General features: G+C 37.6%; 1 protein-coding gene across 2 annotated transcripts; it reads right to left on the bottom strand.

Annotated features, from left to right (window-relative positions):
* Positions 1-272: 272 nt before the first annotated feature.
* Positions 273-107,082, bottom strand: kcnd3 (potassium voltage-gated channel, Shal-related subfamily, member 3). 2 transcript variants are annotated; one of them, XM_032575593.1, is made up of 9 exons: positions 106,984-107,082; positions 106,788-106,883; positions 104,823-106,002; positions 22,379-22,547; positions 8,797-8,898; positions 4,818-4,850; positions 4,616-4,708; positions 3,485-3,747; positions 273-3,000 (listed from the first exon to the last, which is right to left on the bottom strand). In XM_032575593.1, exons 3-9 carry the CDS (start codon positions 105,923-105,925, stop codon positions 2,826-2,828), a joined length of 1,938 nt encoding a protein of 645 aa, XP_032431484.1. In that variant the 5' UTR covers positions 105,926-106,002; positions 106,788-106,883; positions 106,984-107,082; the 3' UTR covers positions 273-2,825. The 2 variants fall into 2 exon arrangements, with proteins under 2 accessions (XP_032431484.1, XP_032431493.1); XM_032575602.1 differs by lacking the exon at positions 106,788-106,883.
* Between the last annotated feature and the right edge of the window lie 14,256 nt (positions 107,083-121,338).

Genomic DNA, 121,338 nt, shown 5'->3' with positions numbered 1-121,338 from the left:
ACACAACCACGAACCTATCTTTGTTGCTTGTAAATAAAATTGTGACCCTTGGACATTTCCAGTGTATCATATACTTACATGGAATGTCAACCGGTGTCAATTGAAAGTAGAGCTGGCGTAAAGTAACCTGTTCTGATAACAAGCAGCAGGAAATGAATCAAGTTTTAAAAAACCTCCCCAGCAGCAAAAACAGCGAGTTTTGCTTCTGCCTCGATTCCAGTAGATTCTAAGCTTCTTAATGTAAGGTCAATTTCTTGATTTCATTTTTTAAAAAATATAACAAAAATGTGTTGCGTCTGTGCTTGTAATTTTTAATATGGCCATTTTGACTAAATACAAATAGTGGATCTAGACAGTTATCTTTGTGCCTTAAATTACCAATCTAAGGGTAAGGTTAATATCAATAAGTACCAGAAATAAAACACATTTTGGTGCAGTTTTGTAGAATAATTTAGCTTTTTTGGGTTGTTACTAACCTCTGGAGGAGTTAGAACTGATGTACAGCAGAAGAGACAAGTTGACCTAATGTTTCAAAAAATAATGTTCTAATACGAGTTATTAGAGAGTTCACTTCTGCAGAAATAAAAACAATATACAGGAGGGCAGATATTCCACCAGTTCTAGTATTGCTTTTAAAAAGTCAGACATGAATCTGTTGCTTAGTGTATGTGCTCTTAATCACCATGTTTAAAGGTCGGAAAACCTAAGAATCAAGAAAATCTGAAACATAACAAAATCACAATCAGTTTTTTTTTTCTTTTTTTTTAAAGTAGTTGAAGACATTTCAAAGCAAACCTTTTAGCACAGATTAACCTTTGGAGCCACACCTCTCTAAAAGGTGTGGCTCATTTTGGACAATAATGTTTCACCTGGGACCTCAGAGAACAACTTCTTTCTTGACAAAAAAACACATTTTATATGCATCAAATGTAAGTGGAGTTGTTTAATCGAAACATAACTGAGTGAGCACTGTTTGCTGTTTGTTGCTTTGCAAGAAAAGCGGGTAAAACTTGTTCAAGTAAATATGTAAAGATGGCTATTTTCTAATCACACACCAAAAACAGTTTCTCTGTTTAAAGATGTTTTCCCCAAGGCTAACCAAACAACTAAGATCTTGGCTTCAAGTGAAGATCAACAAAGATCTCTGACAGAGTCAGCGGCAGCTACAAGTACAAACAAAATTGAAAAGGAAAAGTCAAAATATGATATGAGCCTTTAACCTACAGAGGTGGGCGGTTAGTCTGCTGCAACTGTAGCTGGTGTTCCCTGTTGTAATGAACTCCTGACAGTGGTCTCATTGATTTGAAGACACAACTGACTGTAACGTTGCTGAAACCTACAAATTACATTCAGTATGAAAAAAGGCCAAAAGATGGTTCATCTAGTATTTTTTTTTTATGTCCCTGCGGTCATTTTTACAACAGATTTGCCTACTGTAAAGCCTCCAGAAGATAAAGTGAAAAAGAAATCCTTTAAAACATCGAGGAGGACAAAAAGTACAAACACCAAGTTTGCTAACCACACAGAATACGTACATATATTCAACAACTCTGAAAAATGCTCGCTGAGTTTAGGAAAGAAAAAAAATGTTGACGGCTATAAAAACTACTGAAAGCATACTGTTGTTCACACAGATGTCAGGGATACAACAGGACAACAACAAGAGAGAGAAGGATGTAGAGAGGAGAGCAAGAACAAGAGGACAGACTCACTGCTTCTGCCAAACGATGGTCAAATATTACAAAATATTCTATTAACAATATTCACAAAGATCACAGGCTCAGGACAGATTTTTGTCAGCAAATTCTCAGCAAATGTTTTGTGCTTTTCATTGTGTAGATTTGGATTTAAAGTAAGTATTTTTTGGTTTGTTTGCAAAATAAATTGTGTTTCTTGAGGCCATTTGGGCTTCTGGAGCCAAAACAAATAGGTAGTGATTCAAAGTAATAATTAAAAAAAACTATATTTAGTGCTGCAAACTATGCACAAACTGAGTCAAACCCTTGCTGCTGAGAATTTTTGACAGAAATATGTGCAAAGAACCCTTCGAAGTGGCAGCTAGTTATATATATCATATACTGAGCCATAGATACTTCCAGAAGAACTGAAATACAAGTTTTCAATCAACCGAGAAAAACACACACAAACGCACCCCGACACACCTCCTTTCAGAAACAGAACAACTTACAATCTATCTTAAAGTTACAAACACTCATTCACAATCACTGGTAATGCGATCACACGGACACCTACTGCTTTTTGGGTGTTTAAGAAATTACGCTAAAGTGGAATAATGTTTGACCTGAAAAGGAGGTTTGTAGACCAAAATGGCTGAAACGGGCAGTACTCTATTTCAAAGGCATTAATCAGAGGGGGGTGATTTATTTGTTTTTTTAATTTCCCTTTTTCTTTGAGTTGTCCTCATTCCCCCTCCTGTACTTCCTGCCTTAAACTCAAGCATAAATTATAAAAAGGTGCTTTTGTGCACAGTGACACACAACTAACTCTGGGAACTTACCTCTGACACTTAGAGGCACACAGTCCTCTTCCTAAATGATTCCCTATCCATCTGTCTTGTTCTTTTACGCACACATTCACATACGAACACACGTCTGCCGACCACTAACATGAAGATACTGCGTCAGAAGTCCATCCTCCATGTGTACAGGGAGTCCGTGCCAATGCAACACATCACCAGCAGGGGGCAGGCTCCACCAGGGCCAGAATACGTCTCTGAAAGCCCTTTCCACCATAGTTAGTCCTTCTCGGTCTGTTTCTGTGAGTCTTTCTCTGTCTGTTTGTGCGGCTCTGTTGCAGTCTAGTCTTCACAGAGCAGACACCTTCACCACATTTTGCAGGGTGGGGGCGGCGGGCAGGTGAGCATCGCCTTCCGGAGTCGTCACTGGCGGTGTGGGAATGCTGATGATTGCTGTTGTGATCTGGCTACTCTGGCAGTTCAGAGGAGCTGGCTCTTCTACGCGCATGTTTAAACTGGAGCGGCTGTGGGGGGTGGGACAGCAAATTGATTAGAAAGATCCCAGGGAAATACTTTCACCCAAACCTCCTAACAGAACTGTTCCAACTGAGAAAGTTAAGTGTGCCACTTTTCTTGCACACACCTTTTCAGGTCACCATGGATTTTTCTGGAGGGCTAAGATCAGAGCTAGGTGAAGGTCACTTCAAACTATCGACTTTGCTACTTAACTAATTTGGCAGCGTGTTTGTAATCATTGTCCACTTGCAAAACCCATTTATGCCCAAATTTTAACTTCCTGCTTCAAAATTTCAACATAAAATTCTTTGCTCGTGGTGTGCAAATCATTAAAGCTCAAGGACACAAAACTGTCACCTTATTTAAAAGCAGAATCTGGATTCTGTTTAGACTTGCTTATTGCTTGTTTGAACAGATAAACATGGCATCTTCACACATGTGGATCAGGATAAGGCAAGGTGCAGTCAAGTCCTTTAAGAACTCTGACCTTACCTGGTACTTAGGGGCTGGATGTGGATGGTGCTGAGCTCCTGCAAGCCTTGTGGATGTGTGTGCGTATGTTTCAAAGGCTGCATGTGTGCTGGAGCGCTGGCGTTCGGTAAAGGGGTGTGGTGTTGCTTCTTGCTTCTCCGGGTGCAGCACGTCCCCGTCACACCATCTTGGCTGGACAACGAAGGGCTTCGAGACGGATAGTTCTGCAGCCCCGCTTCCAGGTAACTCTGCTGATAATACTGCTCATCCACAAACTCGTGGTTCTACAGAGCAAAAGTAGGAAGAAAACGTCATCTATGTGTAAGGTCAAGGAGTTCTCTCACAATGCATACAGTGGCTGTGATGGCCTGTTTTGTTGTCTGAATTATTTTATTTTTTTTTGTTTTTAAACTGTTGTACTCAATATCTTTGTAACAGTTGAATATAACTTCTTAAAAGACGAGTCCATGACGTAAACTAAGCAATTTACATGAGCTCTGGCATTTGTGATGAGAAAACTGGACAAATATTTAAATGGAATGATGCTAGGATGTTGCTGATAGGTTTTCTCTGAAGTTTACTAAAAAAAACCTCTACAATTTAAAAGTCATTAAACTTTTATGTTGTGTAAATGAGTCCAAACAATTCAAAATATGACATGAGTTTATATAAACTTCTGACTGGCGCTCTAAATGAAAACCAAAAGGATTTTAAACAAATTAATTTTGTTTTTTAGTGAAGCCAATATAATTGTTTTCATGCTAATGTTTGCCCCTACAAGATAAACACACAAAGAAATCATTTATATTGATTACTGCGTGGTGTTTTTGTTTTCACAAATAAGAAGGCTGTTAAATATGAGTCTGGGTCCTCACGGATCAGAGCATGCTAGAACAACTGCTTGTGCTTGGCTAAGTGAGATATAAAATGGAAAATGTGTATCAAAAGCTAAATGAAGCGAGTCAGAATGAAATGTACTGTACTGTGCAAAGCTCAGTTCTTATTAACTCAGCTGTGGCTTTACACTCAGCTTTTAGAAGTATTTTACAGTCAGGACTGGAGGATTTTAGTGTGATGAAGAAAAAAAAAAGGCATTCATGACAGACAGAAGACTGTACTCAGTTCCAGAAGCTCCAGCAGCCATGCACTCACTGTGGTTTTCTCCAGACAGTGCAGCAGATGGTGGTGCTGGCTCTCTATTAGAGAGGTAGATTTGCTCAAACGCTTCTCATCCTCAGTGGAACCCTGGAATATAAGAATTCACGCACAAACACAAAACGAACGTTAGGCTTCACTCTCTCTGGAAGACGCCCATGTGATGTGGGAGGTGTGCTGCCGATTGCCGTCTCAGTACCTGATCTGAAAGGTTCATCTTGTATGGAAGTTGCTTGAGTTGAAGAAGGAGACAAAAGGAGAACAAGACAGGTAGAGTTTTACTCGTGTTCACAGTTCGGCGCTGAGAAAAGACAGCCGTCAGCGTTTGCAGTCATGCCAGTCAGACAGAGAATGTTTACTATTCCAAACCCCAAGAGGAAAGTCTTCTAACATCTAGGGCACCGACCTGTGTGGGGAGGGTGGAACGTCTAGCATTTCTGGCACATAATAGTAACTCAGTATACAGTTCACATAAAATTTCCATTATGACATTTTGCCTACTTGTCTGTGTTCGCTAAAGGGGACTGTCTAATGACTTATTTACCATATTCCTTATGCTTTATACCACTGAACTGACGTTTATGTGTTTACTTGCATAAAAAAAAGTTTGCATGAAAAGTCGGTGGTACTTCCAACTCTGCAGATATTTGAAGGAAGTTCTGGTTATAGCTAAGCTGAACGAGAGACACTGATGAACAAGATTTGAACAAATGTAAAACCGCAATATATCTTTTTGTGAGTTCACATGGTAATTGTTTTTGCAAGAACGTGTTATTAGTCACTAAAACTAGAAAAAATTAAAGGTTATAGAAAATATTTCCACTGTGAAGAAAGATAAAATCACTTTAGAAAGATTTGGAAAATAGATTCTTGCCAGTCAATTCGAGTCACCTCAAAAAGTTGCTTTATCTTAATAAATTAAATTCAAATAGTGAAACTATTCATTACAGAGAGATTTATACATTTCAAATGTTTATTTTTGTTTATTTTTTATTATTCCTGTTAAAAGTTAATGCATAAAGAAAATCCATATTTTAGTTCATCAAGTCAATATTTTTTTATTCAGAAATGTTTTGCCATGGCTATGTTATGGTACATAATCACGGGGAGGACTGGTGGCTTGACATTTAGTCATGGATACCCTACAAAAGAATGGCAAGCCACAAAGAAGAACCCAGTTAGCAGAGTTCTGTGTAAAAGCATATTCATGGAAAATTGAGTGGAAGGAAAATGTTGTCAAAAAAGATATAACACATTGACCTCATGAGAATCTATAGGGTATTGTAAAAGAAAAGATGGAAAACACCAGAGACACCAATGTAGATCAGCTGAAGACTGTTTTCAAAGCATCCTATTCCAGGTAGCACAGCACGGCCACAGGGTGATCACCTTCCTGCTGACTTTCAATTATGCAAAGGGAGCCTTGATCAAATATAGAGTGAATATGCTGTACCGTATAAAAATGGTCTTTTACCAGTATTGTGTTATATTATAACTTTCTGAGAAACAGAAGTTAGATTTTTTTAATTAGTTATAACTTTTAGTCAACTAAATTAGTCAAAATAGACGATTTAATATTTTATGTCGTGTGAAGTAACTCAATGATATATAACTTTTTTATATAATTTAATGAAATACATTAACTTTTTAATGATGTTCTTAATACTGGGATACAGCTGAACATAATTTTTTCCATCCATCCATCCATCCATCCATCCATCCATCCATCCATCCATCCATCCATCCATCCATCCATCCATCCATCCATCCATCCATCCATCCATCCATCCATCCATCCATCCATCCATCCATCCATCCATCCATCCATCCATCCATCCATCCATCCATCCATCCATCTATCTATCTATCTATCTATCTATCTATCTATCTATCTATCTATCTATCTATCTATCTATCTATCTATCTATCTATCTATCTATCTATCTATCTATCTTGTAAATTTGGGATTACAAGGGTTGCTGGTGCTGGTGAGGCGTGGGGTAATAATTCAACTCAATCTTAAATTAACACAAAAATAATCTAAAAAATGACCCAAAAAACTCTGGAAATATTGTCACACTGATCCGGGTCAGATGTCTCATCAGTGTTCTTGTCCTGTTATCTCTTTCCTGTTCTGATTTACTTACAGACTTGTAATAAGTTGCCTCTATGCTGCCCAGAAGTACCTGTAGCTCAGTGAAAAGTACTACTGTCATCCCTCATAACAGCGATAAGCAAGCAAAATGCTGCATTAGGAAGAATTGTAGTAGGAGCTTTCTGCTTGTTGAGCATGTGGCTGGTGTTGGAAACAGAGGCTTTCTGTGCTGAGAGAGTACATTGCTGCGCTGATGACTCAGTGTTCCTCGGCTCACTTGTGTCGCGGTTGCTTATCTGTAGCTAAAGCAGCAGTAGAGCACAGGTGTTTAGGTGTGAGCTATTTCTGTCCCCCCCCCTCCATACATGTGACTACAGGTCCGTATCAGCAGTCTATCTATCTGGAGGCGGCCATGCCTCACTACCCAGGTGGCCACCATACTGTAGAGTGGAAACAGCTTGATCTGCCGGGTGACAAAACACATTGTGTCGCTCTGCGTGGTGCCGGGTGTACTGTGAGTAAAAAGCCTCCTACCGATTAAACATTTGACAGCGATTAACATTTTGTTTAACTTTCATGCAGTCATCAGAAACGGCAATAAAAACCATCTGTCTGACCTTGCTTCTCAAACAACCCTGAACTGCTGGGGTAAGCGCTCCGGGTAAAGTGGTTTGTCACAGAAACCTTAGAGCAGATAATATTAAGATAAACACAAAATGTGATGTAGAGTTAATAAGAACCAACTAGCCTTTTTTGCTCAATCAGGAGCTTCACAAAGGAAAAGTTAACAAGTAACCAGGACCAAGTGCTGTTTGCTACTTATTCTATTAGATTTAACTCTGATGTTAAATCTTCATTCTGGTAATGACATCAAACAAAACTAAACTCTCTTTCATTCAGAATTTTAAAAAGCAGTGAGAAAAATATTTACCAAGGAGTTTTTATTGTATTGTCTGAGGGAAAGATTTGATGAGCCACAGACACACACAGCAGTGATCACAAACTTTTATATATTGGTCTACTATATTGGATTGTGAGGCCTGAGCTTGTGGGAAACCTCTGACTTAACATATTTCTGTGTTAATCTTTATGATATTGGATAAGAACATCTCAGTCTGGCAGCACTTGAAAAATATATAAATGAGATGTTTCAAAAAGTTAGAACACACACCCTAGGCAAACATTTGTTTTAAGAAGACAATAATTATGCCACATTACTTGAACAAAGTCTTTATGTTGGGACTGACTCTATTGATAATAAAAATGTTTATGGAACATTTTTATGTGTGTAGGAAGTGGTGTTTTTAATGTTATATACTTAAAGCGCACAATTAAGCCAAACATAATAAGATATTTTTTGCCACAGTGCATAAAAACTAAACTTTTGGGACATGGAGTTCTGTATACAATGAGAACAGGAGGTATTTTCTGCGACTAAATCTGCAAAAATAGAAATTCTTGCTTGTATATAGCTTGAACCGTTTGACACTTTCTTCTAATTAATAGTTAAAAACTACAACATTTTTCCAAAATACAGTTACAGGGCATCGTTTCCAATGCCTTGCTGTAAATGTGTTGTGTGTTTCTCAGCCAACAAGTCTCACTGGTGCCAATCTGATTGTGTCCTCACCAGTTCTGCTGGAGAGAGATACAGCAAAGAAGACACTGGAAGACTGAGTTAGAAAAGTGGAACAAACACTTGTTTTTGTGCTGTGTCAGCCCCCGGGGCCACTATAGTGCTTGCTTGTAAACCACTAGATTTTGGAGAGGCAGGGAACATCCTTGTGTTGTGTTTACATTTCTTGCTACATCGCCTCAAGCCTGTTCCTCAGCTGGGCAGCTGGGCTCAGAGATGCTCACATTAAATGTGCCGCTCGCCAAATGAGAACACAGTTAGTTCCTCCGAAGGGATGCTGGGATAATTAATGGATATTAGGGAGCAAGGCTTGAATTTAGAATCTCAGATAGAGCACAGGTCAGGTTTTATGTGTCACCGCTTAAAATATGTACACTTTTAACTACATCCTGTGTGGCTGGTTGTTTCTTGGAATAATAAATGATGTGGCGTTGAGGCGAGTCTTACCGTGAGCTCGAGAGCTTCGTTGAACAGGCCGTTGCGCTTGCTGTGGAGGAAGGCACTCGAGCTTCCTGTTTTTGATAGTCGTATCCTGGCAAGGCGAGCTTTCTGCAAAGAGCATAAAAATCACCTGTTAGTGAGGGCATACACCACATCCTATAACAAGATGACTGGGGATCTCTTGACATTGCACTGATTTAAGCTTCAACGCGCTTGATATTTCAGTTGTGAACTCATTGATCGCACCACGCGGTGCTACTGCATTCTCTCTGATCTCCGGTGATAAATTCACTCTGATCCTCAAATATACTTATGAATTATTTATGGGAATCGTACACTCACACAGTCCTTGGGTTGAGAAGCAGTTAGAGCGGCAGCTGTTGGAGCAGATAAATCCGGCATAAATCAGGCACCTAAGTGTCATACAGTAATTTGCACCATTTAAAACTACGAATTCAATTTACCTGAACCATGTTAGCAGCTTTTCTCCAGCTAAATGAAAAAATTGTAAGAGTTCAATGCCACGCTGCTCTACTTTTCAGCTCAAAGTGAGAACTGTCTCAAGTGCAGGGTTAGTCATCAAGCTAACTAGTTACGGTTTGTGAAAAAGCTCCCTCTCTCAGGCTGTCAAATCTCTTGTTAGGCACACTGCAACAGATATGAACCAGACAGAGAAGGGACAAGGAAGAACTTGGACAGGAAGGTTCTTATGCAAGAGCAGCAGACAGTAAAATGATCCTTCAGGAGGAGCTATTTTAAAATCTTTATAGGAAGTATTTCTTTAATAATATAGTGTTTGATTCAGTATCACAGAATGAAGTGAGTATATTGGAAATATTATTCATTAAAGAAATTAGACAGTGTTGTACGAGTTTATGTGTTTTTTGCCTTTATATTAATTAAGAGAGAGAAAAGATGAGACGGATCTTTGAGAATGAAAAGACCAACATCACAACCAAAAATATTGTCACGACTTTCTCAAATTAGAAATCCCACATACTTGTTTTTCACTGTTCTACATTTAAAATATAGCCAAGCTGGAACACTCTGTAATATTTATTGGAAAGCTGTTAAAGAGCATTTTTCTTCCCATAAAACAACAAAAGACATCTCAAGCTGGTTCTAGGATGAGATATCAGGTGTGATGTTCATGACAGCTTCCACAGGGCTCATCTTCTTATTGCTGTCAAAGTCTCAGAGTGACACACAGCTAAAAAAGAAAACAGCCGACAAAAGGTGTGCTGCATAGCACTGAACAATCCAGAACCGTTTGAAGAAGGGCTACATAAGTATGTGCCATTTCAAAATCATATTTTTTGCAAAAAATGTGAAAAAAAAGATTAAAAAGCATACCTATGCACACCGCACACCAAATACTATGTTGAAGCACATGTTGGTTCTTTAGTTCAGCTGTTCTTTTATGATTTTTCTGACATTTGATCCTTTTGCTAATAGGTTAAAAATGCTTGATGGATATAGCACAGCAGAGGTAGTACTTTCTTGAGAAGAAATACTTCCACTGTTCCAATTCAAAAAATTTGAGGGCGAACGTGTTATAGTTTTACATAGTTAAACTTGATCATATGGTATGATTCCAACAATTATTTGGAACAAAAGCTCTACATATCATAAAAAAATAAATTCCCCAAATCACAACGCTCAAAGTGAAAGATAGTGATGACAGCATCATGCTCTAGGAATACATTTCTTTAGATGTAATTGAGGATTTTTAATCTGTTAGTTCAGATTATCAAACAGTTTTGACCCCAAACCAGTAGGTGTCTGTGAGAAAGCTGATGATGAAGAGGGATTTAATTTCTTATCAATCACAGTGAGTCCAACAATACATCAAAATCAAAAAATGACCACTTTGTCAGAGGAAAATTGAAGAGTCCAGAACTAAAGAACTAAACCTGACAGAAAATCTGTTGAACAACAAGAAAAGGGCTGTGGACATGATACATCCTCCCAGGCAGACAAATTTGATGGATCTTTGCACGGTGACGTAGGAAAACAAAGTGGCTGAGTCTAGATTTGTCATTCTGACAGAATTCTACTGAACAAGACTGAATGCTGGAAATGGGTTAAAGACTGCTTTAACCAAGAGTTCTTTAAGGGTTTGCACACTTCTGCAGATGTATTGCAACACCTTATTTATTTTTAAATTCATATTACATTGGATCAGAGCTCCATGTTTAAAAATACTCTGCTTCTAACAGTAACCCAGAGAGTTAATATCATTGCTTGTGTTTTATGGTTTGAATAAACTTCTTGTTGTTTTTTTTTTTACAAAGAGCTTTATTTGCATTTGAATACAAAACATTCACAATCTTCTGAAAAAAAAAACAACTTAAGCATAAACTTTAAAAAATTACATCAGGATTTTGAAATTTGGATCTACCAAACAGATCAGTGAGTGCTTCCTTTCGACCCCTAGCTGCTCATCCAGTACTTTAGTTATGTTGTGCACAATACTTGTAAGTAATTTATTAAAAGTATTAGGCAAGTAAATAAAAATGATATATTGTTGTAAGATTTGCAGTCTTGCAGAAAAAGACTTTTGCAGAGCACTACTTCCAGGTAGCATTGTTGTGCAGGTGCTAAGCACCCAAACTGCTGACTTAGTGATTCTCATGTGCGCTTTATGACTGTGCCAAGGCATCTGGCCTCATTTGAAGCTAACTTCTATGAATCTTGTTACTTTACCATGTCATGTAGGGGGTTATTTATAGGGCAAAGTAGTCAAAATCTTCCATCCACACAGTCATAAAAGTTTAGACTCCATGCTGTTTGCTCCCTGTTGATTCATTCTAATGAGAACCATTTTAGTGTGTTGACCTCCCAATCAAGAAATGTGAAGTTAAAACAACTGACCTTTGAATTGTCCCTGCATGAATGAACTTTGCCAGTCTGTCCACAAAAAATTGTTTGAAAAGTTGTCTGTAAGCTATTTTATGTATGGATTCATAAAGATGGCTATAATGAAAAAAAATTGCTGAATAAAATTCAAGATGTTTAAATGATAGGATGTTGTGAGATTGGATGGGTGCATTAAGACCCTTCTAACTAATGCACTTCTGAGGAGTAACTGGTGGTTTGGATGTGTTCTACAGAGGTTTCTAAAAGCATTCCCACCCTTTTGAACTTTTCAAAGTTTTAGTAATTTGGGTCTGAATTTTGACAAATCCATTCTAGCATAATGATTTGCTTTGATCCAGACTTTTCCTGTCAAGTTCTGGCTATTATGTTAAGAGTAGGATCCAAATTATGTCTCATTTGACCAAAGCAACCTTCTCTATATTTTCTGAGTCTATTATGTAGATTGTAGCAAGTTGCACACAAGATTTCTCCAAACAGGATTATTTCAGCAATAGAAAACCATTGAAAATCATTGTAGTACTCATGCAGATTGTGGACTGTAATATTTATAAATGCACAAAAGATGCAAGATGTCATGGCACTAAATGGCAATCAAAGATATATCCTCTCATGGCTTCTATTAAAAACAAGATAATGGCAGAATTATCAGTGAATTAAGTGAAAAAAAACAAACAGGCCGTCGTGTGTCCATAAATCTAAACACATGCACCTATATGACCTTTCTTGAAATTATTTATCTCTTCTTCTCCTGAATCATTATCTAGTCCTTGACAGGTTTCTTTCCTCTCTTCCTCCCTCACACGCTATGAACATTCACTTTGGCACAGCATTCCCAAAGGACTTTGGCATAACCTTCCTGCCTGCTCAGCCAATAGGATTGTCTCAGCCGGGGTCACCATGCAAACAGCAGCCTATGACTGAGGCAATAGTTGCTAGGCAGCACAGAGGTAATAGAGGGGACGTTTAAAACATGTCCTGCCAGAGTAGATCCACTTTCACAGTTCTGATTGATTCCCGGGACCTCAGGGACCAGGGCACTCCCGTCTCAGACCACAACATGCAAAACTGAGGATGCTCTTAACTCTTGCTGAAGCATTGTTAAGAGTAAGAAGGGTTATATTGAACACCTGCATACAGATGTTATCAGAAGGAGGGTTAATGGGCAAAAATAACTTTATCTTGTGCGAATTGCACGAGAGAAGAAATAAACACACAGATAGTGTATTTACCAATGCTTAGACATGGAAACATACTGAGGCTTGAAATGTAAAACCATTTGCAAACTGTGAAAAGTACAAGAGCTGGTCTTTAATGTTTATGAATTGTTTTCAAACACATCCCCATATTCCTTAACAATGAAACATGGTAACTCTGATATGTTGAATGAAATGAAATATCCCCAAACTAAAACGTCTGAAAACAATTTTTGAAACAAAAAAGGGTTTTGTAGGCATCTTTTTTCAGAAGTATTCCTTCTGAATAGTGATATATCATAAAAAATAATTAAAAAACAAACCATATCAGTTACAACAGCATGACCGATTAATTTTAGAGTTTACTGTATGTTTATTAAAGTATCTCTGCCATGTAGAGGAACAGACAATTTATTGAGGGTATTACACCCCCACTTACTACTCGGTGTTCAGTCAGACGTCATCCTGTTATCAGTGATTAATATTAGTACTAATAATACTAATAAAACCTGTTAATGTTTTAATATGACATATTAGCTGAAAATTCTCACCTATTTTTGTTGCTTTATGTCATTTTATTTTTGGCTTTCTTCCTTTTTTCCAACCTAATTTAAGGTTGTGTTATGAGTTGTATTATAGTTAATATATTAGAAATATTTTTTTCTGACAAATTGAGTTACTGCACAAAATTAAAACGTTCAGAAAAATTTCAGGACAGAAAAAAGTTCTGATTGTATTTCAGCAAAATTTTCAAGTATGTATGCAAAACACCATGATCATTTTTTTTTTTACGTTTCAAGTTTCAAGACAGTCGGATGGATGGATGGACGAATGGATGGATGGATGGATGGATGGATGGATGGATGGATGGATGGATGAATCTATGACTGCAGGAACATTGAGAAACAGTAAATCTCATACTAATAGTTGAATGAATGAAATTGTTTTAATTATAAATTTTTTGATGATCTGCTGTAATGAAGAAAGAAAAAATGTCATTGCTGTTATCAAGATGTAGAAATATAGTTAACATCTTTTTCTTTGTAGTACAAAGGACATAACTAATTTAAGAAAAAAATTTAGAAATTGTATTGTGATCTTCTTTTTCGCCTGGAGGCCAACATCAAGTTTCTGTATTTGATTGGTCCCCAGCTGGCAAACAGCCCACCAGCTGGGGACCAAGCAAACAACCTTGTGCTACAATTTTTAAGCACGGATGGAGGGTACGTTGTTAACCGAAGTGTTGAAGAGTAAGGACAGCACCAGCCTTCAAAAAGAGCCAGGTACGTTTAAATATTGCTTTATGGCCTGAAATTAATTAGTTTGAAAACTTACTCCAGTAACCTCTTAATTGTTAGTGAATGACGACCCACGGTCAATATGAAGAAAGCTTAGTGCAGAAAACATATATTCATCTGCAGAAGAAAAGAAACCTAGTGACCTAAAACTACAAAATACTTTTTCAGTACAATGCTGATGAATAAAATGAGTAAATTCACAAAGCTGTCCTTGTTGACTTTAGTTTCTATTTTTAATCTCTCTATCTTTTGTATTTCTCATTCATGAATCAGATTCCACTAAAATATAAACAGATGCAAATGAGGCCAGCAGATGCAAGAAATGTTCCTGTTTCTGGGACTTTAAGTGATTCACTTTTTATTTTCAGTGTTTTTGAAAATAAAAAACATTGAATGACGTTAGAAAATAATCTACGTAAAGTTGTAATATCTGGGTAATAAGAATATGCACTGTACTAATATGTTTGCTAAATAAAATAGAAACTTGTTCTTTTCACAGGAAAATATCCGGCTTTTTTCATTTAACAACTTAACACAAGGGGAAACATTTTAGGTATGTGTTAGCTTCATTGCACTTTATTTACAGATTTCATATTTGTTTATTAGTTTTTTCACGAGAAACCAAAATGTTCCAAATTGCAAGGTTTATACATGCTGAATAAGGGAAAAGCAAATACCGGATTTAAATCACAATTTAGACAATTTATTTCATGAAATCCTCTGCTGGCATAATTTATTGGAAGACAGGGAGATTTATATGGTCTGCTTTTTTCTAAGGCCAGCAGTGCAGAAAATATTTTTTCCCCTGATAAAAATTGCTCCAACTTTCATATTTATGATCATATTTATGGTGTGATTTTAAAGTCCCCAAAACACTGTTCTTTGAGATTGGTATTATATTGACCTTGGCTATAATTTAAATGCTAATAAATAAACATATTCATTCAGAATGAGTTCTGAATGAATACCATTAACATCTCATTTAAATATATCCAACGCCGAGGCTTGCTTGGTAAAACAACTCTATTTACGCACTTTTAAAAACCTGATTATCTCAGTTACAATGAAAAATACAGAACTAAAAATAAACTTGATCCCTGCAGTGAAAAATAAAAAGTAGCAAACACAGCAGATGTGTGGCTCAATGTAAACATATTATGGCTCTTGTTAAACTTTAAATTGATCAGCGATGGAAAAGCAAGATTTTTAAGAAAGTAAACTTCCACAACATATTGTCAACAAATCATGATAGTGTGAGCAAGTGAATCTGCCCAAATATTTCCATGCAAAAACTGCAAATAAATAAATCGGTTAGCGCCAAGTTTGTTTTTATTTTTCTGTTATATATGATCAATAACTCTTTGAAGCTCATATCTAAAAGAGTCACGCCTGAGCAAATGCTTTATTTTATTTGCTGCCAGCCCAGAGGACTCTAATCTAAAATATTCTAAAACAAATAAATAAAAAGCTGTATACACCGATATCATACATCTCTGAGAGCAGTTTTAAGTTTCATGAGATGCAATTTTTTTTTGGTCCAAAGGGAAAGCTAAGAAAATCATAGCACATAGTGGAGGGCAGTGGTTTGGTTTGTGTGTAAGATCTGGCTGCATAAAAAGCAGAGCAATCAAGCTTTGAGACGGGTTTAGGTTCTGCCTCGGGCCTTCCTTGGAACCCTGCAAATGACAGAAGAGACCATCTGATGAGGAAGAGCACCTCCACACCCACACATAAATAACTGTGAGAAGACTTATTTTGTTTGGCAGCTGCCACTCATCTTAAGAGTTGCTTTTATACAGAATGACAGTTCTGCCACAAGGAAATAAAACTGAACCGCTTTAGGTGAGTTGCAGTGTGAAAATACAAATATAAGGAAGAAAAGGAGGAATACAGTATCAGACCTTTAGGGAGCAGGAAAGAAAAGTTGGGACTTTTCGAAAATCCATCGGGGAGGCAGATGGGAAGCCCTGAACAAGGGTAAAATTGATTTTAAGGAAATTGTGTCCAGCGACACTATTGGCCTGTTGACAAGCTGCTTTAGACTAACATTGGTCGAGAGTTTGTCTCTTCTTTGTAGATGAAAGTGCACTTCTGTCTGCAAAATGGTCCTATTTTCTCTTTTTGTCATTTCTCTTGACCCCATGCTCAACAAAGTAGCCCATCAACGCTTCTCTGCCTCCTTTTTTTGGTCTATCTTATTGCAACACGCAGACAACTGTATTGATTGTCTAGAAGGCCAAAACACTCTCAGACAAAGGTCATTTCAACTTTTGACTTCAGCCTTCTGAGCGAAGGCAGAAAAGAAAAAAATGGTCAGGTGATTTAGAGAATAGAACAAGAAATGGAGAAAGGCACTTTCTCTTTATTTCTTTGTCTCTCTTTCTCTTTCTTTAGGTTTAGTGAAATAATGATCCAAACATGGAAAGTATATTTCAACAAAATGGACTAAGAAAAAAGTGACTTATTAACCAGAGTGGAAAATACAGTAAATATATTTCAATTAACATGGAGGGGGAAACATTTTGTTGCGCTACAGAATCCAGCGTTGAACCTCTGGTGGGTTTTCCCTCTTGCTACATTCAGCAACTGGTGGCATCCTCATGTAGCTGCTCTCTGTGCAGTGAGATAGATCAGGGGCTGTCTCTTCACCACCACCCAGATGGATGGTTAATTGTAAGGGGAGCTCAGCTCACAGCTAACAATTAGACCTGAATGAAGATTGATGTGAGAGGGGGGCGGGTAGGAAGGTAGTAGGACTCGTATGATGAGGAGGCCAAAAAAAAAAAAAAGAAAAAAAAGAGGGATGTGAGAGAGATGAAGAGAAGGCTGGAAAATGCTTGGGGACTAATGCTGCACATCCTCCCCTCAATAACTCCTCCCTTTCGTCCCATCTGTTCTCCTTTCGTCATTTCAATAAAGTGAAAGGCAATCTAAAAATTGCTTTCTGATTTAGCTCTCAGTTGAACCTAGCCTTATTCTAAGAAATGACCTCGGGAGGAATGAATTTTCCGCGAAACATAACCACTTGTTGGCAAGAAGTGTGGAGAAAATGATGTTTTTGAAACGGCAAATGACTAGTGGCACTTGCAAATGGTTAGTTTAATGACAGGGAAGGTCGTATGTCATTTAGGTTATTGAGCATTAAAAACACTACGTGTTCTGCTGAAGGCAGTGATGGGGTGTTGAAGACTGTGGCACGCCTGAGTGATTCATGAGTCTGGAGGGGCATTAAGAATAACAGCTGTCATTAGCAGTGAAAAAGTAGACAATGCAACGATGAGGGCTCCGTCTTATTCAGAGGTTAGCAGCTAAAACAGTACATAAGATTAAAAAATATATATTTAAGTTATGTAGAATCTAATAAGCAGGACTCATGTCAAAAAAGGTTTGCATAATCTTATTCAGTCGCTTCTCATTTATAATGAACAGGGTGAGATATTAAGAAGCAGGTTCATTGTCCTGTTGAGTTTTCCTAAAGGATGAACTGATTTCTCTGTGGGCACCTGGAATAGTTAGATCTGTTTCTTCTCTGTAAATTATTAAAATATACTGTATATAACAGTTTTGAACCTGATTATGGCTTAAGATGGCAAGCCAATAACATCTTTCAAATATCCCCAACAAGATGCGGAACAAAGCTAAGAGAAGTAGGAAATTTTAGTAGAGATGCAATAAAAGTTAAGTTACTTATCATAATATTTTAAAACAAGGTGGAAAACCACTGATTTAAACAGTAATGCTTTAGATATTTCTATTAAACCAATTCTCAAAGCCTGTTTTTACTAGAGGGCAACAATATGTTTGGAGCACACCAAACAGGTCTCAGGACTGTGAGGATAGTGGCAACACCTAATCATGCTGGATAATTAAAGTCGGAAATGGCACCGATTAAGTCTAAACGATCTAAAATATCACATTTGCAAATCTTCCATCATCCATGGCACTTAGACCTTCAATTGCCATAGCAATAAGTCATTTTGAAGACCAAAGCATCCAGGTGCAACATTATCATGAAAGCGGCGATAAGGTGTTTCAGTCATGGTGTTATGAAAGAGAGGAAAGCAATACACTGGATATCCTGGTGCTTGAAGCAAATCACTGACCTCACCGCGGGGCAAACCAACGAGACATCAGAGTGCCTGAAGAGAGTAGTTTAGTGCTGGCTAATGAGATCTGCAGCACCATGCTACAGTGCCTCATTGGCGGTGGGTGAAGGTGTGGGTGTTTGGTGGCGTGGCAGTGTTTTAGGACACTGCGCAACACTGCGGCTCAGTGAACACACACGGCAAGGTGATACGGAGAAGGTCAAGACTGAACCTGACGGAAAGTGAGGTGGATCCAAATACAGAACTGCTGCTGCTGCACAGATGCACCCCTCCATCAGATGCAGATGGGGGTTTTCACTCAACAGATGCATATGCACACATAAACAGGCCTACAGACATAAACTTTCCTTCCAGCCAGCACCTCATCTGGGTGATAGTTATTTCAGGAAAGAACACAACATCAGGACACGCATCGCCTCCAGCTCTATCCCATGTCTCTGCTCCCTCTGCTCACTCCTTCCCTCTGGCCTTTCTTGTCCCACTCCTTTTCCCCTCTTTTATCTCCATCTAGTTCTTCATATCTCATTTCAACCCATTTTCTATCTAGATAATTCCCTCAACTTCCCAACCCTCCTTTTCCTCCCTGAGCAGTTGGCTGTGTAACAAAGAAGCCTTGTTCGGCAGACAAGGTTACACTTAGTTAAGACTTGGGCAGCAGTCAGGTCACAGTTGCAGGACTTTAAGCAGATTTAAACGGCAACCAGAGAACATGTCCAGAGATGGATGGCATTAATCACAGGAAAGGTGAGACAGAAATGCAAGTGTGGATCGGAGGGAATTGCAGCGGCGGATGGAGGAGCATGGATGAAGGAAGGAGATGAGCGAGTGAAAAAAAAAAAGAGCCTTGCTTTGAAGAGCCGTGAATGGCAGTGATGAGAGAGAGGGATGGACTCTGAAAATATGTGTCTGCGTGTGCACGTCTGCCAGTTCTGAGCAAACACACGATCCATCTACGGCGAACAAAATCTGTCAGGCTTGCCCTCAAACTATGATTACCAGCTCAGTTTTGTATGAGAGCCAGCTGATGCTACTACACTCGGTTTGGCTTTTGGGTGCAGCAAAAAAGTGACTTTTTCAAAGATTTAAAGGCAGCGATATATACTAAAAGGAGGACTGAATCATTAAATCCCAAACTCTTTCAAAAGAAAGTTTATCATTCTTGTGAAAATGTGTCTGTAATTACAGTTATATTCAAGTGTTTACATAAGTTTCGTAGCATTGGGTAGATCTGCATTTAAACTGATGTTATCTTCCACAACCTTGATGCAGCTTTGGCTAATTCCTCTTGACAAAAGCGGTATAACTGAGTCAGGTTTGCTTTTTCAGCAATGCCCACAGATTTTCTACGGGACTAATCAGGGCTTTCTGATCAACTTTATTGTCCTCACGCCACTTTTTAGCTAATTTGGTGATAAAATTAGAGTCATTCTCCATTTACAATGTTTTCAGGGTTGAACGCTTTTGCCTTTTTCTTTTAAATGCAAAAATTCCATGTGGTTGTCTCATTAATCTCATTACTCTATTTAATTTTTTTAGCAATAAAATATTTAGCAATCATAACAAAGCTAAAATCAGAAAGGTCTGGTTAGATTTAATGTCAAACAGAGAGAGAAAAAGGTTATTTTTGTACAGTGTATAAAATCAACTGTATTATATTGCTGAAGATGCAGTAATAAAACACCTAAAGAACAAAATTTGGAAATAATGCAAAGAGGGGGAATTACTGAATTGAAAGAATTAAGGTTTGGTAAAGAGTTTAGAGTTTAAGTAGCTTAATTTTATAGAATTAAATCAGCTGAAAGTTAATAAATCACATTGTTTATATCTGAATTATTAATACTGATGACCCAAATACACACAAAATGAAATTCTGCCTGTGTGCTTGATTCATATGTTTACTGAGTGTTTATGCAACCCAATGATTTTCAGATTCTTATTCATATATGATGTGATTTGGAGATCATTTGTCTGGCTTTGGAACGTGTAGCAAAAGACTTCAATAATGTTAATAAATCCCTTTGTAACAAATGGATTATGGATTACCGCTTGGTGGAAAATCCCTTTGGCACATGTTTATCTTTCCTACTTGATGAAAATGGAATTTTAAATGTAGATAATCCTTTAATAAATAAGTGCAACATCATTTTCCTTCTCCCACAGATTTTGTGAGAAGCTGTGTGGTCCAACGTAAGGCTTTTGAATTTCATGACAATCTAATGTTCACAACACAGCCATAAGAAATGTATGGACAGAAGAAGTGGGAGAATGTACAAGACGCTGAACTGAGGTTCCCTTGTATGGAGCGATGAAAGAAAGTGAAAGATGGTAAGCAAAGCTGCAGTTTCTTCATGCTGAAATATAGCAGCTGAGGTATTTTGAGGATCTAATGAGTGCCTTGGGGCAGACTAAGAGATAACTTGAGGGATTACGTCTCTTAGTTGGCCTGGAAACGAATAAACTGTCCTGAAGAAGCTGAAAAACATTCATGTGTCTGGAGATGCAAAAGAAAACTTGCTGTTTATCTTTTTATATTGAAAGAGTTTTGTCTGGAGCAACTTGATAATCATTATTTGACATAAAACCAAATGATGACTCATTTTGAATATCATATAAAATTTTGTGTCAATTTTATTTAGCACTTTTGCCTCTCTTGATTTGCATGAAGGGGAAAAAAATGTTTATAGCTCAGGCTCTTTGCAGCTTTAATAATAAATAGCAAATTATAGTTTGCCTCTGGTTGTTCAAGACACCTGGCTAAGTGATACTTCAAGCAGAACAGAAGAATGACATACTAGTGCCCCAAAGCTGGGGTTCAGCTGGTGAAAAACCATGATTCTAGCACCTTACTTAGCTACACTGAACACACAACACAAAAAATAAAACAAAGCTAATTTAACTAATCCACAGGCACCACTGTGAATGGGTCTAAAGGGCCATATCGTAAGTATAATAATCAGCTTTATTGATTTTCTGTGTTTTTTAGTTGGCATCAAAAAAATTCAAGAAAAATCGTTACCTAAGATACATAACGAGGCAGAAAAAAGAGTGAAAAATTCATGATTATGGCCCTTGTTACAACTGTCCTGGGAAAAAAAAGGGCACTCACTGATCTCAAGATGCAACAAGGTTTTAAAAACCTTAAATACCACAATAAATAAATACAATAATACTAACACACATGCACATATTTATATTAAAGTCTATTTATTAAGATCAAAATGATGAATAAATATCCAGATAAGATAAAAAAACCTATAGTTTTCAATGTTATTTTTGAAAGACTTGTGATATTGCTTACTTTTCTGTTTTAGATCATCTTATAAATTTTTTGTTTAACATTTCAGTGGTAACACTATGAAACCACATAATGTTACTAATCAAGTCAACATAATGAGATGGATAAATGCATTAAATTTTTTAACAGCAGCCTAGCTCCATTAGCACATTTTGCATAGCTAAATGTGGAAGCAGTGTATCTTTTAAGTTGTACTTAAAATAATGAAACAAATCAACACTCTGTAAACTTCCTGTTGCTGCAAAAGGTGCCTGTTGATCCCCATTTTTTACTGTAATGTTGCTAAAAGTTTGCACAACATATCCAAGCTCAATCTTGTATTTTCTCCGTTTTCAAGACAAAAATATTTCTAAAAGCCGTTAACTGACAGCAGGCTTTCACAACATACTACACTTGTGTGTTTAACCTTTAGTTATTGAGCCAAATCTAGAAAATACACTTGCAGATATGTGAAACATTTGTTTTATAAACAGTTTCTGAAAGTACTGTGAATATTTTACTATATAGGTGTGAAATATTGGATCATAAACTTAAACTTTGACAGTAAAATCAGAATATAATAATCTCGAGCAACAATGGACCATGTCATTTTAATAAGTGGCTTCAACCCTTTATCTCTGAATGATGTCAGCTAAAGGGGTGACACTGGACACAAAACTGACTTGTATCACAATGGAAAAGATCAGGATCTTCTTCAAGTTGTGGAGCTTCTACTGTATGTTTAATGTATAAAACTGTCAGAGCCCCCTACTGGCCTGGAAGACTGTAGGTCCAAACCTCTAAGGCCCATCTGAAGAGAAATAAAACTGTGTTCACCTGAACCTTCTGCGCCCGCCGCTTGTCTGCTCTCTGATTCTGGTGATAGATGCGGCTAAAGTTGGACACGATGACAGGAACAGGAAGGGCAATTACCAGCACCCCACTCAGAGAGCAGATTGAGCCGAAGATCTTTCCTGCAATCGTCTTTGGGACCATGTCGCCATATCTGTGAGACACAGGAGAAAGGAGAAAAAATAATAAATTTAGCAAAAATCCTGCAATGGAGATATGCATAGCTAACCCTGCTAAATAAATCATTGAAATATTTCTGCAAAGTCACTCTCCTTATATCTGACTTTCATCTTTTTAGCGGCTTGTGCCGCATGCATCAATCCTCACAAGAATAAAAGCCAACCTGTTGACTGCATCTCCCCTCTTTCCAGAAAAAAAAGGCGACTGCAACCAAACCTTTTCCATCACCGAATGACACAGTTATGTCAACTGACTCACTCAGTGAGATCTGATACTATTAACCTTTACAGAGGAGAAGGACGAGGACACTGTGAATGCCAGGCACATTTCCCAAAAGACATTTATTCCAATTATTTCTAAAATATTTGCAAGTCAAAAGCAATTTTTTTTTGCCCGTGCTCAAAAAGAGACAACTCAATTACAGTACATATCTTACAATTTTTCATTTCCCCAACAGTGGAAAAGACAAAAGAGGAGAAATCCAAAAGCTAAGGTAGCACCAGTTAAGTTGAAAAAAACAAAACAAAACAAACAAACAAAAAAAAAAACGTATTTCTAACAGTGCTCATTTTTTATTCATGAGTAAAAAACTTTTTTTTTTTTCTCAGAGGCAGAAGGTCAACTGAATGAACTGGATTAAACTTAAGATAGTTACAAATAAGCAAACAAATGGAGCACTGACAAACAGGGCAGTAAATATGTAAAGACTTGATGTCAAAAAGACAAATATTTCTTTTTACAGGGAATTGTAAGATGCAGTTATTCAGTTGGAAAAAAAAACTAGAGCTGAAAATGACTTCATTTTATATTGCTTTTTGAATGGTATCAGTATTAAAAAGCCTGCGGTAAACACATGTTAAGCACATGTTGACACATTCAAAAACCAGTTTTTTCTTAAACACACTGAACCACTGAGACAATGAGTCACTGAAACACTTTGGCTTTAGAGACGAGCAGAAAGTAAAAGTTGCAGAGGCGAAGCGAGGAAGACAGAAGCAGCTTGTTGCACATTAATCTGGCTCCATGGTGTCTTTTCACATTAGCTGTGGTAGAATTGAACGCAGAGTGTTAGAAACAGGGAAAACCGAGTGATACCGTTTTCCACTGAGCCACAGAGTACATGACAGACAAGTCCTGTAACACAGAGGTTACAGTAAGTTGATGTAGACGTCATGTTGTCAAAACTGAACTCAGTGTGCCACACAAAGATTATGGGTTTGTCAAGGAAATTATACACAGTACAGACTTTTGCGCATGTGTATAAGAAGGAAAACAGTACTTGTATTTTATTAAAGGGATGTTTATTAATAATTCATATAGATCGAATTGTTTGCATTACATTATCTAAGTATGGACACACATATATGCAATGATTGGGCAAAAAAGGGTAACAATCTAATATTTTGTTGGACCACCTTTAGTTTTAATAGGACAGAATAGAAAAACATTTATTTCTCTCCCAACAGGTGACCTTCATCAACAAGCATTCTCACATAATTACACAGATCCTTTAATACATGGACATAAAACAGCATGACAAAACCCATATAAAAAGAGAATATTAACACTACTTCAGTAAACCTTTAAAAGGGAAGCAGCTATCATATTAAGTAGTTGAAAGCAGATATTGCGTAATTTCTTGTAGTTGTTTTTCCTGGATAGGAGAACTGTACACCTTCTGTCAGATGGGAGGAGCTAGCATGAATGAAGCATGAGGTAAGATGGATCCTTTGTGATCATCAGGGTTTCCTTCCTGATCACAGAGCTCTTAAGCAGTTCAGAGAGAGATTCTGAGGAGATCTGGTAATTTTGCTGGCCTGCTGAAATTAGACTTTTTGTCATCACTTACATCATTACTGCAATAAATACCACAGAATATCAGAATTCAGTACCAGCATTGGATCTGATGTGGCCCATGTCTAATTACTCCTGTTGGATGGATTGTCCCTACAGTACATACCCACACAGATCATAAAACCTAACATGCTAAAGGTCAGAGACAGAATGAAAAAAAGAGTGAGAAAAATGTGGATTTATCACAATGCAGCTCTATGTAAAAGTGCAATTTCTTTTTTAGCCAAACGCCTTTCGTTTGATATAATTAGCTGAGTGTAAAAGCCAAACTTGATTAAGCAGTAGTAGTAATTGATCTAATATATCTTAATTTTTTAAAATATTGTTTTCACCCTGTAACTTAAAAAAATAAACACTTTTATATTGCATGTAAAATAGGTTAAAATGAACTTGCCTTACCATCTTCTTGTGAATTTATGTAATTCTTTTGTGCACAAACATTTTCTTAGAAGTCTTATCAACATGATTACCATTTACAGACCTATTCACAGAAACACAAGAAGCAAAGTACAGAGAGGTATTTGGCTGCGGCCGAATGCATTAGGTCCATTATGGGTGTCTAAAGACTTGGAAGAGTCCAGATCTACTAAATCAGCTGGTTACTGCTGCATGCTAATACACCAACTTGTGCACAAGGAGCTGTTAGTCTTTGAAAGGCATCACACCTTCTGCAACAAAACCTAAAAATAACCCGGTTTAAAAAAAATATACATGTCAATACTTCAAAAGTACTGTCAGTTCTTTTAGTTCTCAAACTTACAACTAAATTACAAAAGATTAAGCTGGTACACAAAGCACCCAGTGTAAAAGCTGATTGTTCAAGTACTTGGCAAAAAGCACTAAAGATGCTCTCCAAAACATAACAATAATCTGCTTTAGAAGTTGTGCTGATTTATAATTTAATGAGGCACTTCTCTTGCTGTTTGTTAGAGAAAGTAAAAACCCAGGATAGCCACACATGAATTAAAAAAAACAAAAACAAAAACACACACACACACACACACACACCCACGCCGCACGCACGCGCACACACACCTACACAAAAACCCATTTGGTTTATTTTGGTAGGGGAGATGAAACCTCATGCTCATTAGTCACAGTTTCCAGCATAAAAACAAGCCCAATATATGGCTGTTTGAGTGGAGGGTGTTTTCGTTTTTGCAACAACAAAGCAAAAGCCCTACCCACACACAGAGAGACACTTCGGTCCACAACCATAACTGAGAGCATATTTACAGAGAACATTTATTCCCCCTTCCAACGTCTTTAATGGCCTTTCCACCCAAATTAGGATATACCAATCCCATCACTGGGAAAAAGGTCCTATCACTACACAACATTTTATCTTTTCCCCTTTTCAGAAGATGTTTCCATTAGGGGGAATGAAAAGCTAATCATATTCATCTGCAAGCTTGCTTTAATGGGATCCTATCAAAGGATCTGATGGAGGCCCCTCTCTGCTAATACTACAGTCAATTTGCCGCTCCCATTTAGTCAAGCTGGTCTGTCTCTGATGATACCATCTTTGAGTCATTGTAAGCTGCACAGAAGTAAAGCTGGGCTTGAGTACAGTGGAAGAAAGAAAACGTACGCTACGTAGTGTAGGGGTGTACATATATGTGTGCACGCGTCTGATAAGTTAAATGTAATTTCCTCGGCTCTGAATGCAGATGCAGCCACTGATGTTAGAAGTTAATGTTCGGCAGAGATGAAAAAGATGGATAAACAGAGGGAGGGCAAGGAGATTTTCTCAGCAAATGTAGAGCAGCCAGAAGTTTTTTTTAATCATTTCTCCATCTGTCTGCTTTCAAACACGCACAACTATCTTTTTTACCCTCTGTACAGTTACAGCGTGCTTCTGCAAATCCTGCACACAAACACTAAGGTCAGGCGGGGAGGTCAGTGCTCGGTCAGCGTTGTCACATCCCATCACTGAAGTGCCATGTCTCGGCAAGGTGTATTTATAATGTCTCATATAGATAGATGGTGAGATAACTGCCGGGAACAAAGTGCTTCTGTGAAGGTGTGTGTGATGAATGGTCTAAACATAAACACATACAGTGTGATTATGGCTGCTCAAGATAACAGACAAACACTGTCCTATGGCAGAACGTAACATGATTTGTTGTTTACTGCTTTAAATCTACGAGACGAACTCATTAAACCAAACAGCGGTGAAATGCAGCTTCACAACTGGAGCCGGCTTCTCTTTGTGAGTCAGAACCTTTTCTGCACAGGTACTGAAGAAACATATTGCCACATTTTAAGAAGAGACTTTAAATGAGAAAGCGAGAATGAGAGATGGTTGATTGACATGGTAAGTGTTAACGGGTGGATTACTTTTTACAAAATGTCTCCCACCTGATTCCTTTCTAATTCTCCTTAGATGTCTCCAGATAGGAGTTTCTACCACAGCCCCCTTACAGTGGCTTAGCCGCCACACGACTGAAATCATGTAAATAAAGACACAACTTTAAGTGTTACATGTTTAATTAATATGGGTAAAGTTTCTAAGTTGGTAGTTGCTTGCTGCAATATTTAAAAGATAAAATCAGACAAAATTCATGGGGCAAGGAGCTAATTAAAATGTGAGGCTTAAAGTCCTTTCAGTGGTTTACTGTGCTTTTACAACTGCTTTATAGAATAATATAAGAATGGCAGCATTTGACATGGATCAAAACACCCACAGTCTTTGTTTCCACTGCCTGCCCACACACAAGCAACATCTTGATGTATGTCAACACATTCTCAAGTTGCATTCAGCTGTAAATTTACTCAGCAATTGGAGCTTTGCTCATTTGAAAGAATGACAACACTGCTGCACACAGAAGCTTAGATTTTCATTTGCTTGTATATTCATGCATGTTTTTACCTTGTGAGGATAACTTCAGGTATAGAGCACTCACTACGAACCATAGGTTCATAAAAAACCCAAGTGTAATAAAAATCCACAGGAGAAAAGATAGTCCTGCATTTGATCTTTTGCATCAGATGCAAGGCAGTTTCGGCAACACGGACAGTAACTATTGTATTAAACAAAATATTTAGCTGATTTCTAAACATTTTGGGTTATTTTTTAAACTTCATTTAAAATAAAACTCACATATATATTTCAATCTGGAGAGACTCAGACGGAAAAAACAGCGATTAAAAAGGTTTATTGACATGCATGAATTTAAAGTTCTTTGGCGCTCGGGCCCCGGCTGAGGACATTGAGCTGTGAATTGCGATCAGCTCGGATGAGCATTCCCGATGTAGGTTAGGAATGTCATCCCCCGGGACCCGACACTGGTGGTGGAGGTCGGTGAAGGATGGGAGCCTGAAGAGTGGAGGTGGAGAAGGGTTGGAGGAGGGTTGAGCGCAGCTGGAAAGCGGAAGATGCCATGGATGGAGGTCCTTATCAACTGGGCCTTGGTCGGTGATTGGACGTGACGTGGCTTGGTCCAGCGTTGATAGGTCGGCGGTGATGAGCGGGACGCGCCGACTGGATGATGCAGGTGGGGCTAAAGAGTCTTCCAGTTTGAATTTGCGCCTAGGCTTCATTAGACTTATTGAAAAAGACTATATATATATGATCCATGTCCAGAATTTGCAGTTCGAAAATTATTATGTTATATGGGACCAAATACAATATGTATTTTTATTATAGAAATTTTGACATTCTGAAAAATATGTTGATGTACTACACAGGATATGCACTTAGTACTTTCTTGGTGCTTATACGTTTATTGTGTGCTTTATCCAATCACTTTTTTTATTTTTCCAATAATTATTTTTATTAATACATTGGGATACAGCACTCTGAGAAAACAGAAATTTTAGCAATGGGCTTTTGTGACTTGCCTCCATTGTGGAGGATGTCAATTAGCTGAAATGTTCAATCAGGAATCCTACATGTGGTCTTCCACATGTAGGACATTTTTTAAATAAATGGAATTTTGTATTTTTATCAGCTGCAAGTCATAATCATAAAAAAAATCACTTGAAATACTGTGTATCAAAGCATCAAAGCACATCCAGTGGACCCCACCTAGTTACAATTAAGCATTCACAGATTCACTGGATTTTTCTGTGGAATGTGACTCCAAATCATTTTCTGAATATCAAACACATTCAAAAGAAAATGCAGCTTGGAAAGCCGAAATACCTGAACACAATGTTACTTGACTCATTGGTTGGTGTTTGAAAAGCAGCTAATCCAGGCGCACTAATCATTTTCCTTGATGCTAATAGGTTGTACCCACAAAAGAGCAGATTAAGTAGACTATTATCTTCTGCGGTAGTACTAAGACAGTTTCCACTGTGCGTATTAATTGATATTAAAGTATATTTGGTGGGTGGTTTTAGTTATTAAAGGAGGCATTTTAGAGGGGTCTCAAACATTTGTGGATTTGGCTCTTTTCAGGCTGCTGTGGTCCCTAACCCCAGGGAATACCAGGGATTTACTGTGCGTCCATTTCAGGTTGTGCTACTTCAAAGCCAAGTAACATGTAGTTGTATATGCAGTCTGACTTCTATTAAATTATTCATTAACACTATATTGCTTAAGAATATTTTGAAAGTACGTTGTTTGTGGAAAACCCTGACCATAAATAGCTCCATGTATGCCTTACAGATTCACAGTGGTGGTAGAGCTCTTTTTTTTTTTTATTTGGTAGGAAACATGTCATGGGCTTGTGTGGCTTGGCTGTATTGAGTTAACCAGACAGAAAGAATCTCCTCTGTAGGCCTCTAACCCTTAACCATCCATCCATCTGTAGTCCTGTCTGACATTTCATGGACAGCCAGTCAAATGGAAGTAACTCAGATAACATACGGCTCTTCACGGATGGGCCAAACATCTATAATCACCTCCACAAATGTCACCACAGGAAAGCAAGAAATAAGCAGGGGGAGGAACAACAGGTACTGAGACAGACGGGCACAGAGAAAGAAAATTCACTGTGAGAGAATATACTGAGAGAAAAATGACTTGAAATACTGAAATCCAGCCTGCATCAATGTTTGTTATAAACCAGCCTTCAAGGACATTTTAAAGAGGAAATACAAGAATTTGACAATATTATTCACCTCTGCTTTGAGAGAGTTTAAAGTAAAATATAAATAATCTTTTAAGAATTTTACTTGCTAGAAAATTCAGCGAGTTTCAAAAATACTGAATCTAGTTTGAGAATGTTCTAAACAAAGAGACACATCACAACTTCCAGCTGGACAAATAGTGACTTGTTGAATAGATCACATAAAAACGCTAACCTTGGATCCAATGGAAGCTGCAGCTCTTATGTGAATGGCAGCTCTCTGAATAGCATGTTAATTGCAGCGGTGACCTTGTTTTGAAAAACTGCACAATAGAAACCTGGGTATTGTGAAACCATGCCAACAAGCTGAAATCTAGAACTTGCCCTGCGAAAATGATAGATAACTGTCCCTGCCAGCTGTCCTGGGTTCTCTGATAACTTCTCTGTTGCATTTATTGTCTGTCAGTCACTCAGTCAGTTCCTGTTGCCACCTGTTTTATCTACAAGAAGAAAAAACTGCAGAAATCTATCGGGTTCAATGTACGAATGTACTATGGGTGGGTCACTGGCACAAGTGAGATTATCACAAAGCAGAAATGAACCATTGTGTTGCGAAATACAATGAGGCTTGTGGCTGAATCCTGACATCTAGGGTCATCCAGAGGCCACATTTCCTCTTCACTGGCTCATACAAGGTTTATCACTTTGTCAAACCAGACACTTGGTGTAAAATCCAATTTCCAGTTTCGGCTTTTCAGAACTCCTTAAAAGAAAGGCATATAGGTTATTTCCTCATTTACATTTATCAAGTGATGAGAAGGGAATGGGGAAAGAAACACAGATAAATTGATAAAGTAAAGGGAATTACTCTCACCCTGCACTGCAGGCGGACGAAAGGTCATTATCATCACTCACTTCACAACCAATCTCACACTGAATCACACTGAGGAATCGCCACCATCTTTTTTTAATGCACATACACGCATGCACACGCACACACATACACACTTTGGGCCACATTCTAACTTGACTGCTGTTGAAAACCTACCGATCACCATGTTATGATCAGATTTCAACAACTGTGTTTCTTTCAGTTTTGAGTGGGTGAATTGAGTATCAATATTGCAAAATTTGGGGCTGGAGAGATATGACTGTGCTATATGCTAGATAAGCTCTGAAAATAATGTTTTCTAGACTTCCTGTCATTCATTTCTAATTTTAGGAGTAGAGGCCATGTCCCACCATGACATACAGTATATGAGATATCAGATTATGTAAAACAGTTTTATTCATTTTTTAATAATTTTTGCAGCTCTTGCACATTTGTTTGTCTGTACTGCACTGATATACTATATAGAAACTGTAGTCTGTTGATATCTTAATGTTAAATACACATGCACATTCCATTTTTTTAGAGGCCATTATACTCAATTGGAGATCCTTTAGATTGTGAGTATGATGTTTCTATTTTTAATAACAGCACACTTCTTATTTATATTCAACAATTTCAGATTTTTGGGGTGACGTTGGTGGGAGATCCTCCCGTAATTGGTGGGTTTCCTGGTAGCCTCACTTTTGTCTGACTCTCCCAGCGAAGCTGTGGCTAAAATCCAGCAGCTTGCCGCCATCAACAACAGTCCACTTCAGGTTCTCCTCGGCCCACGTGTGTAAGCTTCATCAGTGCGTAGTGGATCCAGATGTTCTGACTCAAACCTCAGCACATTCCTTGTGAGGCTCCTCCAAATTTATGCCTGGATTTTGCTTCCTTGTCCTCTCAAGCCTGCAGCTTTCTTTGCTCCTCTTGTACCATTTCTTACTACACTTTTTTCTTCCACTCAACTTTCAATGACTATACTTGGTTGTAGCACTCTGTAAACCACTAGCTTCTCTGTCAAAGTCCTTCTGTAGTTTCCTCTCTCTGTGAATGGTGTTGATGACTGGATGCAGGACATCTGTCAAGTCAGCAGTCTTCCCGATGACTTGTCCTACTGACCCAGACTCAGAGACCATTTAGAAACTCAGAATGGTCTCGGAGTCTGGAGAGACCATTCAGTTGTTTTATTTAATTAGCTTAATATTTATAAAATTATAATTTTCCGAGACACTGAATTGTAGGTTTTCATTATCTGTATGATCATCACAATTACAAGAAATAATAGCTTATGTCCCCCTATATATGTATAATTGTTCTATATTATGTATGAGGTTTCCTTTCTGAAATAAGGGATAAAAATAATGAACTTTTTTATGATATCCACATTTTTTGAGATCTACTTTGATTGTGGATTTTAAACTAAATGTCAATTAATGTATTATGGTGATATAATTGTTAAATTTGTAGGGAACAGAGTTAACAAGCATTTTTTCTTCACCTCTGAAGTCACTCAGCATACTTCTTTGCTTTGAATGCCTAAAACCTTTGACTCCTTGCAACTCCAAGTCTCTACATATCCCTAAAAAAATGATGTTTGATGCTTGGAGGAGACTATCTTTAAATCCTGTGATAGACTTATTTGTCAGGATGTGCTAAATAACAAGGCCCTGTCACAGGCTTTGCTCGTTTGTGTGTATGAGTAATCGTGTGCGACTGTGTTTGTGCCTGTCTTTGTAATAAGCGATTACCAGACTGTTTTCAACAAAACGCTTCAGTGAATCCACTTCCAAGCAAAACAAGAAAGTTCAAACACAATTACTAGAAGAGTTGAGCAGAACAACATTTAAATATGAATCACACATGAGATAGAAAGAGTCCCTAAAGCTTGCACCACTGACTGCCTGCGCACTGATGATGAAAATCCATTCAGCTATTAACACATTTTCATACTGCATGCATATCAACAAGATATGGTAATTCCCAGTCCGTGTGGTTAGGTGCACACTTTCAACATGGGTATATCAACATAGCAGGAAAAATGCTTTAAAGGTTTGAAGAGCTGATAGAAGCTCGTTCATAGATAAAACCAGTAATGTCTGCTGATAATTGAAAGAGGAAGCCCTTTATCTCTGCAGCAGTGAGTGCGCTGAGCAGTGAACCACTGTGGCTGAGGTAAGGAGGAGGGCGGTTGAGGAGCTGAGGAACAATTACCTTGATATGTGGTTCAATTAAGCTTCAAACAAGAACTAACGACCCTCGGTTGAAAGCTGCATCTCTGGAGAAATGTTTGGTTTCTGTGATGGATCCCGCCACCGGAGGCAATTCAACAACAAAATGGAATTTAGGCATGCACAGGGGACGTCTTTTACTTGGTTATCAAACACACGGGGTTGGTAAGGCACCGTGGTTCATGTCGAGAATGAACTTGGCAATTTAAAGAAATGAAGTCTATAACAGAGCCCCAACAATATGCCTCAATGATAGATCATGACAGGCAGCGCAACATGTTTAAAATAAATCAGAATCCCATTCGCCTTCTGCTTGTTGATATAGTTAATTAGATGTGAAAAATGGTTAATTAATTTTAAGAGAGCAAATTACCCATTTCAGTATTTATCAAAAAGTTTGTTTACAACAGGCCAGCATAACATAAGTGAGCATCTACAGTGGTGGACAGATGTTTACACCTACAATAAGACAGCGATTCTTATGTCAGGATTCAGGTTGGAGTGAGGGTTCTTTTCAGAGACGAGCTACGCGGAGGAGTTTGACAGCCTGACGCACCTGCAACGGATTCCGGTAACCAGCGGCAGGCTTCTTAAGAAGCGGTGGAACCACCAGTCATCGCTCGATGGTTACCACTTGTTGGTCAGACTCAGCCCTAAGATCTCTCATAGTCCATGTTAAGTATTGTCCAGTCATTTTGTCCTTTTCTCTCTGTTACCTCTCAGACCTTGATCCCGCTTCCCGGAGCCAAGCCTGGAACTTCGCTGGTCGGGCGCGTCTCGCTGGTTGGCACCTCCAAGCCGTTCCGATCCGCTGCTGTCCTGGACCCCCGAACCTACCGGGACTCTCGTTCCCCTTCTGACGTCCTCTAGTCTCGATTCTTGCACAATCGTTTAACTGATTAAAAACAAACCCTCTTAACAGTAAAGTCTGTTCTTCTGTGCGCACCTGCATGTGGGCAAGGAAACTAAAATCCAACATGACATCTTATGCTTGAATGATTATTTTCTGTATGGATTAATACATTTAAGCTTCAATGATTTGGGTGCAAAAGTTTGAAAATATTATGTATTTTCTCTAATCCACAAAAGGAAAAAATTATGCATACATAGTCAATTATTGTCTGTCATCCACCATCACTACAGCTTTGTTAAATATCAAAGGGATACAAAAATCCCCAAAGATTTTGCAGCCATCTGCCAATGACTACAAAGTTTTTCAAAAATAACAACTTTTAAGCAGATATTAAACATACTTTTCATTATTTCTGTAGTAATTATGTTTCTTGGAATGGTCTGATATAGTTTTCTAATTTTAAATGTCATGTTTTCATTGCATTCACCAAAATTAACAGAACAATCTGTAATAAATTATGCACCCGGATTGTATTTCTGTTGTACAATTAACATACATAAACATCATTCCACTATGGAAAACAGTTCAAATAGATAATTAAAACCATAAAAAAAGTACAAATACATTCATGCTTATAATGTATGTAAACTTCTGACCCAAACTGTTAGGAGCTTTCAGAGTTAAAATGCAAAAGCAGGTAATCACTCATCTCTCAAACAATAAGTTGCCAAATACATCAACAACCAAATAATAATTCTTCACAATGTAAGACTAAAAATACTTAATGAATAAAATGATATTTTACATGATCTGACTGAAATCCACAAAAGTATTGCAGAGAAACGAATGAAGACTGAAAACCAATCCTAAAAGACTGTTATATCCTGCCCTGAGGTAACATCATGTTAGAAGCAAAAGGATTTGAGAAACTGAAACCATTTAATGAGTTCACAAACCCTGATGGACACATAATTCAGAAGCACACGTTCCTCCCTATCTTGCATCATCTGGAAAACAGTTCGGAGCCCGTCCAGCTTCTCAGACCTCAGTTCAAAAGTTAATTACATTACGCTATGGTATAGCAGGTAGGGTTATGAACCAGACTTTCATGGAAGGTATAGCTTATTTCATAAGCTAATGCACATCTTGCATTCAGTAGAACAAATAGCGAAACCTGCCTGCCCAGAGACTTGTGAAATGCTGAAAACATCTGACGCATTTGAAAAATGAAATGTATGACAAAAGGGGGCCCTTAACTATTGTGCAGGAGATTTTTCTTCTTAGCAGTAAAGCAAAAAGGTAAAACTAAATTATTTTCATCAAGGAACTTGGAAGCAGAGTGGCTATAGGGCATGAGTCCTGCCTGTCTTGAATTTTGTGTAAGAAAAAAGAAAGATATTAAAGTAAAAATACCACATATGGCCACATTCTTTCGTGAAATTCCATGATGTTTTTTTCTTGAGCTGAACTGGTTGCTGTGTCAATCTTATGCTATTTATGCTTACCCCTAGTTTCCCCCACTACAAGCACCGTCTCTGAGAATGAAAAAATAAGTTTGCAAAGTCTCTTCATTTAATTTTTTTTTATTTATATAGAATAGAATTAAACAGACTAGTTCTTATTGTTTTTATATGTGGAGGCACAATAAAATTAATCAAAATTCACGGAGCTATGCACTGCAGATGTTGGAACACGGAGTCAGTAAATCTTGCTCTAAAGGCTGTGAGTGACTCCAGTTTGCAATGCTGCTGCTAAACACTGATCAGAGACCAGACAGTTGTAATTGTAAACTGTTGTTCTAGTAGCAAATAAAGATGGAGATATTGGTGCATTTGAGTGCAGTGATGATGAAACTTATTGTGTAATTTGTATTAATAATCATTCTTTTTGCTTTGTAATCCACCAGCAAGATACAACGGAAGGAGGAGCTTTCTAGTTTATTTAGCTGTTTTAAAATAAATAAATAAATGATGAAGCTTTAATTACTGCTATTATTAATTAGGAGTCATTTGACCTGTTTGAAGTCATGACACAACAAACATTAGATCCTCCATCCTCAAGTGCTGTGAAATCAACAGTTTAGTACTTTGCTTGGCTGCTTGCTTTTACAAGATAATAAAACGTGAAAAAAAAAGTATTAATATTTTTGATGCAGTGTCACAACAGGGACTTTAGTGAGCCAACTAAGAAATATTCCATGAATCTTTAATACAAATCCTACATCTGATGCTACTCCATCTAGCCAGTCTGTATGCTTCTGATGAGCAATTCTGTTTGTGTTGTGCCTTTGATTCTGCTAATGAGATATGTTCTACTGTCGGTGCTGTGATTAAGGCTTCTATTACATGAAGAAAAACAGCAGACACTCATACTGCAGAATGCAATTCAGAGCATCCACAACAAATGCAACACCTCTGTCAAGAGAATGATCTCTTTCTTGTATTTTCTTTAGGTCAGCACGACCCATAAAATCCAGTTTGACTTGTGCACATCCAAAAGATAAGTTTAGCTTAAGGGTTTGCATGAAAATAGCTATTTTGCAGGATAGAAAGGGCAAGTTTAGGGTTTCTTTCACCCCTAGAGTATCTATATTTCTTGAATACATGTGAGTTGTAATATTACATCTTGTTGATGGGTCCAATTAACTGTAAACGATTCTCATGGTCAATGCTTGCAAAAATAACACCATCCAGACTAATCAGTTACAGTAAACTTAGTGTTGCTAAGCAATGATCTAATGCAGAGCTGTCTTAGACAATATTTGTTTTTTAAAAAAAGATACTTGGCATCAGACTAAACTTCAACAGATATGTTGAAATAAAAGTGATTTTATTAGGTTTGTAAAAACGATCTGAAGACTCCGTTATTGGTTTGTAAAGTCATTCAGTTCAACGAAAGCTCAGAAGAAAAATAATTATTTTGTTCTCACTCCTTCTTTGGCCATCCTTTATTCCTGACAGAGCTGATATCCAGAGATTAAAAGATGAAACAGTGTGGTGAGATACAAAAAAAAAAGCAGCTGAGAAAGGAAAGGTTAGAGGCCGAGAGGTCAGGGGTCAACTTTGTTAAGTAAGAACTCCTACAATAATAGAAGGAAGGTGACCATGGCTGGTCCAGTGCCGATCTCACAGAAGGAAGAAACAAAAGCAGAAGATAAAAAATACATTAAAGCAGGAGAGGGCTGGAGGGACGTAAATGCAGAAGATGGGGTCCGCTGAAAGGTAAACAAAAAAAAAAAGTCGGTTTGGAGGGTGATCCAGAGAGTGACAAACACCAAATGAGATAGAGGGTGAGAGGAGAGATAGTGATAGATAAACACAGAGAGAATTGTAAAGCACATTTCAGCTGACAGATTGCCTCTGCCTCCCATTCAGAAATCAGACTGCATTTGTTTAACTTTGTGAGACCATTTCCTTCTGTTGTGATAGCTGAACTCGTTCCTCTGTGTGATTTTTGTGTTTGTGAGGACCAGCTAACCTGCTCAGTGCCTCTGAATGGATCTGTTTGCAAATGTAGGTGGGTCTGACGTAGCCACACGAGTAGCAGTTACCGTCAACAGGTGTTGCTATGTTTCATTTCTTGCACTGCGAGTGGCTGCAACACAATAGCATGAAACTCATGTTATTATCAGAGGTGATACAATTTTCTTTTATTGTTTTCCTGCCTTGGCTTTGAACTGTAACTGCAGCCACAATTCTACAACCCAATTCAATGTCAGTATATCAATTTGGAGTCTAATGTGCGAACAAAGTCAGTATAAGAAACAGTTTCAGAAGCTTTCAGGCAAGCCTGGAAATATTGACTTAAATCTTAAACCTGTGAACTTTTTTAAATATGTGCAGAGAATTAATTAAAGTTCAGGTCAGCTGTTTTTACCCTCAATATTAGAGCAGTAGTGATTTTTTTTGTGCAGCATATGTAAGAACTTGTAGACTTTAATCTAACCCGACAGCCAATCAGATCGGTAAAACCAAGTTCAGAGGAAGTGTTTGAACTGAATGACTAGCATAGAGTTCATGGATAGGTTTTCCACCCCGACTTTACGTCAAAGGCAAATCTTCTTGTAAATCCTCTCAGGTATTTGTCAATAATTTGGAGAATTTCACACTGAAAACATGCAGCTTTATCATCTGTCCTCATTTCAACACCAAAGCCAGCTCTTCCTCTCAGTTCTTTGATGTTGCCTGTTGTCATGGGGACACCGCAAGTGCTGCAATGCTGAGCAGCATACAGAGTGCCGTGTTACTGCGGTTAAAAGGGTTACATTAACAACAGCAGCAGGTTACATTAGAGAGCGGCTACATTACCCATTAGAGGTAGCAAAACACATTTGTGGCAGCAAGGCCAGCGCCATTAGCATTTAGCGCCAACTTAACATGGCTAAGCATTCAACCTATTTGATTTAAGTGTAATTTATACTTGACAAGTTTCTGAGAGTCAGAACTTCAGCTCTCAACCTCCAAATTATTATTTGCAGGACTGAAGATATCAAAAAAGCAATATGAACAGAATAAAACAGAAAAACATCCAATAAGCCTGCATCTCTCTCTGGCACTGATAGCGGATGCAGGAGGCGATACGCACAGTTTGCTGCTCACCACTTCTTGAATCAAAGTTTTCTTGTCAGATTGTTTATCTGCGGCCAGCAATATTGGCTCACAACAGGCTGAGCTTATCACACACTGTTTTGCAAAGCCTGACTTATTGACTATGAACACAGAAAACATGGCTCCTCTCATCAGTGTCCGACTCAACAGCAGCATCGACTGTACTGATCTAAGACCAAGTCTGACGGAAGGCCGGTCAATGCAGCTAACGAGAGCTGGCTGGCGCTTCTAAATCTGTTTCAGGCTCTTCAATCCTCCAAGTCTGAAAAAATATTTATGTCATCATAAATTGACTTCTTCAAACGCGATAAGAAGAATACTTAAAGAGGGCTTGGAGAAATCCTTTTCAAATACCGTTTCAATTTTAAATGCAGAGAATGAATTGCGGACCCTGAAAGGTTATTACAAACTCATGACCAAATAGCCATCAGTGTAATTAATTGCATCGCTTCATAACCTCAGTGAATTACAGCAATGATTCTCAACCTTTTTTTTTCCTGGAAATTCACTTTATTAAATGATTAAGACTACGCCACCATCATAGTCTCCATGTAATGCATGGGAGCATGGTTGTAATGTAACAACTGAAGCTGCATGCTGACTCTATATTGTTTCTCAATAGGTCCAAAGATAATGATTTCAGTTTTATTTTAGTTCAAGTTGATTTGTTTTGTGAATCTATTCAACACTTGAATGAATTCATAGTCACTTGGTGACACAGTAATGTAGAGCTCTGTATCAGCTCCACCAATACACAGTGGAGCTGAGTATCAGAACATATGCAGTGTTAGTTGGGTGACTCTGCTCTTGCCTGTTGGTCTCATAATGTGTTAATATTAGGATTAGATCAAGACATTCAAATTTGTTAAACTATTTGCTTTAAAATGTGCTCTATGTTCTAAAAACATACCATCTAGACCATTTTAACTCTTAAATGAGTTAACATGACAACAGGAGTTTCTGGCTTTGGATAAAATGCACCCCAGTCCTAATCAAAGCAGGTAAACCAGCCTATTCTCAGGAGAACAAATAGACTGAACTGCTATGCTGCTTGTCTTTCGCACTGACCACTTAAAGTGCACTTACACAAGAGCCGCATTCATTCAAATGAGTTCACATTATACACTGATAAGCAGATCAGTGAGCAACTTGGGCATAAGTGATTTGCCCATAGGCAGAACAGTATGTGTCAGGTGAAGATGCTGGAATCAACCAGTGATTGTAAAATTACTGCTTTTCCCACTGTGCCAGAGTTAGTTATTGTTTTGGCATAAAATACGATGTTTCAAGCTGTGCATATGAACATATGTTGGAAAACAGGAGGTGTAAAACATGGTTGCGCTACTCCCATAGGAAGCGGTTCACATAAGAGCATTGTCAACATAAGACAACTGGAGCTGATTTCGTTTACAAGAAGCTTAGTTTTTATGTTTTAAATATATCTATTGATTAGGAACATTAAAAACTAACTCACAAATGTGTTGAAAGGTTTGTATTCTTAAGCATCTCTTTCTGGCTTCACAACTCACACAGCTCAGACTGATGTGTATAAATGTGACTTACACCTAAACCAGGTGTATCTGACTGAATGCTGGTCACTGATCACGGCTTATCAAACTGATACCTGTCCGATCACAGTCATCGGCTGATAATTGCTGCTTCTTTAACAAGAAAGATGAGCCTGAACCAACACTGGGAGTAGCTCAGAACGGTCAACCTGTCAGCATGGATCAGTGAGAAAGAAGGTAGCTGTCTGGCTGCCAGTGTGAGTGGAGAAAAGTAGGTTGCAGGAAAAACTGGGGCATCACCGAGACTCAGGAGAGGTGTCTCCAGCCCAGCATCCTGTCCTATTTCACTGCATGGCGAGACTGGCATGTGTGTGTGTGTGTATGCGTGTGTGTGACTCAACAGAGGGAGGACCCTGGGCAGTCAAGAGAAAGCTTTAGGCAGAGGAGGAAGTCAGATAACAGGCGGGCACCAGGTAGGCTCCTGGTGGGAGAGAAGGGGCTCAGTGATATGCCTCTTTGCTGGGGTGGAAGAGATGTGCTGAAGCCCCCTACACCCTCCAAGGGCATGGAGCAAATGTCAGACAGTCTATGCACATGCACTGGAAAACTGCTCAGAGTTTTATTGGAATTTGTCACCTGTATATACATGGGCTTGACTATGAGTGTGTGCACTCCAGCTGTTTAGATGATTCAACAACAGGATGAAGGATCAACTAACAGATGGAGGGAGGCTGCACACAAGTTAAAATGTGGTTAAATTTTCTTATCTAACATTGTGAATGCCCCTTAATCAGCCACATTATTTTTTTAAAATGAGCAAATATTTTAAAAAATATAATTCTTCTCCCACACATGTATGAGTTACAGTGTAACAAAGTACCCATCAGCACATGAATTCACTGAATGTTTACTCCATCTCTGATAGGCATTATTTATACACCAGTCCCCATTTTCCACTCGTCTGGAGCTTTCAGAGGCATCACTAATTCATCCCCTCTGCTAAATTTGAACGGAAACACTGGGCCTTTACGGCTGCGCCAAATTATATCCTAGTTCTTTCTGTAAGCCTATATCCAGGATGGACTCATCCCCACGCTGCAACTCTACCCTCCAATCACTGACTCTTGTAATCAGATCAGAATAAAAATGTGGGTTAATGTGTGAATGGTGCACAGCTATTTGATCTTTGACTGTGCAGGTCACAGGCAGCATGACAAGTGGACAAGTGTGCAGTGTTGGGTTGCCAGGTTCAGTTTTCAGTGGTTTAATTAGTTGGTTTTGTCATCCTGAGAAGCAATGAGAGCTGGTTTTATGTTGGGGCAACTGTGAATAAAAACCGTGGTGTTACTTGGGCCTGACAAAATGACGGTGCAGTTTGTGCTCTGATATTCTCTCACTTTCATAGAGTAACTGGATTTAGACAGAGAAAATTACACACAGATGGAATATATTCACTAAGTAGGTGATTTTACTAGGATTCATCAAATTTAGTGGCGAAAACAAATACACATGATGCTTTCTAGATTTTTATTGGTAAATAAATACACAAATTTACATTATTTTCCTTCCACTTTGCAATTATGTTGTACTTGGTATTGGTTCATAACATCCCAAGAAAATGCATTAATGTTTATTGTTGTAACAGGACAAAATGTGGAAACACTTAAAGGGTATTAGTACTTTTTCAAGGCACTATATTTCTTGATCCCCTTTCTCTGCTGTTCTGACAATGTGATCATCTTCACTGTTTCCACCTGCGTCCCATCAGCCTAGCTTTGTATATATGGCCCTGTCATTTCCTCTCCCTTTGTCATTTCGTCTGAATTTAAGATTGGCTTCTTTCTAGACTTCTGCTTAAAGTCAGAATATTTTGCATTCATGACAGATCATCTTGAATTTGGACTTCGGTACTGCCTGCTCTTGTTTGGCTCCACTTTTTCGGTTGATGTTGAAGTTCATCTTTATGACATGAAAAGGGTGCAATAGCCTGGAGACAATTATTCTTCAATATTCTCTTTCTCGAAACACTTGACCCACACAATACTCCCTTATGTAGCAAATAAACCCTGGAAATAAGTTGTGTTTTTTTTTTTTTTTAGTAAAACAGTGAGTGAGCAGTAACACCTGTCAAAACAGGGACCAGACCGTCAGGTGAGGTCCTGTGATGTAGTGTGGAGAGCAGTGGGTGTCTCGGCTTACTTACATTTCATCTATCGATTCTGTCTGAATGCATCTTGACTGATCTGGGAGCACGAGTGTGTGTATGAGCGAGACGGAGTGAGCGGTCAGTGGGTGGAAGAGCAGAAAAGAGGCCAGGCTACATGCAGGCTCTATTAAATTTTAATTTCAGAAAGGTCAGTTTTCCCTCAAGGTCAAACGCAAAAATAATCTTCAAAGGAAAAGAGCCTGAAAAAGCCACTCTCTGTAGGACTGCTGGGGATTAACCCGTCGGACAGAAAAGCTACGTATTCACTGAGAGGAAGGAGCAGTATGAAAAGGACGCATGTTAACATGCACCATAAGCCAATTAGTAACCATGGCAATGAATGGAAGACAAAGGAAATATGCCCCCTTTGGCAGACACAGCCTTTCAGATTGAAGTCCGTGGTGCATTACACCTATTCACACAGAACCTAAATATGTTTGACACAAACATAATGGTACAGGTTGGCATGAATCCTCTGTGCTGTAGTGGGATCACCTAGGAAATCCACTGCATCTACACTAATCCACTGGACACAGTCTTTTATGTCGCACATAACCAGTGATTTGAAACCTTGTGTCCGTCAGATGCCCTTGTGAACCACAACCATTCACCACATCCACAAACGCACTTCAAATAAAAAAAGTCACAAGACAGAATGTACTTTTTCATGGTTTCTCTTTCCCCTGCTATGTAAAAAACTGGATGTGTTTCAAGTTAAAATCATGCAAATGTCATATTTTAAGAGTTTCACTAGAACAATTTTATGTGGGTGAAAAGGCGATGAGCTTGTAGATGATACAAGCTGCATGTCTCAACATAAAAACTTCTCAAGGAAGGAGGCATTTTCAACACATGTCTGTCATGACAAAAGAGGGATATAGTGAAAATGTGCTGCAACAGATAATTTATTTGCTCTCTGCTTGTCCTGGTTGCCTCTGAAGCTCCCCGTTGGAAGATCAGCTACCATTTAACCCCCTTTCAGATGTGCACTGTATTAAACTCTTCAATCTTTGGTTGGGCTAACTGTGCTTACGTCCTGTCTGCTCAAACCCCCAGTTGATCATAGGAGATGACCGTACACTCTGAATGTGGCTCTATTGGAGGTTTCTTCCTTTTAAAAGGGAGTTGTTCCTTTTGACTGTCACCACAGGTGGAGAGATTGTTGGAAAGTCAATGACTTGATGCAATTTGATGGGTTTTTTTCCCACAATGTAACTTATTACAAATTTATTCTGAATCTATTTAGGATCATACATATTCACTATATTAACAGACAATCGTTAAGATTCTATGTTTTTCCACATCAATGTGATTACATGAAGTTAGGGTAGTTGCTATATCAATCCACCTCCTCGGCTGTTCGGATGGATCAGGAGCGCACTAGTCTGACACTTTCCAAACAACTATGAGACCTAGAATATCAAAGGATCAACCATCTTCCATGTCTTCTAACATTCTGAACCAAAATTAAAGTGCTAACTCTATATTTGCCAGCGTTATAACTGACAGACATCATCATGAGGATGATTTATTTAGCCAGGAGCCACCAATGTAACTACTTTGAGGTTTATTGGCTGTAAAAAAAAATTTAAAATTGAGAAATGTTTGAAATGTTCATTATTTGCCAAGGTAGCATTAACGCCTTTATTTTGAGTTGTTTCAGGTTAGAAAGAGAAGGTGGAGGTTTGACTGACTGTGTATTAGCTTTCCACAACTCTGATGCTTTTTACTATTTTTTTGTTTTTGCAATGTTACATCTTTGTAAAATTACTAACTTTACAGAAATGCTCTTCAAAGAACTGCTCCTTTAAGGTCTTTTTGAAAATGCTTCGCCACATGTACAACTGATAGGCTCAAGAAGAACGAGGAGATTTTACAATGACTTACATATGCTCTCCAGACATGACAGATGCTAACTGAGACACGTGTGCAATCACCAAGCCTCATTTCATTTCCTCATCTGTGACGGTCTTGTATTCTCTCAGGCAAATGCAAGTCCTCACAAAGGTAGTTAAATGTCACAACACACCTGTATTCGAAGCTTCCACAGACTGCCTGACAGCTGGTCTGCCTGGTCCTGTCTACCCATCACTCTGACCTGTTCTTTGCACCCTCCATCTGGCTGTTCTTGCCTTTTACTCAAATCAGTGCCATCTATGCATCCAAGCAGCTGGTGTGCCAGCCAATCTCTTGCCCCTCACCAGTGCGTTCTCTCCTTGACCACCTAAGAACAACAATTTTTTTTCCTTTACCAGGTGATTTTCTGTAATTATCTTTCTTTTAGTTCATTCCCTCTCCTGTCAAATATGTTGCATCCAAATCACCTGATATAAGCAGCAAAGGAGAGCTTCCTAGTAAATTTACTCCTTAAGTATTTCACCCAAAATTGAGACAAAACAAGACAATAAAAAGCACTGCACCTCTTAAATTTAACATATACAATCTTCATTCTAACTTTTATGCCCTTATTCAAGCCTTCATCAACACCAATACTGCAAGCAAACAGTAAGAAGCAGAATGTTATTTTTAGTGCTGTTTTGCTTACTGCAGGCCTGGCTCTGTGTTAGTGCATACACAGCAGCAGAGAAAGATGCACAAAAAACAAACCCACACACAGAGAAACACAAGAGATTTGCATACACATATCTGCAGATTTAAGCACACTGGCTAATGTGACATTTCACAGCCTGACATTCCTTCCACTGAGCTGTGTATGTTGAGTCCAGTCGATCTGTCAAAACATTTCAGAACTCCTGTGCAAAGGAATATGCAATGCTAAGACTTGATTGCACACATGCACACAGAAAGACACAAATGCAACAGATAAAGAAACTCAGATACACATCACCATCTGTTTTTGGAAATGTGTTTAAGGACAGAAACCACACACACGGGAAAAACATAGTAAAACTGAAAAGTGGAGTACTTACTATTTTTGGGGCTAAAATAATAACAAAAGCTTAGAAACACTGAGTACATTTTCATATACACAATGCTTTTGCGAAGACAATCTTTACAAGATCTTGCAAAAGTATGAAAGTGTGAACTTTCTTGCAGTTGTGTTGTGTTAAACACACCTTCAATGTAAGTGGAATTTTAACAGTAGTACACAGCTGTGAGGTGAATAGAAGAGTGGATATGCTTTTGTGAATTTGCTAGAAATAAAAGCTATCTCTATTTATGCTATATAAATTACATCAAAGTTCGCAGCCATGAAGTGGCAAAATGTGAAAAAGTTCAACAAGTATCAGTATTTCCCCTTTCAATGGTGTTCACTCTCCTAAGTAAGCAATGCAATTAAAGACAAATTTGATTAAGAAACACAAAAACTATAATATTACCCACACAGTTTTATTTTTCAACAGTCCATTGAATATGTTACTCATTTTCATGCAAGAAATATTTTTAAAGATTCTACAGCAAGAAGGACAGATGGACAATCTTCTCCTCTTGGTAAACATTTGGAGCTCAGCTGAAAGCATTTCCATTTCAAACACTTCAAGCCTGTAGGAGAGAATAGTGTAGCTGTAAGCATGTAACTGAGCATGACTATCCATATTAGCATTTATTATGATTGGAGGCAGCTGAGGCACAAGGCATTTGCACTCCTTACTTGTATATGTGTAGAGAGCATGCAGTATTTATAGAATGTGTTCGTGCTGTCTTCCAGGCGAGACCCTGTGCTCAGTTGACTGCATGCAAGCCTTCAGCACAGAAACACCCTTCGGCCAAGTACTTAGGCTAAGTTTGCATCTTTTCAACATCGCCTGTGGCAAGAAAGTTGTTTTGGATCTGCAATTATCATTTTTTCATACAGTGCAGTATTAAACATGACAAACTAATGCATTTTCTCACTTTTTGCCACTGAAGGGTAACTCCTGCTGAAGATTTCATGATTCATATTTTACCACAAATCAAGTCAATAGAACTTGGAGCTTACAGTGATGATGGCATGAAATTCCCTTAAGTCAAAGTGTTTTAACCTTTTTAAATGGCGTTATGAATCCTTCTATTCAAACCATTACATCAGCCAAAACAAGCCAGTCACTACTTCTGTCACTCAGCCAACAGTCTGTCTGCCAGAAAGAGTCTAACCATATCAGCTTGACAATGATTTATTTTTCCATAGGGCGGCATTATATCGGTACATGCACACAATAAAGTTACATTCAGACAGTATATGGCTGTGCTGGCCTACCCACTGGCTGTCTGTGTAGATGATGCTCCGTTGTTTAGTTCTGCACAATTAAGTTCACAACAACCCCATAGCCCCTCTGGTCCTTCATAGCCAGAGGCTTTGCTTCATTACACAGCATTCAAGCACTGTTCCAGGAACACTCGTAATTGGCTTCAATGTAATCAACGTACTGAATCCAGTTTGTTTTAAATTAACCTCAAAGTCAGCAGGAGGTGCAAGTTTAAAGCAAGAGCAGCCTCCCCAGTGGCCTGAGAGTGCATGAAGCTTCAGGCCAGAAGGGAAATGCTGCAGTAAGGAGAAGAAGTTAAACAAGTCTGGGGAAAGAGTCCAGTAGTCATGTACATTTCTGTTTCCGTCGCACTGCCATGCTGAAAAGCTGACACAAAATTACTGTAGGGCTCCAGTGGCTGTTAGATAATTTAATCTGATTTGCTTTCAACTAATATCCCCCTCCAGCATGGTTCAAGACCATAGCTGGCCTGGGGCTATGATGGCCGTATTCATATTAACTTTAACGTTTCCTGGGTTGGGAGACAAAAAAACGAAATTATCGTTTATTACGCTGATGGGGTCTGTTGGAGAAAATTTTAAAGGGAGCTATGAACGTCAATTTTTGGATTTTAGTCATGCATTTGAACTGTGACTCTCTCTAATTTAATGCAAAACTTTCTCTAATCCACACAGGTTCAAAATTGTACATACATGCTCAGATTTACACAGAAAGCAAAGGCTTAGAATCAGTAACTGGTAACCTGTAACCATGATTTACAACAGCATGCAATACTTTAACAGATTTTACTGGGTTGACAATGGGAAATCTCAAGTAACTCAGTTTAGATAGAAAAATTAGAATTATAGAGTAATAAAAGATGGTACAATCTTTTGGAGCCATTTGCACAGTCCAAGGTCATCTCTTCAAAGAATCTTACAGATAATTAAGACTAGTGAGAACTACATGTTCACCCTAGGATAAAAGTTAATTGCTTAAATCACCAAGCCTAGCAGAAATGAAAGGAAAGAAATTTATGTCTAAAACTTAACACCTTCAAGCTCCTCATGGATGAATCAAATACCCTCTGGAGAAAAGGTTTATGGTCAAAATAAAGATTATGTTATTTGGCCACTATGACAAGAAGGCACATGAACAATTTGAGATGAACTTAACTGGTTTAGCCGTAAAGTAAACTCAAATCTCCAGTCAGAATTATGCCAGGAGCTGGTTAATGTCTACAAACCTGCTTAGTTAAACTTAATATTACTGGGGCATGTATACATTTAAACTTGCATCTATACTTTAATAGTAACCCTGTGCATTTTGAAGAAAATGCCAAATAAATTAACACTTTTGGATTGGGAAAGGAACTTGAGAATATGAATATCTGAATGTTTCATGAACCCTTGGGATTCCCTGGTAATGAAAAAAAGAGAAAGAAATCTGAAAAGTGTAGAAACTATATTGTAAAACCTTTAACGTGATTCATATGTGATATCTTGCGCTATAAACAAATAAACAAAGCTAAGTGACAACGCAAATCCAAAATATAACGCAGCCAGAATAGCAGCATCTATTATGTGAAAGCAAGCAGCTAAATTCAGCAAACATGTTGAGTTCCTGTGAACCAGAACAAGTGAGTGTTTAAACAAGTATTGTGACGCCTACACAGCCCACACTGCATATTGAACTACATCAGTAAACCACAGCAAAGGTCCAGTGGGTCATCAGCAGTAACAACAACAGCTGCTGAGAATAGCCTTGTAAGGCTTTACTGACTGTCAGTGTGTTGCTTGGACTCTGAAGCAGCAGGCACCAGCTGGCTGCAAAGCAGCACTGTGGTGTTTCACGTGGAGCTCAAGGGGCTGCTGGGAGGTGTGTGTGCGCGTGGGGGGGTGTGTGTGTGTTAGAGCTACATAGACCTGTGGTGAAGAGAGGACAAACAGACAAACGCAGACTAAGGAGGAGGAACAAGAGGAACATCAAAAGGACACAGGGGTGTTGAACTGCAGCAGAAAAATGCAAACATGAGGTGTTATGTTGATGAAATTAGTCTACTGGCATAAAACTTCCTACAAAGGTTTCCTTATTATTTCTCACTATTGGGTCAGGATTAAGTTAAATTGAAATAGCATTTTCAATTTGGACAAAAGAGTATTTTATCCAACCAGGTTGAACAAAATCTCCAACCCCTCCCACATAATTCACGATAAAATATTCTCTCTGTTGCTGTTTGAGCACAGAGTAGTGAAAATGATGTGTGTGGGTGCAAGAATGACGATTAATGAGGATTACATCACTTGTAATTACCACAATAAAATGAGGAACCCCCTGAGCAAAACACTTAAACATCTCATCATACATGGTAATTATTTGGCTTAAAACACTGATTGCCTTTAAGTGACAAACTTCCTCAACTTACTAAGAAAACACAGTTTTACTTCTTTAAACAATTAACTCATTGCAGACAATCCCTGCACAATATAGATATCTAAATATTGTAACTTTTATTCTAAGATGTAAATAGTAACCAATCTAGACAATAAAACTACAATTCATTGATAATCGTCTTGCATTTTTTGTTATTAGTACTCAGAGGTTGTTTTGTGCTGTAGTTTCCTATTCTCATTACATTATAAACTCTCTTTAGTTAGCATCATGCTGTGCAGATGCTTCTTTTGGGAAGATGACTAGTGCTTTTAAATACAGCACAATTAGTATTGCCTCAGAGGTGCTGAATACATAGAGCACTACTTTATATTAATTTGCTACAAAAGAAATGCATGTACAATAATACATGTATGCACATCTTTGATCTTTTGGTTGCAACATGACAAAATGTGGAAGGTTTTGAGTAGTATCAATAGTCTCTTAAGGCATAAAAAATGTCCATTTCAAAACTAAGAATATCATTTGGTAACCCAAAAGGGGGAAATAATAGTGAATAAGAGTAAAAAATGTACTTAAAAAGTAAGAATTTTGAGATTCATGCTAAGCCATTTAGCTCATGTGCTAAAGATAGCTTACCGGCAAGGAGCATTGAGATCCTTCAGCTTCCATGGCCTTTCGCTATAACAGGTGCCCTGAATTGTAAGCACTGTATTTCATGCACCTCCAGTCATAAATCTGTCGTTAAATGTTTGAAAATGTTTCATCTTAGCTAGAGGACAGATCATCCTTTCAGACCAGTGAGCCATAGGAACTGTGGCAGTGACTTTCTTATGATCATAGCTGAAACATTTCTAACTCTATAAAATAATCAGAAGACCAACATGAATCTGCAAAGCAACAATTCTTGGGTTCACATTGTGGAGGATTGGTGTAATAATTTTTTTGTTTTCCAGTCAAGGGAGGAGAATGTGTCTCTTTCTATGAAGTGTTTCTTCAGTAACAGTTCAGTTTAAACAGCCATAATGGGACATTTTGCAACATGAAAAAAATAAATAAATAAATGTAATCCTGCAAATGAATCAATGCGCCAAATCCTGTTTCTATATTGAGCTGCAGAGGGAAAAAAAAAAACCTCAACAGACTCGGTGCCCTAAGAAGTCAATAGAAAACTCTTCAGTCCTGCAGGGAGTAAGATAACAGCTACACGTCAGGGATTCCACCTGTGGGGACATTTTCTTGTGTTGGGAATGGCAGGCCTGAAATCCCCATGGAGATGGCTCTGTTCCCAGGAGGTCTGCTCCTTGGAACTATTTCTCGACTACCTCTGACAGCACACACACACACACACACACACACACACCCACACCCACGCACACACACACAAACCCACACCCCCCCGCACCCCCACAGGCAAACATCTATACTGAAATTGACATTTAACTGCATCTGGAATCCGACAGAATGCTTAAAAATGAGACGAATGCAACACTGCCGCTGTGCTGTCATCAGCCACATCTCCGGTTCTCACTTGGTTATAATTCATTATCACCTGAGCAACTGTGTTACTTCCCCTTGCATCCTCTATCACAACTTAACATGCACACTGCAGCTGTTGTTCACAGAATAAAGACATGCTTTTATGTCCATGCATGATACAGTATCTGAAATGAAGTATGACTGAAAGGCTTTGGGTGACTTCAGTGGGCTTTGAAGTTGGAACAAAGAGAATTCCTGCTCGTCCCATGATACAGCCCTTTCTGTCTTTCCCACTCTTCTTTTCTCAGTCCTCTTTTTTATGTCCCTAAATAGTGCACCTATAATCACCTATTCCTTTTTAACTCACCTCAGTAAACAAAAAAGAAAAAGTTCTGATGATGATGTTTCATCCTACCATCTTGGGTTGGGAGGGTTATAAACTGTTTAACAATCCCCCCTACTTTAGGGTTTCTTGTGCTTTCTCCAACTGTCTCATTACAAAGGCCAGGAAGGAGAGATTATTCAGGTTGACGGCAAGGTCAAACACTCTGTCCATATTACAAATTGGATTGTACAGATGTAAACCTGAAAAGAAAAACACATGACAGAATGCTGAACATGCACAGAAATAGATCCAGGTGCATGATGTTCACAACAGGGTAGGTGCAGACAAGGCCAATGTCTTTTCAGGTCTGAGGAGTTGCACCTCTGCGCTTTGAGCTATTTTTAGCTGCTTAAGTCCTCAGACAGTTAACCCACAGCACCCTTACATCTAGTGAAGCAGATGCTCCCCCAGAGGTCCCATGCAAAGACAGTTTTGTGGTTACTATTGCTGACAATTATCATTATGTGTTCAACTAACAGGGATTCTGTATACTCATACAGCTGACCTGTGATTTAGAAAGTGTTCTGTTAAAATAAGCAACGCAAGCTAATATTAGTATGTAAATACCAATGAAAATACAGTCATTACCAACTAATACATCTTTGAGCTGCATCACACACTTGTCATAAAAGTTTGATCTTAAAAAAATATGCCACTTGATTTAACTGTACATCTTAATGGAAATATAACATGTAAAATGTATTTACCATTCTGTTTCTTATTATTCTTTGTCGTCAAGGCCTGGATTGCTGTCTAGGTTTTGTTTGGTAATGCATTCACCGCTCCCCCCATGAGACCGCTGCAGCCATGCTTTTATCCTCCACTCATCCCGCTCTTTGCGGGGCAAGAGCCTGGGGGCACAATGCTTTCTCTGTTCAGCATCCCGCAATGCTGCCCAACTCTCTCCCTCTCTGTATGCGTGTGTATTTGTGTGTGAGAGTCATACACAGTTTTTCTCTCTCATCTTGCATCATTTTGTTTGCCCATGTGTACAAGCAGCATAATGTAAATAAAGTCCAGTGCTGTTACTGCAAAGAGTAATTGGAGGCATATGTTTATGTATTGCGCTTCTTGTGGGAATCTGTATATGCAGTCATATCTACATGTTTCCTACCAAGGCGTCCCTCTTCCTAATGATGTGTTGTAGGAGAAAAGTTTCAATCCTTGTTTAAAAACACCCTCAAGTTACAAGAGGTGAGACTGATATGAATTTTGCATGAGGAATATTTCCAAAACTGATTTCATTTTCAATGCAGAACATATAATGATCAGGGAGACAACACCACTGACATATTTTACATGTAGGCTTTTACTTTGCTGAAAAGTAAAAGCATATGCAGCCACCAGCACTTGTTCTGAATTTGCTTTTCTTTTTGTTGGTTTATATGTGAAATTCTGGACTTATTTTTTGAGATGTGTATGATGAAGAAAAACTTAATGTGCTTTAATAGTTCACATATCCAGCTTTTGTCCCAAAAGTAATCCAAAAGTCCTTACTCTGTGTGCTATCTATTGTGGCCCAACTTTCAACAGTAGAACTTGTACCGCAGTTTGATAACTATGGCAATAAACCATCATGTAATTAGAAGTAATATTAAATAATTAAGAACATTTCTTGGGTATTTTTCCTAAACAATTAATTATTGCAAGTGGATTTGCTTGCACAAATTTAGACAAACTATTTTGACTCAGGGACTAGTGTTTACATTAAATTGTGAGCACAAACAATTTCAAGTGTGAAAATTGTTACACTTTAAAAACATATCACTAGCAGCTGTCTTCTTTCCAAGAATTCAGATCATTATATCTCTGACTGTACTGCTTGTGACCGGATCGAGTGTTGCAAAGTAATGATGCTCATTTTGCTCTGGGTCAGGATGTCGCCAGATAATACCATTCACCTTACGATATTTACCTCAATAATAATGGGAAATATTGCAAGAAAACATAATCCGTGATCTAACCTGCAGAGACAGACAGGATGTACTTTCTTTATGCCTTTAACACTGTTATAGTTTACAATCCAAACACTGAAAAAAGAATAGAATCCTAAACGATGTTGGACGTTCAGCCATGAAGGACTTAAATACAACCTGAACTGGCAGGGATCCCACTGGTGCTCGAAAGACCGTGCAAAGTGCATAAAAGTTCTCTGTGGCTCTCGTCGGAGTACGTGTTTCCTATCTAAATCACCATCTTGTCAGTTAAACTTTAAGTCCTAAACAGAGTGCTGGCGATCCAGCGAAAATTTGCAGTACCATAATTCCGCCGCACGTTGCGCTATCTGAAATATATCAACGGTTTCTGAAAGGAGAGACGTTGCACTTTCCAGCCAATATCGGGTTATTACGGTAATTTCACCCCCACCGTAGCAGGGAATGAAATTAATTTGAGGGGCACTCTTTTAATAGATGGTAAATAGTACTAGATTTTGAAATTTCCAGTTATTATGGATAAATGGGCAAATATATTTACTCACAGGACATTTAAAGAACTGCGTACAACTAAAAGAAGCAAAAATATCCAGGCGGACATTTTAAATTTAAGACATAAGGGGTTGAAGTAAATTTTTGATAAAATTCAATGTTGCGGGGTTACCAGGTGGCTCAGTGGTAGAGCAAATGCCTCGCATACAGTAACTACAATCCTTGACAAAGGTATCCCAGATTCAATTCCCAATCCCACGCCATTTACCGCATGTTCTCTATATATCCTTCTTCCTATCAAGCTACTAATGAATTAAGACCACTAGCACCAAAACGCTTTAAAAACACTCAATGTTGCTTGCCTGTTTATGTTGCAAGATATACTATGTTCACATTTGAGCTGATGGTTAACTTTGCAGTTTACATGTATTATTTCTAGCTCAACTAAATGACTCCAAGATAAGACACTTCATCCACCGTGCCAGCTGGTGGTGGTCAGAGGACCTAGTGATGCCGGAGCATGGCAGCTTTACTTTTCTGTCAGACTGCCCCAGGGCAGTCGTGGCTACAATGTAGCTTACCACCATTAGCGTACTGTGTGCATGAATGGATGAATGACTCAGTGTAGAGCAAAGAGCTTTGGGGTCTTCTGGACTAGATAAAATGCTCTACAAATATAAGCCATTTACCATTTCAGAACAATTTCCCTGCTCTTCATGATTTGATCTGCGCATGTGTCAGGCCTCATTTTGTCTCAAACAGCCACATACACCATCCAGCCAATCGGTGAACAGTGGATGGTTAAAAGATGGCAGCTCCTGAAAATCTCACTGAGGATGAGAATATATCCTTAAATTTTTGTCCAAGCTTGTCATAAATTACTTTTAACTTTTGTGAAAAGCCTGTAAATGATTTTTTTGTTCTTTTTTTGTAATTGGGTTGTGGCTTATCAAACTTTTTTGTGGCCAATTAAACTTGTTGACTAATAACAACAGGTGATAATACTTTTTGAGCTCGGGACAGAACTGTCTGTCCTACAGTCTAATCCTGGTGGGACATGCCTGAAAAACCTCCAAAGGGATTCACCAGGGAGGAATCCCAATCATATGAAAAACAAACTGTCAGCTGACTGCAACAAAAGCTTGCATGAATGACAGAACATGATTCCAGCTACTCGACTGAGAAAGCTCATGTCACCTGTTTTTTTCTGGAATATCACTCTGTCTTTTGCACTGATCCAAAAGCGCTGACAACGTATATGTTTCTGAACACAAAACAGTAAATCATGAAATTTGTTTCTTGGATCACCTCTTTGTACATCTTGACAGTCCAGAACAATGCCTACCTTAAACCAAGCAAGGCCCCAGTCCAACTATTAATCTTCCATGTCACCTTAGTATAACATTATGAAGAATGTGCAATGAAAAAGTTTTTCAGAAATGTATTACAACTCTGATCTAAGACAAAAAATGACAACTAAAGACCAGAGCTTCATAAATTAGATCAGATCATTTCTAAATGAGTAAAACTGACATTATATGGCCTGTAAACTGAAGACTATGAAACAGATCTGCAAAAGTTAGACATGTTTTGCATGAGAAGCTGTGCATTAAATTATGTAACAAAGTAAGAGTGTGGAATTCAGTGTGTAGGACCCAAGAAATACTGTATATGCTTCTATTTATTTGTACAATTTAAGAAAAAAAGTAATGAGCTGCTATATATGTTTGAGCTAATATCAGGATACATGTATGAGCCCAAGCATGCATGAAAACCTACAGACATACCATTTCTTTCTAAACCCAATTAGGCCTCTCTGTCTTTTTGATCCATGGCCCTCCATGCATGCAAAACAAACAAACATACAGAAACGCTATTCTGGAGATTACATAACCTAATATAATGTGAATACTATGCTTTCTTGAAATTCTTTCATCACTTATTTTTCACCCAACACTCCCTTATTTCTCTGGGTTCATCAGCCCATATCTTGGTAAAAGCATTGCTTCACATGTTCAGCTAAATGAAACACAAAGAAAGCTGATTAGGATTAAGGGGTACAATATAAACTATCAGAAAGCAAGCAAATTAAACAAAAATCTACTGAGCGTTCATAGGAAATTATTATTACCATAATAAGACCTACAAACTTCTCAGTAATTTTATTTATGGCTATAAAAATAAAAATAATTTCCCAAAGGTTTACAAATATGAAATGCAGTTCATCCCCAGAAAATATATGAAATATGAAAAAATAAAAATAAAATAAAAACAGGACACACTTAATGTACTAGTGCTAAATACCCACACAAACTATATTCTATATTGCACAGGAGTGTTATTGCTCAGTTTGTATATTCTGGGTATCCTTTCTTATCCCAAAACTCCCACATACACCCCACTCAAAAAAATGCACCACTGACAGCTGTTCTTTGGCACTTTAGGGATCAGTGTAAAATCTATGGTCAGTGCCCTGGGCAGTTGAAGACGGATGATGATTTACGGTGTAGAAATAAATCACAGGAGCAATAAATGACTTCATCACGCTCCAGAATAGTGATAAAAGGCAAAAAGAAATCATTGCTCATTTGAAGCTGAGGTTAAGCAGTTATTACTTAAAATTCATCCAGTAAAACACACAAAAAAAATATCTTGCAGAAAGGCCTCAGCTGGTCCCTGTTAAAAATCCACTGAAATAGCTTAGATTTGGCATTTCAATAAGGATGTTTTAGTCTACTTTTAAATTGCATGACATTTTTAAAGGTAGAGTGGCTGTACCTCTCCATGAACATGATGTTCTTGTCATCAACATGCTACATCCTGCTATGTACATAAAACCACAGACCTTGAAATGTTGAAAAAATGCATTTAGTCATTTTTGCACATATGTGTCCTGGCATTTTAAGCAAAAAGCCAATAAACACTATGGAGACTTTAGAGTTTCCACTGGTGTGAGATTTGACTTTAAACTGAGCGTGACAGATAAGATAAAGCACAAAGCAAGCAGGGATAAAGGATAAAATAATTTGATGGCTTGTCAGAGGTTCTACATAGTCACCAGTGGAAAAGAGTAAATTTGTGACAATAAATGTCAAACACAAAAATTTAATAGAGTGGTTACTTGTAGCTTTCCTTGCAGGTACACTAATGAGTCAGGGGGTTAAAAAGATAAAGGAGTAATAAGACGACCATGCACTAACACATATAAACATAATCCCACATCCCAAAAGAAGACCATTTAGGATTACTTCAAAGCATGTTGCCTCTTGACAAAAAAGTAATCCCTTGTCACTTTCTCACTTCTATCTCTTACCCCCTTGCCGCCCAACTTCTCCTAAAAAGCCACAGCTGGTGCAACTTCACAAAGCCTGCCATCACCACATAATGTCCATTAATGCAGTGGGCGTGCTCCTGCCACCGGTGGCAAATACCAGCAAGTGGGTGTCAGAACTTCCAGTCTCATTTATAACTGCTGACATATTGATCCTTTGATTGCCTCTGACTCTGCATATGAAATTGCCTCCTGCCCATATAACTACGAACGGAGCCTCCGATGGCTGCACTGATGACTGTGATGGCATTTCTTTGTGACAAAGTGCAACTCTAACTGCCTCTGAAACGCAGTAATGAGGCCTGTGTACAATGAGAACTCATAGAGGACTTCCGAAAGCATTAGCAGAGTGTGTAGTATATGAAACAAAATGATAATAGAAATAGAGTCGAGCCATTTCCTGCCTGAAGTCGCCTGTTATTGCGGATGCAAAGAGAGCTCCTACTCTCTTCAAATGGAGCTAATTGCTGTATTTGTTAGCACTTTTAGATGAAAAATATTTTGCACACAAATCAGTTAAATGTACAAACAAAACATAAATGGAAAACTATTAGAGATTTCAATATAAACAAAACAGCTGAGCCACTCAAAGATGAGAGGATGGGAGGAACACAGGCTTCTGATTTCCAGTAGCCCGCAGTGGATGCAAGTGTCACTGCAACAAGTCTTAATTGGTCTGAGGAGGCAAGATCTGTCATGCTAGACAAAGGAGAAATATAGACAGAAATACGGAGGCTCACACACACAGGCAAACACAACGAGCAAATATTTCTATTCAAACAAGAAGAAACATCATCGTCGGACGCCCTATTTTTACACCCTGCTTCAAAATAACAGCCTTCTATGTCCATCCATGTGGAAAAGATGAATCATATATGGTTGAGGAAGTATATAAATAACAACAGCAACCTACATAAAGAGACATCCAGCACAACAGTCTGTATAAATATGTAATTATATCACCCTCCACATAGCAAACTCCACAGATAAAGATGTGTGAAAAGTCTTAGAAGGAATACATATTTTATTGAAAAAGCATAATAATAAACGTGATGTGTTTTTTTTTTTAATAAAACCTTTGATCTAAGTACTTCTTTAAGCAATTATTCAGCAGGGAAAGACCATTTTAAGAAATAAATGGCTTGGTAAAAATCCAGGAACACTTAGTGGCACCGCTAATCATATGAAATAAATCTAGCTTAAGTAACTGTTTATTTTCTGCTTTATTTTGCTCAGGTTGATAAGACTGTCTGTGTAGTTTTGATCAGTAATTGCTGCCCTCTTGTTGTCTTCGTCTTTAGGATGGGAAAGACTGGAGAATATATTCAAGCAAAGCAGAGGTGAGTTGATGATTAAAAGTAGAATCTTGGCTTCAAAAAATATGTACTTTTCTTATCTTGCTCTTGACTACAATCAAAGCAACAATTTAAAAGTTTAAGACATCTAGTCAAATAAGCTGCAAAATGGTTCACTGGGCAAATCAGCCCTCTGCCATGATCAGTTCCAAAAACTAAATGCTAAATTAGGAGTTTTAAATTAGGAGTCTTATATTTTAGGTCAAAGGTCAGACGTCCTTTGACCTTTTGATGTGTCCCTTTTCTAACATATCTGTGTCAAATGAAGGAATTGCCTCATGACTATGCCATCAAACTGTAGAGAATCCAATTACTGACTTATTTCATTTACTTGTTTTGGAGCAGGGAAGAATCTAAAAGCAGCAGGACATTAGTCTTGGTCAAAAATAAATTACTCTGCATGATCAACTTAGTGACATTTTACGGAAAGAAAACAACCACTGTACTGTTAGAAAAAGAGCTGCCAATATTTGTAGACAGTATTAATACATTTAAGTGGAGTTTTTCTAATTCCTTAAAACAAAACAGAGAAGTCTAACAGTGAAAAACATATAGCATACTTGTATTTAGAAATTAATGGTAGTAACTGAAGAGGATGCTTTCACTGAAAACCTGCTTGCAGCGTCAAAAGTACATACATAAAAATATCATTAATTCGGATGAGGAGACAATTATGGCAAAAACACAGCATTGCATAAATCACTAACATTCACATTTGAATATAAAGCTGTCTCAAATTAGGTCTTTTAGCTGTAACTTTAGCATCAATTTTCACATCTCAGACTCATTTTCTGCTTCACAAAACATGTCATGATGCTCATGCACTGCCTTAGTAAATACTTAGAATACTATAATTACCATAAGAAAAATGCAGGGAAACATATTAACCGTAAAAAGTCAGACTGTGATTAATAGAAGTAAAATATTTGATATATTCCTCAGGAGGCTATTCCCGCATGACTGTGGCTGTCCTCAGGTTGAAGCCTGACAAAAGAATTGTAGTGAATATACCTGGAACAAAAAGGAGATCTAGCTAAACTAATCAATTATTTCTGAGGCTTTGTGATAAAATACAGCTTTAATCTAGTTTCCTCTGTGACTGATTTACAAAATTCAATAATTCCACCCTTTTAAAAATTTTAATAATCCATATGATAATATTGTGCGCAGATGATTTGGTTAGTGTGGAAATAAATAATACAGCAGTTTTTTTTTTCATTTGTGAGCTTTTGGGTACAATTTTTAAATTAATTCTCAAAAAAGCTGCATAAATGTTTTCCAGCTTACGTCTGAACCTGGCTGAAGAAGAAACTTCTTTAGAGACACTAAATATGGAAATACGTGTTGAAATCCACCATATGTCAATGGACAAAACAATACTATTACTGATAAAGTATATCACACCCACAACAGGGCCAAAATTTGTTTTTGCACACCTGCACTTCACAAATTGATTCTTTGGAACAGGCCTTTCACTAATGCTTTCAGTTTTATACTTGTTGAGTATTGCCAGCTCTGCTGCTGACTTGACCCAAATGACCACAATAAGGCTTCATACAGAAAGCACAGAGGACACCTGTAGAATCTAAGCTGTTTATTGTTGTTGCACAGCAATGCATTCTGGGTACAGAATAAACATTATTTACTGCATCGCATCATGGATGGAGATTTTGAAGAGAGGAACAGGGAACTGTTGTGTAAACAGTATTCATTCACTTGAAAATATTACGCGCATGAACAGAAACATCTCACTACTTGAAGAATTCGATAAACAAAACTTCAACACAGATGTTGAACTTTGTTCAAACAAATGTTTACAGAACAGCCAAGTAATGTATTCACCGGAAGCTAAATGTGCTAAATGTTTTCAAAGCCTAAACGCTAAACGCTAGCCAGAAGGCTAAACAAAAAATTAGCTCCACTCTTAGTGCATTAGTGGAAGTGTGCCTAGTGCTGTTAGTAGGTGATTCTAATCTGCTTTGTAAATAGCTTAATCAAAAGGAAAAACTGTTATAGTGCCAGAGTTGAACACTGACCCACTCATATCCCTGATTTTAATGTCCTACTCCTTGTGTCATGGTGTTCACTATGTAGAGTTTAGTGGTTATAGTTAAGGTAGTACGGTGCTACATTCTGAATAAGGTTTTATTGGCAATCCTTTCCTAGGTGTCATTAAATCATTGCTGCAACTGCTTGATGTAGAAGGACTCTAGCCCTAACCCTTACAAACTTCTAACTTTTCCGGACAAGTGGACATTGGAGTACAAATTTGACTGTTACCTCTTTCATTCACTTTAGAAAACAACCCCGAGGAAGCCCAGCATCATTTTATAAAATCACAGTCAACCACTAAGGCTCTCTCATGATGGATTTACAATTGAGAGAATATGCTTAATCTGGGTTAAGGCCCCTCTGTAAAGCCGTGCTTTGACTGATGGAGGGAGTTGATTTCCACCAGGGAAGGTGGCACAGACCTGAAAATACATCTCAGTGAGACCCTCGGATGCTACATCTGGGGTTGCCAAGGCAACCGCTTCCCAGGAGTAGGCCAGCTGACAATCAAGTGTGGAAATGATGTGAGTGAGAGTTTGTATTTGTGCATGTTTTCTGTCACCGGGCTGACAAGGCGAGACACAGTTTAATCTCAGCAGATTAAGAGTGTCTGTGTTTATTGTGAGACTGCCATAAAAGACAGCAGAGGATCAAAATGAAACAGGATTTAAGGGATTTCTTTTTTCTTTTTACCTCAAAACATACAAATGACTAGCCAGATGAGGACAGCATGATAGTAACTCAAGATGAGGGGAGAAAAGGGGCAAGAGAAGAATAATGTGTTAAAAGAGAGAAAAGGGATGAACCAAGGGTAAAAATTAAGCTCATGGGAGATTTCTAAAAAAAGGTAACAGAAAGAGAGACAGCATGAAAGGCACGGTGCATGGTTTAATTAGAGTGGCTATAAATAACCTGGGGCCTGACATTTGAACATGGAGTACCACTGAATGTCTCTGTGTGTTTTCTGCTAGATGTGCCTGATGCTTGAACACATGCTACCAATTTCTATGCCCTCCTCCTTATTCTCCTGCTCCCTCTAGTCTTCCAGTCGACTCTCTTCTCTGCATCTAACCCACTTGTCAATTCCCTTGTCTCTCTCAAACATATGTAGACGCACAGACCCACGTATAAGTATGCTTGTCAGTCACTTCCCCATATAATCCTTCCCAGGCTTGTACCAGAAAAGAGTAAAAGTGACATATCAAAAACAGTTTTTTCATTAGCTGCCAGGAAGAGGAATGAGCACACACAGACATGCTTGGCACCAGGTATGATGTCGATCCTCAACCACTTATAGTTCATCCTGACACCTAGTCAGTCACACTAAAATGCATATCTGTCACTTTATGTTGACACTGAAAGTTTCCGCAATTCTATTACATACTTCAGAGGCGGTTCATTAGTAGGGGCTAAATGGACATCTCAGTGAATTAGAATATCACTGAAAAGTTAATTTGTTTCAGCAATTCATTGCAAAAAGTGAAACTTGTGCATAAGCTTATGAAGCTTATGAAACACCAAGTCATGTATTTGGATTCATTTTTATGATCATGGTTTACAGCTAGCAGAAACCCAAATTCAGAAAGAAAAATAAAAGAACAGAAGCTTTATAGCAACAATGTTATGATTGTACTAAAGCCTACACAGACTGCTGACTTGGCAGTTGTCCAGCAGACAGTCACGACACAAGCATGAGAAGCTACAACAGGTTATGGCTAAAGAAGCTGGCGGTTCACAGAACGTTGTATCCAAGCATATTCCCCTCAGTCAAATATTTATTGAATAGACAGAGAAAAACCTTTTGCATGAACAAGTAGAAATTGTGGTTGAAAAGTAAAAGGTGAAAAGATGTTCATATAAAGACTTATAGTAATGCGGTTGAGTGTTGGATGGTGGGATTACACTTCCAATGTCTGCTTAGATAATAGATAATATCTAAGGACTTTTGACCTAAAAAAGGAAAAAAAAAAATCATATTTCTTTGGACTTGCCAACCATAACAGGGTGACCAAGTAATCCTTTTCCATTGTAATTCTGAAAATATAGATGCTGCAACAACTATTGGATATTTTTTTGTTTTGTAATAGGCAGATCTAAAACATTCCCAACAATGTAAAGTAGCTGAAAGCCAAGGCAAGTTGGGCCTTTTTAAAATGTCAGCAGAACTACAGGAAGATGTCCTCAATGTCATACAGAATTGATGTAGTAATTCATGCAATAGGAGCTCGACCAAGTACTAAATGCATGTATTATGCAGCACATTCCTGGAAACTTAAATATTGGTTTTCATTATCTGTCAGCTATTACAATTCGGGGAAAGAAATTATTGAAATAAATCACTTGAAGCCCACTAGATGTGCCTTAAGTGATATATCATGTTTAAAATCCAAATTAAAGAAAGAAATGAACTTTTTAAACATTACTTTACTGAATTGCACCCATAGAAATGCCCATACAATTCACTGGACGTTTCGTTTTTGGTTATAGCTTATGAAGTTTAGTCTTTCTGCTCCACTCTAAAGGCTCTCTTATTTCTTTTGGAAAGCTGCTATGGGAACTCTTATCGCCACAATAAAAGAGGTGTGCATGATATTGAAAAGTCTGAAAAACAGCCTAGAAAAGAATGGAGAGCAAAAAAAAGTACAGGAGCGGACTGAGTGTTCTGAATCCAAGTGTCAAAAACAAAGAGCAGTGAAGGAGGAGGGCAAGAGCTGAAGAGACAGAAGAATGGTGCAGAAGTTAAAGAGGACATATAGCTTGTTCATCTCTGTCACAGTGGAGCCAACCAGATTTGCCCGTGATAAGGCCAGTCATTACTCATTGAAGCCCAGCAGTAGCACCTTCACACACACACACACACACACACCCACCCCCACACGCACACCCCCACTTGTCTGTCTCCCGAAACATGTACCCAACCATTTACCTTGTATGTGTCTGCAGGGGCCTGAAAACATGCGGAGGTGAAGGAGTGAAGCAGGGTCTAGACATCTGGACAGATATACAATAGAGCAGACGCCAAAGATTGATAAGAGAGAAGCAGCAGTGACCCCATGAGATCAGTCAGACGGTGCAAAGTGACTCCTACCAAAAAGGGTACATCCATCTTACAAAATGTTACGACACATTTCAAGTGTTGAAGAAGAAAAAAAACAACTAAAGTAGCCTCAATCTATTCTAAGTAACACTTTTAGCAGTCTGACCTAGCATAAAAAGAAGGAAAATATCTAACTATTGCGTATAGCTGTAACATGTGGAGACGACTCTAATATGGCTGCACTATGTGTTATCACAATATCAGTGTGCACAATATTAATGTTGTTATATAGAGTTGGAAGTGCAAGTTAGAAAGAGAAGAAAACAAAACGCAGTCATGTATCGCACCTGATATTGTAATCACAATATTTAAATGTTTTCTAATACCGTGCAGCACTAACCTCTACTACCACCAACCAGAGAAGACATGGCATAGAATCACAGCTTGCACTGGTAAAGAATGGAAAGAGGTTAAATTTTTTGGTCAAAATACCAACTATTGTTATACATTAATAAAATAGCTTAAGATAAATTAAACATTTGTAAGGAAAACTGTAGCATATTTTGCATAAAAATCCCACCACCATTCATGTGACAAGTAGGAGTTGCATGAGAATGTGTGCAAGTTGAAACTTTTATTTTTCCCCTCATTCAAAACGCCAGTAATAAGGTTTAAGTCTGGTAATATGGTGCAGCCGATAAGCACACAGGGCAATAATCCGTACAAATATTAGTCCAGGTTTCACAAATGGCTCTGTCGAATGAAAGAATTTGTGTACAGTATGTCTGTTTCATGTTGAGAGCGCATTATGTCCACAAGCTTACTGGACCATTTGGAAAAGAAGATTTATAATAAGACTGGACAAACAGAGAAAGCTTTATTGAGTGACTGGAAATTTTCATAATTTGGGTCACATGCACCTTCACAACTTAGGTCAAATAGAGTCATGATTCAGATTTACATGTACTGCTGTTTGTCCATGTGAGACTGTGACAACTACAGCAAGTGGAATAAATCAATCTTCACTGTTTAGAGCCCTGTTTACACAACAACAATTTCTGGTGAAAATTGAAGAGTTTTGTATGTTTGTACTGTACATTTACATGAAATCACTAAATGTTTTCTCTGACAACGGCACAGATTGAAAACGGGTTCCAGAGTACAATGTTTCTGAAACGTACCAGTGTCCGTTGTCTTGTAAACAGAATAAATGGATCTTTTCTGTCAGGGAATCCCTAGCTCATGCATAGTATGATGCAAAACATAGCTGCTTCCTACAATCCACAGAAGAAGAAGGAACTTCTGACAATGTTGGTGTTACTACAATTCTTGTTTCCCCATCAGATACGGGTCCTCCAGCGTCTCTTCACCACTCAGCACCGCCCAGGTGGCAAAATTCATGTGTGCTTGTTAAGCGCTCTTATCTGGAGGATTATGGACACCGTGAAAGCTCAAATAATGTGTTTCAGCGAAGTTATGCCACTTTTTTCCAACTGCGCCCTAATCAGACGCACATAGTGTGTGTTTTCCCCCAGGATCTGGAGGAACGGTACCTGATGGGGAAACGCGAATCGACGTGCTTTCAAGTAGAACTTTTTTTTTTTAAAACACATGCGCACTTAGTTTCAAAGAACCTAGCACCGACCAGTGGCTTGGCGAGAGCATTACACCTTTTCGATCTGTGTAAACAAAGATTGTAATTAGAATGTCTTCATGTAAATGTGTTAACAGAAACGAAACAAAAATTCAGTTTTCGTTGGATCATTGTCCTGTAAACAGGGCGTAAGATGTGATTTGTGTTTTTTTTATATTATTTTGTGTTATTTCATCTTAAGCTGCAAATAGGATCTTTCATTGTCCTGCAGATACTATACATCGGGACTATGAATGGAAGCTGCACTTGAGAAACTGATCCATGTGTTTATCTTTAGTCACCTTGGTCACTGCAGCAGTGTCACAGGTCTGCCTAAAATGTCAAACGCTGCTGCTCATGTTCTCACTAAAACTAGGAAAATAAGGCACATCACCTCACTTGTAAAGTCTCTACAACGGCCTCCCATAGCTCAGATAATAAACTTTTAAGCACTTTTATAGTTTATAAAAATCACTGAATGACTTAGCACCAAAATACATCAAAGTCCTGTTGTTGTCTTTGTTGTTATGTCAACCTTTCAGACCACTCAGGTGTTCTGGTTCATGTCTTCTCTGTATTCCCAGAACCAGAATCAAATACAGAGAACCACCATTCAGTTTTTCCACACCACAAATCTGGACAAACAACCACAAAACTACAAAACACTGAGTTCCTTTAAGTCAAGGCTAAAACCTCACCTCACTTAGAGTTACCTTTGATTAAAACAAGTGGAACATTGATTAATGTTTACAATGCATATAATGATAATTCTTGATTATTTTGATGATAACACTTGACAACATGTAATGTTAGTAACTTATTTCATAATTGGTTACTGTATTTTGTTTTTATCATATAAAACACTTTGAAGAAATTGTAAGAGAACCCGCAGCCAAGTAACACCATGGACCAACCAACAGCAGTCTGTACCATCCTCTGAAGCCCATCCGTTTAATTATATGCACTGCAGTTTGGCACTAAGCAAAGCTCAATAACAGCTTGGGGCAAAGCTTGGTGAAACTGCAGTCATTTTCATATTCTATTTGGTTTAAATTTGATCGCAGTTACCAGCAACACATGGCCGCACATTTAATAGGGTTAAGAAATCCAACAAATGGCCACTAGACAAGTCAAAAGTAGATGGTTAATGTGAATATCATCTCATCACAACCTGTCAGTTTTTGGGATTAGAGAGATGCATCATCATAGCTAATAGGACTGCAGGTTTTAACTTCTTAAACGTAGCCATCATCTGCTCATTATTTCTAAAACGCATCCTCATTTGCACTTTATTCAGCAAAGTGCTAATGTAGTGTGCAAAGAACACCAAAATTTGTAACACCTGCCGCTTTCATAAATGTGTTAGAAGTGAAGCACTAAGTCATTGTTTTCTATTATGATACAAGCCAAAATGATTATGAAAGTTAGTAAACAAATTACAGCATATCTGCCAGCTTGTCTAATCTGTTATATTTAACAGGATATTGTTCACAAAAAACCTACAAAGCAGCTGCATGACTATTTACTTTTTCACATCTACTATTTAGATACATAAAGTTTAATGATTAGAATAATTTGAAAATCAAGCCTACCATCAGCACCACTATACATACTCACACAAATAATTATGCCTAATTGAACACCACAGGCAGCTTTATCAGACTAAAATAATTGTAATTCTATATTAATCCCCAAAAAGGGAATGTTTTTTTTGTTTTGTTTTGTTTTTTGTACAAGCTTTTATACAAGTGGCTTAGAGTTCCCATAGTCAGTAATGTCAAAGACAAAATGGTGAGTGGTATTTGCAAATATTATTCTTTAAAAGCTGTTTTAAGAACCACAGTGTCTTTGTGGTCAAAAGCTTCAGGGGAAATTTGGTGATGGATCATTTCAGAGTTGTGCACCAAACATTTCAGGGTCTAATTTATTTCATTGTGCATCCCCTGAAGGAAATCAATCCGTTACAAAGTTGGGGTTGATACCTTTGTACTTTAAGAATTAGTAGGTCATTAACCAAGTAACCAGTAACATCTACAACGAAGTACAGAATGAACTCTAGAAAAGTTTAACAGACTTAATTTGCACTTACTATGTTTAATCCTGTTGCATCATACCAAAAATATTTTAGGTCAAAAGTCTAAGAACCTGTAGCAAACCACTGAAGATAATTTCCAAAAACTTGAACCAGGATCCTTTTCGTAAGTTAATTAAAGATAATTGCAGAAGCTCTTCTTTGTAGAATTTATAATGCAACCTCAGACTATGCTTAATCAAAGCTCCTCTAATTTGCCAGCTAAATCAATGGGATCATTACCAAAAATTAATAACTAAGCTGAAGAATATGTTTGCCTATGCTAAAAGAAACAAAATGACATGTTATGAGGAAAATTAAGAGGGAGCATCACATGCAGACACAGCAAAGATTAACCATAAAACATAAATAGCATACTAATCAGTATCATTATTTTTAAGGGGGAAAAAAAATGTTTGTTTAGTTATGTTTGTGTGAATTCACTGAGGAAAAAGCAAGACATACAGTATAATACTGACGTTACCTGTATTTCTATAGACGTAATAAGAGGAAGGAAGTTAAAAGGGAAAAAAGGTGTTTACTTTTTTCCACTTGTTTTTAGACAAGGGACTGATGAATAACGAACAGAGGGGGTGTCTTCAAAATGTATCAATTTGTTATTTATTTTTGCTTATTTTGCTTTGTTGTCTTTCCATCTGGTTGCTTTATTCTTGTGAAGGGTCTGAAATAAACCTAATCTAATCTAAAGGCTTCCTAATTAAAGTTGATCAGCCTAATGCTAAGTAAATGTTATAATTTGTACCCAATCAAAAGAGTTCAATAAGACTCTCTGCTTACTTCAGTGTACCGCCCCGATTTGTGTGACTGGGTTAAACTATCTCTACTGACTGGGACATTAACACTCCCCTTCAATAAATGGTGCCAAACAAACAACAAGTAAAGATCATAAAGAGTCCGATCATGGGCTACAAAAGAAAAACAAGGTTTGTAATTCAGGGAGGAAAGATCAGTTGTTTTCCCAGAGCGGATTATTCATCTCTCGGGGAGAGCAAGGAGACAAAACTGCATTGATAGTCTGGTGAAAACCCATTTAGTTCTTTCTTTGCTGTTTCAATATCTGAGTACAAAATGAATAGAGAAGTGCATTATTGCCCCCTATGAAGCTTTAGCAAAAACTTTATGTCTGAGTGGAACGCTGCTGTTCAGCGGAGCTAAAAATACTTTGAATAGGGATGCACGCTTGTCCACGACGTCCAAGCGTACCTTAATGCAACACTTAGTCATCAGTGATCAACCACAAGAATCATATTTGGAAAGACTTACTTCTTTCTTTCTTTGATTCTTATTTTTCTAGATCATAAAAAACCTTTGTATAAATATAGCAAAAGCCAGAAGACGTGTAATGTAGAAAACTCCTGAATAAAACACAAAAAAACATCTGGATGCTTGGACAAACTCTGACTTCTGTCATGTATCTTTGGTATAAAGAAATACATAACTGGACTCATTATGGATCACTGAATCTGGCATCTGTTTGTTGCAGCAATGAAACACATTCCAGGCAGACAACAAAAGCTAAGTCACGTAATAAAGAACATTGTTGCAGTGCTATTTTTTGGCCTCCAAATAGCCTCTGTGTTAGTGTGTTAGGAAAGCTAGATTGGTCCCTGTGTCTGCTAATGTAGGCACAGAAAAGGACTGGACTCTAATGTAAGTCAGTGGAGCATGGATAAAACACACACACACACACGCACACCCCCAGACACACACGCCCACGCCCGCCTACACGCAAACACACACATTGGGGGACTTTCCGGGGCAGAGTAAATTCACCCAGACAGAAGAAGGGCAGGAAACAACGACACTGTTACAAGTCATAACAGAATGAGCGTCACTTATTGCATATGTTGTTAATGCATTCTTAGCTTATGCAACAATGTACAAGAAAATTACGCATTGATAGAAAACATAATTAATAATACTAAATACATGACATTCTTATCCTGAAGCATAAAATTGTACACATCAAAACTGGTGTTGAATGTTGCAGACATGCGTGGTGCCAACACTGCTAAAGATTTATTTTTGTATAGAACTATTTTAAGAGCTGTTATTGATCTGTCTGTCTGCAACCACAGAGTGAGATTGGGCTGTGTGACAATCTACAGACACAAGGATAAGTGCCGCATGTGTCACGACATGCATGACAGACATCATAAAACAGTGTATTTTGAGATCAGTAGTGCATGTTTAAGCCCCAAATCCTTTTTGGAAAGTGATTCCCAAGAGAGAGGGCTGAAGGTAAAGCAGCTAAAGCGGTGAACAACTTAACTTTGCTTTTTTTTTTTAGTGAAGATCACTGTTAATAGCAGAGATGAAATCCTAAAACCAAAGACTTTCTTTTCCCAGCCGAATCAGTTGTGAGACAAAACTGCAAATCCATAAAAAGACCAATTATTATGTAACATCTATATAGGAATGTTCTGAGAGTATACGTGTATGTATTATCTGATCTAAGTGCGTCAGCATGTTTGGCTTTCCTCAGTGGTCTCAGCTGCCTGTAATTAGAGTGTACGCAATGAGTGTAAGAATAGTGGTCCCAAAGGGACTTAAGTGACAGTGTTGAATTGGCACAAAGAACCTTTATATTCCCACACATACAAAATTACAAAAAGGCGCATTATTTTACAAGGGTTTTTTAATACGGAATTATGAGTAAAAGAAAGAATGAATGAATTTGTACTGCACTTATCCCAATAAAATTACAAAGTGTCTTACAATTCACACAGGGCATTAAAGAAAGTTGTTTTTATAGCATAGTTAAAAGGAGGAGTACAGTCACAACTTTAAGCATCGGGTAAGTCTGCCTTTCAAGACCAAAAGTGAAGAAAGTGGAACTTGCAAACAAAAAGCTAAATATAATTGTATCTGTTCTGTCTCATTAGGGTTGTGCAATTGTAAGACCATATACAGGTATATACAAAAAAGTACATTACAGTTTGTAAATATTATAAAATTTTTATAAAGTACGAATCAAATGCAGAGGAAGCTATATTTTAATCGTTTGTTAATTGGTAGTTTTATCTTTACGTTTTACCACAATCAGCCCTTAGAGAAAATGCATGATCTTGAATAGAAAATAGAAAATGAGTTTGAGACATCTGGTCTAGATGAAACAACATAAAAAATTAATAACAATCTCAAGTTCCTGTTTTGACAGCAACCTTTTTAGTTTAGAAACAATAATGATGAAAAACACTTTTGCAGAAGTTGTTTGGGTGTCCTTCAAGAAACTCAAAATGGTTGAAAACGAAGCCTAAGTTTGACTCGATGGACAAGTTCAGATGTTTAGTTTGTACTTTGATCAGAGGAACCATACAATGGTCAGATGTTCAGTCTTCTCAGAGATCAGTTAGAAGAAGTTACTTTTTCATCAGTCAGTAATTTCTTCCAAGCACATAAGTCATTCTAACACTTTGAAAACCTGCAAGGGTTTCTATGCACTGCAAAATATATATATATAGTTTAGAACTTCTATAATTCCTTAAGCTCCTTGGTCTCCTGATCATCTGTTTTCATGCAGACCAAACGAAAATGTCGAGGTGAGTGAATGAATACTCACTATTTTGTGTTACAACACATCCATGAACAGATGTGCAACTATGATACTACTAGGTTCTAGACTATGGTCTCATGCTAATGAAGCCCACTGAAACCAGACACTTATGGTTAAGCCTCATTTCCTCACACTGACAGTGTTGTGAGTGCTGAAGGGTTTCTTGTGTTGCCCCTCTTTCTTTCTCCTCTTTCTTACCTCATTCTGTTCATCTCCAGCTCTCAGAGTTGCAGTCAGCACACAGAGGGAGCCACAGCACATCATTAACCGTCTCTCGCAGTAGTCTGCACCCCAAATGCAGAGAGCGGGTCTTTTATGTGCCGTGCTTGATGGACGGCCTAATTCTCTATTAATGGAGGGAACGCAGCCTCATTGCTCATTAAAAATGAATGGAGACAAGCTCTCTGTACTGATAATTACATATATACACACACACACACACACACATACCCACACACCTGGGTACAGCGGACCCTGCGTCATCCAGACAACAGCGGGCATTTAGAGAGACAAACACGGTTAGACAGAGGCAGACGAGCACAGACATACACAATAACATGGAGTCATCAACACTCAGCATGAGAGCAAAAATTAGCCAGAAGAGTAAAAATAAGGCTTGGCCTGATGGAGAGCCAATCACAAAGAAGCACAGATTGAGTTGTATAAAGCAATCAAGGTAACAAGATTGGCTTAATTAAAATGGAAGATTAAAATGTGAAAGAGTAAACAACACCAAAAGATGTCTAAAAAAAACATATAAAGAGTTGCTACAAAGGATTAATCCATTGTATTACTAAAATACAAGAGATTATTCTTTTGTCCAAGACAAGCAGAACAGAAATATGTTTTAAAAAGTCAAATAAAGCTGACATGACTGCGCAGAGCAACAATAAATAAAAGCCAGTAAATGAAGCAGGGAGAATTGTAGTGACTATAATATAGACTGAAGGTTAATGATGGCTGTCTAAGTTTCTCCCCCGCAACCTAAAAAAAGCTAAATAAATAAATAATTAAACACACAAATCTATGTGGGTGATGCCATTATGCTAAAGCAGGCAGGTAATTAACTACAATGGCTAATTAATTCCAATGAAAGAGAGATGCAAATGACTGAGGTCAGAGGTTTGAAATAATGACAGCAAGACACTAAAAGACTGTTACATCAACAGCGAAATAGAAAAAAAACCGTCTAAAAATATCTATCTGCCAGAGTTGACTGGTGTACGGCACACAGCAGCAGGCATTCAGCCGTGCAAATGCGACTGTTTGTTCAATTACTGCTAATTTATGTTTACACAGGAAAACGGAAAGGAACCTAAACAGGGCCAAATAGCCCCCAGTGCAAAAGCTATTAAGTAAAGCAGCTTTTTTTATTGATTGACTCAGATATTAAAACTGCAGCCACCATCAAGACCCCCTTTTTAACTATGCTCACGTTAGAGGAAGAGACACTGTGATAAATTGCTCTGGGATGACGGGAGATGCCTGTTTCAGATTCTAGCAACAGTCTCTCCACATGATATAGTTCCACACAAGAAGAACTGTTCCCTGGTTAAAAGTGCTGAGTTGAGACTTCTGCTGAATCACAATTAACACAAGCCAATCTGCTCAGATTCAGAAAATAAATCAGCTCATCAAAAAGGCTTCAAACAAACTGATTTTCCCCTGGAGTAATTTATCAGCCTTCATGCATGAGTAATAAATAACTGAACTAAACAGGAGAGGCTTTTTTTTTCTTCTCAATTATAATTTGGTTAAACTGCTGTGTTATTATATGAAGAAATCTTTCCTGAAAGAGAAAAATTTAGATGGCAAAACAGCAAAAAAAAATAAGTTAGTTGGAAAATTTTCTGGAATTTTCTTTTAATAAATACATTGAGGGTTTAACAAATCACATTCATTGTATTTCAAAGAATCTTTATAAGTTCAGATTTTACTAGTTCAATTAATGTATATTAGTAATTTATTCTTGACAAATTACGTGGAGGTCCTAGGGTCATTACTGTCTGAAGTTTGATAAATAGAAAAAAGATTAGGAAAAAAACTTCATCCTTAAGAATCTGTTCACAGATTTTTAAGGAATTCTGTCTGGGTCCGATCAGTCAAACAGATTATGCACTAAAGGTGGTTAAAAGTAGCTTTTACATTTTAAAAATCTGCCAATTACATTTTGTGTAATTGGCAGTTCATGGTTATCCAGTATTTACACAGTGCTTATAAATAATGTATATCTTGTCTGTCATGATTTCTACAGAGTATCCTAAATGCTCAGAGGCGTGTGTCACATGTATTAAGCAGACTCTTGTTAATCATCCTCCATGGAGATCTTTTCTATTTGACAATATCAAGTGGCAACAAGAGCTACCTCCTCTCTTATTTCAAAATCCCAGTCTCTAACAAAACATGGAACAAGGCATCAGACTTAACTCTTTTTTCATCCATTCATACTGCATTTTGCTATAATTATGATATTTGAATTCATTGCTGCTATCATGAAACCAACATTAAATATGCTGCAGGTTTTAATCCTTTTTCAAAGCAATCCTTTTACTAGTCCTGTATGTCCTAGCAGAAGTCAAAACATATTACCATCCAGCCCTACCAGACAGTGCACCAAACACAACTAAATGTAGTTTAACATCACTGCATATCCAGGTAAGGCTTTTGAACAGCAAAGTTACGTCAATAATGTAATTTAATGTAGGTGGGTACATATCTTAAGAGGGACATTAACTTTAGTTAAAGTTAGGGAGGTAAATAATTTCTCTGTCCTTTTTCCTGGTATCAGGAAAAATGTACTTTTAATATATACCACAGTCAAATCACATTTCTATGTACCTTGGAATATCTCTCTTACTTGTGCGCTTCTCAAACCTTTTTTTCATTTATCAATTATGGGTTCCTTGTTTCCATTTTCCTGGTTGACTGTGAATGCCATTTGGGTGGTGTAAACCCAAATTCCTTTGACAGTCCAAATTTCTTTCGGGTAGTCAAAGGAAATTCCAAAATTGCTTGCAGAAATATTGAAAGGATGATGATTCATGCAAACATAGTAGTAGTGTTACGATAATCTCAGTACACTCCATTTCTGCTTAGGAAAAAAAACCTTCTTTACTGAAAAAAATCACTGTAATGTATTACATAGAAATACAGTTAGAAACTGCATTGTATGTGATTTTGATGGATTACAACATGAGTTAATAACCACAGAGAGAACAGCTGTGGTTGTCCGTTGTCTGGTTTGAGTGTACATTATTAATTAAATACAGTACAGGTCCATGCGGGCATCATTACTGACCGCAATACTATGGCTATCCAGGGTGCTGACAGCACATTACAGGGATATTAACAAGAAGGAGTGCATAAGTGACTACTACAGGATACAGGAGGGCAGCATCCCTCGATACACAAGTACAGGGGTAATATAATCTGTGGATTTTTTTTTAAGCAAGAAGTTGCAGGATCAGGGGTCCTTAAGAAGGACAGACTGCTAACAATTACTGTCACCAGTGTGGCAGCAGCACAAAAACAAACCTTTTGAAAACATGCACACTCACCCCAACATGTCATTTTGGAATCACCTATTAACTGAACATGCTTGTTTTTGAGCTATTGGAGGAAGGTAGAGAAAACTTAGGCAGTTCCCAGCTGAGGCGGTATGAGTCACTATTCCTTTGGGTAAAGACACACTTTATGTGTATTGATGTCATCCCAGCATTAACCTAGCATTTCTGCAAGCACCTTTGCAAAAAGAAATCAGCAGCAGGAGCAAGGCCGGAGTTTACTGAAGGCTGTTGTAGAAAGAACTAACCAAATTCTAACTAACCAAATTTGTTGCTGTACAGAAAAAGAAAAACTGCAGCATCCACACTTTATTATGGAGTGACTTAAGTGGGATTTAACTGAAGGATTTAAAGGAAGTGTGTTCAGTTATTTTGCTGCACTTTAAAGACACTAACTTGCAGCACATTTAACTGTTTTACACATTTTGTCTTTTTCTCACTCTGTCTGTCCAATCAAATGTCACTCCAAGTAAGAAAAGTGTCTGCATAATACAAACACTGATTTACACAACATTGTCAATGATTGGTCAAGCTGAACACACTGGTAGTTATAACTGTCTCTCTCTTACCAAGGCTGGTTTTACCAAAAGACTATTTTATTCTGACAGCGGACCACAAACTAAAAAAAAAACAAAAACATGCTGGTATCGTAAAAAAACATAGTCCATGTGACTATTGTACACATGTGGTTGAGGATTTTTTCCACAGACTCTCAATTCAGTAGTAAACTATGAAGATCGACACACATCTGCGTGTTCTGGCTTATGGCAACCTAATCATATCCAAAATTGGCTGACTGCACTGCAAGTAATTATTGTTAGACTTTCGACACATGGCCTGCTATTTGCATGCCATCCTGTCACTTCTCTGGTTGCTAAAAGTGGCTCTCACCTAGCAGGTGAAATGAAGCATCCCAGTTCATCACCTACACACACACACACACACGCACACCCACCCCCACCCACCCACACACACACACACACATGCTATGTACTGACTCCTTGAATGGCTATGCACTGCAACCCCTAAAATGGGGTTTATAGTTTGGGAGAAGCACACAAAGATCCAATATGTGCATATGGATGGGTTACTTCGATTTACTTTTTTCATTGTTTGTTTATTCATTTCATTATGGTGTTTTTTTGTGGCCCTTTTATTTTGTAAAGGAAAGATTACGTCTTTCATGGACTTTTATCTTTTAGCTGTGTTTTTATTTCATGTTCTTATATTCAAATTAAGACTGTGATTGTCTTAATTGTGCTAAAGAGAAGGTCAAAACTAAGAAAAATAATGAACTAAACAAGTTTATACAAAAAAATTAAAATTCACACTGACACATAAAGATGGAACCCTAAATATCCTATTTAGAAAGTTTATCAGCAAAAAGTTTATTTGAGGGTTAGTTACACTTCAACTTAACCCGACTTCTTCCATGCAAAAATATGTTAGTGTATCAGAGTGATTGTGTAGGATGATAGGTTCGGAACAGCAGCCAGGCTTCCACCACCGAATGTGATGGAGAAGTGAGTGAATAATGCATGACATTGTAAAGTGTCTTTGAGCGTCTAGAAAAGCGCTATAAGACTACTGCTTTATTATTATTATTTATTATATATTAAGGGCAACTGATGGATTAGGGTTATTTTAACAGGAAAATAAGAATCAAACAAGTGGCCCTAAAATTATGTCTTATCAGAGCATGTCATTTTTACCATTAGCCAGCATCATAACAATTCAGATATTTTAAAATGTTGTTTTCTTTAAACTAAGTAATTCTATCTTAAACACAAAAATCTGCAAAAGCTTGTGTTATTATAACTTTAGCAAACCAGAAAATGCAGAAGAATCTGTATCCACCAATGAAGTGCTAAAGAAAATACTGCTTACAGATTGATTTATGTCTTTATTACAACTGCAGATGCTTAAAATAAAAAAAGGGGAAATTATGGACTGTGACTTCATGCAATCACAGCATTTTTATCTTACATGCAGGTTCTACGATTTCTGTCTTCGAAGAAAAGTGATGATTTCCCTCTGTAGGAATGAAATACGTGGTGAACATAATAAAAGAAAGGACATTCTTTTGTGACAAAATGGCCAAACACAAATGGCAGCAGTACAAAAGAGCTTGAAAGCAGAAATATGACATCCTGTTTCAAATGGAAAGTATTCTGTTCAAAATGACACACTCTCAGCATACATTGTGTTCCTCCCTGCCAGCAGAGGACAAAGCATGCGGAGCCATACAAATGGGCTTGATGTTCAATCTTGTTCCTCACTTAAACAAAACATGTTCAACTGATGAAAAACAGAAGACGCAGAGGGGTTTATGGTCTGAATATCAAAGCAGAGGACTGGTGAAGAAGTGGGAGAGTGCATGAGTAAGCATTTAAACAGGTATAGACACACAAACATATAAACCCAAAGCCCTGAATACCAATTGGGCAAATGGAAAAAAATTAAAATCCCAAATCTGTCAGAAGTATCCTGCGAAAGCCCTCTGGCTACAGGGTTAATTTGTTCGGTTTGCATGCGTGGGTGTGTGTGAACATTTCACCACGCGCAAGAGAAAACTCTTCAGAGAGATGGCTCTGTCCATCCGCACTGCTGCGACCCACAACCACGGGCAACAGATTCTGGATAATTCATCATCTTCATTATTCCACAGGCCATGAATAAACAGATTGAAGAAGCAAAGAAGGATGCAGCCGGCCAGCCAGCCACCACCAGAACTGCTATTTGTCCTAACACACAATCTGTTAGCGCTGACAGATTACCGCACATCACTGGGCCCAACATTAGTCTGTGACAGTGTTTACTTCACAAGGCTCCCCTCTAACTCTTTCACTCATGCCTTTCCACCCCTCTGCTTTCTCCTTTTCTCTGTCCATCTTTTGTGGCTTCCTCTGGAATCTGAGCTGTTGATTTTGACCAGGCAGGAATCTGGTTGATTTAACGGCAGATTTGACGGAAACCAGGAACACTCCAAAACATATGGCAATACACAGAAAATAAAACTCTTCACTAACTTAACATTTCCATTGTGTGATAGGCTTTAAATAAGTAAACACAAAACAGCAAGGGTCTGTAGTAAAGTCAGGCTAACTGTAGTCTCTGTCTTTTTGCAAAGGCAAATTTTCAACAAACAATGCTCATAAAAGACCTGAGCAACACTGGTAAAAAATATGGATTATTAAGATGGAAAAAACATTGTAATACTTACAAAATTAAATTAAATTAATGAATTCTAAAATAGTTTATTGTCCACTGATTGAAGTGGGGTTAGAAGAAGACAGGAGTTTGAAAATATAGATGAACACAAGAAGTTGTTGTGAAAGCATTGTGCATCAACTGAATCCCCAAAGTTGAATCTATAGCTGTAGACCTAAATTTGTATTTGCTTTGACTGTGTTCATCATACAGAAGTCTGTATGGCCGATTTAAACAATCAGTTTTTGTTATGTTTCACTGTGTTGTAGCACCAAGGTCATGAAACTACTGGAAAAAACCTGCTTCCTTTTGCCTCATAATTTCTGAACAACTGAAGTTGTTTTGTGCATTTTACTTCTTCTATTCATACAGACAACAAGTAATGCCCCCAAGCAGCAAATTCACAGACCTAAACAAACACAAAAGACTCCAGGCCCTTTTCTCCCCTTTCGCCAGTTTGCACCCACACATTGCCGTTTTGCTCCTTTCTTCCTCCATTTTGACACCATTAGCAAAATGTTTCAACCCAATGCGATTACAACTGCATCACTGCATGTTTTTTTGTCATGTTAAATAAATATATTTCACAAATTATGTCGATTTTTAAATCTTAAAATTTCTCAAACCTTACATGAAGTTTTAAAACTTAATTCATAGAGTCAAGACCAAAAAAACTGAGTATATACACATTTTCAAATGCTGACTTCATTTAATAAGGAAAAAAGCTCTCCAAGCTAAACCTTTGGAAGAGTAATTTCACCCTTATAATAATAATAATGGTGGAAGTGGGTTGCGGTTTAAGAGAGAAATTCAAATTATTGACTTTTTTAATAATAAATGGTTTTGCCACTTATGGCAGAAAAGAACTCCCATGATGCATTTGTGATGATTGGCAATCAGTCTTTGACATCACCTTTTGGTGAGAAGTGGTTCTGACCTTAGATTTCTTCCATTTTTCCCATTTTTGCCTGGTCTTTTTTATGGTTAAATCAAGAGAACTGACCTTAACAGCTTTTGTGACCTTCAAGATGAGTCATGGATGAGGTCTAGGAATATTCTGGTGTACTGTGGAGAAGTTTCACAACATGTCCACATTTGTAGATAAAAACTAAATCCCAACCCCTTGAGCACATACGTATTTGTGACCCTTTCAAAATTTACACAACGTTACTGACTGTTTCTCCCTGCTCTTTAATTTTCTATGGATCACGACATGGTGTGTTGCTTTTCAGATCTTTAACCCTACTTCATGTTGTCAGACAGGTTCTATTTAAATGATTTATTGAGTGTACAGATTAGACAGTAATTGCGTTGATCACTAGTGACACTTAACTAAAAGCGTTGTTGATCACAACTCCTAATTTATTAAGGTGATTAATTACTTTTCATATTTGGTCAGGTTGGCTTGGTTTGCTTTTTTGTGTCCCTAAAAAATTAAATCAGTATTTGAAAAATGCCATGGCTATTTACTCAGATTTACTATAAAAATTAGAATTATTTGGTGAGATGAAATATCTTAGAGTGACAAACCAAAATCCAGAAAAAAATCAGAAAGGGCACAATCACTTTCTTTTATATGATGTCTGAGCTTTATTGTACATGTTCACCTAAATTATTTAAACTAGGACGTTCCCATTGGCATTGAATGCTTATAGCATTTTAACTTTGATTCTGCTGTTTTACCATTTTATTCCACCATTTTCTTTCTTGCTGAACATGTACCTTACGACCTCAGAAAACGGCACCCGAACGTGGTTCATTATGTGTCTTAGCATGAAGCTAGCCATTCTTGTTTTCCGATGACTTTCTCCTGGTGTGATCCAATCCTCAAATTTCATGAACCCCACTGGTAAAAGTCAGTGGTTCAGACCTCCCGGGACAGTATCAGGTCTGCTGTCCATCTGTTATACAAATACTTGCCAGATCCTCACACACTGATTAAAGCGCTATGACAACTGAAACTGTCACATTTGTTTAATACACCAACAACTGAATTGCATGTGAAACTGGAAATAAAAATAATGTGTAGACTTAAAGATACCAACACTGAAGCCAATTATATTTCCTTCTGAAGTAATGAAACTATTAAATCCTCCAAAGTATCACTGTTCCAAATAAATTAAATAAAGGTGCCAATATGAGGCTTAAAGATTTTACTCTAAAGCCAAGCTCATTTATATTTAGGCCATGTGCATGTGTGTATGTTTTATAATAAGTGTGCAGAGCCATGCTATGCCAAGAAGCAAAGTGTGAAGCCACATTCATCAAATTTAAGATCAAGCAGACTTGGACACCTCCTCGCTGGTTTCCACTGGGAGACAAATGAAAAGCAAAGTTCTTATTCTATCAATGCAACGTTTACTCCTTCTCTTCATCGTTCTTACCATCTCTCCACAAGTCCACATTTGCTGTACTTTTACCTTTTGGCTCATATGCTGACCTCAACAGATTTTTTTTGAAAGGAAAGGAGCAATCTTTAAAGTTTTCTTATAAAGTATGAAAACTGCAAATGTGGCAACTTTGGTACAAAACCAATAAAAGAACAGGTGTGCTTTCTATTCTGAAGACAGGTTTGACTGCATTTCAAAAACCGGGTTTGGAGAAAGTTCTGAGTTCAACCGAGTGCTTGTCAATCATGTAAGTTTCGACAAATCATTCTAAAACATCTGCATTTTCTAAGAGCTCCATGCTGATGAATAAGGAGATTTTCCAGACACCTCAAGATTTGGAAGATGTCAGACTGAGAGCTCTTGGAGTTACTTGCTTCTGTCATTACATGTCCCATCTGCTAGCTAAGGAAATGTTCCCAACTCTGGGTGTGCTGTTCATTCACTCATCCATGCAAGGAAAAGTAAACAGGAAAAGTGAAACACATCTAACAGAGTATATCTGAAAGAAAAGAAAAACTTAATTTTTTGAAAGTGTAGGAATTTTGATTTTCTATTTGAATTGGATAATCATGATTTTAATTTCAAAGTAGTCTTAAAATATTTAATGAATGAGGATCTTAATATTTATTAGATAATTAGGCAATTACATGGTACTAAATCAAAGCATTCAGTGACCTAGAAATAGTGAAGAACAGCTATTATTTCAGTGCCCTGTGTTGCTGGCCATGTCTATTCTTCTCTGACTACAGTGTCTTCTATATGCTCAAATTTCAGACTGGTTTCTTGAATATGACAATGAGTTCACTATACACCAATGGCTCCACAGTCAAATATGTCAACCTAGCAACCTAGCTTCAGGATGTGGTGGAATGGGAGATTCCCATTGTAGATGTGTAGATGACAAAAAATGCAGCAGGTGAGTAATGTTGTCTTGTCAATATGGACTAAAATCTCTTACAGTGGTTCCAACATCTTGTTGAATTTAGGATATGAAGGTACAGTACAGACCAAAAGTTTGGACACAACTGTGTGTCCAAACTTTTGGTCTGTACTCAATACAGACCAAAGGTTTGGACACACCTTCTCATTGAATTCAATGAGAAAGTGTGTCCAAACTTTTGGTCTGTACTGTACATCTTGCCAAACCCAGTATTGGCAAGATGTACCTAATGAGGTTAAGTTTATGCATAAGAAATGTATGTATTACACAACAATAAGCACAAAAGGCAAGCAATTATTATCTGTCTCTTGTCCAACTATAAAATGACAATGATGCAGATGCTGAGTGTTACACAAGAAAGTCAAAAATTCTATAGTGTGTAATAAGGGCAGTAGTGAACCAAGTGCAATGTCCTGCAATAAACCACTGTAAGAGCTGTGCAGTGCAGACACAGATATCTTCCATAGATGGGGAGATATCATTATTCTGTTTAAAAATGGCGCTACTGATGGGATCAGAAAGTACCAAGTTGTATGTTTAATTAGGGCTACTTCAAATATAGAAATACTGTTGTAATACCAGCTACTGCATTTTGGTCATTTGTTGTTGTATATCACTAACATATCACTAATCTAACATAGAGGAATGACTGAAAAAAAAAACTTGACATTTGAAAATATGTTTGTAAACTTATGATACACATTTTTGATACAGTTTTATATTTCAGAGAAAAAAAAAGAAGTTACTGGGACTTCATATTTGGTCTCTGTGCATGGATATGGATATTCATCAAAACCTGAAAGAAATTAGTAAAGAATAATTGTATTGAAAGGCTTCTTATTTTAATCTTTCAATAATAGCTTTTTTTCCATCGTTCGTTCTTCATGCTCTGTATAGAGCTAAGCCTTTTTCTGGCAGGTGAACCTAAGCTTATCAGGGGTGTCATAACTAATCCTTTGCAAGAAGAACAACGTAAATTTGCCACTTTAATAATTCTGGTAGGATTGGAGAATTTTGGGGAATTTTAGACTAAATATTTTTTGGGTTAAAATGAAAGTCTAACTGTTCATACCAGGTCACCAAAAAAAACAAAGTCGATGCTGTATCCCTTGGGAAGACATATACAACATTTTTTCTCCAAAGAAAATTTAATTAAGTCCTTTCCTTTCCCCTTTACTGTCTGCTACATCCATAATCTGCTCCTTAGCCGGTTACTCCTTCTGGCCTCCTGGGAAATCACAGCTGATCCCTGCCTCTATTGAATACCCATGCCTTTAACTCGCCTTCCGCATTTGTCTATTCTCTTTATCCCTTTGAGCCACAATGGACAACTCGCAATCAATCGTGTGGTTATCAATTAGCAATCTTGTCTTTACTGATCAATAAATCTAAATGCAACCCTGTTTTCTCTCCGCAACACAACCCCCTCCCCTTTTTTCCAAGCCATGCCTTTTAACAAGCCCCCTCAAAAAAAAATCTATACATTTGTTTATTCCTACACTCAGCTCTGTTGGAGTGTTCTTTTAAGTACTGGATCAAAGTCAGGAATACGGTGGGTAAACAGGAATGTAAGCTTGCAGCTTAAACTCGTCTCTGCCACCCCCTAACAATTTACACACACTAAATACACCTGCAACTTCCCACTCATATTCTGACTAAGAGGTATGCACACAAGTAAAGGGATCCATACTGTAAATATGGATTTAACCCTAGTAATGTTCCCTCTTACATTCGATGCTTTTAGCTTACGTATATAAATGAAAAATCAAACCATAACAATTTAAAAGGAGAAATTGATTGTCCTTTAATTTCAATTTGAGGTAAGGGTGCCACATGGGAGTCATGAACAAAGGGATGAGAAAGAAATTGTCAAAAGGGACCGTTACGTATGTCCTAGACTTTTACTACCAAGACTATATATAGAACAGCCATATATCAAGGGACACTTAATATCAGTTTCTTTAGAGCAGGATTTTTACAGAAAGGAACACAGATCGATAAAACCAATGAAAAAGCAACAAAATAATTCTATAATTGATTTTCTAAATTAAAAACAAACTCATTCAGTGCTGCCAACATATTTCCTCTCTGATAATATATGTAAAAAAAAAAGTAATAATAAAAAATAGCACGACACTAAGAATGGGCCAGTTTGAAAATGTTCATGATAACCTTCAGTAAAACAGTATTATTGTATTAATAAAAAATGTAACTTAATAAGCCTTCTGGGTAGCATGTCTCTTCTCTGCAGCAATCATTTCCAGCAAGTTGAAAGTGTGCAGCAACAGGTGGGGGAGGGACAGTTTTGCATTACTTTACATTCCATACAGTCTGAGAAAAATCTATTTTCTGTACAACACTTTTCAATAAAATAACTTTAAAATGTAGGAATGTAAACCTGTACCTAGAAAAACAGTGTGGAAAAACTGTGTGGACTCTGTAACAACTCTTAGCTCCAGAAGTTAAAAAAACAAACAAACAAAAAAACACCTGTGTGTGTAGCAGGTTATAGCCCTCAGGGGAGAATTGCTGTTTATGCTGATGTTCAGCACTGTTTCCAGCTTAAGGTTCAACCAACTCATCTTATTCAATGAAAACCCAAATTAGATGAGGAGCTTAATACAAGGAGAACTATGCATGTACCCCTATTCGCAGATTCTGAGAATATTTAAAGAAAGACTACAAGACAGAAGGAGGTCATGAAGCTACGTTTCTCATTTAAGCATGCAGAGTCAGCAATATCCCACTCTTTGTGATCCTACCATAATCAAATAATTCAAAAGGCATCATGAGTTTTCAACCATTTCTGACTGTTTTTACATAATCGAGGACGCTTGACCTACAGTCCCTCTCTCAGCGCCTCCTCACTTACACAACTCTCCCACTTACAACACTCAGCATCTTTTATGAAGCCAAAAGAGGGACGAGTGAGATGCAGATCTGCTATACTAAAAAAATTACCCCCCCCCACACGAATATATATATATATATATATATATATATATATATATATATATATAGCCATCTGGTTCTTATGAGTAAGAAGCATTACCACAGTTATGAGTAATCCACCTTATGAGTCAGAAGCAAATTCTTGTTCTGCAAACTGTAACATTTCACACACGTTTATTTTGTTATTGTATATAGAAAAGTATTCAAAGTATATGAGAGCTTAAATTGTTTCATTGGTCCAAACTGACTCTTTTTAAAAACATTTTGCTTTGCATCCTGCAGCTTTACTATGTTGTTTACATCGCTTCATCGGCACAAAACTTCATGGAAGGGCACAAAAGGATCAAATTTGTCAGCAGGTTGCTAGCAGAACCTCTTTGACAATACTCTCAAAGTGATTGCGCTTTGACAACCTTTCACCAATCAAAGACTGTTCTTTTGACCTTACCATCTACCTGGAGCACCAGAGGAGATAAGAGACAGACAGACTGATTACACAGCCTGTCACTGGGTCATTATATAGCCTTGTCTAATCCTGTCTGCCCCTTCATCTTTTCCTCCTAGCCTTTTCTTACACCCTTTATCTAACAGTGAGGCCTTTGACCCTATGTTGTTTCAGTAAATAACATAGATGCCCTTCAAAAATAGAGAAGAGATTGCAAGACAGTGGAAGTCAATGAAGGTAGTCTCAGTCTGCTGTGAACCCAACATAAATGAACTGGGAGAAAAAGGATGAGAAAAGATGTGAGTGAGAGGGATAGAAAGAAAAATACAGCACCCTCTAAGGTTATTGGCAGCTGTGGTAAAGAGGTATTAAACATACCTTTTATTGCAGCTCACAGTCAACATTTTAGAAAAATTTACAAACATTGAAAAAAAACCTCAGGTATGTCACACTTAATGGCCACTAAAATGCATAATTTTCTTTGTAAATTGGTCACAGTCTTATAGGAAAATGTCTAAAAACTTTACTTAATCCATGGTGTTTTACAATTATAATCTTACTAAGAGCCCCTTTTTTCCTACTCACTCCTCAAAATGGGAATGTCAAGAGAACATGGAATCATTTAAGTTGGGACAAACAAGGCTGGAAAAGGACTGAAATGTATTGTTTCGAAGCTTGATGTTAAGTTAAGCAAGGAATGACATCTGTATATCACAAATCCATTTTAATAACAATCTTGTATACATCTTTACCAGCTGTCAGAAACTGTGGGCGTCAGTTTAGCAGGAAAAGAGGAACACATTCTTCCCAGCAAATAAGCTCGCTAAACAGTTTCTTGATGTAGCACAATTTTAAAAAAGCAACCATTTCAAACCTATGAAAACCATCATCATCTTCTGCAGTGTTGCACAAAGTTGTTTCACAGAAATAACAGTTGCTTTTCCTTCCTCCTTTATTTTGTAAGCTTTGATAATTTTTTTACAAACAGGTGGTTCAGAGAAATATAGATGTATCAAAAAACAAGTGTTGACAATAATGTATTAATTTTGAGATTTCCAGATACTGGATTTGGAAATGCTGTCAACCTCTTGGAAATACCCAAGTTAAGATAAGGGTCTATTTTCTTTGACCCTATGATTTTCTATTTTCTATATGCATAGAGACTATGGATTTATAAATAGCCTAAAATATGAGTAATGCACCATTATTTATGATAATTCATTTCATTCCAACCATTACGTCGTACACAAATTACTCTGCACAGCTGCAGACTGCTGTGATCAGTGTTGCTTTAAGTGTTCAGAACCAGCGGAAAATTAGTAAATATTAGTGATAATTAGTCTTTGGTTTCACATTAACTCATTGCTCACACTGAGCCAGCCAGCTTTGGCACAACATATTATTAATTTTCCTTTAATAATGTTTTGATATTAATTATTCCTGATATTAGCAGGGGTTTGGTTTTAATGAATGGAAAATGACTACACACCACACTCAACCAGACAGCCAAACAAAAAAACCTATATGCACAAACACACCAAAACTTAAAAGAGAGAGATGAATTCAGTGGACAATTTGAGTATAGTTGTTTTTTTCGCTCCTACACTATATTTCTCCTAAGACCTGCTGTTTGCCTCAAGTCTTTTGCTTTTTTTAGCGACTGACACGTCTCGACACGTCCCTCTATAAAATATAGTTTCAATTCTGGTCCCTTCTAAAACTTTTTGCTTCGTCTGAGTTTTCTGTACACTTTACAGGTACAGAAAATAGTTACATTCCATCCTTCTTTACTTAGTAGCAGTATCCACTCTGAAGATCATTGTCAGTGCAACCAGGCAACACTTACAAACCACTTATTCAATAAATGGGAAGAAAGTCAGGATTTTTACTCACCATTCAGAGCAGATCGAGCTGAAAAAAAAAAAGACGGGACTAGCTGAAGAAAAATTTTATACCTGACACTTTTAAAGGCCCTGCTTGGTATGTCTGCATTAATGTACAAAATTGCCTTTTTGCTTTTACAAACATTTCACTTTGAGTGTTGCTCAAATACACTGAACTGATGAATAACAGATGGTGGCAGTATAGTAAGAATCAGAGACACAGCAATGATAGATGAGTGTGTCACGCTGTCATTAGTCCTTTATGTGAATGTCAACAGTGTATCCAACCCTGTCTCCTGCTTTCACCAACTTGTAAGTGCCCTGTGTAACTTGAGCATTTGAGGCTCATTCTCTACACTCACGTTCCTCCTATTGCTCCACATAATCAATATATTCACAAAAATATACATCAGTTTAGTATGGTAATAATTTAATTGGCGAATGCAACATTTAGAAAATTTGTCACACTGACTAAGAAAACTAAGTTGCTCTAAAATAATCGTTTTATCTCCTACTATAACAAACTAGTACATCCCATGCAGTGAATGTGTTATCATTGCCCTGGATGTTTACATCTTTATAGCAGCGTACGCAGCAAGTGGTGGGCATCAACAACATTGAGTGCATGTACAAAAAAGACACCGCAGTTACATTCTCTTATGTATGCAGGGAAAACTTAGAAGAGACTATTGATTTTGTGAAAAAGAGGAGGCCGATAACGGATGTGCGAATTTGTCATCCGGGGAGAAATTCAAAGGGAAACGGCCAGTGCAATCATTACCAGCAAGGAGCCGGCAGGGAGGCACTCGCACACAAACATATGCACATCTTTATAAAAATGGACAGGAGGCTAGGGAGAATATATATCTAAAAAATGTAAATCACAATGAATGGGGTCAAGAAGTTAACATAAACAAACCAAAACATAAAAAAAACGCAGGGAAACAGATATTTCCTAGGATTGCTCAGGGTTACGGCTGATTTTTTTTCTAAACTTTTAGGCTTTTGAATGATGATCTAATTGTACTACACAGTCCGACTGACCAAATAAAACCCCAACAGGTGTCTGATGGGAGACAGGGCACACTCAGAGTGAGTCACTGCATCTTAACCACTCGTACTGCGCAAGTCGAGGAAGAGTTTGAGCTGATGGAAGAGAAAGACATTGTAAAAATCAATAAGAGAGCATTCACCATGACTGCTATAATGTTTTTGCCTTTCATGCTGCATTACTCTTGGAACAGATTGTTACTCTGCTTGGATATGCTTAAGAATCCTATTCAGTTCAAAACAGGAAAGGTCACTGTCACAGAGCATATAACCTGACATGGTCTTTTAGCTAAATTATATATTTTAAGGTAAACACATATCTAAAGCAAATGTGGCTTTAACGTTGCAAAATTGGGTAAATGCCTTTTTGTCCACATAAGTATTTTGTCTATGCAAATAATTATTACTAAAATATAATCTAATGTCAGTCCCACCAGTGGTAATTGTACCACAACTCGAGAACCACAGATCTAACTGTCCCTTTAAAATTATGCAGAAATGAAAGAAAGGAATCTCAAGACCATAACGTCACTTATATTGCCTAAAGTTGCTACAAAGAACCAAACATAATTGCAGTGAAAGGCATATTCAAAAATATAACCTTTAATATTAAAGTTCACATCTCACGTTTAAGCTATTTTTTAAACTACCCCAAACATCTAATTATAGCTGCTGGCACAGTTATGCATCGAGTTTATATTCTGCACATTGTGCGAGACGTGTGTGAGTAGAAAGGTTGTGCGATGAGACAGAAGAAGAGGGATGTGTTAAGAAAGGGAAGATAATAAGAGGGGAGGGGAGGCGATGGTGAAGGTGGAGCTGATGATGGGAGTGTGGATGGTTTCTATTTTTAGACCACATGTGTGATATATGCCAATAGGTGTTCAAACCGGTGAGTAAGACAGACTTTACCAGGCTATTACGAAAGGATTCTGTCTGCTGTCACATTTGAACCCAATCCATAATATTATAAACTAGTGTGGCACCGACAAATTGCATTTCTTTGTAGATAAAATCAGCATCACTAATACATCAAATTCCAGTCCATTTTTCAAAAGGATGACTGAAGATAACCACTGGCCCCAATACTACTTTCCCTGCCAGAAGGCAAAGGTGCTGAAAGCCTCTATAAAAACGAGTGAATTGAACAAGCTGAAATTAAATTGAGTGCAGGAAGAAAACATATCAGGATAATATTCATAAAGTCACTGAGAGAGTGGTTATTCTTAAAATGATTGGGCAAAAACAGGAAGGACATAGACGATAAAGCACCAGCACACACGTGAACAAAGTGACATCAATCAACAGATACCAACTGTGAAACAATATAAATAAAATCCCCACAGTAAAAGATTCATACAATTTCTCAAAAAAAGACCCTGAAGACATTAAATGAGCTCTAGAGTAGAACAATAACATGAGTGATGGCACAGGAAAAGCCAAATCTGCTGTGACCATATTACAATGTTTTTCTGAGTGTGGTTTCAGTGTGGCTGATACATCTTTGTTTATAAGTCTGCCGTGCCGTGCAAGGGCCAAAGCCACTTATTGAATTATGTGGGTATCCTATCAATCACTCCTTGCTGTGACTGGCCCCCACTTACTAAAGCATTTATCTGATGAGCTTTCATAAATGGGCTAATGAATTGCAATGTCCTCTGACTTTGATCAAATCATAATTGCATTCTTTTCAGGAGGAGATAGGTGAGGTTCTGTCTAAGTTTTACAAACGGCAGGTTTGGAGGAGGCAGTGCAGACTAGTCAGGGTTAAAAGACTAAAATGGAGTAACATTACCATTCAAAAAATATATAGAGTGAACTACCAGTGCTCACTTTATATCACCTGTGGATAGCTAAAATCCACTATTACTTGAAACACCCACTAAAATGCTTATCACTGCCTATTTTAACAGACACCAATGTACCTTAATATGCATTAAAATGCACAGTGGAAATGGTTTTTGTACTACCACAGAAGCTCAAGTTTTCAGCAAACGTATATCTTGCCCTACTGACAAAATGTTTTCACACAAGTTAGCTGAAGTGCACGGCTAACACTAGCATCTTTACTTTTTTGATATGTCTTGATGAATATTTCTGTCGCAGAATTGTCAATTGGTTCTAGTCAATTATGCATAGATAAAGCTCATAGAAAATGTCATTTGCTTTGAAAGTTGTAAAATTCATGTGGTGGAACTGTGAGTCTGTTGAACTTATCATACAAACTACAACTCAGTCCCACGTTCCTATGAACAGTTATAAACAACATAATAGAGGAGCATTGTTGTGATGACTTGATGAAGGTGGAGTGTTGGAAAGAGTAGAAGCTTCTTAAAGAGACAGAGGCCAATTTCAAAGCATCAAATTGTGAAGTCAAAATTATTTCATTATGTTTGATATATTCATCATTTTTATAACAACTGAGGATATGGCAATTACATGAATGTGGCACTATGAGCCTGGACAATACATAATACCATCCCTTCAACTTGTCCAGCAAGGCCATTGCATCTTCTCTCACTGTGGATTCTGAAAACTAATACATGTCGAGGTTCTTATTTACAAAGCAAAACAACTTTCACTTCTTTGGAATATGCAGGGTTTTTTCTACTGCATTTTGGTCTGCTTTTCTCACTTTATAGCCACATGCACACATGCAAATCTGAGTAAACAGCGCAGACAAACACAGACAAGAGTATATATACACACAAAAATGCACACATTTGGAACAGCAAACTCTCAATATTAGCCATCTGTGAATGTCTAAAAACATTTGGCCAGGTTTTTGGCATTAGTTTGCTTGTCCGTGGGGTCTGGCTCAAATCTGTTACCATTTCTCAGCAAGCTTTTTGTACAGAGCACACATCATCAGTGACCTCACTGCTGGAGGACGGGGCACAGGCCAAGTTTACGACTAAGAGCTGCTCTACAGGGGAATGAGGAACACACAGAGATACTTCTCTATCTTTCTGCTGTCCTCCTTAAAAACTTCAATTTACTCTCTGACCATCTCTTGGCCCTTTGCTACAGTGTATCACTTTCAGCTTGAGAAAGAGAGCCAAGGAACTGTCCTCTCTGAGCACATTGGAAGACCTATTTGTTTCTCAACACTCTAAATGAAAATACAATTAGGCCACACATATAAGACTATCCACTGATTACAAACCTCAGATGAAAAAGGAACCTCTTTACCAGCAGAACTACAGTTAAAACGTAACACTTAACCTGGAATTGATTTTATGTTAGTTATAGAAGATCAGGCCACATCTGCATTTATCTAAACGTCACAGGTCTCCTATGATACAGATGCAGTACAACCCTAAGTCGTACGTTATTCTCCAGCAGTGTGGTGTGCGTAGTTTGTGTTTTATACCCAATCCTTTGATTGTTTTTTTTTTCCTCTTGGCAGTTTGACATTTACTTTGCTAAATTGTGAATGAATTGAGTGAAGTTAATGAAAACTCAGAGGTTAATGTGTCCAGAGCTTTATCTGACCGTGCCATGCCTAGTTGGAAGGAACAAATGGAAAGATGTTATCCCCCTTTTAACCACCTGCTGCCGACCTGGCCCACCTGCCCATGAAATATTTACTATGCTCCAGAGCACATGGGCCTGACCTAAATCCACCTATTAGGCTGGCTAGCATCACAACAATGACTAAGTGAACCGCGCATTTAAGGGCTGGTAGTAGAAATAGTCAGTTGGCTCTTAATAACGTGAATCTTAGCTGGGTGAATTTGGTTTACATACTTTACATCACTTTTACAAAAGATCCAAAAAGAAAAAGGCTTGTGACTAGATTTCCTAGAGTTTTATCTGAATTTGATCTTATCCTAAAACTTTTGTCTGAGGAAGCATAGGGATGTACAGAAGCAGTTTAGATGATGTATTCTCTGCAACATGCAGTTAATTTAAGGTGTAGAATAGAGTGCAATGTTTATAGCAAATAAAAAAGAAAACAGGAAGGCTAAACATAGTAAAGTAGAATTGCTGTATTTGATCCTTTTGCAGTTTCAATTTCTGTTATGGATCATGCTGAAAAAGATTTCAAACAACAAACGTTGTGATCCCTACCTTATCCACTTTAAGAATTTGCAAACATCTTCAGTTAGAATTTACCAAAATAATTTCTGCAATATTTTACATGCCAAATGATAGATCCTAATGGTTAGTCACTTCACATGCTTTATCCAGCCCCATTGAACAATAATTTGTTTCATATTCGGGTGTTAAAATTTGTTCTGTATTTACATCCAGAATAAAAAATAATCAAGTACAAACTATTTAAGGGTTAAACCTATGGCACTAACTGTATATCTATATTCTTCTTTAAATGCATATTCATTTCTTTTGATAAACATAAACTCATTAATTCTGCCAATGCAACAGATACATATTTTTTAACCAGTGGCTTTGGTGAATTTTTGCACTCATTAAGAAGACATTCTTTCTGAAAAGTGACAATTCTGAAATACAGTTAGACTGTGCTACACTTATTGCAACATATTGTATTCTGTTTTTGATCAGGCAAAAATCAAAACAATAGCTTTATTTATAGTCATGCGTCATCACCTCTCCCACCTCCTTTGTAATATAAATAGCAAAGAATTATGTTTTTTTTCCCTCCCTCACGTTACCGACATGCTGGGGAGATGAGATTTCCACACAGTGTGTATGTGTACATGCCCAATTTGAGTACGTATAGAGCACAAACTGTGATAAATTAATTGTAATTTAGACTGGTTTTTAAAAGATGACTGTGCACTGCAGCACTGCAGGTTCAAAGTAGTGTCTGTAGGAGAGCAATGAAGAGAGGGGGAGGAAGAACGAGAAATGAGCAGGATTTAGGCAGACATTTCATGGACTGTAGAGCACTGCATTACAAAACAATACTCTGAAGTCTTTTGGGATTTTTTTTTTTTTGCTTATTTTAACAGAACATTATGTTGGAAATAGAAAGAATAGAGACAAACTAGGAAGATATTTTAGAAAGAAGAAGAATGTCTGCACACTGACAAATAAAGCTATGCTGCATGTTACAGAGAGAAACACTGTAACATGCAGTTTTCTCTACATGTTACAGATAGAAAGTAGCATTTCTCTCTGTAATTACACACTGTACATTTCAATTGGGGCTGCAACTATTAGTCAATTTAATTCATGACATTGTTAATAAAAATGGCCATGGCAGAATGTTGTTGACATATGATACCACTACAATACAAAGTAAATGGAGTTTAAATAGCTGTAAAATGCAGCAAGTTATATACATAGTATCATCACTATTGACCCTTGCAATACATCAACATCTCAAAAGTACGACTGTGTGATTTCTTCATTGTCCAGTTACAGTACAGCATATTTGTCTTTTGTTTCAATGGTGTAAGAAGACTTGACGCCAAAAAAAAAAAATAACGCTACCATATATCTCACTATGTATCTGACACTGTATAAATCACCATATATTTGACCACCATATAAATCAGTTTGCCACATTATGTTCTGGACATGTAAAAAAAATCAAACTCCATTTTTATGACAATTTGTATATAATTTTTCTGTCCATTTCTTATTGTGATCAACAATGGCTGTTATATACCATATATTGTAGTCGTGTTATTATATTTTGTACAAACTTGAAATTTATATTGTTTGAACTATAAAGTTTTCAAGTTAAAACATATTACCCTTTTATCAAAACTTAATATATGTTTATCTTATTAAGTTTTAGGTCATACTTGCATTAAGCCATGTTTACTGGCAGCTTGGGTAGAGTTGTAAGAACCATGAATAAATTGAGAATGAACTTAAAAAGCAATAAGCTGGAAGAATAAATTTTATCTAATTGAGGTGGCAGTATTCCTTGTTGATCAACTGGTGGGCACGTGAAGCTCCACAGATAAAACCCCCCCAAAAACCTACACCACCTGAACTGTATTCACGTTGTGTTGTCACGCAGAGTACTGTGAAAGATTTAAAGATACCTTGTATCACACAACACTGAGAAAAGGCAAAATTGGCCACAAATTACCCCAAATTAATGTGGCATCTTGACTAAAATGACCAACTGAAGACTTTCAAGTATGTAGAGCTTTAGAAACTGATGGTGTTTCTGAACATAAGTTTTAAGTTCTAACACAAACACATTTTTCTAACAATAGGAACAGCAGCTCTGATAATATATGATAATGACTGAATATATAACTCAACAAAGAGAAGAGGCTAAAAACTAGTTCTGAGTTTAGGACTCAGAAACGTCAGTACTTGCATTTCATGTGATTGCATCATGTAGCCATTTACAAATGTAAATCCTTTTCATGCCACTTGAGACTGAATGTCATGAACCCATTTCCTGAAAAGCGTATGACCAGTATCTGTTTTTCATAGCATACTCTTTGTATAGCACACTGCTTTTCAGCAGAACAGAAGTCGTTTGTTCACTCTACATGTGTTCAGTTGTCCCCCACAGACAGGATTTTAGGGAATTATTTTTGAATTCCACATTAGAGTTGCAGACGACCTCCTCCCACCACCAAAGAACCTAATTGATTTCTGCATTAAGTATAATACTCTTTCATTCCCCACAGAAAGCTAGGGACACATCTCAGAAATTATTTTGCATGAATGAGACAGCTAGGTGAACTTCTGAGCTCTACGGTTTGAAGTTATTTATGCAGCGTTAATTCAATCCTAATAAGATTAAAACATTATGCTGACTGTCTCATGTGAAGTGAAGCTGGTGAAAATCCTTTTATTGAGCTGCAGTGGACCATGGCCTTGCTACTCCCTGAGCATGGAGGTAGAAGTTGGGTCATGAGTACGAGTTGGGGGTTTGAAAATTGAATTAATATAACCACCAGTCAACCTTTGAAGGGCTTACTGAAATCTGCTAATGGTTTTAGTCCATTACTTGACTTTTATGCTCTTCCCAGTGCTTGGTGTTTTCAGATGGCATATAGCAGGTTTAATCCCTCTGCATGGGTAATCCCCCAAAGACATCTGGATAAAAGAGAAAAGTTGATTCCTAGCTTTGCGAAGGACATATCCTGCATCATGCTCTCATATAAGTATGATAAAGCACACCAGAGGTCAAGCAAAAACTTTGGCCATTAAATGAAAACACTTTTTTTTATTAAACTGACCTAAATCAAATGTCACGACATAAAATCCTGTCAGATTATCCTCCATGAAGACACCCACCCCCAACGCACACTTTCACAAAGGCACACGTTCACTAAAAAGGGGGGGGGGGGGGACTAGCAGGACAAGCACTAATCCGCACAGATTTAGTGTAGCAGAACAATTGCTTTTGTCACCCTGGATAATCAGCCCAGAGTACAGTTTATAAATTACAGTACACGAAATAAAAAACAAACAGGGCGACGGTGAGCGTGTAAATGAGAACAAATGCGTACACTGCAAGTGCATGAGTGAGAGCGTATAAAAATGGAACAATGATGTCAACCTGTTCAAAAGCCCGTCTGCAAACCTCAGAAAATTACTCTGTCTCATTCAGAAATGGTTTGTCACATACTCTACAGGGAAATAAGAGGTAATTTCTTTCTCTAACTTGGCCTACATATATAGATAAGTATCATTCACATTCCCTTCAGCCTCTATTATCCAGACAGTAATGAGCATGTCTGCCCAGTGGACACAATAAGGCCTAATCCATGACTGTTTACATTTGGGTGTTTGCTCAAAGCAAGCTAAATCAAGGGCCACTCCAGTAAAATGACAACAACAATGCTCTACTAAGTGATGATGTAACTGTCCTTGTGTATCAACCCTTATTTATGCAATTCAGTGTTTTGCTAACTAAAGCAGCAGTTAGCATTTATTCTACTTTTTCACAACATTGGGAAAATATGCTTCTGGGAATAGCTCACTTTGCTTTAGCATCTCACCCATGTCATTAAAATCAGCGATCTAGGACAGCGAGGATCAATTTAATTGCTGCAATACATTATTGACATGCAGAGCATGAATATATGTCTAGGGCTAGCATATATCAGCCTCAACTGTCAGCTGAATGTGAATATTTCTTCAAGTGATTAAAGGAAGAAAAGCCATTCCAGTTTATATTCTTGGCTGCATAAACAATTTGTATTTTATTTAGAAGATATTCTGTATTAAACCAATTTAATGACCATGAATGTGCTATGTTCTCTGGGGAACACACACTGTTGTTACAGTAATGCTAACCAAGCTACGAGTTTATTTCAGAGCAAAAAACAATATAAAATATCAACTCCATCATCATTTTGTCTTTATTTTAAAGTAATGGTACAACTTTTACAATGACTGCTCTTTTACTTCCATAAATTGGTGTTGACCTTGCTCCTTGTACTCATAAATAATGAGCCTTTGTAGCAGAATGACTAGGAAAAAAATCATTTTCAATGCTACTAATGGATCTTATTTTTTTGGCACAGCTCTTAAAGAGAAATCACAACTTGCTGGAATCAGTACGAGCAGTACAAACCAGATATCAGAAATTGGTCTACAGTCTATTATTTCAGCTCTGATCTCGATCACAAACTAAAGTATAAATATCACAGAAAATAATTATAAATCTTTTCATGGGATTTGCTGTGGGGAGGAGTCATCAGCTGAAGAATACCACTGCACACTGGAAACTGATAATCACCAGCTCATTATGGGACTCCTCGCTGAGAGCCTGCTGGTAATTGAGATGGACACGACACAAGTGTAGTCGGCTTGGGGGGATCATAGATGAAGGAAATCAACTGCCAGAAACTAAAAGGCAGGTTTGGGATAATGAGGGTGGGTTAGTTTCAAAGACATAGTGCATTCTTTCTTCTTTTTATGCATTAATCCAATCACTCCATTAACTCTAGCCCAGTTAACCAGGATTAAGCAGAGAAAAATTAACTGTAATGTTTGCATGCATGGCACAGTAGTGTTAAAAGATATAAAAAACAATTGTACATGTATGAAACTGCTTGAAGAGAGACCCTCATGGTAGATTACCTTTCACAGTCTCATCTGCCACAAACCCAAACATCATTCCACTCCTTTTGGTTGACAGGTGGCCAGGTAAATGCATTTTACACAAGCTTGAAATGCTTGGTAGTCAAAACAATTGGGCAAACATCCAGAACTATGGATGAAAAATAGATAAAATACATGCCAATGACCAGACAGTGACATCTGAGCAAACATCCAACAGAGCTGAAAGTAATCATTTTTTAGGTTTTTGGGAACATCAGATTTTGGTATTGACTTCTGTGACCTTATAGACACAGGTCACAGACAAACACACAAACAGATATGCACTCCACAATCTAGTGCAATGCTTTTTTTTAAGGTCAGTTTTTATGTATTTATTTAGAAAAGATTACTGTTTTTATGTGTTAATTCTAACTTTCATTTTAAATATATGAAAATATTTTTTTACTGCTGCCACTGTAAAAAAAAGTTAACTAAAGAAATAATTTATTAGGGACAAGAATAAGCTCACGGTGCTTGCTCACAGAGACTATAATTAAAATGCATTCAGAATTTTAAACTAATTTCAATATCCAATAATAGAAAAGTTGATTCATCATTATTTCTGTGATTACAGAGCAAAACTTCTTCAAATTCTACAACTAAATTCAATTTGTTTACATTTTCTAAGCAAAATATTTTCCAGTTTTATTGAGCCAATTAATTTAGATGTAGCCTCAAACCAATTTCTTACTGTCGCCGCTTTACTCGCCCCATCTGCTGCTTCAGACTGGGACAATCCTGTCTGAAACCCAGTTTTGCACATTTCTACACAAGTACTTAGGATTTCTTTTCAGATTCCTGTCGCTCACTTACAGGAATGCTGTACGTATACTGACTGATGGGAGATCAACTGCAGCACCTATGGAAGAGCCAGGTGTAATAAAGCTCCTGAAGAAAACCATAAATATTTGTCCCAGCATTTATTCTCTCAATAAATTAATAACAGGAGATGGTGCTCAACATGGACGCATGCAATCTTTTATATTTACTCCATAAAGCAAAAAAACCCCCAAAAAACAGTATTTCTTTTTATTATAAACCAATTTTATTTTTTTCTCTCAGGATACAAAGCAGATCAATAAGGCAAAGTGTAAATTAAAACTGCTTCATTTCAATTTAATTTATGGAAGTTGTGATGAGCAAATAAATATTGCACCAGGGACTTTGTCATAAAATAAATAAATACATGAAAATGTCTTCCATCTTGTACTTTTTTTTCATAATTGTTAAAAGTACAATTAAAAGCTTGGATTTTTAAAAGTGAGAATAAACTACTATCTTTTTTAACCTTTATTAAGAGTTGTTTGTAAGTGTGGAGAGATCTGAATGCATAAAGTTACATTTTTCAAACTAACTCACTGAAAAGAGAAGACAGACACTATTTAGCTGTCAGGTCACTCTGAAATATCTTTCAGATTCCAAGAACAGCCAGTTCCCAAAAATGTTCCCAGGCAACAGTTAAATGAAGGTTATCATACAAATTCAGGCACAATTTTTGTTCTTTATTTCTTAGTTTATTTCTCTTTCCCTGAGATCCTTAAGGCCATCAGGCAAATTGACTTGAGATCTCGTAAGCCCATGCATTATATCTGCATTATTGACTGATATAGTGGATTTACACCTAAACATGGAGACAAATACAGTATCACTGTGAGCACTGTGGGGCGACTGTCACTCAGTGGGTAGTTGTTTTGCCATTTGGAAAGTTGTGGGTTTAATTTGAGCCTCCATGATGATCTGCCCCTGGGCAAGGCACTTAGCTCCAAGTTTTTTGCCAATCGCCGTATCGGTGTATGAATATGTTAGAGTGTGAATGGGTGACAGAGGTGATAGAGGCACTCGGTGTCAAGCACCGAGTGGTCCTTAAGAATGGACTTTCAACATTATAGCAGTGGAACACAACCTCATGCACAGAGCAGCAACTGCAAGTTCATATCGGAAGTGGGATGCGTACTAACGGTCATTTCCTTCCTACTGCCTAGATTCTCTTACTGTGATAAGTACCCGTTTTTACTGCAGGAGCTCCGCCACACACAAACCTGCTCTTTAGTTTGATGTGAAAACTATTTAAGGTAAAGAAGCCTGCCTTACAGCTATTTGAACTGAAATTAGTGTTGATCAACGTGCTTTGACTTCCGTCTGTATTTGACTAAAAATCACAGCTTGAAGTGATTCTGGAGTGAAGAATAGTAACTTGTTCTATATAATGGTGCAAAGTTAACATTGCTGTGAATGCAAATGTCGCCTGAAGTATTTCCATTTATCTTCCCCTGGAATAAATCCCTTGAAAACCCCATAATGATCACTTTTTTCCTCTTAATGAATAATTAAATTTTTCTTAAATTAATCTTGATTTAATTAAGGAATTAAAAGATACTTGTGGGGGCAGAGGAGTTGATTTGATTCAGCATATGTATGCTGAAGTGCTTTGAATATACTAGGAAGAGGTTTTTAACGCTGAACTGCATATCAAATAAAATGTATGTTCTCATTTCTTACATGTTGTTTGGAAGTACCAAAGAAATAGGATTATAAATCATTCCTACACCAAAACCCTGTGGCGTGTGCATATTTTGCGCTAATGATCTCCTCCCCATTTATCAAACTCCAAACAACTCTGTGGACGTAGAGTCAGGTTACCACTAATTCTGACCTTGAAAGGAAAAGGCTACAAACAGATAACTGCTTTCATAAATCCAGGATAATGTGTCGACGACATCACATTAAGTCATAATCTCATCACCCATTCTAATTAATAGCCCTAACAACAGCTGTCTCACATTTCTCACTGCTGCACGAATCTATACTCGCTCGTTTCAATTCGTCATTGTTTTCCACGAGCTGCTGCCTCGAACATAAATGCTCTATAAATTTAATGGCAAAGACTCATCAAAGAGGGCGGAAACTAATGACTGGATGAATATAAATGAGCTTTTCAACAACGAAATACAGTCGTGTTTATTGCATCACAAGCAGACGTACTAAACCCAGATATGATATGCACATAAAACCCGTCCACCAGAGTCAACAATACCGCGTGCAAGAGGCTTTGTGTGGTTGTCAAGGAGACACTGAGCTGCACATTGATCCTCAAGGTTTAGTGATCAAAAGGGAGCTGGCTTCTGATAAGCATATTAAATCACATACAGGCATAGCTACAGTAATGACTACAACACAACCAAACACTCCAGCTCTTATCTAGATTTCACTGACTGAAGCAGCCTAATTGGTCCACAAAAATCAGTAAGAAAAAACATTTGGCATAGTCTTATGTTTGTCCTTTCATAGTCACAGTCGTGCTCTACGTTTTACACACAGGTATTTTAGAAATCTACAGAAGAAAATAAATCAAATAATAGTAAGCTGATGAGGTTAATTCACAACAAGGTAAATTGAGACACACAGATTTATCTAAAGGCACACCTCAAAGACACTTCTTCCTTGTGCGGTATCATGGAGAAATAAAATAAAACAATATCCAGGAAATCGGGAAGAGATACGTATTTGGACATGAACATGTATGCTTCAACCCTGGAAAATATCTCTGGACTTCCAAAGGTAAAATTAACATTTACAGAAAAAAGTAAACCACCTTGAGAAGATGCAGGATGGAGCTGGCAGGTCCCATTGGACGGAGGGGCAAAGTGAGGAAATAGCCATTACAGATATCCAAATATTACAGATTACAAATGAAACTGAGAAACAAAGATTTTAATTTTTGCATGTATGTACTATCTTCTGATGGAACTTAAATTGAAGTATTTGGCCATGATAACCATCAATACATTTTTGTTCTTTATTTCTTAGTTTATTTCTCTTTCCCTGAGATCCTTAAGGCCATCAGGCAAATTGACTTGAGATCTAGTAAGCCCATGCATTATATCAGCATTATTGACTGATATAGTCTATATCAGTCAATAATGCTGATATAAATAAGATATTGCTTATCTAAATAAGATAAATAAGCACAGTGATCCAAGAAATAAGACCACCTAATTCTATTTAAAAAGACAACAAAATCAATTATTTGGAGTGTTCATATCAAATCCTTGGTCTCAGTTTTAGTTAAAAAAAAAATAAACTGGATTTAAAGCTGAAAAGATGAATGTGAGCAAAGCAGCTTACAAAAAAGCCTCGATTATTCCAGTTCTGTACGAAGAGATGGATCAAAATTCAATGTTTATATAGCTATGTGTATAAATGCAAAAGTAGAGCTACTAAATGTTACTGGAATTAATCTTAACACATTTTTCAAATTCACAGCATCAATAAAGAAGCACTGTTATTCTTTTTCCTATCTTGTCAGCTGAATTTATAGAAAGAAGTCCTTTTGTGGAAATGATAGCTTTAGTTTATCTGCAGTCTTTCTTTCTGTACACAATCATGTTTTGATGTAATGTATACGTTCAGACAGATGGAGCAGACGTGAACCTGCTGTGTGGGAGAGGAAGAGCGACTGAATCAAGATGCTTTCCAAAAATGTGTGATCCGATTTAAAGTTGCAAATAAAATCCATAATCTATAATCCTAACTGACCCAAAAGGAATAAAAAAAAGGGGAAAAGTTATTTCTCTTGGTATGCAGTGGATTACCACATGCACACTTTAGCTGTATTTTCCTGGATTATAGTAATCTTAAAACTAACAATTATAAAAGCTCCCCGAGCCAATAATGAAACAAACATCATCTTCAGAAGTTTGATTTAGACAGGTCTTCTGCGCATCATCATCAGAGGAGCTCCGGTAAACAACAGTGTAAAACAGCAGTGCTCATTGCAGGTTTTGTTGGCAGAGACATGCTCTTTAGCACAGATTATAAGATTACATTAAAGTCAAAACAAAGGGACAAAACTTGATCAGCTTCCCATAAATGATCGAGGCCCTTGCCAAGAGCAGACTGTGAAACCAGATGAGTGAAAGGTCAGGCTGGTGTCTCACAAATCTGAAAGGCGGAGCAATGTCTCTGCAGTTTCCACTTGGCATCTTAAGGTGCAAATTTGTTATCTTGTGTTATGAGTATTAAATACACACAGAGCGGATAAGAAGACACACATTCACACCTTTCCTGCTGCGCAAATCCTTACTTGTCACTTTGAGTATCAGGTAAACTATTCTCTGACTTGCAAAATGTAAAATGTTTGATATCACAATAATTAAGTAAGATGGAGAATTTTTATCACAGCTATTACTTTTCCCGCTAGAAATGTAAACAGTCTCAGGCACAATTAATATAATAGATTTTAGTCACTCATCAAAATGCTGATTGGCTTTTTGTCTAGGCTATTTTAAGTTTTCTGGACATTATTCTTATTTAGTAGTAGAAAATTAAACTTTTTTTCAATGAGTTAGATTGATTAATTTACCTGACAAAACCCAACAAATTTTAAACCAGGTTTAGACACAAATACGTCTTATAGAGGCAGAATTTTTATCCTTCACTATTTAACACTGTTGTTAAGAATAAATAGTCTTTTGAATGAAAGTTTGCTGAAAGTTTGTATGAGCTCTAGGGTAGCCTATAATTAACTTTTTCATTGATTAAGGCAGTGGTTTTATTTTACAACCCTGCTGGTTTCACTGTAAAAAACAACAACAAAATAAACAAAAACAAAAGGTGGCGATGGTGGGGGATGCAGGGGTTGGCCAACACAAAAAAAGGTTAAGACATAAAAAATAATTAGTTTCCCCAAAGTCAATCAGCTAGTCAATTAGGTAACTTTATTTGGTCATCAGTGACCCTTGATTACCATAAGCATTTCAGTGACAGAATATGTTGCTGGAGGTTAGTAAACTTAGCTCAACTTTTTGAGTTACTTATTAGGGAAAACCAAGTAATGGGCTAAACAGTTAGACAATCTTGTCAGACGCTCCAGAGATTCGCAATATCAGTAGGGCGTAGACTTTCTCATAACCTCCATAATTTGATAAAATACAAACTTGAAAGCAGCAAAAAAAATTGGATCTTTAGAATAAATGCAGCTAAAGAGATTTAGAGAAACAGCCATGGGATTCTGTCTTTTAACTAGATAATGCAAATTCGTTTTCCTTCATGGGGGAAATGAGTTTCTCAAGAGGTGCAGCTGGTAAAGGAATCAGATAAGACAAAGATACTATGGGAGTATCTAACTCTTCCATGACTCAATTAGCATTCTGATGAGCATAATGCCATTTTGAAAGAGAGTGAGGTAATTCCAAGCATGAGACATTCAAATGACTCTGAGTCATTGCTGGAGTGAAAATACATATTGTCTCTGATTAAAACAGCTGAATGGTTTTATAAAACCATTTTCTGAAATATTCTATAACCGTATTATGAACAACTTGGATTCCTGTCTCAACTTGGATAATAATTTAGCAATGTGAGGCCATAAAGCTTTAATAACTCTAGCAGAGCACCTTTGGCAGATGATAAATATTCACATCATAGTTGTGCAACCAATAAATCTGCAGCAAATATGTGTTGCCATTATGCCAATCTGGACCAAAATTACACCTTGTTGAATCTATGCCAGGATGAATTATTAGAATTTCAATAGAAAAAGCGGGCCAGCCCAGTACTGAGAATGTGTTTCAGTAAGGTTAGATAGACACAAAATAATTAAAAACTCCAATAAATATGACATTATACAAATAGAGCAAAAAGACGAAGTTTAATTTTCTCAATTGCATGGTGTTTTCACAATAAAACAGAGGTTGCAACAAGTGATTTTGTGTATAGTCATTTGTTCATTTTGGTATTGGTCACTAGCTTTTCTGATCATAATTCTACAATCAGTACTTAAATACATATATTGCCATTATGAATTTCTTTGTTCTTCACATCATAGAAGCTGATATGAAGAGATAACAAACAGTGTGTAGGTCAAGAACCTATGCGTAGTTGCAGAACTAAAAGGGGCGAGGCTAATAACTTGTAGCATTCACCTGAGCAACATTTATAAGAAATATCAGGTATTTCCACCCTATTTGAATAAAACCTGTTACAGTCCTAATACTGACTGTCCAAATGCCCTTTAAACGATGCACTTTAAATAAAACTTGTTATTGTCCATTCTTAAGAAGTTATCTCCAGCTCCTGATTAATGTCTTGCTCAAATGAGATGGAGACCAGAAGATCCTGCAGTGTTTTTGTTCTGTACACACATCTAGAAATAACAGCCTAGAAAGTCACCCTTGTTCCCCAGTTCTGTATCACTCCTAAAGCTCTCTTTCATTATCAATTTGTGGCTTCAATTTGTCACTTCCTCCCAAGGTAGATCAGGCATGTATGGACGGATCAATTTTAACCCCCAATCTATTTGTGAGGTTTCTAATAGGTTTTATCTATTAAAGACATTTTAGTTGATGAAATTAAAGTATGTTTTTTACAGAGGCTAATAAGAGGAGTTATTGGTGCCTTGCAGAGTACTCAGTTTTTTTTTCCTACAGAAAGTGCTTCTGGCTCAATGCATCTCTGTTTAGTTGTGCTTGTATCTGAAAAGAGCCACTGATAGAGCTATTCCTGCATTAATTTCAGGAATAGCTTTGTCCCAGACCTGACAAATGACCAGTCACACTGATCACAGTTCAGTGTGGAGTTTCTTTCTAGTGGAGAAGAAGTGGGTTTTCTCCGCTGTCAGCACATCACTGAATTTTAAGAAGTGTTGCAAAGTCAACAAGATACAGATACAATCTGATCCACTTCATTAAGCATAACTGTTTACCAGTTGTAATTATTTAATTAACTCCATCTGTCTGCATGGCATTACAATTTTAATCAAATCAAACTGTATCGTTTTTATCATTGAGTTGCTTTGGAATAACTTGAATTAAATGGGAGTCTACGTAATTATGTATCAACTGAACCCATTTGTCTTATAAAGCACATTGATATGAAATTGGTTGTGAATTGGTACTGAACAATTCAGCTGAATTGAACTGACCTCTAATAAAAGTAGTTAGACACACGTTTGAGGCCTAGGAACCAAAATAGAAAGTCCAGTACAACACTGTTTGAGGGAACTGGCTTTCACTGGCTTTTTTTTGCAGATTCCGAAAAAAGTAGGAGGGGCGTAAAAAAAAAAAGTATTACAAGATCTTTGAAAATCTAACATAACCTATATGCAAGAAGAAAACATTTGTGTTTACGCATACGTAAATAAACAAAGACTTATTTTCTCTAAACATGTTTGTGTTGGTTCCATGCATTTATGACGTCAACTGTAAGCAGAAAGCAAAATGTCAGGAAGGTTTGCATTAGTCAGCAGATGCAGTGGACCACCTCATTAGTCACTCTGACACCCTCTTCTGGCCCTGGCTTTATTGATGAGACCAAGCTCAACAGCTACCCCTCTCTTAACACACACAAACACAGACGCTGATCCTCCTCTAAAAGCAACAGGAGACTGATTCAGTAGCTCAGGTGGAGAGGCCAGTACTGTGGCTGTGTATGGGCTAGGAGCTGCTGCGTGTCCAGAAAATTAACATCCAACAGAGCAGAAAATGTCTCCGGTTTAACGGATGTTTATTTGCAGGTGGAGTGCACAGGCAATCCAGAAACAAACATTTCCACAACAACAGATTTGTGCAGGTTGTGAATGGCAGGGCATGGTCATAGGGTTCCAAGTGTGTCACGGCAATGAGCTCAGAGCCGTTTATGGCCTCAATGACTCTGACATTTAGCAGGATGCTGCAATTTATCAGCTTCTCAGTCTGACTCAAAAACAAACACACACAAAGTCATTTAAAGCATTAGGCCCAATAGTTTTACACCCCATAACTTTGTTTGTGTGCATTGTTAGATGAATGCTGTTTGAGTCGATGCCCTTATAAAAATAGCTTGCAGAATTTTATGATGAAAACTAATCAATGCATCATAAATGCTCAGAATCTTCTTCCTATAGCACTCAATCAATGACAATTTACAGTTTTTAAACAGGATACAATAACAACCTGAATGCTGCATATTGATCAGTCATTTACTTAGTAAATGGCAGCATTTCTGCTTTTTTAAATCTGTTAGTACCAATAATCCTAACTGCCAGTAATCTCAAAGCAAATATTTGATTCATTTTGAATAGAGCGCAGTTATGTGCTTCACATTTATAGCCTTAACCTCAAGGCACTTTATCTCCACCCAACAAAGAGTAAGTCTATTTGCGGGACGTAGTTAAAGTAAGTAGGAGTGCTCTTCACATGCAGAGTCACTGTTTCAGTTGATCCTGGAAGTGTATTGCTGCTAACCACAGGGGGAGTTAGAGACAGCAGTAATGCCATAATCTGTTTCTCCATCGCCTCTAATGTTTTGTTTCAGTAAGGCGCTTTCAACTTCCTCTTTTTCTCCACATTTCTCCATGTTTCTTTTCTCAGTGATGTTTTGAAGTCTGAGCAGTGGCACAGTCATTACTGAAAGAGAATATCTTGATGGCTGCTCTTCCCAGAAGAGTAGTCAAGAAACAAAAAAAAAAAGAAAAGATGTATGGAGAAAAAAGTGTTATTTCTCTACAGTTATTATATGAAATGTCTAGAAGAGATACTTTGGAGAGAGTGGACCTGCTTTCAGAAGCACTTGCAGGTTTTAAGCCCATAGAATCAGACGTTTCAAGTTAAGCCGTGATCAAACATTTACCCACACAGCTTAAAATAGAAATGGATCCATTTCCAGATTCATTTGCCAAGTCTCATAAACATGCATACATGCACACACACACACAGCAAATCACAACCAGATAAAAGACATGTGTGCTCTTACCCGAGCGTTGTCATAGTAACGATGGTGTACCAAAAGGAGGCTGGGATGCTGGTGAATTTGCTGGAGGTTGAACCCTTCTCTGCGTAGAACATGACAGTGGCAAAGATAATTATGGCCATGGTGAGGGAGAAGAGCAGGAACCCCAGCTCCGAGGCACAGCTCTTCAGCGTGTAGCCCAGGATGCGCAGGCCCTGCGAGTGACGGGAGAACTTAAAGATACGGAACACCCGGAAAACCCGCAGCGTCACAAAAGCCCCGCTCACGTCCTCATTGTCAGTCATCACCAGCCCGATGTAATAGGGTAGGATGGCCACCACATCAATGATGCTCATGACAGATCTCATGAAGCGGTAGCGGTTGGGCGCAGCAAACAGGCGCATCAGGTACTCCACCGTGAAGATCATCACGCAGGCAGTGTCCATGCAGAAAAAGGCCACAGTGTAGCGCTCGCCACATGGCACTTCCTTCATGTTGGGCACTGAGCCGCAGGGCACTGTCTCTACCACGTTGGTGATGACAGAAACAGCAATGAAGAAACCAGTGACATAGTAGAAGACCAGAGCCATCGTGGAAGTGTGAGGGTTCTCAAATGCACGCCACATGGTTTCCCTGAATGTCATGTTGGGCAGCTTGGCATCTTTGTTGTCCTCCTGGTCGTCCATGAGGCGTTCTGCATTCTCTCTCTTCCTGTCCTTGTACTCTTCATAGCAGCAGTCCCCAATGATCTCTGGGACAATGCCAAAGAAAGCTAGCTCCTCATCATAAGAGGAGATGCACTCATATCGTGGATAGTGGAGCTTGCCAGTGCGGTAGAAGTTAAGCACACTACGGAACACATCAGGGTCACGGTCAAAGAAGTATTCTTTGGTGTCCTCGTTGTAGAAGAACTCCTTCTCCGAGCTGCCGAGTAGCGTGTCCGGATAGCGGTCCAGGGTGTTCCTCCAGGTCTGGAAGCGCCGTCCACTGACATTGAGGATTATGAGCTCGTCCTGCCTCTTGTTCTTTTCAGTGGGGGCGACCGGCATGGGCAAGTTGGCCACAGGCATCCAGCCGATCGCCGCTGCCCGAGCAAACGGAAGCCATGCCGCTACTCCCGCTGCCATGATGGTTTCGGCTCGGGGCGCAGGGGGAAACAGGTCAAACACCTTCACAACCAGCTTGACTTCAGCTTCTTCACCATCTGTGATAAAAACATGGAAGAAATCGATGAGGGTGGGAATCACTTACTTAAACAATAATGTTTCAACTGTCAAGGGGAGGAGGGGGAATTTTGATATTCTGATATTAAAGTAACAGAGATATTACAATATAAACAAAATCACAAGCTAATTAGGAAAACAAACAACACATACAACATTTTAATAATTTATTTTAATATGAAATTAGTTACTTAAGGAGTGACAGAAATGAAGTTCATCATTAACTAGATGAGAGCTACATTCTTAGACACAGTTTTGATTAGCACAGTGGGTTTCAGTGCAGAGACAGATTGCACCTTCAATAAGAATCATCTCCCTTCACTTCAAGGTTATCTTTCTCTTCTCCTTCCTGTAGAGCTGCAATAAGAGAGAACCTCCTCAGGTTATAATTAACTGCATCTCACAGATAAATGAATGCAAAATGAAAAGCAAATTAAATTACTAAATTGGCTTTTTTTTTTCGTATCTCTAAAACTTTGACTTTGTTGAAGGTCTTTTTCGGGGTAGATCAAAAACCTGTTGATTTCCAGCTCAAAGAAGTAGAGAGAGCAGAAGATGCAGCTTAAATGTTAAGATCAAACAAACTATTTAATGAACATTAAATGAAACCACATTAATTTGACACCCGGAATGTTAATAATTATAAACTGCGCTTCTGAATCTGCCGGTGCAATGAGTCAAAGAGACACAGAGAAGATGGAGAGTAATATCTTCTTGTTTGCGGATGAATGTTGACCGCTTTCGGTCAGTCAGGCTCAAAACTCACCGATTCAAAATTCTCCATCCAAAGAAACACGACCGCCTCTCCGAACTGTTAAGTTTCAACCAGCTAGGGTTTTTTTTTAAATTACTGAATACGTGTCTGGAAAAAAAAAAAGATGGTAGAGAAGTTATTAAGCTAAAAGAAGGACATTTCTACTTAGAAGGGAAGGAAAGCGGAAAAGTAGCGTTGAGCAACGTACCACAGTCGTTTTCTATCAGTTTCCATGATGCGGGAGGAAAAACGATGAGCGGAGTCCGCCGTGAGGACCGCGTTACCTTGGCTTTTCGGGATGAGTGGTAGGAAGAGACGGAGGAGGAGGAGGAGCGCCCTTCCTCTCTCTCCTCCCACCTCTCTCTCCCTTTCTGCGCAGGGTAGGTTTGTGAACCTAACTACAGTTGGTTCAGGAAATATGTTACTAAGTTGTTGTTTTTTGTCATAATCCTTTGGACATTTTAGCTTTTCTGTTTTAGTCTTTATTGTTTTCAGATATCAGTTCATTTCCTGTCTTGGTTCAGTTATTCTTCTCCTTTCGTTTGCTTGCTTGTTTTGTTAAGGCTCCTATATGGCCTAGTCGGCATACTGTGGAATATTTTAATTTAGCAGTGGCATTGAAACTGATTACAGGTGATGAGAAGATGGGTGGAACCAAATATAGAGCAATGGTGGATAAAACTCAGTTAGAGACTGTAAAAGACTTGAGACATTGGAGGAGGTTAACTTTCCAGGAGGAAAGCAACGTTAAGAATATAACTAAAGAATGGCTTGGATGAAATCATATGTTTGTTTTAGAATGGCTCAGTCAATGTGCAGATCTAACTCCAATTGGAAAGCTTTGGCATTGCTTATGAATGGCTGCTTATGAATTCCAGCAAAATATGGGAAAATTTTCTATTGTGGAAAGCTAGTAAACACATATTCTAAAAAGTCTTATGGTTTTTAGTGTAAATTAATGTTTTCTACAAGTTATTGACTAAGAGTGATGTATACATATCACATATATGCACTACTTGCCGTTGGTACGTGACATAAAATTCAAATAAAAAGCATTCAATTTGTGTCCGTAATGAAAATAAAAGTCAAACGGTTGCATGCAAAATTATAAATTAATGTGATGATGTCAGCCTTTCTTATTGACGTACACAGCACTTTGGTTGCCTCTGTTTTTTAAACCACTTTATAAAGAAATAAATGAAAGAATGTGCAAATCACTGTAAACAAAGGTGAATTATGTACAGTACATACATATACCTTGGTGGGACAACAGTGGTAGGAGTCTGTCCTGTAACTGGTGGGTTGCTGGTTCCTCTCTACTAGATAAAGTGCTATACAAGTACAGGCCTTTAGCCAGTTACCTTAATTCATATTCAGATGCAGTTGATATTAATGTCTGCATTCCCAAATTAATTGGAGCTTTGCAAAGCAATATGCAGTCCTAATTGAGTCAACAGGGATCCTACCAGAATATCAATAGCGAACAGCTTACATACAGACTGCAGTGAAATCATTTTGGTCACATGCATTTGCATGTGGTCCATATTAAAAATCAGTGCTACTGTCCAAACTATATTTTCACCATAAAGTCACTGGTTTATAGACTAATGTTTGAAAATGACAAATTGCAAGTCATTGTTACTTAGACACTCAATAACACGCATTCCCTTGCCCACATAAACTCAGACACTCTTGTTTATGCTTCTGTGGTCCTCTATAACTATCCTCAGAGGCAGCTTTTTCTTCTTTTCTTTCGACTCAATCTAGTCCCTGACCGTAAACTGCCCTTTTGCAAAAATAGAAAATGGACAAAATTACTCTTCCTTGTGAAAAATATATCAACTCGTTAAACTCAAACTAGATGTCACAAGAGGAGGAGTTGAAAATGTACAAACACAATGATCACTCCTCAAACACATCAGGTCACACACAGGACAGACATTGGCCTTTGCAAAGAAACTGTAAGAGGTTCCAATAGCTTAAATGTCACAGAATAACAAGGTGGGCTGTATTTTACGGTCAACTGCCCCCTGTAATTATCTGTAGACTCTAAGGGGACATTAAAATCGTAACTCCTTTGTGCATTTTTAGCTACAAGAAACAGGTGTGTTCAGTGGAGAATGCAAAAGGGTCTCAGAAGAGCTCTGAGAAACAGAGTTTTCTATGATGCAGTTGATAGCACTATCACTTTACAATAAGCAACATTCCTGTATGAATGTCAGATAGGAGGTCTTTCTTTGAGCAGTTAGCATGTTTATTTTTTTTTCTATATTTGGGTTCCCTTCACAGTTTTAAAAAACAAGTGGAGAGGTGATTTTAAATTGACCATAGGTGTGAGTGTGAATTCTCATGACTTTTTTAGAAGTTGAATGAACTCCTACATTGTAAAGGAGACACATTATTTCAGCTTAGGGAAGTTATTTAATGTACAGCTGACCCTTCATTATTTTCCACATTATAAAGTTCATAGCATAAACTGCTTGTCGACACTGCATTGTTAATGCTACATTTGATCCATTTAGCAATCCTTGCAAACAGACCTATTCTGCTTCTGGTTGCCATCATCTGCCTTTTTTGTTAAGCTTTACATGTCTCTTTAAGCTTTACAGGTATTGAGACAGCTCCACCGTATTGCCAAAAGTATTCACTCACCAACTAAAGCCATTTTAGGGAGGCGTTCCAAACATATCAATAGTTACGGTTGTATAAAATCATGTATCCAGACATAATAACTGCTTCTACAATATCAAGTTGCCAGGAGAACACAGCTTGCCTGGGGATTAAAATGCAGGTGTGTTTTTCAAGTGTTGAGCCTAGAATTAATGTAAACAGGGTTCTGAGTACATCAGCATACCAAGACATGTTGAATAATTTGGTACTTAAAACTCTATTGCAACAGGGAATGGTCCTCTTGCTGCTACAATGCAACAGCAAGTAAACCATCTTGCAAGATCTACACAGAACACATTTTGGATGAATTAGTTAATACTGCAAGCGAGGCAGTCTTGTCCAACGTTGGAGTCTGGCCACACAAATGCAGTTCTAGAAGAGTGGTAAATCATTTCTATGAATACATTCCTAAACCTCAAGGAAAGCCTTCTCATGAAAGCCAAGGCTATTAGAACTTTAACGGCAGCTCTGACATCATGTAAAACCTGATGGATTAAGAACTGGATGCCACTCACTCACATTCATAATACACAATATGTGTAAAGACAGCGAGAAAATATTTTTGGCAAGATAGTGTGTGTCTGCAGACTGAGAGTTAACCTGCCACAGCTTGGCTGGTTATCACTCTTGTTTATACCATTGGAATCCTTTCAGATTCCAATGTACTGTCTTGGTATTACTGTAGGAAAAAAGTAAAATGCATTAGTTTGACCTGAATGTGTATTTCAGGACCAACATGTAAAATGAGTGTGAGGCAGTACTAAAAGAATAATTCATGATTTTATTTTAATGTACCCCTTAAACCTGGAAATAAATGTATTAAGATTATTTCATATTAGGATTTTATGAAAAGTCTCCTGATATTTCTGAGCCTGATCCAAGTTCAAACCCTTATGAAACTGTTTCCATGCTGGGAATAACTGAAGAATGATTCAGTCTAATGTGAACATTGGCCAACTGCTATTGCTAGACCATTTTCCATCTTATTGGTCCAAGAGATAATTTTAATTTGTAAATTTATTTTTGATTCAACCAAAGAATCTCAGAGTTTATCCTCAGTGAGGTATGAGCCTCCTTAACCAACAAAGTTTTGATAATCCCATCAACTCCTACTATGCAGTGCTTTGACTTTCAAGAAGCAACTTCTCATACATTTCTTTCAAAGAACTAGAAACATAAAGTAGAATGTAAGACTCAGGTGATTTCAAATTGTTATTTTTTTTTTAGCAATAAACACACACACACACTGACACAGATATATAAAACACACATTCAGAGTTTTTGGTATAACACACACCTCTCAGGCTTTATCCTAAAGGGTTTTGTTTTGACATTTCCCTCGTTTTATATAAATGCTTTTTGCTGACTTCTTGAGATCAATTATTCATGAATAGCCTTTTACTGTTTACCTAATCCCCATTAGATGTCTAAAATCTTCTTTTGGGGATTAATTCAGTGACTGTGATAGAGTTTATCTATGGTTTGCCAAATACTGATTTGACATCCCTTCTGTCTAATGTTAAGCAAGACAGGTAACAACAGGGGAAGTTCAAGATGATCTCCTGGCCACTATCCAGCACACAAAGGGACCAAGACAATAGGTCCTGCACTTATTCCGAACCTTTAAAATGTTATAATTTTGTTTACTTATACCAGGAATCAGAGTAGAAACAAGTTTTGTGCAAAAGAAGGCTGTTTCTCAGTCAGCATATTATCATGTACTGTATGTCTTAGGTGAGCTGCAGTAAGTACAACAGGGTGACTATATTTTAATTTCCAAAAAATAGGACGCTTGGCCCAGTCCAGAAATAATTCAATAAAACATTGAACATTGGTATGGGCCAAATTTTGTCATTTTTAAGCATATGGGATAGAAATTAACCAATCATACAAACTAGGCTGGATTAATAAAAGTCTATATAGAAAACTGACCTGTAATAATAAAAGCTCATTCTTTAAGTCGATCCTGACAAAAATTACGCAAAAGTTTGAAATTATTTTCGATGTAATAACAAAAACAAAAAGCAGGAGTCTGAACACAACTTTATGACTAAATCTGGGTAATATACTCAAAACCAGAAACTATGTATTTTAGATTACTTTACTCACTGTGGAACATAAATTTAAAATTTTAGTTAGGTAATAACATTTTAAGAGGATAACATTTTCACACCAAAATTAAACATCTCAGCAGAACAGAAGGTGATACGACGTCCTTTCTTTCTTTGGAAGAAGTAGACAGGAAAGAAAAATAACTGGAGTTACTGTCGTTTCAAACACTTCTGACATTTCAGCAGAAACATACACTTTGCACCAGCTTCATGTCACCCCAACACCTTTGCTGTACATTGAACAGACACAGTTTTCCCTTAATCTTTCACAGTCAGAGTTGAACAGAGAGCGAGAGAGACACAGCCTGTGTCTACAGAGTGTAGGTTTCAGTGCATTACACGAACAGGCACATTCATACCACAGCTTTTACTTTACAAGGTTAGGAATGAGACCACATGATTTCCTCTTCTCTGGCAGAACTTTAGTATCTTCCAGTGAATGCCACAATCTAATCTTCCCATGCAGATGGACAATAATATTCCTTTCATGTCACCGTCAAAAGGCTTAACGTCGAAACAGATCAGTGTAAATCTCGACTATGCTTTTTACATTTAGATTAAAGTTTAAGGACTGTGTAAGTGGTTCAATCTTTACTTATCCCACATATATAGAGTTGAAACCAGTCATACATTCACTGGAAAAAAAAAAAAACATATATATTTTTTCCTCACTGTCTGAAGCTAAATTGGACGAAACTTATCTTATTATGGACCAGTTAGAATCACTACAATTATTTGCTAAATGACAACAAACATTTTATCTTTTCAATTTTCTTCAAATTCAGACGTTTACGTGCATTTGGTCAGCATTTTGCATAGGTCACAATCAAACCTTTATACAATGATTTAATTGTCTATTTCTGATTTAACTTGCCATGTGCATGCACAAAATATAATTCTTTTCTCTCTAGATTTGGGTTGGCCACCTTAATCTTCACTTTCAGTTCCTCCTGTATTTGTGCTGGATCTTAAAGATTTCAAGGAAGGATTAATTAGGTGTATTCAGTCGTCTTCTCTGTACCAATGTTCCTTGTACATATGCAAAATCCATCAAGCTACTTAATCAAGGAGCACACAAATCATTTTGCAGATGTTTGACTAATGGAAATCCATCAAAATAAGACAGGAAAGAGGGATTCAGGTCACTGATTGTGTATGTGACACCTAACTGAGCGAAAGAATAAAAAAAAACACTGCAAGCTACTTTTTGCATAATCAAATTAATCTCTCTTCAAGGATGTCATCTTCCCTTTTCATTGGTGTGAAGAGTGTGAGAACTTTCTTGAATGATGATTGCTTAAGTAGTTGGGACTGCAGTGCATCTTAATGCCTGCTGATGATGAGAAGTAATCACTGAAGGTTAATAAGGTTGTACAGAACTAATCAGGTTTGTTGGTGCTTCTTTGGCTTTTATTAATAAAGGGAGTGAGGAAAGATGGATGGAACGCAAATTCTGCAATAAAGTGCAAGAGAACAACACATAAAAGATTGCTATTTTCAGGGGCATTTCAGATGTGCTTAGCAGCTGTTTTATATACGCTAAAATCCAGGAAGGAAAAGTTTTTACTTTTACAAAAAGTCACAGTCTGAGCCAGACTTTAATTGTATTATATTAAGTTCATTCACAGCCTGTAAGATTTGAAGCGAGGATCTTGTCAACAATGCATTATACACATTTTATTGTTTAATTTCTCTCATTGAAAATACTGTAAATTGGCAAAATCCTCTCAGATTCTGACTAAAATAACAATATTTTATTTTTCATAACAATGAAATATATTTTATCGTTGATTCTTGTTTTGGATGTGACATTTTCATTTTGTTTAACAGATTGTACAAAGACATTAAAAGCTTTTGTATACTTTTCGTGCTTTCTATGGCCCCAATTATTGAGCAGTTACATTTTAAGCTCTTCTGCTCGTTCAATAATGACAGAAAATGGCTTGAATAACACAAGGAGCAATGCAGAAGTCATTTTGTCAACAATACTGCTCCTATATATTTTTAGAATGAGTAATTGGAACAAACATACATAGAGTTGCCATTTGGCTCACACAAAAAGTGTTCTCTGATTTATGTTGGATATAGGTTTATAGTCACTGACCAGTTCTTACTGTGCAAGGAGTGACTTTGGCAGGATCTGCTGTAACTCAGTCAGAGCTGGCTATTGCTTTGTAGTGGAGGAGACATAATAATGACTCCTATGTGTTGCAGCAGACAGAGTAATGGTCTAAGGTGGCGAAGAGGGAAAGGCTTGGCACCTCACACTGTCACTAGTAGAGGAGGAGATAGAGAAGATGCCACATCATACACAGAAAGGATGGTAACATGAGCCAACGAGCCAAACACTTGCATTAACTGTCTTTAGCATAAGGCTGTTGTGTAATGTAAGTAACTTTGTGTGAGTTCTTATTTATATGAAGTACAACATAGCATATTAGCTTAGGTAATGTGGTATGTCATACTTCAGTCATGTGGGAATTGAGTCGAATGAGAACATAAACCGACGTGTTGCATCCAAGGCTTAAGAGTAAATTTTGTGCTGCAACGGAAAAGACACTGTCAGCTTTAAAATTAAAGGATTTGAAGTTTACGCTCTTCAAAGATGTACTGCAGATGACAGACAGACAGACAGACAGACAGACAGACAGATAAATGGCCCAATTTTCTTTGTGTCTAGCCATCCATTGCCTTGTGTCCTGTCTACTGATTGGCCAAGGGCAGTCTCATGTGCATGAACATGACATTGGTTCAGCAGAGGACCATTTCTATTTGTAGACCTTCTTCAAACCTGAGGACAAAGGCATACTTTTTAATATGGCTTCCCTCTCTGTGTGGATAAAAAGAATATGACAGCATCTACTTCACTTGCTGAAGATATCTTGACCTGAAATTACTGTGTTAAACTATTTAATGAAACAGAAGGATAGCTGTTCAGATTAATAAATGCGTTCATTCTTGAAGTCAAGGGCAGACTTTTACCAATCTCACCAGAGACAATTTATTTAATGACTTTCAATGCTGACTTACATAAGCTACAATATCTTCTTCCTTTTTCCAAAATACCTTCCTAAGGCACATAAACACTTCCCGTTTTTCCTACATCTCATCCCCCATGGTCTGATCAGTGCATGGAGAGCAACCTAATCCCTTTATCCTGCAGGAAATATACTTTATCACATCTTGGCATGTTATCAGTTACACCAGGCTAGGACAAACTTTGCCGACAGGAGCATTAGGGATTTGTGGGGTCTAATTAAGAGAACAGGGTAAACTACCCCTGGCTCATCAAGTGAATGAGCTCAACCCACTTGCTCTCAGATGGCTTATTTTAATTAAGTGAAATAAAGCACTTTGTAAAAGGAACATGTCAGTCTTGGAATGGAATGTTGCTAATCAATGTGAACATAAATGTTGAGGATATATTCACTTAAAATAAGTTAAGTTGAATTAAAATCATTTTCTTTGGTTGGTGTGTTTCTGCAATTCTACTTTGATTTTTTTAAAAGTCATTCTTCAGAGATGGAGGTCTTCTGAGTTTCTGCTTATTTTCAGATTTAAAAAAGTATAAGGATATACAGTACAGACCAAAAGTTTGGACACACAGTTGTGTCCAAACTTTTGGTCTGTACTGTAAGTTGAATGTATATTGCAAGGATTCTTCCACAAATGGTTGCTTCATTAGGTTGGACATGGAATATCATTGTGTTCGTCCTTTTCCTCCTCTTCACAGACGTCTTTACCTCCTCTACTCCTTGTCATCCTTCTTACTTACTTATTTACTCCTTTCATATTGTTTTTGCAGTACCTCTCTTTACTTGATTTAAACAGTTGTGCTGAAAATTTGACTCTTCACCTTTCTTTTGTTTTCATTCTGGGTCTTATGCTCTCTCTAACAAAGGCTCACTCCAAGCACAATACTGAGAAAAACATTGCTTGAAAATGTTTATTGATCTGGATCTGAGCCAAAGTAAGAGGATGCCAGAAAGCCAATATGTTTGTAGAAAACAATCGAGTCATAGAGGGGATACACCATTCAATAGTCTTAACCTGATCAATGGAGACAAGACACTGTGACCTGTATAAAAGCAAAACATTTCCAGCTGCAGGTTAGGTTCTGTTGCTTCATACATTTAGAATGATCTTTCTATTGAGCTGCATATATGAGCAGTCAGCTGTGACTATAATGGAGATTCAGGGCTTTCATTTGTTTTTCTGACTGAAGGGGAGCCTAGTCTAACATCTGTTCTATAATAGATTAGATCCATTACTTATTTGAAAACTTTATATAAACCCATTAACATTGTATTTGAACAATGAAATGAATATTACAGCTCTAGTTATTTCTGAAATGAACTGCTGTTGCTTTTGATTTTTTTAAAAATGAAGAATTTAAACAGCATTGGCTTTTATTGATAATGTTTTACATCTTGACTACTTATATTTTAAAATGAAAAGTCAAGATATAAGTTGGAGCTGAAAATCACCCTCAAATTGCTAGTACTGTAATTTGATAATTGAACATCCCAGGTTGAGTATTCAAAGTGGATGAATCCCTTTACAATCAGAGGTAATCTCATTCACATTGAGGCATAGAGTTTGTTTTTTTAGTTCTAGGTCTGTTTCCTGCTGAAAATGCACTTTCAGTGCAAAACTTAAAGAAAGAGAGAGTGAGAAATTAGTTGTGCGTTGGAGAGGCTCTTTTGAGGCCTCATTACCATAAATCAGACATACATCAAAAACAATTCAACATTGGGACCAAGCATCCTTGAATTTATGCAGTTTGCTGATTCAGTAAGTCTGCATATTATATGCATGATTGAGGGACACGAGAGACGAAGCTTTCTACTTGAAATCCTAAACTTTTATTTAGAAAAAATATTCTAATACTGCAAAAATGGTTTATAGTTACCATGTAGAAAATGACTGACGATAAAATAAAATTTCAAGCAACTGCTTGATTTGTCCCATGTTCATACTCCTAACATGTTTGATTGAAAAGGACAAAAATAGGTATTTTGGCAGCTTTTCAGCTGTATTCAACAACACATTGATCATTATTTCCTCTCATTTCATTTCTGCCTCTTCAAAAGTCAGATAACAGCCTTCTTTGTGAAGTGAAGGCTGTTTATTTGGGAGAAAATGTCAACGATGGCCAACCCACAAACACATGGTGCGTCAGAAGCTGTAAAAACACCTTACTTTCAGCAAGCCAGACAGAACCAAAACAAGAATGTGTGATATGTAGTTATTGATCACCACTGTCACACTGAGGCTGGAAAGTACAAAACCTTATCTTTCTTTCATTACGCCAATGAATAAGATGTGTCAAACAGCTTCGGATACCAGTTATTTGGATGGAAGCTGTCGATGGTGATGACATCCACTCTGAAACGTGATGTGCCTCAGCTTGTCCTTAGAAAATTAAGACATTTTATACAGACATGCTCCGAATCACTGACACAGACGGCGATCTATTTGTGGTATATGTATTTTGATAACTGAAATGGGCTACAGACCATGAAACAGCTGTGTCTTGACCTGCTAGGAAATGTTTGTGTGTGTGCGCGTGTGCACGTAGACTTGTGTGTCTGTTTTTACATGTGTCTGTATGTGTTTGTTTGTGTGCTTTTGCCCTGTCACACAGTAATTACAAGACACACCTGATGCTCTTCTCGTTCTAAAAAAAGAACATCTTGTTAGGTTAGTCTGTAAGGAAACTGCCAGTGTAGCCTTTAAATAGACTTCCTAAACCTATTTGCTTCCAATGTGCTGTCACTGTCAAAAAGGCTTGGAAGGAGAATGTGATTATGATCTCCGTCAAAAGCGTTTAGAGCATTCTGGGTAGATTATTAATCAGTTGATTTGCCTTTAAGCAGACATCAGACAAACTTCTTCTCTCCAACATCAAAGGAAAGGCTGAAATAATGCATCAGTGTTCATTGCAGAGGAACACACACACACGCACGCCCCCACACACGCACACAAAGATAGCAGTCCCTTTTTGAAAAGCAATGTTCAGAATGAATGCTTGCTCCTGTACAAACAAGTCCTCTATTGTTATAAATGACCACCTCCTGCATGTCAGCATAACTCTGTTTGAATCATGTACACATTTTGCATGTTTTACATTTAGTACGACTCATTTTCCCAAGCATTTTTGCTGCTGGCACAAGCAGACTTCACAGGTAAACATGGAATTTGATCCGCCAAAACAGGCTTCCATTCCGGGACACTCATCAAAATGGCACTGGGGAAACAGGGACTTAATTAGTTCCTCCCAAAGCTTAAAGCCCACGCTGCATATCCTTTGAATTCACATTTCAATAAAAATCAATGGTAGGCTCCCCATGTGAGCAGAATGGGCCATTTACTTTGAAGCAGATTTCACTACAGCTGTCATCGTTTGTCGATTTAAATGGGGAGGAAGATAAAGAAGAAAAAAAAAACAAGAAAGAAACTTGATACACACAGAGACAACTTGAAAGCCGGCAAGCAAAACTAGGTGAACATAAGTTTGTACAGTATGTGGAGCTCAGAATGATGCATTACATTTTATGTATGTAAACATTTCTGTTAAACTATGTTGAAGAGAAGGGGCAAAATTTGTCCTTTTATAGCACTTTACCTCAATGTGATGTCTTCCTGCACTTCCTCCTACTAGGATGTAAGCTTGTACAGTTCTATGTTGTACCTTGTTCCTTGTCCAACTCCATCAGCAGTTATTATCACCAGCAAATCCTTATGTAACGTGATAGTATCATCCACTAAGTATCATCAACTAAGCCTAAAAAATACCTAGTATCTTCAGTCCGATTCTTTGAAAAATGATAATAACATTTAACTTTCCTTTGGAATCTATAAAGTATTTTTGAATTTGAATTTAGAATGTCGGACTCCCCTCGTGTGTTTAATCTGTTAATAGTTTAGACTTTTCTGCTTCCGCTGCTCAAAAGAGTTACTATCACTGACATTAACAATGACCTATTCACTGAGTGGTTTAATTTTCTAATCACACAGTTCTCGAAATTACAGTAATGATACGAGCAAAACATATAATCAAGTTCAGTAGCTATCCATATAGTGTAGTCATAAAACCCTTAGATATTCTCTCTTTTTCTCATCACCTCCTCATCTGTTTTTCCTCTGTTTAATTAATGGTTTTCTTTTACGATGCGAGCCATTTCCACCAGTTTTTTTTCTCCTTTTCCTTTCCTTTTTCTTCAGTTTGATCTGGTTTCAAAACCCCTCCTCCATTTCCACTTTCATCTGTCACCTTCCCTCTCCTGCATGGTCTCAACCCCTCTTCATCTGTGGTGTCTCTGCCTTCATTCACCTTAAGCTGCACTTAATGATGAATGAGACATCCTTTCCTTGCGCACAAACCTGCATAGCTCTGTGGGGTAATGTTCTGCTCCTCTCTGGATGTTCAGACCTAATTTCTTATTCATGGGCTGTATTAACACCAGCCTCACTGGTTGCTGTAAATCTGAAGGCCCATCACTCTAATTACTCTGTTTTCAAAGTTAAAACATAACCTGTTCTTTTTCTTCACAGTAATTCATCTTACAGTTCTGCTTAGTTTCAAAGCAGTTTAGGCAGTGGCGGTTTCTATGGGCGGCATAGGCAACCCCCCAAGGTGGTATATTTTTGGGGTGGGTATAATACTTTCAATAGGATGATTCTTAGGAAAAAGGCCAGTGGCTCAACTAAAACAAAATATTCAACTGTTTCTAAACCGATCCCTGAACCCACAAAAAAAGAGCTTTTAATTTGTTGTTTGATACCATAACAAACCTTTGGCACAACTGACTGAGAAACTAGAAACGTCCTTCACATTCCTATGTTAGTAAAGTATAACAACCATTTAAAAAACGGTACCATTTAAATGTTCTTTTTGAAATCTTCTTTATAAAGAAATGCTTAACCTATCAGCATCTAATATAAATATATATTTCACTGGACCAAACAGTGAACTTCTTATACAGAGGCGGACCGGTGGAGAGGGTAGGGGGGCAGTCATCCCAAAAATATAAAATTGTTTTTAGTTACAATTATTATGTCAGTGCAGTGTTTTGTTTTATTCATGCTTGTTCGCACTCAATTTTCTTGAAATAGTTTTTTTCTGAAAAACATCCCACACATTAACTTTCCTCTTTTTGCAAAACACATTTCTGTATATTAAAACCTTGAGACCTACTTTGAAAATGAGAAAAAAATTTCTGAAGTAAAAATTTATCAGCAATACAAGCTGCTGTTTTTCAATCATGTGATATTTGCGACTCTAAGACACTTTTATTTAGCCGCACTGAGAGCAAAAATGTTTTTGGATTGGAAAAGTGGCAGACCCCTGGTCTAGAAGGACAACAAAAGTTAATTTTCCATGCATAATGACTTTTAAGGGCATTAGATTAAGAAAGTGAGACTGAATGAGAAAGGAGACTGCAGGAAAGTCATTGGTTTTTTTTTAAACCTAACGGTCAATCTGTTTACCTTCTTGTGAATATTGAACATTAGTCACAGTGCATGAATAAGGAGGACAGATTTTATTGCAATAATGCCATGAGAAACCTCTGGCCACTATTATCGGAAAAGGGGTCATCCAGGTATCTGCCTGCATGAACTGGCCATGAACAGAAGACATGGTTCCTGCTTTAAAACCTGGAGTACAGCAAACTGTCTGTGCAAAAGACAAAACTTGAATAATAAGTTTTAAAAAATCAGCAATAAAATGAAATAAATTGCATTTTCTGGTCTGTTAATCATCGTCTCTTGTGTAAATTGTACATAAGAGGTCAGGGAACTCGGAGAATGTTCCTGGTGTTCTGCTGGATCAGAAGGCAAAACCCTTTTTCAGTGGACAAAAAAATTATTAAACTCTCAACCTGGGAGTAAAAAAAGAAATTCAAATATTTTTTTCTGCAAGTCTATGTCTACTGTGTCTGTATTTTACTTTGCTTGTTTTGGTTATTTGAGTTTTTTCTTTTTTTTTTTTCTCCATCGCCCTGCCAGAACAAATCCCTCTGGGGGGGGAAATTAAATAAGTTTTGAGCTACAGTGCTACTTTAGTGAAAGTCCCGCATTGCAGCTGCTGTAGATTCACAAAGGCTTAAAGGAAAATATGTGACAGGATAAACTCTTCCAGCAATTTATTTTCTTTCATCACAATTTCTTGTCATTCCAGTAGGTCCTTTCCTTTTCCGGATAGATATTTTTACTACTAACAACATAGTTTTGTGTTGAGTGTAACTTCAGATCTATGGTCTTATGAATTTTGGGAGGGGCTTTGTGTTTTGTCTTTGCATGCATTGCTTTTGTCAGAATAGTGTTTAGTTGTAAAATTCGACATGCTAGTAGTATTCATGTGTGTTGCTAAAGGGCAAAAACAAATGTCTGCATGAAAAGTGCCTTGAGATGAAATCTGTGAAAATAGGTTGACCTCAGCTGGATGTGTCTGTTAGCATTTTGGGACGTTTTGGGTTTTTCGGGGTTGTAGTTTGATTCATTTATTGTTTGTTCTCTTTTATTATTCTTATTTTGATTAGATTAGCCAATGTATGCACTGTCTAATTGCTGAAACCCGATGCAGAACGATCCCAGGTTGGGATTTGAACCCAGGACCTTCTTGCTGCAAGGCAGTAGTACCAGATTATCTTTAACATTACAATTAAGAGCCACTCACCGTGGTTAGTTATTCTTTTCAAGTGTTTGATCTTTCAGCATAATTTTTCTGTTAATGCTAAAAAACAAAAACACTTTTTTTCATTTCTGTTTCTAGTTTC

This window comes from Xiphophorus hellerii, chromosome 1, assembly GCF_003331165.1.
Source record: "Xiphophorus hellerii strain 12219 chromosome 1, Xiphophorus_hellerii-4.1, whole genome shotgun sequence".
In the NCBI taxonomy this organism is placed as follows: Eukaryota; Metazoa; Chordata; class Actinopteri; order Cyprinodontiformes; family Poeciliidae; genus Xiphophorus; species Xiphophorus hellerii.
Note: the sequence above shows the minus strand (reverse complement) of the source record. Positions and strands in the feature narration are given on the sequence as shown.

Excerpts from the sequence above, each read along its gene's own strand:
- kcnd3 (XM_032575593.1), bottom strand. The coding sequence starts at position 105,925 with ATGGCAGCGGGAGTAGCGGCATGGCTTCCGTTTGCTCGGGCAGCGGCG. Across the intron at positions 4,709-4,817 it reads AGATGAACCTTTCAGATCAG|GGTTCCACTGAGGATGAGAA; the intron begins GTACTGAGACGG and ends CTTATATTCCAG. Across the intron at positions 3,748-4,615 it reads ACTGTCTGGAGAAAACCACA|AACCACGAGTTTGTGGATGA; the intron begins GTGAGTGCATGG and ends TTTGCTCTGTAG.